Source organism: Nannobrachium achirus (assembly GCF_963921795.1).
Source record: "Nannobrachium achirus genome assembly, chromosome: 20".
In the NCBI taxonomy this organism is placed as follows: domain Eukaryota; kingdom Metazoa; phylum Chordata; class Actinopteri; order Myctophiformes; family Myctophidae; genus Nannobrachium; species Nannobrachium achirus.
Window position 1 is genome coordinate 49,562,566 of NC_137827.1, and position 144,179 is coordinate 49,706,744.

General features: G+C 42.1%; 4 protein-coding genes across 11 annotated transcripts in view; 3 read left to right on the forward strand and 1 right to left on the reverse strand.

The window, feature by feature from the left end:
* The first annotated feature begins 4,145 nt into the window (after window positions 1-4,145).
* Window positions 4,146-67,508, forward strand: LOC308305382 (protein NLRC3-like). Of its 8 annotated transcripts, none has more exons than XM_080750166.1 (19): window positions 4,146-4,263; window positions 12,461-12,509; window positions 13,588-13,701; window positions 13,865-13,978; window positions 24,990-25,103; window positions 27,411-27,524; window positions 29,812-29,925; window positions 32,218-32,331; window positions 34,599-34,712; window positions 37,004-37,117; window positions 39,416-39,529; window positions 52,389-52,502; window positions 54,010-54,068; window positions 54,365-56,174; window positions 56,674-56,847; window positions 59,693-59,866; window positions 59,950-60,102; window positions 62,144-62,184; window positions 65,207-67,508. In XM_080750166.1, exons 2-19 carry the CDS (start codon window positions 12,478-12,480, stop codon window positions 65,764-65,766), a joined length of 4,143 nt encoding a protein of 1,380 aa, XP_080606292.1. In that variant the 5' UTR covers window positions 4,146-4,263; window positions 12,461-12,477; the 3' UTR covers window positions 65,767-67,508. The 8 variants fall into 8 exon arrangements, with proteins under 8 accessions (XP_080606292.1, XP_080606296.1, XP_080606297.1 ...); XM_080750170.1 differs by having other exon boundaries at window positions 13,868-13,978; XM_080750169.1 differs by lacking the exon at window positions 4,146-4,263 and adding an exon at window positions 5,306-5,346.
* A 34,090-nt stretch (window positions 67,509-101,598) lies between these two features.
* Window positions 101,599-105,085, reverse strand: yipf6 (Yip1 domain family, member 6). Its single transcript, XM_080750212.1, has 2 exons — window positions 103,939-105,085; window positions 101,599-103,416 (listed from the first exon to the last, which is right to left on the reverse strand). Exons 1-2 carry the CDS (start codon window positions 104,109-104,111, stop codon window positions 102,894-102,896), a joined length of 696 nt encoding a protein of 231 aa, XP_080606338.1. The 5' UTR covers window positions 104,112-105,085; the 3' UTR covers window positions 101,599-102,893.
* A 3,873-nt stretch (window positions 105,086-108,958) lies between these two features.
* Window positions 108,959-116,002, forward strand: snapc1b (small nuclear RNA activating complex, polypeptide 1b). Its single transcript, XM_080751125.1, has 11 exons — window positions 108,959-109,156; window positions 110,812-110,971; window positions 111,214-111,354; window positions 111,853-111,957; window positions 112,658-112,813; window positions 113,177-113,184; window positions 113,270-113,408; window positions 113,552-113,614; window positions 113,729-113,864; window positions 114,010-114,081; window positions 115,888-116,002. The coding sequence occupies exons 1-11, from the start codon at window positions 109,026-109,028 to the stop codon at window positions 115,920-115,922; spliced, it is 1,146 nt and encodes a 381-aa protein (XP_080607251.1). The 5' UTR covers window positions 108,959-109,025; the 3' UTR covers window positions 115,923-116,002.
* syt16 (synaptotagmin XVI) overlaps window positions 115,928-144,179 on the forward strand; it is a gene marked incomplete at both ends in the record, with an annotated part of 48,308 nt that continues 20,056 nt past the window's right edge. The window contains 2 exons of the mRNA XM_080751126.1: window positions 115,928-115,982; window positions 142,033-142,299. Of these exons, the coding sequence (XP_080607252.1) occupies window positions 115,928-115,982; window positions 142,033-142,299 (322 nt within the window). The remainder of the gene's footprint in view (window positions 115,983-142,032; window positions 142,300-144,179) is intronic.

The window sequence follows — 144,179 nt, forward strand, 5'->3', positions numbered from 1 at the left end:
CACTAAAACCAATCTTACCCCAATTGTCCAAAGGGGGGCGCTATATCATTTTGAGCAGTTTGTGAAATGCTTAAACCCGATTTTTTTTTAGCAATTTGCATGAAACATTCTACACACAATCTAAGGACCTTTATCTAATATGCCTATGAAGTGCACACACAAAAAAAAAAAATAATAATAAATATAGCTGCAAGCAGCGATAAAGTGGCCAAAGCCAAAAACACATCAAATCATGAACACAGCCTGCAATGTGCGTGAAATCTTGCAAGCACTTTCCCAATAGGTCAAGGAACAGATACCACCCTTCTCACATTGGCCTGTTATAGCGCCACCAGCGGGTCAACTTTTGCACAACACATTTTTGGAACAAAATGGACCAATCTTTGACGTCAGTAACGTCAAAGAGAGCACTGCCTGCGATCTTGACATTTTGTACTTTTATAGCCATTGTTTTCTGGCTTGAAGCGAGCCCACAATTGTTTCGAAGGAACAATATTTTCTAGTTTTATTTCATGATCTTGTGCTTCAGAACAATCTCATCATACAGTTATGTGACTGTCAGACCTCAGAGGCTCAGACCTTTAATTATGACAAAACCAAAAACAGAAGTTTCTTTAATATCTAATCAACAGAAAACTATTTGAAACGGGTTGTCTGAATGTTGTAGCCACAATAAATCATATCACAATCATGTATAGGTCTATAGCCAGTGTTTTAGCCTGTACGTGACCCAAAAAAGAAATTAGTTTGCCCTGGATCCAAACTAGTGAAAACAGCAGATCTACAAGCTCACAACGCGTCGCTTTGCACCGCGTTGTGAGCTTGTAGAGCAGGTAAGCAACAGGACATGCTCATCCCAAGCCGAACATCGAATGCCTTGGACGGATGACATGACTCTCACTGCCCGCCTCGGTTCGAGTGATGCTGGTTCTCAATTCTCCTCGAACGTCAAAATAGCTGTGAATTATTAGGTGAATTACGACCCCCAAAAAATTAAAAATATCCTAAAATGTCTTAAAAGTTCATTCCGCCTCACAAAGAATACGTTTGGGCGTTTAAGAAGGTAAAATACGTGGTTTAAAAGCACCACGGAGGAAAAAATGGCGGACGAATGATTTTTGCAACCGCAAGTTCTCGCTGTTGAATGTCAATGACAGATAATGAATGTCCTCAGTTGCCTTAATGGTCCACGTCACATTGATATAAACCAGTATGCGCACGCCGGTCGGCACCAAATGAACCCCACCGTTCATAGGATGCAATGGATGGCACTCGTGTTTAAAAATGCATTCCATCAAACTTTCAGATGCCGTTTTTCTCCCAGTGTGGAGGAAGAATGCTTAGGATTTTTACTGTAAATTCTCACTCTTGAAATATATAATCCTTAGTTTCTGTTGATTGTAAACAATAATAGCGATTCAAAACAGTTGTCCTTCAAACCCCACCTCTATTCACCGTCATCAGAACAGAGGGAGCGCTCCTCTTGATCACCCACCGATCCACTGGATCACCAGAGCGTCTACTGCTCGCCCAGCTGCAGTCGAAGCCTAATTATGCTCCGTCCTGCGACGGTGTCGCGCGCAGAGCCGCAGACCTCCAAGCTCAGAAGGGTTGCATTGGTGACGCGATGTGAGTTTGTATATCAGATACTCGGTTGACGTGGAACACCGACCTATATGTCTCGATAAGGGCGCACCCATGGGAGCACCTCACTAGCACACAAGAGGAGGTTGAATAACCAGTGCTCCCCAAAACAACAGGTTTGGGGATCTGTTGGGAATTGATTACATGATACAGTCAGCTGTGCATTCAGTCTCAATGTTTGTAAACAAATAATTGGCCTATAATGGTTCTGTCTTGAGTTTACTGAAATGTACAAACCGAGTTATGCCACAGGGAGGCGCTACAGTGCCACAGTACTTCAGGTACACTCCTTATATGGGCATGTCACTTCCTGTAGGAAGCGCACATGTGTGTTGTTGTTCTCTTGTCCACCACTGAGTTGAGCTGCGGTCGCACTGCGTGCACCCAGCTAATAAAATATGCCATGCTTGGCTGAATATGGCAACAGTCCGCCATTCCGAAACACCGCTATTCGGAAGCAGGGTTAGGGTTAGGTTTAGGGTTAGGGTTAGGGTTAGGGGTAGGGTTAGGGGTAGGGTTAGGGTTAGTTAGGGTTAGGGTTAGGGTTAGGGTAAGGGTTAGGGTTAGGGGTAGGGTTAGGGTTAGAAGTCAACGTTCGGAATAGCGGTGTTTCGGAATGGCGGGGTGTAACCGCTGAATATGATTTCTCTCTCCATTGCCTTATTCACCCGAATGCAACGTGCTGCTAAAAAGAATAAAGGTGGTTGCACACTGCTGCGTTTTTTGTTGCGAAATGCGTTTTTTAGGACAAGGAGAGAGAGAGAGAGATAGAGAGAGCAAGGGACTGAGTGGTGCGCGAAACGGGCGGCAGTGTGCAAACGTGATTGACATAACGTGAGGTTGATTTTTTGGAGCCGTGGGCGGAGCCCATGGTCTCCCTCTGAGTGGCAATGTGTGTCCTGTCTCACCAGTGAGAACTGTCCCGTTGAGTTCGAACAGTACCTTTTATGACCACACATGTTAAGGGAGGGGCGCTGTTTTCAGGCCAGGCACACACACGCACACACACACACACAGGGGGGAACACATAGAATCAAAAACATAGATCTGGAAGTGCTCAATTTCACGGCTCCACTTCGAACCAAGGTTTGATTTTTTATTTGCGTGCTCCGAAATTCACTCCGATATTCGGGCCGAAAAACGCAGCAGTGTGCAACCACCTTAACTCAACACTCGCCTATGCACTTGGTAGTGCTGTCCCATTCCACAGGCAAAAATGTGCACTTCACAGGACAAGCCCTACACTTGGCGCGGCCCAGTTACGTCATAGCCCTTGAAATGCGCACTTCAAAGTGTGAATCCCTCGGATTGGAAAGCGGCTATTGAAGAGGCCTGCCTCGGTTGAAAATCTGTACGGCGAATCAGCGTCGTGAATCAGCGTCTTGTGATCAGCGTGGGTGGGGGTTTCCCAGAACTCGTGTGTTTCCAAGTACACCAGCGCCGCCGCCGTACCGTACCTTGCATCGCGTCGCGGTAAAATACGGTAAATTGCGGTAAAATGCGATCGTATCGATCTCGCTATGAAACACCAGTAGCAGGCATGTTATGTTGTGTTTGATTACTAGTTCGTAGTGCTCCTATTCTGACTGTTTCTTTGGTTAGCAAGTAGCACTAGCAAGCAACAGGCTAGCCACTAGCCAGCCACACATAACAACCATGATAACAACACTATGTCATGTGTTGGTCGGTGAACCAATCACTGAAGACTGCCTCTTTTTGGCAACGCCCATCCCTGCAATCGCCCTGGGGGGAAGCACTTTCAGACTGAATAATGAAGTGAAAGTGTCAGGCTAGTGTCTGTACCGCATGCGTACACGCACACACGCACGCACGCGCGCGCACACACACACACACACACACACACACACACACACACACACACACACACACACACACACACACGACATACACAGGGGCTTTTAAGCCGTGACATCATTTTGTAGGCAGAGGAGAATCTGCCCCCAGAGCATTTTCTGTCCCTCGCTATTTTCAACAGATCCGAGACAAAAATAACGACTAAAGTATAATTCTAACACTTTCCTTTCAACAACAAAGAGAAGAAAATGTGTAAATAGTAAAAATAGTAAAAAGATTCACGGAAACTGGGGGCAGAAATGCTCCTCTGCCTACAAAATGATGTCATACTTAACAGCCGCAATGAACAGAGAACATACCGTATATTTTAGGAACAGACCTATCCCAACAAAGGTGACTCTGTCTCCCTTTTTGTCCTGTTTTATAAGGTGAACCTGCAGAGCAGTTTTACAAAATATAATCTGTTTACATTAGCCACACCCCTTGGGCGTGTAACACACACACACACACACACACACACACACACACACACACACACACACACACACACCGCTCTAGACTAGTCTCAGCTCAGCACAGCTTTTACTGGAAGTCACATGACAACTTCTGAGAAAAGTTCTCTCGGTAGGAGGGACTTAATTCAACAGTATCAGAAACATGCGTTTCAGAGGAGGGACCAGAACTACTTCTACCAGATGGAAGAAACAGCGTAGAAACTGAACCATTTTGAGACCACATGAATTCATCTCATTCTGGAGTCACTATGAACTCCCTTTAACACAGCTAAAGGATTAAAGCTTGCAGGTAAGAGTCTGCATTATACTGCAACCACGTATGTAGACATTATAAACTCTACATATATGCATTGTATGTAGACAGTGTGCTGTTACGTGCGCGTGGTGTGTGTGTTCTTCTCACATACACGACAATTTTGCATCTTGAGGTGTTGTCTCTGAACATCAGGAAATACTGAACTGGAATAAAAAAAGTACACATCCTGTTATAGCCTAGCGGGGGGAAGGGAATTTAATAGTAGCTGCGCTTTCTGGCTCAGGGATTGGAGGCCTTTTTACAATTAGTGGTTCTGCTCCACTCAGAATTACAGAAGCCGTAACCGTTTGGTTCCATTACACTGTCAGAGTTACAGACTTGTAAAGCTTCTATCAGAGTCCAGGGTGAAGGGCTATTCACTTCACCGCGGTGTAGTTTTCTAGCTATCACCTAAAAATACATAACAATGCCTAGGTGATAGCTAGGAAACTACAACGCGGTGAAGTGAATAGCTCTTCACCCTGGACTCTGATAGACTACGCAGTGATGTTACTAGGTTTTCAATGTAATGGGTCCCGGGACCCACAGGTGGTCATTCAAATGGGTCCCAGAAAAGTTTTATGAGTCCTCAATATAAAGTTTACGCGCGCAAAATGGCGTCTGACGTCGGTGGAATCTAAACATTGACGTTTCTATCGCCTGTTTAAGACTTTCTATGTGGATTTTATTTGTGTTAACGTAGGGTTAAGTAGGATGCTTTTTTTTTTTTTTACCACGACGCAGTAAATTATTTTAACATGGACTCCAATGGAGGCGCATCCCCGGGACCCCAGGACCATGACATGAATGAGTCCCTGGGTGACTTGAATGAGTTTTTGATGCGGGATGCGCACGTAATGACATCACTGGGCTTTAGGGTCCATTTAGGTCAATCTCTTTGTTTTGTCTAAACATTTTGGATGTGTGTGTGTGTGTGTGTGTGTGTGTGTGTGTGTGTGTGTGTGTGCGTGTGCGTGCGTGCGCGCGGAGAGATATTTATCTGTCTTTATTCTCTCATGTTAGAACTTGTTCGTCAGGAATCAAAGTGGGAAAAAAAATCTCTCTCTTCAGGTTCAGGTGAGGTTAGTTACAGACACGTCTCTGGCGCAGAACAGAAACACAGTTTGTTCAGACTCCATTTTGTCACAACACAGAACTACAACGATACGATATAACTTTATGATCATCTCTCTGACAGAGTGACAGTTGTCTTCCATTTGAACAAATGACAACAGCAGTGTCGTCCTCCATTACGAGACAACATGTGTAGGGTAATTGTTTGTCTCTATTGTGTACTTGTATTGATGTTGTTTAGTTAGTATTGATGTTGTGTTGATTTTCTGTGCGCAGTTTTGTTGATGTTGAGTTGATCCACACTGGTTGTTTTTTTAAGTGTGTAAAACTACTGACATGTGTTTTTTTTATTAGTGTGTAAAACTACTGACACGTGTTTTTTTATTTTAGTGTGTAAAACTGCTAACGTTTGCACTCAACACTTGAACCAAGCGTTGCAGGGTTGGGGAAATCTCGCTTTTTCGACGTGTCAATTGTTCAATTGTTCAACGACGTGTCAATTGTTCAATTGTGACAGGGCGGCACGGTATTGGTCTTCATTGACATCTCGCAGGTTACAACATTGGTTGAATTTTGTATACAAAGCCTTACTTGGTGAGCTTCCTTTTTACATTTCCTCCAAATTTGTACTGGTCAAGAATGGGCTAAATCTAGCTCAGATCAAATGCCTGGTTACGCTGTGTAGTAACTGCATTTTCATCTGAGGGAGGCAAAAAAAGCCTCTCCTTTTTTGGCCCCTAGTCATGGAATGACCTTCAGTCCAGACTCAAATTGGCTGTGTTTATTCCTTTGAGAAGTTTTAAGAGAATCACTCTAGACAGATCTACAAACGCTTGCACTTGTTCAGACCTGTAATTAATTTGCTCTGTGATCTCTTCCTTTGGGTACATTCATTGGGCATACTGTGCGTGTACTGTTACCTGTGAATTGTAAACTAGTTTAGTATTTAGTGTACATTTTGTATTTTTGGAGTTCTTAGGTATCTGTTTGTGTATCATGGATGTTCTATTTTTTTGTTGTAATGTCTTGTATGTAAGCAAGGATTGTGTAATTTTTTATTTCTGCCTCTTGGCCAGGTCACACTCGAAAAAGAGATCATGTCTCAATGTGTTTTTATCTGGTTAAATAAAGGTTAAATAAAATAAATAAATAAATAAATAAATATTTCGACAATGAAAAAAAAAACAAGTCTCTCTCACACGCACAGACAGACTCACAATGACAACGCTCCTAACCCAGCCTTACCCTCCCCGACCCTATCGTTTTTTTTGTTCTCTTTCTCGTCTCTCGTCTCCCTCTCTCTCTCTCTCTCTCCCCCTCTATCTCTCTCTCTTTCTCGTCTCCCCCCCCCCCCTCCTCTCTCTCTCTCTCTCTCTCTCTCTCTCTCTCTCTCTCTCTCTCTCTCTCTCTCTCTCTGCGCCTGAGGGGAGTGTGTGTGTGTGTGTCAGGGAGTGGCGCAGAACAGAAACACAGTTTGTTCAGACTCCATTTTGTCACAACACAGAACTACAACGATACGATATAACTTTATGATCATCTCTCTGACAGAGTGACAGTTGTCTTCCATTTGAACAAATGACAACAGCAGTGTCCTCCTCCATTACGAGACAACATGTGTAGGGTAATTGTTTGTCTCTATTGTGTACTTGTATTGATGTTGTTTAGTTAGTTGTATTGATGTTGTGTTGATTTTCTGTGTGCAGTTTTGTTGATGTTGAGTTGATCCACACTGGTTGTTTTTTTAAGTGTGTAAAACTACTGACATGTGTTTTTTTATTAGTGTGTAAAACTACTGACACGTGTTTTTTTATTTTAGTGTGTAAAACTGCTAACGTTTGCACTCACTTGAACCAAGCGTTGCAGGGTTGGGGAAATCTCGCTGTTTCGACGTGTCAATTGTTCGACGGCCCGCAACTTCGACGCGCCGATAGTTCGACTATGGGATCGCGAGATTTCGGCGCCGCTCTTTCGACGGCACCCTTTTTCGAAAAAAAGGACGCCGGTCTTTCGACAGGGCGGCACAGTATTTAGACAATGAAAAAAAAACAAGTCTCTCTCACACGCACAGACAGACTCACAATGACAACGCTCCTAACCCAGCCTTACCCTCCCTGACCCTATCGTTTTTTTTGTTCTCTTTCTCGTCTCTCGTCTCCCTCTCTCTCCCCCTCATAGGCGGCGCTAGGGGGGTGCTTGCAGGTGCTTTAGCACCTCAAAGAACCCCATAGCACCCCCTTAGCACCCCCAAGAAATGCTCTGCCAAATAATATTTTTTTCACTGTCATCAAATAAAATTATCCTTGTTCAAATCTGTGACATTGGTGAAATAAAGGTTCCTGCCCACCACTGTAGAAACTAGAAGTCCTTCATGATAAGTTAGGAGAAAAATAAAATGTGCCAGAAATTGTCAGTATCTGCATTGTTTGCAGCCTATAGCCTATATACATCACTCCTTTTGTTGATGGCATTGCCATTAATTTAATGGGACTTAACACTTGTGATGCAATGCTTGAATGTTAGGCTACTGCATGAACAGTGATTCGCTGGTTCATAATGTGCATGGTTTTGTGTTTGATTAGGCTCTTATAATATGCATTGGTAGGCATCCACAACTACTTAGCACCTCAATTAATAGCCAAGCTCCCTTCCAGCACCCCCATTAAAAATTGCCTGGAGCCGCCACTGCTCCCACTCTATCTCTCTCTCTTTCTCGTCCCCCCCCCCCCGTCCCCCCCCCTCTCTCTCTCTCTCTCTCTGTGCCTGAGGGGAGTGTGTGTGTGTGTCAGGGAGTGGCGCAGAACAGAAACACAGTTTGTTCAGACTCCATTTTGTCACAACACAGAACTACAACGATACGATATAACTTTATGATCATCTCTCTGACAGAGTGACAGTTGTCTTCCATTTGAACAAATGACAACAGCAGTGTCCTCCTCCATTACGAGACAACATGTGTAGGGTAATTGTTTGTCTCTATTGTGTACTTGTATTGATGTTGTTTAGTTAGTTGTATTGATGTTGTGTTGATTTTCTGTGTGCAGTTTTGTTGATGTTGAGTTGATCCACACTGGTTGTTTTTTTAAGTGTGTAAAACTACTGACGTGTGTTTTTATTAGTGTGTAAAACTACTGACACGTGTTTTTTTTATTTTTGTGTGTAAAACTGCTAACGTTTGCACTCACTTGAACCAAGCGTTGCAGGGTTTGGGAAATCTCGCTGTTTCGACGTGTCAATTGTTCGACGGCCCGCAACTTCGGCGCAGCGATAGTTTGACTATGGGATCGTGAGATTTCGGCGCCGCTCTTTCGACGGCACCCTTTTTCGAAAAAAAGGACGCCGGTCTTTCGACAGGGAGGCACGGTATTTTTCGACAATGAAAAAAAAACAAGTCTCTCTCTCACACGCACAGACAGACTCACAATGACAACGCTCCTAACCCAGCCTTACCCCTCTCCCCCTCTCTCTCTCTCTCTTTCTGTCTGTTTCTTGTCTCCCCCCCCCCCCCTCTCTCTCTCGCTCTCTCTCTCACACACACACACACACACACACACACACACACACCACAGGGCGAACGGCGGACTGTTTCTGTCTTTCTCACAATGCCCAAATGTAAACTTTTGCTCTGCTGTCATAAGCCCGTGTTTTTTACAGTCTATGGGGGAGAGTGGGTCTCCATTTAGAAGCCCTGTGGACAGTGTGGATTTATTAGCTGGAGCGGTCGCATGCATGCGCTCGCGCACGTGAGTGATCGCCGATTAGGCCTACAATAAAATCTTTAATATCGCGCTCCAGACTGCCCCGACAGAACTTCACACCTACTAGATCAGCAGTGTTTTTGTGAGGTGCTAAAACAGCAAAGGGTGTTCGCGCTAGCCTGGTATAACCAGCCTAGATACAAATGCAGCTAGCTAACTAACTGCACTAACTGCCCTACCCTACCTTGTTTTAACATGGCTGGGATGTCTAGCTCAGCTAGGCTATGTTCGCGCATCTTCTGTCTGTCTGTCTCTCCCCTCCTCGCTTTCTCTCTCTCCTCTCTCTCTCTCTCTGTGCGCGGTGGCACATAAAAGAACAGATCTGCAAGCTAACATCCTGTACTATCCGACAGTGTTGATAGCTTGTAAATCTGTTCTTTTTGCGCATGTAACAACCTTGTACTTTATTTTTTTTTTGTGCATAGGCCTACAGCTAGGGAGGAGAGTATATTTTACGTTTATATGAGGCTAGACGATTTTGCACCCATATTACTGTCATGTCTGAATAATATGTTGCTTTTAACAAGCAAGCTAAGTGATTGGCGGAGCCTGTTGCGCACTGACAGTGGTCATTCAAGGCTACTCTTAAAAGAGTACTTTGATGGCAAAGTGTTGCGATAGAGAAATCACATGCAAGCAATAAAGAGTCTTGTGAATGTGAATGACTCCTTACCTCCGAGTAGGCTATACTAGGTACTGCCCCTGCCTCTGTCATTTAAATAATTAATCCAGAGAATGCAATAATACCATAAATTATGGTCTAATGTAAAGGTGTCTCCACACCAAACAGCCGACAAGAAACTTTTTCCAGCAGCTCCTGGCAGACTGGCATTTAGTGGCAAACTTGGCATTTCAAAGTTGGGCGATGGAAGATTGCATTCAGACGAGACGCACATAAAACTGAGGTGTTGCCAGGTTTGCTCATTATAAATGACTTTGGTCTAATTTTCCTGTAAAGTCACGTGTTGCTTTTGTTTTGGCTTGTTTCTGAAGTGTAGTTGCTTATTTGGCCTTGCTTTCAACATTCTTCAAGAAAATAGCTAAAGCAATAGAGCTCAAGTGGTGAAACTGTTGGGCTTGTTTTCATAGACCTGGTTGCTTGTTTCACTCACAGAGTTTGGCAGCTTTGCCACAGCTTCTTTCGTCAAAACAGCACAGCAGCGCTATATTAGCCTACTATTTTCCTTTGGACTCCATTAGTAGGCTATAGGCCTAGGAACTAAGAGTTGAGATTGAGAATATGGTATTGTATTTAGTTAAAATGTGCACGGGGAAATGTATCTATTATATAGACCTAAATATAACTCAGAGCAGAACCCATATCAGCCCAGAGTCACACCAGCTGCTGCTGGAGTTGATTGGTTTGAAGTCTTTTCACTGGCATGATTTAATTGATTATTTGAGAAAGATTACGATAGTATACACATTACAGCTTGTAGATCTGCTGTTATAAATAATATGCGATCGTCTTCATCCATGATCTGGGAGAAGGATGTGGTGCCTGTTGTTCTAGCTTATAGTCTCCACCGCCTCATTGATCATTTCTGAATTATTTACTTCAATCAGACTGAATAAATACTTTAATATTAAACAAATACTGTTAATGTAAATGCTAAAACTGAGAGAGTGTAGTTTCTGTTTTGAGGACAAGGGATTAATGGCAAGAGAGAGAGCTAGATCTCACACCTTTCAACAAAAAGAACAATCAAATACGGCCCTGGCGATTTGCATATCAAATAGCCAAGGAACTCCAGTATAATGGCCGTGGATGCATATCAGCGAGTCTTTGACACATGGGTCTCTTACACACAAAAGGTGTGAAATCCCCCAAAAACAGAAAAAATCTTCTGTTTTGGGGGACATTCTGGAACAGAAGACATGGTCAAATAACAGGAGACTTCTTCCAAAAACAGGAGTGTTGGCAGGTATGGAGAGAGGGGGATAGAAGAGAGAAAGAGAGAGAGAGAGGGGGGGGGGGAGAGGGAGGGAGACGAGAAAGAGAAAGAGAAAGAGAAAGAGAAAGAGAAAGAAAGAGAAAGAGAAAGAGAACAAAAAAACCCGATAGGGTCGGGGGAGGGTAAGGCTGGGTTAGGAGCGTTGTCATTGTGAGTCTGTCTGCGTGTGTGTGAGAGAGACTTGTTTTTTTTTTCATTTTCGAAATACCGTGCTGCCTTGTCGAACTGTTGTCATGTAGGACAGTTGGGAATCGAAACACTGGCACCCTTTTTTCGCCGTCGAACAAGCGGCGCCGGAATCTCGCGATCCCATAGTCGAACTATCGCCGCGTCGAAGTTGGGGGCCGTCGAACAATTGACACGTCGAAATAGCGACACGCTCCCGCAGGGTTTGCCTGCTATAGAAGCTGTGGAGAGAGCCCTTCTTGCTGTCAATCAATTCACCTTAATTACAGTGGCAGATACCAAAAAGAGGAGAGATTTTGTGATTTTTTTAAAAATAAATATACGTTTACTTTGAAAAAGGGGAACATATATAGCCTGATTTCAGACTCGGCTGAAACAGTCCGCTCAGAGAGTGGGCGGGTCTATGGGGTGAAACCAGGCTAGAACATAATTATATACAGTTGGAGGAGGTACAGCATTCAGTAAACAGAGCTATATCACATGTTGGCGTTATGCACATGTTTACACTAAAGCTTTTTGGAACAAATAGCAGCAATCATTTACAATCACTTTAGGACAAAAAGCTGCATTTTTTTCTCAAAACGATTTAAAGGGGAGAACCACCCATTTTCAACATTAAACTACCGGTATGTCATTAATATACCTTTGAGTTGTTGTGGAAATAACTACAAAATGACCACTACAAAATGACGTCACTCGCATCTTCTGAAAAGCATTACCCTGAATTAGAGTTCAGGAAGCTGCACATCGGAAAGTCAGAACTCTCTGACGAAAAATCTGGTGGTCGGAGACAATATGGACAGGCCTTTAAGTTTAGGCATGAGAGCTGGTACTTAAGACAATCAAAATACAGCCGCAGATGTTGTATGCGATTTTGGATATAGTAAAATTTTAGAAGTTTGAGAAATAGTGAAAATGGCACATCTACAATTACACATGATGTCACATTGTGCAGCTTGTGCGCGCACACACACACACACACACACACACACACACACACACACACACACACACACACACACACACACACACACTCACTCCACAGAGGGATTTTGGCAGTCAGACTCAGCCTCAGCCCCTGTACTGTCTGTGAATACAACATGTTGCACCCCCCCCCCCCCCCCCCTCCCTCTCTCTGCCTGCGGTGAGGTGTGTGTGCACGACTGCACGTGTGATATTATGTCATGCAACATAATGATTTGTGATCTATTTATTTGACAGGTTGAATAAAGATCAACATGGAGACAGAAGCTGGACCTCCACACACAAAGTATGTAAATCATCTTGACCTAAACAATATACAATTTAATGTGTAAGGGATAACGTCTGACTCAGTGGTCATTATCGAGAAATAAATCCCGACAGGCTGATGCCACTGACGCGAAGCGGAGGTGGCGTCAGCCTGTCAGGATTTTTATGTTACTCACCTTCACGTCACATGGCTAGTTGTTAGGTATCCATAGTTACCCATTGAATGTTGAATCTCCATATATGGAGATAACCGACGCATCTCACTAAGTCTGACCTCACAAGCCCCATATTTGGACCCGGCTAAGCTATAACTCATATATAGAGACATAGCTGCTGACATCAGTATGACATCACACAGTACACAAATGAGCATTATATAAGACCGGCATTATCTACCGACAGATCAGATGCGCGCAGGACCTTGACTCTGACACAACTCATCATCTCACTAGCCAGCTCTCTTGGAGATGGCCCATAGCCTTCCGTACGAGTCGGGATATCTGGCCTTACAACCCAGATATATCTTATAAACATGAAAGTTTTTGACATCTCGGTTAAGTTCTTACCGGACACCACTGCGGGCGGGGGGTCTCAATCCTAGAAACCATTACCTCAGGAGTAGGAATTTATAGGTCTGTTTCAACTACAACATGACGTCGTCGCATCTTCTGAAAAGCATTAGCCCGAATTAACATTCAGAAAGCTGCACGTCAGACAATTGGAACTCTCCAACGAATAGTTTGTTGGTGGGAGAGTATGGACAGGCCTTTAAGTTAAGGTATAAGAGCTGGTACTTAAGACAATCAAAATAGAGCCTGTGTTTGTTTACATGGATGTCATGTTGGATATAGCATAACGTTCATGCAGTGCAGCAGGTGCTCTGAGCCTTTGATTGCGACCGTCAGGTCGCAGCAGTTACTATCAAAACCTCCACTGTGCCTTTTGGACACCCTAAATGATATGTATTTGGCAAGGACCCCCTAAATGATCATTTGACCTGAAATACATCGAAGGCCGATGATATATAGTTTTAAGTGTTTAAAACAACAGATTGTTTTCATTCACATTATATTAATATATAATCATTCTGATTCCAGAAGTGTTGACCACAGAGCAGAGTCTCCAACACCCAGCTGTGTGTCTATGAAGAGTGACCGTTTTAAAGTACTTCCTCTTACCTTCACTAATGAACCTGGACCTCCACACACACAGTAGGTCAATCCTCTTACAGTATATGCAATAGACTTTCTCTGTAGTTTTAAGAAGCATGTTTAACTGAAAAATCCGGTAACGTTGGTTGGTGGAGCTCGCATTGCTTCAATAAACTGACTTCTTCATTCACATGACAATTGAGGATTATTTTTCTCATTCCAGAAGTGTTCACCCCAGAGCAGAGTCTCCAACACCCAGCCTTCTGTCCATGAAGAGTGACTGGTCTAAAGGAGCAGTGATTGACTTCAGTAATGAACCTGGACCTCCACACACACAGTATGTCAATGAACAGCATCTCTCTCTTATAAGAGCTTTGACACTGCTTGGTCAGGATGGGACAAGATGGGCTCTCTGCTCTATTGAGAAAACTTGTTGTGATTTGGCACTTTAATGAAATTAAATGATACGTGTTTGGCGAGGACCCCCTAAATGACATCTATTTGGCCTTTTGGACCCCCTAAATTATATGTATTTGGCCTGTTGGACCCCCTAAATCATACATGGGCAACTATAGTGGCCCGGGGGCCACATGGTTCAATATTATTTTAACCAACACACAGACGTAAAGATGTATATTTGTAGCTTATTGACCAGTATTACAATTCTATTGTATTCTTTATGCCCAATGTATTTATATTTAAGTTCATAAATTTAGCATAAGAACATATAAACGCATTTGCAAGTTTTCAGGATTCCAATTAAAAATAGCTAAAAAATAATTCAGGATTCCAATTCAAAAATAGAAAACATTGCTGATTTACAAGCTCAAAACGCATCGACCTCCACACACACAGTATGTGAATCCTCTTACAGTATACAGTATCTCTGCTGTCGGGCCGAAACCTCCTAACTCCAAAATGTTCATTTTTGGGAAGATGAGCTCAAGTGGAGTTAGGAGGTTTTGACCGAAGGGCTTTTTACTACTTTTCATTGGTTGAATATTATTTTAACCAACACACAGACGTAAAGGGTGTTCAATAGTAGCCTGGTTAATAAACCAGACTGCACAACACCACCCCCTGTTGGTAGTGGTTGTATTGTGTAGTCTGGCCCTTCACATTAAATAAGCTTTTTCCACCAGCCCTCAGAGAGGGCGAGCCAATCAGGGCTGTAGGCTTGGGGCACGTGGTGGGTGGTGGCCTGGTTCAAAACCATTCAGCCAATCAGGCGAGTCTGTGTGTATTCAAACACATTCCACCCTCCACTCTTATTACAGACATCAAACAGATTGTAGTCTTTGATGCTTTCAGTGACTAACGAGCTATTGACACTTGTATGGCTCAATCAATTACAGCAGCTCACAAGCCCTTTGAAGTTCAGAGGGAGCAATTAAGAGCAAGTCAACTTAAATTTTTTTTAAACCACCCCCTGCCCGCCCCCCCAGAAGTGGAATCCAGCAAGCGCCGTTGACGACCGCGTCAGCGTCATGTGACGCGACCTCGGACCCGTCTATTGACGCGTCGGTGCATAAATAGCGGTCTGGACGCAGCTTTGCGTCTTCTAGACCGCGGAGGTGATGTCAAATACTAATGGTGCATTACTCCCCGACTTTGCAAAGGCCTTGGTGGAGCAGCGGTAGAGCCCTCGCCTCGGGGCTGGGGAACAATTGCCTACCTAGGGGGGGAAGGGGGAAAAAAATGGAAGGGGAGAAGGGGGAAGAAGGAAAAAAGAGGAGAAAGAGAGAAAGAAAGAGAAAACGAGCGTGGAAGGGATGAAAAATGCAACAGGCCAGTGTTCGTGTGCATCTCCCCAGTGATCTGTCCAAGTGGTTTATGAGTATATATGATAGATTCATGAAAATTGTGACTTTTGTCGATTTTAGGTATGGTTGGTGAGGATCCGAAGGTCGTGGGTTTGATTCCCACCTACGCCGGGTCAGGTGTTCGATTTCCACCTACGCCATGCAAAAATAAAACTCAATGAATGAAAGAAACGTCCTCATTGTTTTAACCATTTCTAAATGGACCACAAAATCAATTTTCTCACCATCATCTAACCTATTTGTACTATTGTATTACTACAATATAACATGTAGGCCTACGATACATTGGCACATATTGACAGATGCCTGTTAAGTATAACCCTTGTGAGACTGTACTTCATTCATAGATGTATTGTACATCTATTTATATTCACTGGTGATAGATGTACACAGTATATATGCATTTATATATTCACTGTACATTTTATGTATTGTTATACATATAATTATTATTATTTTATATCATTATATAACATAATAATTCTTTTCTCTTATTCAGAGATCCACTGCAAATGCAGATCAGTATTTATTTCATCTTGGTTTGGAACAAATTCACTTTGTATTTCATTCATTCTAACTAATGCTGCTGACATTTCTTTTAAAATCGTACTCTGTATGAGTTACAACAAACAAACATCAACAATATTATGACATATTATTTCCAATGGGGATCAACAAAGTCAACCATTGAGGTAAAAGCATAACATATTTCATTAAGTAAAAAAAATGCAACTGCATGAAAGGTAAATATAATTTTAATCTAAAAGATTCAAATACAACAGGGTATTAATCCCACATACAACATAAACATGGTGACAACAAACATATATGAATACATCATCACTCTTGGGTGGAAACCCTGTATGTCCAAAACGTTACTTATCACTTATTTCTTATCACTATTTAAAAAAGTATCTAAAATAGTGAAAATAACTGATCTACAAGCTGACAACACGTCAGCATCTTGTGGGCCTATATATCTGCTAACATGGTGAAAATAGACGATCTACAAGCTGACAACACTTTGATGTGTTGTGGGCTTGTAGATCTGCTATTTTCACTACTTTTATGCAACACTCGTGTATGATAAAGTAGGGCATTCATTTACAATAAAATAAAAGGAATGGGACATGGTTTCTGCCCGACAGCGACAATATGTTGATGGCTCTGGTGGCATCACACTTTGCACAAGAATAATAAAACAAGTCTCAACTACATCACAAATTTAAGTAAGGGAGAGGCAAACATCTGCTCATTTATTTTTGGAGCTGTGTGAAGCACAGGCTCCCTATACGTGGCCGTGTGGGTCTGTGTGTCTGTGTGTGTGTCTGTCTGTGTGTATGTAGCCTGAACTTCCTAAACTTCGGCACGCCACTAGTCCCACAGTTTTGCCACCACACACTCGCGCCATATGTCAAATCGACCGGCTTACTCGGGAATCGTGGGCTATTACTTTTCTAAGAGAAAGGTTCTATAGTTTAATTGATATTAATTTATTAGTGAATTAATTTTCCCCATTGACTTATAATGGGAATTGCAAAAACTCACATTCAATTATTTGTCTCTCGCAAACCATAGGGGCTAGAGTTTCAAGACTTGGAGAGGAGGTTCATAATGATTTCAAGGATTAAATAAAAAATAATTGTGTCATTTGGCCGCATGGTGGCGCCATAACACCCCACTTTACGTTTTGGCCTGTAACTCTTGAACCGTAGGTCGGACAATTAAAAATATTTTTTCCCTGGATTCCTTGGGTCATGACGCATCTCCCCATATAGGCCACGCCCATTTGCGCCATGATAGATTTTCCGCCATCTTGAATTTTCTCCAAAACACACTTTTTGCTCCTTTTCCTACATATTTTCTTCAAATGTCACAAAAATCGGTACACATGATCCACACACACACACACACACACACACACACACACACACACACACACACACACAGCTCCACTTCACACGGGTGTGATTTTTTGTTGTCTGCTAGCCACTCCTCTTTTGATATGGTGTCTGTATTTTTGGGCAGTGTACAGTATTATGTCCTGTTTCCTGTGTTCTGAACTGGCCACTTTCTGCATGAATTTGCCTGCACTGTCCGCCTGTTGAATCTGGCCGTGGAGGCGCTTCGCCTTTGGTGAAGAGGTGCAGAGAGAACAGCTGAGGTCTGGGAGACAGCAAAGGAGAAATAGAGAGAAATATGTATAATCAATACAAATTCAGTGTCACACAGGTGACAGTTTATGTTTGCCTATGTGATAATACAGTATGCCCATCACACATCAGATCCCACCATGGCATTATCTTTTTTTTAGCAGCCATCATGCAGGGGCCATCTATGTCTGTACACAGACATTTGTATGTGGCACAGATTTACACACTATTATAATGTTCTTATTTTGATCATAAGATCCAATTACAGAATGTCAAGTCTCCATACAGGTTTTCGTCAGAATATGTATGACACTGATATACTGGTTCTCAAATGTTTTATTTGCACAGACCCTTAACTCTGAGTGTCTTTATGGTTTTGATTGAATAGTTACTTTGTTAGCAGTTCACAAAGGAAAAGCACAGTACAGTTCAGAATCAGATACAAGGTCTACTAATATGATTTAAACCCAAGAAAGCACAATGGCTTGTTTACATGTGCAGGTCCTTTTGTACTAAATGTATAAGAGAAACACATAGATCTATAAACCACTAATTTGTTTGTTATGCTTTGTTGATGAGCCAAATGTAGTTTTCTCCTTTTCACTTTCATTAACATACTATATGACTCCTTATCTTAATGTTTCAATGACACTGACAATACCTTAAAAAATCACATGTGTGTGTGTGTGTGTGTGTGTGTGTGTGTGTGTGTGTGTGTGTGTGTGTGTGTGTGTGTGTGTGTGTGTGTGTGTGTGTGTGTGTGTGTGTGTGTGTGTGTGTGTGTGTGTGGAGATCATGTGTACCGATTTTTGTGACATTTGAAGTAGGGCTGCAAGCGAACCTTCGGAGATTCGAACGTTCGTTCGTTACGTTGGCAATCGAAGTTCGAAATTAATGGGTTCAGGTTTTTTTCTTTTTTTTCCTTCTTTTTTTTACACGAAAAATAATTATCAGAATGTGATAGGCCTATTCAGAATATCACAGTAGTAGAGATAGCCAAATACGAAATAAGTTAGGCCTACCGGTAAACACTAACAGTTAATGGTGACCATTATAGTAGTTATAAAATGCACCAGAACAGCTTGGAGCGATCAAGGACCGTCCTCCGCTCCAATTGCGCTCCTATTTGGGGCCGCGAACCGGGTGGCGAATCAGCCTCGCTGACACACGCTTGATGACAGTAGAGTGAGAGGCAGCACTCTGAGCTGGGCAGAGACAGGCGTGTGTGCTTTGAACAGCGAACACCCAGCCATCCACGCACCCAAAGATAAAACAGCCTTTCTCCTAAGCATGAGCAAAGATGGATTTCATTGCAACCCCGGCCTAAAGGATCTATAATGCGATGTCTGGGGTTGTTACATCGAGACCAGTTTAGCCCGAACGCGACGCGCTCCGACGCAGTCACTCACCAAGTCTAATCATCATCCGTGCAACTCTGCTATACATTGAGCCTGTTCGTCAACAAACTGCACAACATTTTCTCCGATTGGGTTGGATTTTCCAAGTGTTAGCCTAGGTGTTAATGCGGCCACGCATCCACGCGTTTTCAATGGATAAAACAGCGCATTTAAAACATTTCCTACACTGTTTTAGCTGGTTAAAGGTACAGTACGTTCGATGGTTCGAACGTCCGAACGTTCGGTTTTTATTCAATTGAACGAACCATCTAAGGTTCGATGGTTCGTTCGGAAAATCCCCCCGAAGTTCGAATCCCTAAAACAGGGCTAGATTACAGCCCTAATTTGAAGAAAATATGTAGGAAAAGGAGCAAAAAGTGTGTTTTGGAGAAAATTCAAGATGGCGGAAAATCTATCATGGCGCAAATGGGCGTGGCCTATATGGGGAGATGCGTCATGACCCAAGGAATCCAGGGAAAAAATATTTTTAATTTTCCGACCTACGGTTCAAGAGTTACAGGCCAAAACGTAAAGTGGGGTGTTATGGCGCCACCATGCGGCCAAATGACACAATTATTTTTTATTTAATCCTTGAAATCATTATGAACCTCCTCTCCAAGTCTTGAAACTCTAGCCCCTATGGTTTGCGAGAGACAAATAATTGAATGTGAGTTTTTGCGATTCCCATTATAAGTCAATGGGGAAAATTAATTCACTAATAAATTAATATCAATTAAACTATAGAACCTTTCTCTTAGAAAAGTAATAGCCCACCATTCCCGAGTAAGCCGTTCGATTTGACATATGGCGCGAGTGTGTGGTGGCAAAACTGTGGGACTAGTGGCGTGCCGAAGTTTAGGAAGTTCAGGCTACATACAGACAGACAGACAGACACACAGACACACAGACAGACCCACCCACACGGCCACGTATAGGGAGCCTGTGCTTCACACAGCTCCAAAAATCACACCCGTGTGAAGTGGAGCTGTGTGTGTGTGTGTGTGTGTGTGTGTGTGTGTGTGTGTGTGTGTGTGTGTGTGTGTGTGTGTGTGTGTGTGTGTGTGTGTGTGTGTGTGTGTGTGTGTGTGTGTGTGTGTGTGTGTGTGTGTGTGTGTGGATCATGTGTACCGATTTTTGTGACATTTGAAGAAAATATGTAGGAGAAGGAGCAAAAAGTGTGTTTTGGAGAAAATTCAAGATGGCGGAAAATCTATCATGGCGCAAATGGGCGTGGCCTATATGGGGAGATGCGTCATGACCCAAGGAATCCAGGGAAAAAATATTTTTAATTTTCCGACCTACGGTTCAAGAGTTACAGGCCAAAACGTAAAGTGGGGTGTTATGGCGCCACCATGCGGCCAAATGACACAATTATTTTTTATTTAATCCTTGAAATCATTATGAACCTCCTCTCCAAGTCTTGAAACTCTAGCCCCTATGGTTTGCGAGAGACAAATAATTGAATGTGAGTTTTTGCAATTCCCATTATAAGTCAATGGGGAAAATTAATTCACTAATAAATTAATATCAATTAAACTATAGAACCTTTCTCTTAGAAAAGTAATAGCCCACGATTCCCGAGTAAGCCGGTCGATTTGACATATGGCGCGAGTGTGTGGTGGCAAAACTGTGGGACTAGTGGCGTGCCGAAGTTTAGGAAGTTCAGGCTACATACACACAGACACACACACAGACAGACAGACAGACAGACCCACACAGCCACGTATAGGGAGCCTGTGCTTCACACAGCTCCAAAAATATATATACATATAATAATAGCCTAATATTGCAATAGCAGGACAGTAACTTAGCTATGTAATCCAAAGGATCTATTAAAATGTCTTTACAAATAAAGCATTAACTAGATAGTATTGGCCAGCCATGGATCAAATGAAAGACAGTAGCAGACACCATCACCATGACTATTGCCTACTTGAAGAATGTTATTCTATGTATGGTAATGCATTTCATGCAGATGACCAGACCATTACCATAGTAATTTGTAGAAGTCACGAAACTTACCTTGAGTGTTAGGATAACAAAGCCAGTGTCCAAGTGTCCATTGCATCCAAAGGTCTCTAAGTGACAATTGTTTGTTTTTAAACGTGACAACGTCGGACGCTAACCTGACTGCGCCAGATGATAGTAGCAGTGCGTCCGCTCTGCCTACTAGCATCTGGTACTGCTCCGGCACACTCGGTGTAAGGGGCGGGCCATTTTTTGAATTGCTAAGCAGGTGATTGGATGGGGCCTTCTGTCTATCACAGTCTGGAGTGCCAACTCCAACCACTCATATTGGCTTGTCTGCATGACGTTACACCCAGAATCCGCCTCCTGGGTTTCCACGTGGTCTGCAATCAGACTCTATTGGCTCAGAGCCGCTCAGAGCCCGCCCGTAGCTGCCGCTGATTGGTCCGGCCCGGGGCTTTACGAGTGTTATCAACTCTCTACCCAGAGAACTCAGACGGTAAAGTAGGGCGCTACGCACTACTGCCACCATCTGACGGAAGTCAGGCTAGTCGGACGCTGCATTAAGAGAATGTGGCTCACTTCACTCTACAGCTGTTCATAGCCCTCCCGTGTTGTTTCTATTTGCTGCTCTGTGCTCAGATGCTGTCTAGAGCCCGCCTACTGTATCCGGTAATGTGTAAGCCCACATTAAAGCAAGTAGCGTTTCCATATCCGCTCTGGCCCCAGACCGGAACAGCAACCCGAAAAGACGGCGCGTGATTGGTTGGAATCCCGCAAGGGACGGTGTGTTTTGGTCGGGGAGGGAGGGGAGGGGAGGAGAAATGAAAAAGGAGTCCGGCGATTTTATTGGCAGACACATGGACGTGCGACGGGAGGCGTTCCGATTGGAAAGAAACCACCACGGGGGAGATCTTCCATTGGCGACAATTGAATCCGGTCTCATTTTATTTGGACGCGAGGAGCCCCGCGGTTGGCCAGTAAAGGAGGAAGCGAGGTAGGCGAGCGCTCGCCGGGTAGCGCCTCGTTGACCGGAGGTCACCGGTTCGATTCCCACTTGAGTCACTCTTTTCACCACACAATATGGTAAATTGAGAATAAAAGTTATTAAGCCTTAAGCCTAACCTATAATTATGACCAACCGTAAACTAACACTAAAGTACGATTTGTTGCTTCATAAATAATGGTTTGGACTGACATTATAAAAATAAAATTAAAATTGAGGTGTAAGTTAGATGGGATTCGAACCCGGGTCAGCAGATTAGCAGGCATACACCCAACCAATTGAGCTAAACGGCCCGTCTCGCGCCTGGAATCCACGCACTTATAGCCACATTTAAGTGAAAAAAGCGATCAAAAAAAAAAGAAAGAAAAGAGAGAATATATACGACTTAACGGGATTGTGGCGTTAAAATAAACATTTCTCACTAAAAACGTTATCATGACACACTATAATGCCGACAATATGGTAGAATATTGCATGTTCCATTGACAATAAATAATAATAATAATTATCAAATAGAATCAAGGTGTGATTAGATACAAAGAGAGCAGACAGCAGACGTCTGAGACGCCTCTCCGAGTTCCAGCCAGACCGGTGTAGCCTCCGAGCTGCGTCCGTAACTCCGAGCCGCGTCTCTCGGAGTTACAGACGCGATGTAGTCTCACAAAGCTGCGTCTGAGGAGTTACAGCCGCCGGCCGTCTGTGAGCCGATGTGTCTGTACGGAGGTACAGAGTGAGAGGTCAAGTTCATTAGGTATTGACGGTTCAAGTGGTTAAATCTGGAATCTATGAAAAAGTCTTGGGGGTCCCTGCTTCATCTCTCTCTCAGCTAAGGAGTCCTTGGCTTGAAAACGTTGAAGTAGTGGTTTAATAGTGGTTTACAGTGTGATAACGGTCTAGAAATAAAAACTAGACGACTATTACACGGCTAGTAGTCAGCTACGTTTAGCCGTGCAAGGTGGTGAAAAGAGTGAATCAAGTGGGAATCAAACCGGTGACCTCTGGTCCACAAGGCGAGGGCTCTACCGCTGCTCCACCAAGGCCTTTGCAAAAATGGGGAGTAATGCACCATTAGTATTTGACATCGCCTCCTACTGTAGAACTTTGGTGATGTTTTTTTCTGATTTTGTGTCGGAGTTACAGCCGCGACCCACGTCTTGGAAACGCGGTGTCTCTCACAGAGCCGCGATTGAAACCGCTAATCGCGTCTGGAGCCGCGGTGTGTCTCACAGAGCCGCGATGATCGCGTCTGTAAACGCGGGTAAGTCTACCAGAGCCGCGGTTTCGCTTCTAGAAGACGCAAAGCTGCGTCCAGACCGTCAGATGCACTGACGCGTCAATAGACGGGTCCGAGGTCGCGTCACATGACGCTGACGCGGCTGTCAGCGGCTGTCTCTCGTGGAATGCCTGCCCGAAATCTCAGACTCTCTTCCCAAAACGAAGTGTGTGATAGAGTCTGGTGCTTGCAGTCAGGCTAGTTCAATAGCACATATTTATGAAAAAAGAGAGGGCCAATCGGGTGGAGTTGGCTGGTTTGGCAGAAAGTGTGGAGTTGGGAGGTTTTGTTTAGTTAGGAGCTCACATTGCTCCAATAAACTGACTTCTTCATTCACATGATAATTGTGGATTCTTTTTTTTTAATTTTTTATCCAACATATTCATAGAAATGATAATGTATGTTAAACAACTCTATGAAGCCATCTATGAAATCTATGGACAAGGTTACTTTCCACATATTCTTACAATATACAGTGGGGGGTCTCTGCTACACCTAAGTCATGAGCCTTTTAGATCTGCTATTTTGGCTGAATGTTCACCTATCAGATCTCACCCCCAGTCATATTTGTATTACCTTATTATTCCGAATATAGTACGACTCTAAGACAACCCCTATTTTTCAATTATCATTTTTGGAAAATAATATGTTGAAGACAAAATATTATATATTATATATATATTATAAGTTATTTATAAAGAAAAACGTTTTTATTGTAAAATGATTATAGAAAAGCAAATACAGAGATAACATTCTGCTGTATTGTATTGCATTAACCAATTCAGACTGTGAAAATCAGCTCCTTATAATGTGTATCAGAATAGAATACAGTCCATACTGCATACTGCTGGGGAATAAAAAACACTACATTTCACATCAACCTTAGCGGCCCGTTTCGTCATTCAGATGCGACTCCATTGTAAACAGGAACCATAGGCTACTAGGCAGCTGTACCTTCAGTTGCTGTTTGGATTAAACTTCCACGCTAAAGATCTCATGTGCGCCCGTCATCCACGCCGATGTTCTCGAGAACAACGCACACGCACGCGCCCCGGCAAGTCCAATGCCAAAGCCATCCGACTTTGCCAAACGGGAGGTGAAATGAGCCGAGGTCCAAATTTCGCAGCGCAATATGTCGTGTACGGTAATTACCACAGGAGCTCGCGGGGGCTGTGTGAGGAGAGCAGGGAAAGGTCCTGAAAGATACATAACGTATCTCTCCGGCGAAAATGTCTAGACATCGAATATAATACAACCCCATATTTTGAGGATGTGTTTTATAGAATAAAATATTGTCTTATATTCGGTATAATACGGTACATCCAGTACAGTGAGACCACTACCTCCATTCACCTCGTCTGTAAGGCACTTCTCGCACTCGGTTTCTTGTTTGATGTGTATTTTTTTTTCTTCTTGTCACAGCAATGTTGAGGAACCAGAACACAATACTGTTACTCATATTTACAACCCGGAACTGCCAAATATTCTAAACTTTCCACGATTCTGCCAATAATAATAATTGAGGCACACAAGTTTCTGCCGGACCAAACAATGAATCACGTGACGTATTGGCTCATTCCATGGCACGTACAGTATGTGTATCCAGAAGAATACTTCACAGAAAAGAGTTCATGTACAGTAAGAGACGTTTGACTGAGTGGATTCCACATGGATTCTAATGATTGAATATAAATAAAGTAAATCATGTTGATCCTCTCTTTCTCTCAGCGTCCATCAGCAGAGAGCAGGGTCAGCTGTCCACAGCTGTGTCTCCATGAAGAGTGACGCGTCCATGGGTAGACCTATTCACTTCAAAGATGGACACCACTCTACTGATCCCAGGTCAGAATGTAAAACATACAGAAAACATATATTTTAGTTAAAGTCCTACTACAGGGGTCCTCAATAGGCGGACCGCGGTCCATGTCCGGACCGCGAGGCACCGCCGACCGGGGGGGGGGGGGGGGGGGGGGAGAATATCTCCACGTTTTGTTTCCACTTCTCATTGTGTTCATTCACTCCATTGCATGCGCTGAGTGTGTGTGAGAGAGAGAGAGAGAGAGAGAGAGAGACAACGACGCACTGATTGGCTGATGCCGGGCAACAGAGTATTATTATTGGTTGTCATCTCTATGACAACGATGCGCTGATAGGCTCTTACCACAGACCGCGGAAGTTTTCGGAGCAGCAATGTAACTAATTATAATTCAGTGGGGTTTCATTCACGCACAACATCATCAACGTGAATACGTTTGCAGGATTGTAATCTTCTCTCCAGAGAGTTTGTCGCGACGTGCCACGGCCGGAGAACATATAAACGCATTTGCAAGTTTTCAGGATTCCAATTAAAAATAGCTAAAAAAATAATTCAGGATTCCAATTCAAAAATAGAAAACATTGCTGATTTACAAGCTCAAAACGCATCGACCTCCACACACACAGTATGTGAATCCTCTTACAGTATACAGTATCTCTGCTGTCGGGCCGAAACCTCTTAACTCCAAAATTTTCATTTTTGGGAAGATGAGCTCAAGTGGAGTTAGGAGGTTTTGACCGAAGGGCTTTTTACTACTTTTCATTGGTTGAATATTATTTTAACCAACACAGAGACGTAAAGGGTGTTCAATAGCACATATTTATGAAAAAAGAGAGGGCCAATCATCGGGTGGAGTTGGCTGGTTTGGCAGAAAGTGTGGAGTTAGGAGGTTTTGTTTAGTTAGGACGGAGCTCACATTGCTCCAATAAACTGACTTCTTCATTCACATGATAATTGTGGATTCTTTTTTTTTAATTTTTTATCCAACATATTCATAGAAATGATAATGTATGTTAAACAACTCTATGAAGCCATCTATGAAATCTATGGACAAGGTTACTTTCCACATTTTCTTACAATATACAGTGGGGGGTCTCTGCTACATCTAAGTCATGAGCCTTTTAGATCTGCTATTTTGGCTGAATGTTCACCTATCAGATCTCACCCCAGTCATATTTGTATTACCTTATTATTCCGAATATAGTACGACTCTAAGACAACCCCTATTTTTCAATTATAATTTTTTTGAAAAAAATATGTTGAAGACAAAATATTATATATTATATATATATTATAAGTTATTTATAAAGAAAAACGTTTTTATTGTAAAATGATTATAGAAAAGCTCATACAGAGATAACATTCTGCTGTATTGTATTGCATTAACCAATTCAGACTGTGAAAATCAGCTCCTTATAATGTGTATCAGAATAGAATACAGTCCATACTGCATACTGCTGGGGAATAAAAAACACTACATTTCACATCAACCTTAGCGGCCTGTTTCGTCATTCAGATGCGACTCCATTGTAAACAGGAACCATAGGCTACTAGGCAGCTGTACCTTCAGTTGCTGTTTGGATTAAACTTCCACGCTAAAGATCTCATGTGCGCCCGTCATCCACGCCGATGTTCTCGAGAACAACGCACACGCCCCGGCAAGTCCAATGCCAAAGCCATCCGACTTTGCCAAACGGGAGGTGAAATGAGCCGAGGTCCAAATTTCGCAGCGCAATATGTCGTGTACGGTAATTACCGCAGGAGCTCGCGGGGGCTGTGTGAGGAGAGCAGGGAAAGGTCCTGAAAGATACACAACGTATCTCTCCGGCGAAAATGTCTAGACATCGAATATAATACAACCCCATATTTTGAGGATGTGTTTTATAGAATAAAATATTGTCTTATATTCGGTATAATACGGTACATCCAGTACAGTGAGACCACTACCTCCATTCACCTCGTCTGTAAGGCACTTCTCGCACTCGGTTTCTTGTTTGATGTGTATTTTTTTTTTCTTCTTGTCACAGCAATGTTGAGGAACCAGAACACAATACTGTTACTCATATTTACAACCCGGAACTGCCAAATATTCTAAACTTTCCACGATTCTGCCAATAATAATAATTGAGGCACACAAGTTTCTGCCGGACCAAACAATGAATCACGTGACGTATTGGCTCATTCCATGGCACGTACAGTATGTGTATCCAGAAGAATACTTCACAGAAGAGAGTTCATGTACAGTAAGAGACGTTTGACTGAGTGGATTCCACATGGATTCTAATGATTGAATATAAATAAAGTAAATCATGTTGATCCTCTCTTTCTCTCAGCGTCCATCAGCAGAGAGCAGGGTCAGCTGTCCACAGCTGTGTCTCCTTGAAGAGTGACGCGTCCATGGGTAGACCTATTCACTTCAAAGATGGACAGCACTCTACTGATCCCAGGTCAGAATGTAAAACATACAGAAAACATATATTTTAGTTAAAGTCCTACTACAGGGGTCCTCAATAGGCGGACCGCGGTCCATGTCCGGACCGCGAGGCACCGCCGACCGGGGGGGGGGAGAATATCTCCACGTTTTGTTTCCACTTCTCGTTGTGTTCATTCACTCCATTGCATGCGCTGAGTGTGTGTGAGAGAGAGAGAGAGAGAGACAACGACGCACTGATTGGCTGATGCCGGGCAACAGAGTATTATTATGGGTTGTCATCTCTATGACAACGATGCGCTGATAGGCTCTTACCACAGACCGCGGAAGTTTTCGGAGCAGCAATGTAACTAATTATAATTCAGTGGGGTTTCATTCACGCACAACATCATCAACGTGAATACGTTTGCAGGATTGTAATCTTCTCTCCAGAGAGTTTGTCGCGACGTGCCACGGCCGGAGAACATATAAACGCATTTGCAAGTTTTCAGGATTCCAATTAAAAATAGCTAAAAAAATAATTCAGGATTCCAATTCAAAAATAGAAAACATTGCTGATTTACAAGCTCAAAACGCATCGACCTCCACACACACAGTATGTGAATCCTCTTACAGTATACAGTATCTCTGCTGTCGGGCCGAAACCTCTTAACTCCAAAATTTTCATTTTTGGGAAGATGAGCTCAAGTGGAGTTAGGAGGTTTTGACCGAAGGGCTTTTTACTACTTTTCATTGGTTGAATATTATTTTAACCAACACAGAGACGTAAAGGGTGTTCAATAGCACATATTTATGAAAAAAGAGAGGGCCAATCATCGGGTGGAGTTGGCTGGTTTGGCAGAAAGTGTGGAGTTAGGAGGTTTTGTTTAGTTAGGACGGAGCTCACATTGCTCCAATAAACTGACTTCTTCATTCACATGATAATTGTGGATTCTTTTTTTTTAATTTTTTATCCAACATATTCATAGAAATGATAATGTATGTTAAACAACTCTATGAAGCCATCTATGAAATCTATGGACAAGGTTACTTTCCACATTTTCTTACAATATACAGTGGGGGGTCTCTGCTACATCTAAGTCATGAGCCTTTTAGATCTGCTATTTTGGCTGAATGTTCACCTATCAGATCTCACCCCAGTCATATTTGTATTACCTTATTATTCCGAATATAGTACGACTCTAAGACAACCCCTATTTTTCAATTATAATTTTTTTGAAAAAAATATGTTGAAGACAAAATATTATATATTATATATATATTATAAGTTATTTATAAAGAAAAACGTTTTTATTGTAAAATGATTATAGAAAAGCTCATACAGAGATAACATTCTGCTGTATTGTATTGCATTAACGAATTCAGACTGTGAAAATCAGCTCCTTATAATGTGTATCAGAATAGAATACAGTCCATACTGCATACTGCTGGGGAATAAAAAACACTACATTTCACATCAACCTTAGCGGCCTGTTTCGTCATTCAGATGCGACTCCATTGTAAACAGGAACCATAGGCTACTAGGCAGCTGTACCTTCAGTTGCTGTTTGGATTAAACTTCCACGCTAAAGATCTCATGTGCGCCCGTCATCCACGCCGATGTTCTCGAGAACAACGCACACGCCCCGGCAAGTCCAATGCCAAAGCCATCCGACTTTGCCAAACGGGAGGTGAAATGAGCCGAGGTCCAAATTTCGCAGCGCAATATGTCGTGTACGGTAATTACCGCAGGAGCTCGCGGGGGCTGTGTGAGGAGAGCAGGGAAAGGTCCTGAAAGATACACAACGTATCTCTCCGGCGAAAATGTCTAGACATCGAATATAATACAACCCCATATTTTGAGGATGTGTTTTATAGAATAAAATATTGTCTTATATTCGGTATAATACGGTACATCCAGTACAGTGAGACCACTACCTCCATTCACCTCGTCTGTAAGGCACTTCTCGCACTCGGTTTCTTGTTTGATGTGTATTTTTTTTTTCTTCTTGTCACAGCAATGTTGAGGAACCAGAACACAATACTGTTACTCATATTTACAACCCGGAACTGCCAAATATTCTAAACTTTCCACGATTCTGCCAATAATAATAATTGAGGCACACAAGTTTCTGCCGGACCAAACAATGAATCACGTGACGTATTGGCTCATTCCATGGCACGTACAGTATGTGTATCCAGAAGAATACTTCACAGAAGAGAGTTCATGTACAGTAAGAGACGTTTGACTGAGTGGATTCCACATGGATTCTAATGATTGAATATAAATAAAGTAAATCATGTTGATCCTCTCTTTCTCTCAGCGTCCATCAGCAGAGAGCAGGGTCAGCTGTCCACAGCTGTGTCTCCTTGAAGAGTGACGCGTCCATGGGTAGACCTATTCACTTCAAAGATGGACACCACTCTACTGATCCCAGGTCAGAATGTAAAACATACAGAAAACATATATTTTAGTTAAAGTCCTACTACAGGGGTCCTCAATAGGCGGACCGCGGTCCATGTCCGGACCGCGAGGCACCGCCGACCGGGGGGGGGGAGAATATCTCCACGTTTTGTTTCCACTTCTCGTTGTGTTCATTCACTCCATTGCATGCGCTGAGTGTGTGTGAGAGAGAGAGAGAGAGAGAGAGACAACGACGCACTGATTGGCTGATGCCGGGCAACAGAGTATTATTATGGGTTGTCATCTCTATGACAACGATGCGCTGATAGGCTCTTACCACAGACCGCGGAAGTTTTCGGAGCAGCAATGTAACTAATTATAATTCAGTGGGGTTTCATTCACGCACAACATCATCAACGTGAATACGTTTGCAGGATTGTAATCTTCTCTCCAGAGAGTTTGTCGCGACGTGCCACGGCCGGAGAACATATAAACGCATTTGTAAGTTTTCAGGATTCCAATTAAAAATAGCTAAAAAAATAATTCAGGATTCCAATTCAAAAATAGAAAACATTGCTGATTTACAAGCTCAAAACGCATCGACCTCCACACACACAGTATGTGAATCCTCTTACAGTATACAGTATCTCTGCTGTCGGGCCGAAACCTCTTAACTCCAAATTTTTCATTTTTGGGAAGATGAGCTCAAGTGGAGTTAGGAGGTTTTGACCGAAGGGCTTTTTACTACTTTTCATTGGTTGAATATTATTTTAACCAACACACAGACGTAAAGGGTGTTCAATAGCACATATTTATGAAAAAAGAGAGGGCCAATCGGGTGGAGTTGGCTGGTTTGGCAGAAAGTGTGGAGTTAGGAGGTTTTGTTTAGTTAGGAGCTCACATTGCTCCAATAAACTGACTTCTTCATTCACATGATAATTGTGGATTCTTTTTTTTTATTTTTTTATCCAACATATTCATAGAAATGATAATGTATGTTAAACAACTCTATGAAGCCATCTATGAAATCTATGGACAAGGTTACTTTCCACATATTCTTACAATATACAGTGGGGGGTCTCTGCTACATCTAAGTCATGAGCCTTTTAGATCTGCTATTTTGGCTGAATGTTCACCTATCAGATCTCACCCCCAGTCATATTTTTATTACCTTATTATTCCGAATATAGTACGACTCTAAGACAACCCCTATTTTTCAATTATAATTTTTGGAAAATAATATGTTGAAGACAACATATTATATATTATATATATATATTATAAGTTATTTACAAAAGAAAAACATTTTTATTGTAAAATGATTATAGAAAAGCTCATACAGAGATAACATTCTGCTGTATTGTATTGCATTAACCAATTCAGACTGTGAAAATCAGCTCCTTATAATGTGTATCAGAATAGAATACAGTCCATACTGCATACTGCTGGGGAATAAAAAACACTACATTTCACATCAACCTTAGCGGCCCGTTTCGTCATTCAGATGCGACTCCATTGTAAACAGGAACCATAGGCTACTAGGCAGCTGTACCTTCAGTTGCTGTTTGGATTAAACTTCCACGCTAAAGATCTCATGTGCGCCCGTCATCCACGCCGATGTTCTCGAGAACAACGCACACGCACGCGCCCCGGCAAGTCCAATGCCAAAGCCATCCGACTTTGCCAAACGGGAGGTGAAATGAGCCGAGGTCCAAATTTCGCAGCGCAATATGTCGTGTACGGTAATTACCACAGGAGCTCGCGGGGGCTGTGTGAGGAGAGCAGGGAAAGGTCCTGAAAGATACATAACGTATCTCTCCGGCGAAAATGTCTAGACATCGAATATAATACAACCCCATATTTTGAGGATGTGTTTTATAGAATAAAATATTGTCTTATATTCGGTATAATACGGTACATCCAGTACAGTGAGACCACTACCTCCATTCACCTCGTCTGTAAGGCACTTCTCGCACTCGGTTTCTTGTTTGATGTGTATTTTTTTTTCTTCTTGTCACAGCAATGTTGAGGAACCAGAACACAATACTGTTACTCATATTTACAACCCGGAACTGCCAAATATTCTAAACTTTCCACGATTCTGCCAATAATAATAATTGAGGCACACAAGTTTCTGCCGGACCAAACAATGAATCACGTGACGTATTGGCTCATTCCATGGCACGTACAGTATGTGTATCCAGAGGAATACTTCACAGAAAAGAGTTCATGTACAGTAAGAGACGTTTGACTGAGTGGATTCCACATGGATTCTAATGATTGAATATAAATAAAGTAAATCATGTTGATCCTCTCTTTCTCTCAGCGTCCATCAGCAGAGAGCAGGGTCAGCTGTCCACAGCTGTGTCTCCATGAAGAGTGACGCGTCCATGGGTAGACCTATTCACTTCAAAGATGGACACCACTCTACTGATCCCAGGTCAGAATGTAAAACATACAGAAAACATATATTTTAGTTAAAGTCCTACTACAGGGGTCCTCAATAGGCGGACCGCGGTCCATGTCCGGACCGCGAAGCACCGCCGACCGTGCGGGGGGGGGGGGGGGGGGGGGGAGAATATCTCCACGTTTTGTTTCCACTTCTCGTTGTGTTCATTCACTCCATTGCATGCGCTGAGTGTGTGTGAGAGAGAGAGAGAGAGAGACAACGACGCACTGATTGGCTGATGCCGGGCAACAGAGTATTATTATTGGTTGTCATCTCTATGACAACGATGCGCTGATAGGCTCTTACCACAGACCGCGGAAGTTTTCGGAGCAGCAATGTAACTAATTATAATTCAGTGGGGTTTCATTCACGCACAACATCATCAACGTGAATACGTTTGCAGGATTGTAATCTTCTCTCCAGAGAGTTTGTCGCGACGTGCCACGGCCGGAGAACATATAAACGCATTTGCAAGTTTTCAGGATTCCAATTAAAAATAGCTAAAAAAATAATTCAGGATTCCAATTCAAAAATAGAAAACATTGCTGATTTACAAGCTCAAAACGCATCGACCTCCACACACACAGTATGTGAATCCTCTTACAGTATACAGTATCTCTGCTGTCGGGCCGAAACCTCTTAACTCCAAAATTTTCATTTTTGGGAAGATGAGCTCAAGTGGAGTTAGGAGGTTTTGACCGAAGGGCTTTTTACTACTTTTCATTGGTTGAATATTATTTTAACCAACACAGAGACGTAAAGGGTGTTCAATAGCACATATTTATGAAAAAAGAGAGGGCCAATCGGGTGGAGTTGGCTGGTTTGGCAGAAAGTGTGGAGTTAGGAGGTTTTGTTTAGTTAGGACGGAGCTCACATTGCTCCAATAAACTGACTTTTTCATTCACATGATAATTGTGGATTCTTTTTTTTTATTTTTTATCCAACATATTCATAGAAATGATAATGTATGTTAAACAACTCTATGAAGCCATCTATGAAATCTATGGACAAGGTTACTTTCCACATTTTCTTACAATATACAGTGGGGGGTCTCTGCTACATCTAAGTCATGAGCCTTTTAGATCTGCTATTTTGGCTGAATGTTCACCTATCAGATCTCACCCCAGTCATATTTGTATTACCTTATTATTCCGAATATAGTACGACTCTAAGACAACCCCTATTTTTCAATTATATTTTTTTGAAAAAAATATGTTGAAGACAAAATATTATATATTATATATATATTATAAGTTATTTATAAAGAAAAACGTTTTTATTGTAAAATGATTATAGAAAAGCTCATACAGAGATAACATTCTGCTGTATTGTATTGCATTAACCAATTCAGACTGTGAAAATCAGCTCCTTATAATGTGTATCAGAATAGAATACAGTCCATACTGCATACTGCTGGGGAATAAAAAACACTACATTTCACATCAACCTTAGCGGCCTGTTTCGTCATTCAGATGCGACTCCATTGTAAACAGGAACCATAGGCTACTAGGCAGCTGTACCTTCAGTTGCTGTTTGGATTAAACTTCCACGCCGATGTTCTCGAGAACAACGCACACGCCCCGGCAAGTCCAATGCCAAAGCCATCCGACTTTGCCAAACGGGAGGTGAAATGAGCCGAGGTCCAAATTTCGCAGCGCAATATGTCGTGTACGGTAATTACCGCAGGAGCTCGCGGGGGCTGTGTGAGGAGAGCAGGGAAAGGTCCTGAAAGATACACAACGTATCTCTCCGGCGAAAATGTCTAGACATCGAATATAATACAACCCCATATTTTGAGGATGTGTTTTATAGAATAAAATATTGTCTTATATTCGGTATAATACGGTACATCCAGTACAGTGAGACCACTACCTCCATTCACCTCGTCTGTAAGGCACTTCTCGCACTCGGTTTCTTGTTTGATGTGTATTTTTTTTTTCTTCTTGTCACAGCAATGTTGAGGAACCAGAACACAATACTGTTACTCATATTTACAACCCGGAACTGCCAAATATTCTAAACTTTCCACGATTCTGCCAATAATAATAATTGAGGCACACAAGTTTCTGCCGGACCAAACAATGAATCACGTGACGTATTGGCTCATTCCATGGCACGTACAGTATGTGTATCCAGAAGAATACTTCACAGAAGAGAGTTCATGTACAGTAAGAGACGTTTGACTGAGTGGATTCCACATGGATTCTAATGATTGAATATAAATAAAGTAAATCATGTTGATCCTCTCTTTCTCTCAGCGTCCATCAGCAGAGAGCAGGGTCAGCTGTCCACAGCTGTGTCTCCTTGAAGAGTGACGCGTCCATGGGTAGACCTATTCACTTCAAAGATGGACACCACTCTACTGATCCCAGGTCAGAATGTAAAACATACAGAAAACATATATTTTAGTTAAAGTCCTACTACAGGGGTCCTCAATAGGCGGACCGCGGTCCATGTCCGGACCGCGAGGCACCGCCGACCGGGGGGGGGGAGAATATCTCCACGTTTTGTTTCCACTTCTCGTTGTGTTCATTCACTCCATTGCATGCGCTGAGTGTGTGTGAGAGAGAGAGAGAGAGAGAGAGACAACGACGCACTGATTGGCTGATGCCGGGCAACAGAGTATTATTATGGGTTGTCATCTCTATGACAACGATGCGCTGATAGGCTCTTACCACAGACCGCGGAAGTTTTCGGAGCAGCAATGTAACTAATTATAATTCAGTGGGGTTTCATTCACGCACAACATCATCAACGTGAATACGTTTGCAGGATTGTAATCTTCTCTCCAGAGAGTTTGTCGCGACGTGCCACGGCCGGAGAACATATAAACGCATTTGTAAGTTTTCAGGATTCCAATTAAAAATAGCTAAAAAAATAATTCAGGATTCCAATTCAAAAATAGAAAACATTGCTGATTTACAAGCTCAAAACGCATCGACCTCCACACACACAGTATGTGAATCCTCTTACAGTATACAGTATCTCTGCTGTCGGGCCGAAACCTCTTAACTCCAAAATCTTCATTTTTGGGAAGATGAGCTCAAGTGGAGTTAGGAGGTTTTGACCGAAGGGCTTTTTACTACTTTTCATTGGTTGAATATTATTTTAACCAACACACAGACGTAAAGGGTGTTCAATAGCACATATTTATGAAAAAAGAGAGGGCCAATCGGGTGGAGTTGGCTGGTTTGGCAGAAAGTGTGGAGTTAGGAGGTTTTGTTTAGTTAGGAGCTCACATTGCTCCAATAAACTGACTTCTTCATTCACATGATAATTGTGGATTCTTTATTTTTTATTTTTTATCCAACATATTCATAGAAATGATAATGTATGTTAAACAACTCTATGAAGCCATCTATGAAATCTATGGACAAGGTTACTTTCCACATTTTCTTACAATATACAGTGGGGGGTCTCTGCTACATCTAAGTCATGAGCCTTTTAGATCTGCTATTTTGGCTGAATGTTCACCTATCAGATCTCACCCCAGTCATATTTGTATTACCTTATTATTCCGAATATAGTACGACTCTAAGACAACCCCTATTTTTCAATTATAATCTTTTTGAAAAAAATATGTTGAAGACAAAATATTATATATTATATATATATTATAAGTTATTTATAAAGAAAAACGTTTTTATTGTAAAATGATTATAGAAAAGCTCATACAGAGATAACATTCTGCTGTATTGTATTGCATTAACCAATTCAGACTGTGAAAATCAGCTCCTTATAATGTGTATCAGAATAGAATACAGTCCATACTGCATACTGCTGGGGAATAAAAAACACTACATTTCACATCAACCTTAGCGGCCTGTTTCGTCATTCAGATGCGACTCCATTGTAAACAGGAACCATAGGCTACTAGGCAGCTGTACCTTCAGTTGCTGTTTGGATTAAACTTCCACGCTAAAGATCTCATGTGCGCCCGTCATCCACGCCGATGTTCTCGAGAACAACGCACACGCACGCGCCCCGGCAAGTCCAATGCCAAAGCCATCCGACTTTGCCAAACGGGAGGTGAAATGAGCCGAGGTCCAAATTTCGCAGCGCAATATGTCGTGTACGGTAATTACCGCAGGAGCTCGCGGGGGCTGTGTGAGGAGAGCAGGGAAAGGTCCTGAAAGATACATAACGTATCTCTCCGGCGAAAATGTCTAGACGTCGAATATAATACAACCCCATATTTTGAGGATGTGTTTTATAGAATAAAATATTGTCTTATATTCGGTATAATACGGTACATCCAGTACAGTGAGACCACTACCTCCATTCACCTCGTCTGTAAGGCACTTCTCGCACTCGGTTTCTTGTTTGATGTGTATTTCTTTTTTTCTTCTTGTCACAGCAATGTTGAGGAACCAGAACACAATACTGTTACTCATATTTACCACCCGGAACTGCCAAATATTCTAAACTTTCCACGATTCTGCCAATAATAATAATTGAGGCACACAAGTTTCTGCCGGACCAAACAATGAATCACGTGACGTATTGGCTCATTCCATGGCACGTACAGTATGTGTATCCAGAAGAATACTTCACAGAAGAGAGTTCATGTACAGTAAGAGACGTTTGACTGAGTGGATTCCACATGGATTCTAATGATTGAATATAAATAAAGTAAATCATGTTGATCCTCTCTTTCTCTCAGCGTCCATCAGCAGAGAGCAGGGTCAGCTGTACCCAGCTGTGTCTCCTTGAAGAGTGACGCGTCCATGGGTAGACCTATTCACTTCAAAGATGGACACCACTCTACTGATCCCAGGTCAGAATGTAAAACATACAGAAAACATATATTTTAGTTTAAGTCCTACTACAGGGGTCCTCAATAGGCGGACCGCGGTCCATGTCCGGACCGCGAGGCACCGCCGACCGGGGGGGGGGGGGGGGGGGGGGAAATATCTCCACGTTTTGTTTCCACTTCTCGTTGTGTTCATTCACTCCATTGCATGCGCTGAGTGTGTGTGAGAGAGAGAGAGAGAGAGAGACAACGGCGCACTGATTGGCTGATGCCGGGCAACAGAGTATTATTATGGGTTGTCATCTCTATGACAACGATGCGCTGATAGGCTCTTACCACAGACCGCGGAAGTTTTCGGAGCAGCAATGTAACTAATTATAATTCAGTGGGGTTTCATTCACGCACAACATCATCAACGTGAATACGTTTGCAGGATTGTAATCTTCTCTCCAGAGAGTTTGTCGCGACGTGCCACGGCCGGAGAACATATAAACGCATTTGCAAGTTTTCAGGATTCCTATTAAAAATAGCTAAAAAAATAATTCAGGATTCCAATTCAAAAATAGAAAACATTGCTGATTTACAAGCTCAAAACGCATCGACCTCCACACACACAGTATGTGAATCCTCTTACAGTATACAGTATCTCTGCTGTCGGGCCGAAACCTCTTAACTCCAAAATTTTCATTTTTGGGAAGATGAGCTCAAGTGGAGTTAGGAGGTTTTGACCGAAGGGCTTTTTACTACTTTTCATTGGTTGAATATTATTTTAACCAACACACAGACGTAAAGGGTGTTCAATAGCACATATTTATGAAAAAAGAGAGGGCCAATCGATTGGAGTTGGCTGGTTTGGCAGAAAGTGTGGAGTTAGGAGGTTTCGTTTAGTTAGGAGCTCACATTGCTCCAATAAACTGACTTCTTCATTCACATGATAATTGTGGATTCTTTTATTTTTATTTTTTATCCAACATATTCATAGAAATGATAATGTATGTTAAACAACTCTATGAAGCCATCTATGAAATCTATGGACAAGGTTACTTTCCACATATTCTTACAATATACAGTGGGGGGTCTCTGCTACATCTAAGTCATGAGCCATTTAGATCTGCTATTTTGGCTGAATGTTCACCTATCAGATCTCACCCCCAGTCATATTTGTATTACCTTATTATTCCGAATATAGTACGACTCTAAGACAACCCCTATTTTTCAATTATCATTTTTGGAAAAAAATATGTTGAAGACAAAATATTATATATTATATATATATTATAAGTTATTTATAAAGAAAAACGTTTTTATTGTAAAATGATTATAGAAAAGCTCATACAGAGATAACATTCTGCTGTATTGTATTGCATTAACCAATTCAGACTGTGAAAATCAGCTCCTTATAATGTGTATCAGAATAGAATACAGTCCATACGGCATACTGCTGGGGAATAAAAAACACTACATTTCACATCAACCTTAGCGGCCTGTTTCGTCATTCAGATGCGACTCCATTGTAAACAGGAACCATAGGCTACTAGGCAGCTGTACCTTCAGTTGCTGTTTGGATTAAACTTCCACGCTAAAGATCTCATGTGCACCCGTCATCCACGCCGATGTTCTCGAGAACAACGCACACGCACGCGCCCCGGCAAGTCCAATGCCAAAGCCATCCGACTTTGCCAAACGGGAGGTGAAATGAGCCGAGGTCCAAATTTCGCAGCGCAATATGTCGTGTACGGTAATTACCGCAGGAGCTCGCGGGGGCTGTGTGAGGAGAGCAGGGAAAGGTCCTGAAAGATACATAACGTATCTCTCCGGCGAAAATGTCTAGACATCGAATATAATACAACCCCATATTTTGAGGATGTGTTTTATAGAATAAAATATTGTCTTATATTCGGTATAATACGGTACATCCAGTACAGTGAGACCACTACCTCCATTCACCTCGTCTGTAAGGCACTTCTCGCACTCGGTTTCTTGTTTGATGTGTATTTTTTTTTCTTCTTGTCACAGCAATGTTGAGGAACCAGAACACAATACTGTTACTCATATTTACCACCCGGAACTGCCAAATATTCTAAACTTTCCACGATTCTGCCAATAATAATAATTGAGGCACACAAGTTTCTGCCGGACCAAACAATGAATCACGTGACGTATTGGCTCATTCCATGGCACGTACAGTATGTGTATCCAGAAGAATACTTCACAGAAAAGATTTCATGTACAGTAAGAGACGTTTGACTGAGTGGATTCCACATGGATTCTAATGATTGAATATAAATAAAGTAAATCATGTTGATCCTCTCTTTCTCTCAGCGTCCATCAGCAGAGAGCAGGGTCAGCTGTCCACAGCTGTGTCTCCATGAAGAGTGACGCGTCCATGGGTAGACCTATTCACTTCAAAGATGGACACCACTCTACTGATCCCAGGTCAGAATGTAAAACATACAGAAAACATATATTTTAGTTAAAGTCCTACTACAGGGGTCCTCAATAGGCGGACCGCGGTCCATGTCCGGACCGCGAGGCACCGCCGACCGGGGGGGGGAGAATATCTCCACGTTTTGTTTCCACTTCTCGTTGTGTTCATTCACTCCATTGCATGCGCTGAGTGTGTGTGAGAGAGAGAGAGAGAGAGAGAGAGAGACAACGGCGCACTGATTGGCTGATGCCGGGCAACAGAGTATTATTATGAGTTGTCATCTCTATGACAACGATGCGCTGATAGGCTCTTACCACAGACCGCGGAAGTTTTCGGAGCAGCAATGTAACTAATTTTAATTCAGTGGGGTTTCATTCACGCACAACATCATCAACGTGAATACGTTTGCAGGATTGTAATCTTCTCTCCAGAGAGTTTGTCGCGACGTGCCACGGCCGGACGGCCCGTGACGGCTACCTCTCTCTTTCTGCATGGATATGCAGAGAGCCGCACGCAGTACTCGGTACAGGAGTGAGTGAGCCACGAGCCGCTTCGTCTCTGACGCGCGACACCTTGTTTTCATATCGATGTTCTGCAAAGTAGACTTCCCAAGCAATATGGAGACGTTTTAATTTTAGAAATCCCTTCATAATTGACCAAGCAATGTAATAATGTCCTTAAATCCTTGTGCATTGATTAAAAGCTGCCATTGGTCCTAAGCTGAAAGTGAAAGTGATTTCTGTGCAACGGTGGCTCCCCCTCCTCCGTCCCCCGCACACACATGTGAAGTGAAACATTTGGTGTGTGTCTTAGGGTGCTTTTTTTTGCCTTGATGAAACTTAAGCAAGGCAGCGACATACGGTACTTTCTTCCTTGACAATAATGAGAGGCAGACAATACCATTACTGACATTTTGCTGAATATAAAAACGTTTTATATTGCTAATAAGCAAAGTAAAAGGGAATCTTTTGGAAACGGTATGGGTCTGTAACTCGGTGAATAAATGGAACCAAATGGACCTGTTCCATTTGTACTCTAGTATTTTAACATTTAATATAAATTGGGGTCCCAGTGATATAAATATAATTAAATGGGTGTCTGTAGCCTAGTGTATTTAGAAATCCTAGTTTTAAGTTCAAACATTAGCCAAATTGTAAAATAAATATAAGAAATAGGCAAACATTCTGAAAATAGCCGATCTACAAGCTCACAGCGCTCAAACACATTACATTTTATTGACTCATAAAACTTTTCTGGGACCCATTTGAAAGATCACCTGTGGGTCCCGGGACCCATTACATTGAAAACCTAGTAACATCACTGAATTATTCGAAGATTATCCCAGTTTGTTAAAAGAAACCAGAGCACTAGCGCAAAATATCTCTGCTCCACTTTGATTTTCTACATTCTGTTCTCCCAATGGGTTGTTTCTCTTCAATCAAGTAAGGCCCCCATTTGGGCTGGGGACTCCTCCAAAATCATTTGGGGGGCCCCCAAATGATTTTGGAGGAGTCCCCAGCCCAGATGACAGTGAAGTCATAATTTAAGGACCCTTTTAATAAAGAAAGAAACGGAAAAAGACCATTACTGCATCAACAGACTACTAAAAAAAACAAACATTAACCAATGTAAAAAAGGGATCCCTAATTATGTAAGATGAACAATAATGAGGGCAAGTGGCCATGACTGCAAGTACATGACCTGTACTTTCCAGACGGACAAGTGCCTCTGAGACCATAGTGTCAACCCCTGGTTGGTACTTTTTTTGTATTTAGCCTACTATTTAAGATTGACCGACATAATAAAAATAAGCGGATATAAATATATATATATATATATATATATATATATATATATATATATATATATATATATATATTATTTATTTATTTTTCCGGACCCAGACCTGTTTCAAAAGAATATTTGTGGACCTTCAAGATTTGTATTTGAGGACCCCTGTCCTACTATTTGTCATATACTTTGCTGTATGCGAGATTTGTTCTCCGCATTTGACCCATCTCTTGGAGCGGTGAGCCGCAGCTGTTGATCAAACCTCCCAATCCAACCCTTGATGCTGAGTGCCAAGCAGGGAGGCCCATGAGGTCCCAATTTTACAGTCTTTGGTATTATGACCCGGTGGGGATCGAACCCTGACCTCCAAGTCTCAGAGCGGACACTCTAACCACAATGCCACTGACCTGGTTTATGATCAGACTCTACTGGTCACAGGTCAGAATGTCATGCAGGCCCCATTTAGACTGCAGTCAAATCTTGCCTATATCTGATTTATTTCTCAAATCCGATCTTTTGGCCTGACTGTTCACACTGCATTTGCAAGTGACCAGATCTGATCTGTTTGTTCAGGCTAATTTTAACAACTTCAACCCAAAGCTGCCCTGTGTTGACATATCTGCTTTGGTTACCGTGGTAACAACGTAGGCGCCATGGCCTTTTCTCTCTTTATGTGTTCTTCAAATTCTTAATTTTCCTCTGACATTGCAGATTAGTCCTTGTTAGGGCTTTCACTTCAAGTAGTTTTTACAGATTGACTAGTTGAAGCCACTGGTAGTCGACTAGTCGTTAACATATTATGTCATAATAAAGAGCGCTGTGGCACGGCTTTTCACAGCAGCCAAGTTACCATGACAACGGATACTCACACAAACCCCACGTGTGCAAGTTAGCGCAACATAACAAGACCAGCACTTCACAATCGCCACATCCATTTTAGCTGCTACAGTAATAGAAACCCATGCTTGGACTCACCAATAGCTGCTGTCTCTCGTAAACAAAGCACATATATCCATTTGCATGGTCGGTTAGCCAGGCTAGGCTTTAGTAGGCTAGCTCGCTACACAACACAAAAGCTGAATTCCAATCCGAAGGGTTCGCACTTTGAAGTGCGCATTTGAAGGGCTATGACGTCACTTGGCCGTGCCATGTGTAGGGCTTGTCCTGTGAAGTGCACTCCACAGTGCCTGGCTGTGGAATGGGACAGCACTACCAAGTCCATAGCCGAGAACTTCCGGTTGCAAAAATCATTCCTCCGCCATTTTTTCCTCTGCGGTGCTTTTAAACTACGTATTTTACCTTCTTAAACGTCCAAACTTATTTTTTTGTGAGGCGGAATTAACTTTTAAGACATTTTAGGATATTTTGAACTTTTTGGGGCGTCACCTAATAATTCACAGCTATTTTGACGTTCGAGGAGAATTGAGAACCAGCATCACTCGAACCGAGGCGGGCAGTGAGAGTCATGTCATCCGTCCAAGGCATTCGATCTTCGGCTTGGGATGAGCGTTGCATGTCCTGTTGCTTACCTGCTCTACAAGCTCACAACGCGGTGCAAAGCGACGCGTTGTGAGCTTGTAGATCTGCTGTTTTCACTAGTTTGGATCCAGGGCAAACTAATTTCTTTTTTGGGTCACGTACAGGCTAAAAGGTTTGGGAAACACTGGCTATAGACCTATACATGATTGTGATATGATTTATTGTGGCTACAACTTTCAGACAACCCGTTTCAAATAGTTTTCTGTTGATTAGATATTAAAGAAACTTCTGTTTTTGGTTTTGTCATAATTAAAGGTCTGAGGTCTGACAGTCACATAACTGTATGATGAGATTGTTCTGAAGCACAAGATCATGAAATCAAATAACAGTTTATTAACACGCTCTATTACAATTCACACTGTAACAACATGTATCTCATGATATTCATATTATGCATAATGTAAAAGCGGCTTCGGAATTAACATCATTTCAGGTCATTTATTGACAGAGAGAAATATGAAAAGCCCGACCTTCGTTTTAAACAAAATAAAATGATTTGTATATATTCTGTGATATGTTTGTGGTTGAAAATGTGTTTGCCCTGCCTTTCTGTCACATCACCGTAATCTGATCATCATCATTAATAGCAGCAATTTTAAGCAATACAAGCCCCAAAATAAAAATGCAACATTTCATATCATGGTCAGGCATAATTCATAGTAAATCATAAAGCAAACATTCAAATGGCTTCAACGCATAATGTACTGGTAATTCTTTTTACGGAAATATGACAAAGATCTGAAGCTTTATTTAGTTATTATAGTGAAGACTGAATGCCGAGTTCTAACCCACAGATATTACACTAGGATACTATAGGCCTATAATCAAATGGACCCTAATACAGTATTTTCTCATTCTGAAGTGTGTGAAGGTGAGAGAATAAAACATTTCCACCAAATGTCATTTAGCTAGAGTTCTGAGCCTCTGTTTTGTATATTACAGAGCAGTGGAGAATAAAGCAAAAATAATTGTTCCCCCATAACGTTTATTTATTTATAGCCTATGCGAATTTAGGACTAAATCACACATTGTCAATAGCTATTATTGTTTCACGTAGCCTATTCATAACATCTGTAATTAACACATTGACCGCCATTTTAACATTCACTGTAGGCTCCCCTGCCATTTTGTTTAAGCATTTTCTTCATATTTAGACATTTTTCCTAAATTCCCTGTTTGCACGAAAATGTCATACAGTGCATGGATTAAAAGAGGACATCCTCTAGTCTCTCCAAAAAATATTTTTTTGTATGTACGATGTAGCAATCTAGAGTTTTGGCCATTTCAAACCCCTTGTTTTTTCAAAATCCAGGTGGAAATTCAAAATAATTGGAGTTATTGACCTTTTTGTGAATGATCTGTTTTCATGTGGATAACTCACTTGAGATGTGTCTTTATGGCTTCAGGCATTATCAGATAAGTGTACTAATGTAATTATGTAATAGGATTTATTTTTAGAATTTTCTGTTTAGAAAAATGCAGAGAAAAATATTTTTATTGGCTATATCTGACCAAAAAACTCACATACTATATTGCAGTATTTCTGTGAGTATTTCTGTGAGCCCCCACTTGGGGGCGCTTTCTCTCTGTCTCTGTGTGTCTGCTGGTTGTCTTTTGCTCTGTACAGGTGCACACACACAAATAGACATAAAAGGGGGCATGAGTCTTTTTTCTAACATGTCCTAGAATGTGAAAATAGCAGATCTACAAGCTCTACAAGCTCAACACATCGCTCTGAGACTGTGACACATTGAGAGCTTGTCATTCAATTTTATATGAGATACTTCAATGGTTTCCAGTGGAAATAAGCTTAGTCTTTTCATGGATCTCCTTTTAGTAGACCTTGTACCAGTGAACTGTACCGTCATGAAACTGTACCTTTTCCTATGCAAACTTCTAATAAAGTCTTCAATCAATCAATCAAAGTCGAGCTTGTAGATCTGCTATTTTCACATTCTAGGACATGTTGGAAAAATGTCTCCCCCTGCCCCTAAAAAATCCTCTGCACTGCCCTGCTAAACAGCTCCTCTGCGTCTTTGCTCGTTAGTAACGACACTAGTTGATCTCTTGCTTTTTGGGAGGAGCGTGGTGGGGGAGCGTGGGAGTTTTGGTGGTGGTCCGTGAGAAGTGTTGGCTGGAGACCAGGCAGGGTAATGAGAGGACGGACCCCCTTCCAGGGACCACTTCACTTGTCTCTGACTCAACTGGATCGCGTCGTGAACTTTATGTAATCGGGCAGTTTTATTGATTGATTTTGTAAGAGTTGATTATCGTGTTCCCACTGCTCTGCGGAGCGAAGCGTTGGGCCCGCGGACCCCCTGTTAGAAAGCCGACCAGGGACCCCCCTTTGCAAAGGACCGCCTGGCGCCAATGGCCTGCTTGGCTGCTTGTGGACCATTACAAAACAATATATTATAGCCTGGATATATGGATTATAACCTGTGGATTCTAATCAACCATCATCATTCTCAGGTATGTTTTAGAAGCATTTATATGGCGAATTGGCGATAATTATTTTGTATCTAGAGAGAGAGAGAGAGAGAGAGAGAGAGACAGATCTCTGAATTAGAGACTCTGATAGCACTGTGCTGATCAGGACAGGGGGACCACTGAAACAGACAGTGGTCCGTGGACCACCAGCCAGCTAAGAGATGTTCACACACACACACACACACACACACACACACACACACACACACACACACACACACACACACACACACACACACAGCTGTTCTCACACTTTTTTTTTCTTCTCTTTTTTTTCCGCCAGCCTTGTGTGCGCAAAATGCGTCACTTTGCCAGTTCACTGTGGGTTATGGGGAGATTTATATGCATTTGTATTGCAATTTATACATTATTACAGTCTTTTTTTCAAACACACTTACTTTGATGTGTGATATTTTAGGTTCTCTGTAAGATAAAAGGATAAAAATTTGTCACGAGCTGGGGGAGAGTGTAATTAAACATTACATTATATAAAAGCAAATTCTCGGGACTATCGGGCCTGGCGGGGAACGACATTGGGATTTTCTCGGGACTATCGGGGGAGGCGGGGAATGAGTTAAGGGAAATACTCTATTCCCGATTTGATGTTGCCGTAGCCTAGTAGGCCTACTCTCTATCCATTTCTATTTACAGTTCTTTCTGATGTTTGATTATATTCTGAATTGGTTCCTCGTTTATTAGTGGACACGTTCACACGTTGTTATAGGCTATAGACCTATATTATTTTAAACAACACTCAAATACCAAACCTGATGCTCGAAGTTCTTTGCCACGGGAACTCAGTGGTAGTTAGATTGTTTATTTAATTGGAAATAACATAACGCACATATACAATACACTGGACAATCTGAATTAATAACGGTATGCTCAGTAGAATATGCAATGAATGGTATAAAATATAACATGAGTTCGTCATGTTACTTGAAAACATTGAAAACAAAACATTCAACCAAGCATTATACAGAGGCAGTTTCTTTCATATCTAATCATATTAAGAAAACAATTTGATGGATTGCCTGTTAATTAAGCCACAACAACAAATCTGTCAGTCATGTTCCACCACCAATTCCAAGGGAGGGGAGCAGAGCCGTGGAGCCGAGAACAAGTTGCCTTCAGAGGGATTCGATGCGTAGAGCTGCCCGCCCCGAGACGAGACACTGCGGTTCTCAGAACCTTCCGACAACGCCGATCATATTTTTAAATAGGCTCTGTCATGATTTATGAAGTTTATACAACTAAATACTATACCTAAAACACCTTACAATTAAACTCTGTGGCACCAAACAAGAAGTTAGAGAGCTCTTTTGTGGATAAAAGTTTAATGCGATGGACAGCAGACACTGTTGTTTTTGTTTTGATCCGGGTTGAATCGTGGAGGCGCGTTGCATTGTGGAGTAGTGCACATTCCAAGGGTAGGTTACCCTAGGTTAACGCGGTCTACTAAATGGGACAGCACTAGGCGCGGCCCAGTGACGTCATAGCCCTTCAAATGCGCACTTCAAAGTGCGAACCCTTCGGATTGGAATTCAGCTATACACTCCTCTGTCTTTTAATTACTTCTAATCAAACGAACGTGCGGAACGTTGGCCGGTCTGTTGTAGCAAGAACTGGGCTGTCCTCACTTGCTGCTTTGATCGCGCTACGGTGTTATACTGTTAAACAACTTTAGGACTAGTCTCACAACTCACTGCTGTGTGCAGATGCGACTTTCAGCACTTTGGGTGAACTCTGGGTGAACTCCCCGGTCCACTGTCTTTGGGATTATTAACCCTCGGTAGGGAGATGCAGGAAGATGTGTGTGTGTGTGTGTGTGTGACTGGATAATAATATTCTGTTTGTAATGGTTGTTAGAAATAAAACAACTATAATCGAATTGAAATGAGTTTGCTAGGCCTTCATAAAAAAAAAAAAAAATATATATATATATATATATATATATATATATTTTTTTTTTTTTTTTTTTACTTTTCGACTAGTACCTACAAGATCGACTAGTGGTTATACTAGTCGACTAGTCAACTAGTCGACTAGTCGGTGAAGGCCCTAGTCCTTGTGAACCCATTTTCTGCCAATGCTGTGAGAAATGTCTTCATATTGTCTTGCTTGTTCCTGTACATTTCTCATGTAGGCCTACTAGGCATTAGGCCTGGGGCGGTATCGACATTTTGTTACCGCGATTACCGTCTTCCCATTTACCGCCGGTACTGCGGTAATTACCGCACCCCCGTATCTATTAATTAAGGTTCGGCGATAAGCCAAAATATTTCAATCATCTTCCCAAAAGTCGCATCTCCACAGCCTGACTGCCCGAGTTATACTTCTCCGTACAGCACAGCGGGTATGGCTTTGAAAGGAGCAGATCTACAAGCTCACAACACATCGCATCTGCGACGCGTTCTGAGCTTTTAGATCTGCACTGTCGGGTTACCATAGTAACGTAGGCTAGCTACTTAGCTTTTCAGACACAAACAGCTGTGTGAACAAAACAGAAGAGGACGGGTAGTCAGATCGTGTACAGTGATTCTGTAAACTCACGTCGTCTCAACTCTCAAATCGCAGTGATTGAGTGCTGCTATATACAGGTTTTAGTTACAAGACTTGACAGAAAAGGTTATAAAATCTCCGACGCGCCGACAGACGGGGCACAACGTGCGACGCGGTTACGACGCGGTGGAAAAAGTAAAATAGTTTCATTTCCGGTTTTAGTCCACGCGGCCCGCGCTCCGCCAGTAATCCGTATGAATAAAAAAAGATATGCCACAACACAATGTATGTATTCACATCCTTGTGTCGTGTGGATTACAGAGAAAGATTACGCTGCTTTGTACTCCTCTACGCAGGCTGCCCTGTGTAGGTCTGACTGTCTGTGTCTCTGAGAGTGAGAGTGACGTATGTGGCTTCCAAACTGTGGTACACGGCCCAGAGCAGAGCGGCATGGAGCGCATGCGGTCCTCGCTTCTCCCCCGTTTTAAAACTCGCTGGTGTCCAACCCTACTAGGCATCCCCCAAAGTGCTAGTCCACTGAATGCTGCTCGCCATTTCTTCCGTAGCGTAAAACGTATGCTGAACTATTGTTTTATTTTGATTACAACCCTTGCACTCTCGTAAATCAACATACAATTCTCGTGCTCTGTAATGACATCCGTAGCTTTCGGGTCGCGCTGCAAGTGACGTTTTGGACAGTTTGATATGCGACTTGGCTCATTAGATCAGGTTACTGCTTCCATGTGACCTGTCTGCATTTGGGCCGGCTTTACACTGCCACTGAAATCTAACCTGAATCAGATCTGAGTCACATCAAAAGTGGAATCCGATTTTTTTTAAATAGTCCACATCCACCCCATTGAGTTATATGCAGGTCACATGCAAGTCACATCAAACTGGCCAAGCGTCACTTGCTGCGCAACCCGAGCGTGAAGCGCTGACGTCATTACAGAGCGCGATTATTTACTATTTGATTACAGCGCATATTACAGCGCGCTGAGCACATGAGAAAAACAAGAGAGGAGAGAGAAAACACGTGAGGCGGTTTTCCATAGCATTTTTTAGCCCGACACTACACGACACGGCACGGCACGACACGACACCGCACCGCATTTTATTTGTAGGTTTTCCACTACAGTACCCCCCCCCCCCTCCTCCCCTCCGCTCCCGAAAGAAATCAACGCCCCTTTCAACATTACGGATCTTTCTCTGTAAACACAACAGAGATGCTAACTTGCGCTAATTATTTTCTATAGAGATGTGGTGGACAATGTTTTAGATGCCACACACTCACACAGGTCTTCATCGAGTCTTTACAACTATAGTGACGACTAACGTCGGGGTGAACATAGTCAAATAATAACTTTATTGGCCAAACTACACAAAGAAGTATGCCAGAATGTAGAGGCTAGTTGCGCTAGCATACATGCTAACGCAGCTACAGTACATATACTGTAGATTCTTTTCCCCATTCAACACATCAGGGCTGCCAAGTCTCACGCTTTGAGCGTGAGAGACACGCAATTTAACATCTTCTCACGCCACACGCCACACTTGTCATTTCTCACGCATTTTTACAGCCATCCCACAGACCTCTCCCGAAAGTTGCGGGGGTTTTCTCACTCGGTAAAAGTCGCACAGAGAATTCTAAGTGAATGCAGCTGCTCTGCTCCTCCACTCTCTCTCCCCTCTACACATACACACATGCAGGCGACGGAGCGAGAGAGAGAGAGAGAGCCCTACAGACGGCCGTTGCTGCGAGCTCGTGAGCGGGGCCGGGGATCGCGCCGCCCCGCGGGGCCGCGGTGGAGAAACACACTCGCTCCGCGAGTAAACGCCGAGCGATATTTCACAAAGATGACCACAATCCAGCTCTTGCCTCCCGCGAGCGCATGCACGAACGAGCCCACGCGCAATAATTTCATGGGTTAACACGTATATCCACTTGTCTTCAACCCTAATATCCCCTATTCTGAGGAGGGCTTTAGAAGAGATAGGGCGGTTTTGAACCAACACTACTACCGGTACTCTACTGGAGGGAAGAATCCCAGTAGCCCAGTGGTTCTCAACTTGTGGGTCGGGACCCCCAGTGGGGTCCCCAAATTATTTTTGGTGGGTCGCCATGATTAACTTAATGTGCAACTTTGTTTTCTCACTCAACAGTATGCTAAACAAACTAACATAACGTTTAAGTGTATAGAGGGCATCTGCACATTTCTAAAGTGACAATTTAAGGACTTTTTAATATCTCTAAAATGACAAATTAAACTGTCAACTGTACAAATTGTCAGGTATTAGAGGCAGACATTGTGAAAATAGCAGATCTACATGCTCACATGTATCTGCTATTTTCACAGTAGAGCCGTGTTAAACAAAATGTTGCCTGAACTCTTATAGGGGGGGGGGGGGGGGTCCCCAGTTAAAATATGATTATTTGGGGCGCAGGCTGAAAAGCTTGAGAACCACTGAAGTAGCCTACTGATGAGAGTTTTAAATGTTTGATAAATACACAGTGCTGTCAAACAAGTCAATGGAGCTATCTATGACATCTATTAAGATTTAATTTGCAACATAATTTTGATACAATATGTAGTGGGGGTCCTGCTTCATCTCCCTTAGCTAAGGGGTCCTTGACTTGAAAACATCTTCTTGCCTGCAGTGCCTGCCTGGCAAACAGCCAGTAGCCACAAATCACATTATAAAAATAGAAATGATTGCCCAGGATATTTCATCAGCTGCTATAGTAACAACAACAACAATAATTATTATAATAATTATAATTAATTACAAATATGTTTAAAATGGGACGTTGGTTTGTCTGGAGCCCTGCAGCAGTGTTCACTGTTCAGCCTGTAGGTTAGCTGCACTTGATCAACCATTCCAGGCCAAGGACCGCAGGTAAAAATAAAAGAAAAAAACCCATAGAAACCCATAGAATTCAGTTTGAATGCTTGAGGTAGTGACCCCGTCTGCGCCAACCAACTTAAGCCCCACACGCCACGAAATCGCTCTATCGATGCTAAAAAGGCCAAAAAATTTCGCGCCCCCCCCAAAATGTCTCACTCTTAAAAATTTCTGGAACTTGGCAGCCCTGACACATGCAGTTACAAATACAAACAGGAGACATCTCACTGATAAGATCCATATAAAGATCTATATAAAATTATGGATGGCCGACGCATTGGCCGTTGTTTATTTCGACTCGCGACGATAGATGTATGTCCGCTGTTTGTGTTGGTTATGTTCTTGGTGCTTCGTGGAATCTCAACTGCAGGGCTGGGGAACAATTCTGCCTATAATCGACCTCTTTATAAACAGATATAGCCTATAAAACAAACAGGCGTTGCTTTTATATTTGATTTGCAGCCGTGACTGCAAACTCAAATCTGTCTCAAGTTGTTATGAAGAGAGACACAGCTCAGCCAGTGAGCCAGATTCTCCGACCAATCAGTATCAGCAGCGCATATACGTCACTTTTAAGGCACCACTAGGCCTAGTTAGGACCCACTCTTGAGTGGATACTAAATAGTACCCCGTTAAGTACCACTTACACATGACTCTACCCAGTTCCTTGTAGTGGAAAACCTGACACAAGTGGGAGGTGTGGTGTGGAGTGGTGTGGTGTGGGGCCTGTGGAAAATGCGCTATAAATAGATACAACCAGAGAGAAGAGCGAAACACAAGAGTGAAGAAAAGGAGAGAAAAAGTTTTTGTTGTTGTCGCTTGTCTGTTATGCGTGTCGCATTTCCTGAACACGTGATCAACTAGTGTCAACGTTGTGACGTGTCGTAATGACGCCGACGTCGTTACCACGGTAACCAAAGCAGATATGTAGACGCAGGGCAGCTTTGGGCGGACGCTGTTAAAATCAGTCAGAACGCACAGATCAGATCTGTGTCACTTGCAAATGCAGTGTGAAAAGTCGGGCCAAAAGATCAGATTTGAGAACCAAATCGGATTTGGTCTGGATTTGACTTCAGTCTAAATCCGGCCTAAAACACACAGAAAACAACACTTAATTTAGTTGTTATCAAACTCTACTGAACAGACATTGTGGTCTGGCTCCTAATATTTTAGAGTGACAACATCCTTCCATATTTTATAAATGGATTCCAATTAAAAATAGCAAAAAAATAATTCAGGATTCCAATTCAAAAATAGAAAACATTGCTGATTTACAAGCTCAAAACGCATCGACCTCCACACACACAGTATGTGAATCCTCTAACAGTATATCTCTGCTGTCAGGCCGAAACTCCAAAATGTTTATTTTTGGGAAGATGAGCTCAAGTGGAGTTAGGAGGTTTTGACCGAAGGGCTTTTTACTACTTTTCATTGGTTGAATATTATTTTAACCAACACACAGACATAAAGGGTGTTCAATAGCACATATTTATGAAAAAAGAGAGTGCCAATCGGGTGGAGTTAGCTGTTTTGGCAGAAAGTGTGGAGTTAGGAGGTTTTGTTTTGTTAGGAGCTCACATTGCTCCAATAAACTGACTTCTTCATTCACATGATAATTGCGGATTCTTTTTCTCATTCCAGAAGTGTTCACCCCAGAGCAGAGTCTCCAACACCCAGCCTTCTGTCCATGAAGAGTGACTGGTCTAAAGGAGCAGTGATTGACTTCAGTAATGAACCTGAACCTCCACACACACAGTATGTCAATGAACAGCATCTCTCTTTTATACAGTAAGAGCTTTGACACTGCTTGGTCAGGATGGGACAAGATGGGCTCTCTGCTCTATTGAGAAAACTTGTTGTGATTTGGCACTTTAATAACATTGAATTGGCGAGGACCCCTAAATGATATGTATTTGGCCTTTTGGACCCCCTAAATGATATGTATCTGGCCTTTTGGACCCCCTAAATTAGATGTATTTGGCCTTTTGGACCCCCTAAAAATCAGGGTTGGGCAACTTTGATGAAGGAGAGGGCCACTATATTCCCACACTCAGTCCAGAGGGCCACAATGCATATACAGTGAAAGTTAACAAAATTAGCTGATCTACAAGCTCAAAACGCTTTGCAGTGTGGCGCTTTATGAGCTTGTAGATCTGCTATTTTTGCTATTTGTTATTTTATTTTTTTAATCCTGAAAAGTAAAATTGTTATTTAATTTCAAAAGCATTTATATGTTCTTCTGTTAACTGAAGTAATTAAAGCGGGTCATGCTTGCATGTTTGGAATTGCAACAGCTGAAAACAATATATCAGTATTCCGATATTAATCTGTGGGCCGCATGTGGCCCCCGGGCTGCCAGTTGACCATGTATGCCCTATATGATATGTATTTGGCCTTTTGGACCCCCTACATGATATCTATTTGGTGAGGACCCCCTACATGATGTACTTGGTGAGGACCCCCTAAATGATATGTATTTGGCCTTTTAGAGGGGAAATGGAGGTGACCATGTATAGCTAGGAATCCTGACCTGGTCAATGAAGTATTTAGAGCAGGGGTCTTCAACAGGGGGTCTGGGACCCCTAGGGGGTCCTCAGAGTTACTACAGGGGTCCGCCAATTATTTGTGTGATGAGGAACATGAGCTTGAAGATCTGCTATTTTCTGAGAGTAGGTGTGAGAGGGAAAAAGAGCAGAGCCAATGGCCGTAAAAAGGTTCACTGTCTGAAAACATTAACATGAATCCAACATATTAATAAACATGATAATGTATGTCAAACAACTCTATGAAGCAATCTATGAAATCTAGGGAAAAGGTTATTCTCCACATATTCTTACAATATACAGTGGGAGGTCCCTGCTACATCTACATGTCATGAGCTTGTAGATCTGCTATTTTGTCTGAATGTTCACCCAGATGTGGTTAAATAAATGAGATCTCACCCCCAGTAACATTTTTATTTACATCCAGTAGAGTGAGACCACTACCTCCAATGTCCAGCATTCACCCTGTCTGTAAGGCCTTGTCTGTAAGGCCTGTTCTGTAAGGCACTTCGCACACTCTGCTTCTTGTTTGATGTTGGAATGGAAATAAAGAGTAGATCTACAAGCTCACAACACATGGCATGATTGGCATCACAGCACTTCCTGAGCTTGTATCGGCGCTATTCATTGAAGGACAAAGTACATAGGTTTTAAGTGGTTAATTAAAAGATAAGTTACTAAACTATCTATTATCTATTATATTGTGTTCTTCTCCACAGAGAGAGACTCAGAACCACACCTGAACAGAAGACATCCAGACAAACCACAAGTGAACCAAGTAAGACTGGACACATTTTACACAAATTATCATTTCATATTGATTACTGAAATCTTTAAATTGCAGAAAATATCATCAGACTAAATGTCCACATTGTGTTCCTAAATCAATGTCCAAATGCTGATGATTAACATATACGAACATTTATTTAGCTTTTTTCCCCCCTATTTTTTTACGAATTGTAGATTCGTTGGCGGGTATAAGAAATAGTTTTAATGGTAGGCCTATTGTATATTCGATGTAAAGTTATAAATTAACTTTAACATGTTAAACATGTCTTCATTCTCTTCTCATAGCAGGTGCCAGTCCGCTGGAGTATTTAAAGATTTATAAGGTCGGTTTGAACCGTCTTGATCGTGTGACATATGTCACTGAAGTGCCCTCCCTCAGCAGCATCTACACAGAGCTCTACATCTCAGCGGGAGAGAGTGAAGGGGTTAATAACCAACATGAGGTCTGGCAGCTAGAGACAGCTTCCAAGAAGACCCTCCATGACCAACCAATCAAATGCTGTGACATCTTTAAGCCCCTCCTCCTTGGCAGAGCCAACAGAAGAGTTCTGACCAAGGGCATCGCTGGCATTGGAAAAACCTTCTCTGTGCGTAAGGTCACTCTGGACTGGGCAAGGGGTTTGGAAAATCAAGATGTCATTCTCCTGGTTCCCTTCTCATTCCGGGAGCTGAACCTGGTCAGAGATGAGCAGCACAGTCTTCTCTCACTGATTCATCGTTTCCACCCAGAATTAAAGAAGATCACAGCAGAGCAGCTCGCTGTCTGGAAGGTTGGCTTCATCTTTGATGGTCTGGATGAAAGCAAGTTTCGGCTGAAATTCAAGAACATTGACATTGATTCTGATGTCTTCAACAACAATGACATTGTCTCTGATGCCACAGTGACATCATCCGTGGACTTGCTGTTGACAAACCTCATCAAGGGGAATCTGCTCCCCTCAGCCCTCCTCTGGATAACTACCAGACATGCAGCAGCCAATCAGATCCCTCCTGCATATTTTGACTTGGTGACAGAGGTACGAGGGTTCACAGACCCCCAGAAGGAGGAGTTCTTCAGGAAGAGATTCAGCGACGAGAAGCTGGCAAGCAAAATCATCTCACACATGAAGACATCAAAGAGCCTCCACATCATGTGTCACATCCCAGTCTTCTGTTGGATCACCGCTACCGTTCTGGAGGACATGTTGAAGACAGACGAGACCGAAAAGCTGCCCAAGACCCAGACTGCGATGTACAGCAGCTTCCTGTGGGTTCAGACCAAGAGGAAGTGGAAGAAGTACCATGAGAGTCATGATGTGAATCAACAGCAGCTAATAGAAGCTGACAGGGAGGTTCTTCTGAAGTTGGGCAGGCTGGCATTTGAACATCTGGACAAAGGTAGCATGATGTTCTACCAAGAAGACCTGGAAGAGTGTGGTCTTGATGTGAAAGACGCCTCGCTGTACTCAGGAGTGTGCACAGAGATCTTCAAAGAAGAGACTGTTCAATATGAGAGAACGGTCTACAGCTTTGTTCATCTGAGCATCCAGGAGTTTCTGGCTGCAGTCTACCTGTTCCACTGTTACACACAGAGGAACAAGAAGAGGAACAGGAAGGTACTGATGACATTCCTGGGAGTTGAGGTCATTTCCTTGGATGACTTCCTGAAGAGCGCTTTTGAAAAGTCCTCGAAGAGTAAGAATGGCCACCTGGACCTCTTTCTCCGGTTCCTTCATGGCCTCTCACTGGAGTCCAACCAGAGTCTGTTAGGAGGCCTTCTGGATCAGACAGAGGACAGTCCAGAGAGCATCCAGAGAGCCATTGACAACCTGAAGAAGATGAATGATCAAAGGTTCTCTCCTGACAGATGTATCAACATCCTGCACTGTTTGATGGAGATGAACGACCACTCACTGCATCAGGAGATCCAACAGTACCTGGAGTCAGGGGACGGATCAAAGACAAAACTGTCTCACTCCCAGTGTTCAGCTCTGGCCCACATGCTGCTGACGTCAGAGGAGGTTCTGGATGAGTTGGACCTGGACAAATACAGAACAACAGGAGTGTGGGGGAAATCCAGACTGGTCCCAGCTGTGAGGAACACCAGAAAGGCTCGGTTAGTAGTCATGTGAATAGAAAACCTATTAGTAGAGAATCAATCTACCATCACACCTTAACACTATAAGTAGAAATGATGGTTAATTTAAAATATCCAATAATAATCCGGTCTGGTGGTATTGTGTTTATGTGCAAATAAAGGATAGATCATTGGCTAATAAGGCACTAACGTGTGTGTGTGTGTGTGTGTGTGTGTGTGTGTGTGTGTGTGTGTGTGTGTGTGTGTGTGTGTGTGTGTGTGTGTGTGTGTGTGTGTGTGTGTGTGTGTGTGTGTGTGTGTGTGTGTGTGTGTGTGTGTGTGCGCGCATCAATTAACTTAATTAAGTATACTCTTGGAATAGTTTTGTGCGCTGCTGAGTATATAACACTCACCATGTGATTGGGTTGACAGATGTTTTTCATGATTTTTTTGGGAGCATGTTTTTTTCCCCCCTATAACACGTACTTGATCAAACCTGTGTTGATAATCTCTGTTTGTACATTTTCTACATTTACAGACTTGTTGGCTGTCGACTCGAAAAGACAGATTATGAAATTGTGGCTTCAGCTCTCAGCGCTAATCCTTCACATCTAAGAGAATTGGATCTCAGTTATAACAATGTGGAGGATTCATTCATGGAACTCATCTCTGCTGGGTTAAAGAGTCCACATTGTGAACTGGAGATACTGAGGTCAGATTAATTAACCAGCATTATTTAGATTAGTTCTGTTTTATTATTTATTGTTTGATTATAATAAGTGTGCATTAAATTGACATCATGGTATCCCACACTGAATAGAATCATGATACGGTCAGAGTTTGTGTTGGTTAGTCCTCACTCTGGCATCACATCACAATGATACGGTACAGTAAATACAATATGTGATCCATCATGGCTGCTAGGGAATTATCACGTCCAGTTACACAATCATTGAGTGTCAAACTGGTGTAAACACAGACTGGAAGGTTTGCTGGTTCCCTAGCCCACCAGCACCAGCAGTCTGTTGTCTATTTCATTTAGTCGAAGCTCGGCTGCCCTTTGGGCGGCCGAGCTTCTAGTCGGCGACCTGGCCAGCGTCTAGTCGGCGACCTGGCCAACTGGGGCGACCTGGGGAACGATGTAAATTGGGAATGAATACCCCACCCTTTAATGCAAACCGCATTATACCTGTTGTCATACGACCTGTTTTGACCATCTGTTTGCCTGTGTCCATTTATGCCCATGTATGGAGATATCTGTCTGTTTGCGTCCATGTTATGCCCATATATGGAGATCTCTGTATCTGTGTCCATGTTATGCCCATATATGGAGATCTCTGTATCTGTCTGTCTGTGTCCCTTTTATGCCCATATGGAATCTCTGCCCTTTGGGCGGCCAAGCGTCTAGTCCTGGTGCCGGCCTACTCGGGAACGATGTACATAGGGAATGAATGCCCCACCCTTTAATGCAAACCCTATTATAACTGTTGTCATAGGACCCGTTTTGACCATCTGTTTGCCTGGGTCTATTTATGCCCATATATGGATATATCATATGGAGATATCTGTATGTCTGCGTCCATTTTATGCCCATATTTGGAGATCTCTATCTGTCTGTCTTTGATCTCTTCCCTTCGGGCGGCCAACCGTCTAGTCGGGGACCGGCCTACTCGGGAACGATGTAAATAAGGAATGAATGCCCCACCCTTTAACGCAAACCCCATTTATCTGTTTGTCTGCGTCCATTTTATGCCCATATATGGATATCTCTGTATCTGGCTGTCTTCATCTTGAGCAGTATACGCAGCCTGTTTGCTTTGCCACCCGTGGGGAATGATGCCTGTTATGACCCACAGCTCGTAGTGAATCAGAACATATTGACTCGACACCAGTTTGCAAAAATAGAGAATATTTATTACAAATATGTCGAGTGGTTTTACAGTGTCTTTCTTTTCATTAACAATATCAAAAATAGGTAGCAAATATATATATGTAGATGTAGAAGATTTGTATCAAAAATATAATAATGTTATTTAGGCCTACTACTACTAGGAACTGTTACTGTTAGAAGACAAGGTAGTTAAGAATGGGCTCAAGCAGTGAGCGGCCGACGGCATAAAGCCGTGACACAAACAATCACAAATAATTGGCTCAACACAAACCGTGGCCCAAAACAAAACAAATGAAACTTAATAATAATAAGCTAAATATAAGGAAACGAAAAAGACACAACTTAACCCAAAGAGACCTTCCCGAAGGGTCTGAACACAAGCAGGAACTCAAACACAAAATAAAACAATGTAGCTCAGCGGTGGAGCCCTGCGGCTACCAGGACTCGTTGTAGCATAGCAGAAGTCGCCATTTTATGGAATCGGGAGTGGGCGGGGCCGGCTCCCGTTCCGCTGTCGTCACCAGCCTCCAGCCAAACGAACAGTCTCCCTCCTTACTGTCGCTGCATAACTAATCATAATAATACCAGGGCAGGGACCCTGACAATGCCCCTCCGGTTGTTAGGCAATACCCATCATACCCGTGGTTCGGTTACGTCATACTGATGACATTCAATACGTAACCATGGCATTTTTTGTTGACTCATGTGGCGTACGTGATCTCAGAGCCTTTTATGATGTGATGTCACAATGAGTCAGCGCTTGCGCCGATTTCCTCCGGAACAGCCTGATGTCAACAATCAGCTCCGCATATGGTGATTCCGAACGTTTCGCGCCGGTTTCGGAAAACCGCGCATCGGGTCGGGTCGAGGCCCGGCAATGCACTCCGCGCCGCGGCGGGGAACGTGTGTGCCGAATCTGAAGCCGGTGGGACGAACGGTTCTCGAGATACGCGGATTACATACACGCACGCAGACAGACAGACAGAGATTTGTCGCATTTATAGATAGATAAGGTTGATATCATGGTAACCCACACTGACTGGCATTTGCCCAATATATGGAGATCCCTGATGTCATCAATATTAAGCCCATAGCTTGGAATGCCCATTTATGGACATATTGTGTGAGTCTCATTTTGTCTATAACATAAGGTCAGTCATATCCATATTTGGGAAAATATCTTGCCCTATTTTGTCCAACTTAAACAACCAACAGCAATTTGAATCACACTTGCAAATAAATTACGTCTTGTGCGAATTAAGTCCTGCGCGACTTTAGGGTGAGGTCGTTTTTTCACCCTTAGGTGTCTTACTGGTTTATATATTATATGTACTAATTAATAACTATATGTGATTGCCATCTATTACTTTATACCTGGCAACTACCCTGCTGGCTGTCTGTCTGTCTGTCTGTCTGTCTGTCTGTCTGTCTGTCTGTCTGTCTGTCTGTCTGTCTGTCTGTCTGTCTGTCTGTCTGTCCTCTCTCAGTCAGTTTGCTGGAACATCTGTTGTTCACTTGCTGCTTCCTGTTTCCTGTCAGTTAGCTTCTTGTTGGAATATTACCATGATTTACTTCACATTATTCCTGCCTGCCTGTTCTTTCCATCTCTTTGGTCCCTCCTCCAAAAATCTGATAATCAATCCAGATATGTAATCTTTAATTACAGACTTGCTGGCTGTAACATCACACAGACAGGATTTGACATCCTGGTCTCAGCTCTCAGATCTAATCTTTCCCATTTGAGAGAATTGGACATCAGTTTCAACTGCTTGCAGGAATCACAACTGGACCAACTCTCTGCTCTACTGAAGAGTGAAGAGTGTAGACTGCAGATCCTGAGGTAAATAAATAGTGTATTTTCTCTCTGTGTGGATCTCTACTTGAACATCAACAGCACTTTGTTAAATATGGATTTCTCTGCAGGTTGTCAGGATGTGGGCTCACAGAGGAAGGCTGTTCTTCTCTGGCTTCAGCTCTGACCTTCAACCCCTCCCATCTGAAACAGCTGGACTTGAACTTCAGCCACTTAGGAGGCTCTGGTCTGAATAAGCTCTCTGCTGCACTGGAGACTCTGAAGTGAGTAGACTTGGACTGTGTTCATGTTGGTTAGTGCAGTGTTTCCCTTACAATGTTGAACTGGCTGGCCAGGTGGGAGGGGGGCTTCACCCATAACGTCCAATGTACAAGTCCTCCACAACCATCCTCATCCTTCATCCCTTCTTTAGATGTACAAGACCACCATAACAATCCTCAGCATTCCATCCTTTTTCAAATGTGAGCCCACAAGATGATGAACTAGTCCTCATTCATCCTGTCATTTTCCAGAGTTGAAAAATTTCACAAAAATGATTTTCAGTCCAGGATGAGATAACAGCACAGCAAGACTCTAGACATGTTAAAGTATGTCTTACATGAATATCAGAGCTTAAACTAGAAGAAGTGCTCTTCCAAGCACAGGTCTCCACCAGGCCACGCGTCCTGGTGGTGCTACTGTATAATAGGCAAATGTAAAAAGTGTGGCATGTGTTCTTCACCAATCTTAGACCTTTCATGGCGCCACCATGAAGCTGATTTGAACATTTTGCAGGGTAATTTCTTCCTTGGCCTTTTGCGAACGTGCGTGCACAATTTCATTACAATTGCACGCTGTGTTTGATTTGAGGCATTTTGTTTGAAACGGATCAATCCTGCAAAGTTTGGAGGCCAATCTTAGCCAATCAGGATGGAATATTTAATATGGGACAGATCCGTCTTGATCATATGACTGTAGAGATACTGTGTACTGATTTGTGTTAATTGTGGGTAAAATCTGAAGGAGTAGTATCCAAAAATGTGTCTTACATAAGTCTGCCTCTTGGTGGCGCTATAAAAGGCTGATGTGAAAAATGCAAGGAAAGGGTTTTTTCTTGGCCTATAGGGAGTGCGCTTACAACGTTTGAGCGATTTCATGTTAATTGCACTCTGCGTTTGTGATTTGAGGCATTTTGTCCAAAACGGACCTATCTTACAAACTTTGAAAGCCAATCTCAGCCAATCAGGATAGAATATGGACAATCAGACAGATCCATGTCGATCACATGACTGTAGAGATAATGTCTACAGATTTGCCTGATTTTTGGACAAAATCTGTAGGAGTACTGGCCAAAAGGTTGTTTTGCACAAATTGGCCTCCTGGTGGCGCTAGAACAGGCCCATGTGAAACATGTGGGGCAGAGGTTCTGAATTGGCATCCAGGGAGTGCGCTTACAAAGTTTGAAACTGATCGGTGGAGTTATAGGTAAAACCACGAATCGGCCTGTTATAGCGCCACCATGAGGCTGATTTCCAAAATTTGATGTGGCATTTCTCCCTCGGCGTAGTGGGAACGTGTGTGCGCGATTTCGTGAAAATTGCACTCTGCGTTTGTCATTTGAGGCATTTTGTCCAAAATGGACCAATCTTACAAACTTTGAAAGCCAATATCAGCCAATCAGGATGGAATATGGACAATCAGACAGATCTGCGTGACTGTAGAGATACTGTCTACCGATTTGCGTGATTTTTGGACAAAATCTGTAGGAGTAGTGTACAGAAATGTGTTTTGCAAACATGGGCCTCATGGTGGCGCTAGAACAGGGCCATTTGAAAAATGTGGGGCAGAGGTTCTGAATTGGCTTCCAGGGAGTGAGTGTGCTCATTTTGGCATTGACCAGGCCAACGGTGCCGGAGATTAGCTGTTAACAAACTTGGAGGACGGACGCACGCACGGACAGGGGCGGAAACATACTCTCCCCCTGCCTTCGGCTGGTGGAGACAATGTAAACATGAAAACATGCATAAAATAAAGAAAATAAATCAATAATACTAATGATGAATGAATTACTTTTAAAAATACATTTAGAATGAGTTTCAAGTTTTGTCCCTTGGCTCATTTTATCGAAGTCAGTATGGAACTCTTTAGTGTGAGCTGTGTGCGTGCGTGCACGCGTGTGTGTGCGTGCGTGTGTGTGCGTGCGTGCGTGCGTGTGCGTGTGCGTGTGTGTGTGTGTGATATCAAAAGGAACAGAACTATGTCAGGTAGTGGAGACAGTGTGTTAGACAGTCAGACATTGATTCATTATTGTTCTATTTCCTACAGTGTGAATCATTCAGGAGAACACTGGATTAAACCTCAACTCTGTGAGTATCTGTCTGTCTGTCTGTCTGTCTGTCTGTCTGTCTGTCTGTCTGTCTGTCTGTCTGTCTGTCTGTCTGTCTGTCTGTCTATGTGTCTATCTCTCTGTCTGTCACATTGACATTTTATACACTGTTTTATACTCTGTTGGCCCCTCCCTCCCTGTATTCAGGGGATATTATAAAAACCTTCACCAATGTATTTTAAAGGTGTTTAGTAACACTAACACTGGGGTTCAAGACCCCCGGAGAGTCCATTTAGAACACAGTTCAATCAGTGTGTGAAGTGGCAACAGGCTTAGCTCTTATTCAGCAGATAAAAAGTGTTGAGAAGTGTGGTGTTGCTGACAACATCCATAGAGGGGAGAGGGGGAACAGCCCAGGACCTCATGCTCCCCTCTACCCAGGTGAGGTGCACCCTAGTCCTGCTCCACTCCTCCACTCCATCCAGGAGGACCTCTGGAGGAACCAGAGGACCTCCAGGTGATCTGGACTCCTGAGGAGCAGTGTCTCCTAGTATTCAACAAACGAATAAAGATACTTTTTAATTTGACACGCTCCCACAAATATAGATTCTCACACAAAACAAGGCTTTGTGACGAGCAGGAAAAGTGGGCGTGGCTGTTCCCACTGCCCTAGGGGAGTTTCAACCTTTTGAAATGTGTTACTAGACATCTTTACAAACACATTAGTGAGGAAATGTCTTGAGAAGGAATTTATTCCATGTTTGGATTTTTTTCTGTCCTGACAACCAGTGGTGGACAAAGTATTTACTCAAGTAAATGCTCAAGTATAAAAAAAAAGTACAAATTGCAACTATAGCACTTTTACATTTTTTATCAATGCATTGTTGTATTCCCCAAAAATAAATGCATTAAAACAGAACTGTCTAAATATTGTAGCGTTTGCGGTCCCTCACAGCTAACTCACTGACTAATAAATAAAAGGAGGAAACAATTACAACGTTTTAACCGGAGCACCAGGTTTTATTGCCCTTTCAATACAGGCTAGAACTGGGTTGGGGGGGTGCTGAAGAATTACAAAGAGGCTGCTCTGATCTGTCTAGGCTGTCTCTCCACTCTGTGTTCACAAGCGACACTTCCTTTTTCCTCTTCGCGCTCTTCTTCATCATCCAACCACCTTTCCCCATTGTTAACCCCTCCCAGCCTGACCTAAACTGCCAACCTGAACTAGGCACCTCTCCCCCCATCAAAACACCCCCCCCCCCCTCCCCAATGTCCCCGTCTTCACATGGGCAGGGTCGCCACAATATAGTGAAAATAGCCATTCTACAACCTCACAACATAATGTCTGTCTGTCGTGAGCTTGAAGATCTGCTGTTTTAGAATTATGAATACAGAATAGGTTCACTAGGGTTCAAGTGGTTAATTAGACCTGCAATCAGGAACTGATGTTAATGAATAAAACACAATTTTAATTATATTTATTTTGTATGTTAACCCATTTAGTGCTCCAGACATGAACGGGTTAAATGTCCAGCGTGCCTCCCGCAGGCTCCATAAGCGGCCGTTATCTTATTTTGAAGGCCAGAAGTCGATTGCGTAAACACTTCCGGTTTGACGTCATGACGTCATTCACCGGAAGCGATCGTCATCAACATGCGGTTGTGTAATGGCGGATCGATGCCTTTCAACATGTGTTTTATTAGCGAGAATCTAATGCCATCCTTGGCTTTAAAAGTGTTGTTTGGAGATAATGGACATTAAAGATGCGATTCCCCGTCGGCCTCCATGTTATGGGATTACTATTTTGTGCACGTGGATCCGTGATGATGATGAATCGGCGAGGCTGATCGTGCCATGAACTTCCGCCGGGCTACAGGGTAGAAGAACCGGCGTTACTCGATATACAGTATTTTACGCGAGTATACTCGGGATCGGCACTCTAAATACTTGAGTATTTTTCACGAGTATACTCGGGATCGGCTAGAAATTAGTTAAACACTTAAACCCATGCCACTGACTGGAGTTCCTCAGGGCTCTGAACCTATCAGATCTACAAGCTCACAAGCACAAATGGTTCCTCAAAGAACCATTTGAACCATTAACCATTTAAACCCCAATGTTGGACATGTCTTAATATGTGAACATTCATCGAAAATAGCAGATCTACAAGCTTACAACACATCGTGCTACAACATGTTTTGAGCTTGTAGATCGGCTATTTTGGAGTGTGGAGGGAGAAACTGAGCAGACCAAGTATAGAGCCCTGGGAGACACCGGTCGATGAAGGGTTAAAGTGGTTGATGGTTCTTTATAGCATTGGTTCTCAAAGTCTGGTCCGGGGACCCCCAGGGGTCCTTAGGGGGTTCCAGGGGGTCCCCAGCAAAATGTTTAATACAGCATTACACTCGTTTGAACCATTTTGGCTATTTAACACATCTAGAGCTAGAAAACATCTGTGCTCCAAACGCGTCACTTCACGCCATGTTTGGAGCTTGTAGATCTGATACTTTAGCATTTTCTGTAATGCTGTAGTATGATCAAGTATAGTAGGGGGCGCTAACTTAGGAAAAATCACAAAAAGTTAGAATATAGGAGAAAATGTTTTTTTTTTTCTTGTTGATAAATATAAAGATCTATCTAAAATGACACAGATGTTTTAAATGTGTTAAATAGCCAATGTGAAATATGGATAACGTGGTCAATTGAGTGTGACGCTGTATTAACACATTAGGTCTGCAGATCTACAAGATCACAGCGCATCACTTGGTGCCGCGCTGCGAGCTTGTAGACCTGCTATTTTTGAAAAAATATGAAAAAGTATGAACATGTTTGGAATGTGTGTGTGTGTGTGTGTGTGTGTGTGTGTGTGTGTGTGTGTGTGTGTGTGTGTGTGTGTGTGTGTGTGTGTGTGTGTGTGTGTGTGTGTGTGTGTGTGTGTGTGTGTGTGTGTGTGTGTGTGTGTGTGTGTGTGTGTGTGTGTGTGTGTGTGTGTGTGTGCGCGTGCGTGCGTCGTCACTCAGTGAGGGAGGTTTTTAATGTTTAATGTGTTGTTTTATCCTCAGATTCAAATCGTCTCACACTGGACACAAACACAGCAGCCAGAGAACTTTCTCTGTCTGAGAACAACCTGAAGGCGACTCGAGTGGAACAGCTTCATTCATATCCTGATCATCCTGAGAGGTTTGATGGACTGGTCAATGTTCTGTGTACAGAGGGTCTGACTGGACGCTGTTACTGGGAGGTAGAGAGGAGTAGAGAGGTTAAGATAGGAGTGACCTACAGAGGAATCCGTAGGAAAGGACAGAGTGAGGACTGTAACCTTGGACACAATAAAATGTCCTGGATTCTGGACTGTACAGATGGTAACCATGGTAACAGTTACATTGTCACACACAATAGTAAGAACACTTTCCTTCCTGATGGTCCCTCTGACTCCAACAGAGTAGCAGTGTATCTGGACTGTCCTGCTGGGACTCTGTCCTTCTATGAAGTGTCCTCAAACACATTGACACATCTGTACACCTTCCAGAACACATTCACTGAACCTCTCTATGCTGGCTTTGGGTTTAGCCCGGACTCCTCTGTGTCTCTGTGTGAGGACAGACAGACAGACAGGGTGTGAGGACAGACAGACAGACGGGGTTGTATCATAATGTAAAAATCGCACCAGTGCGAAGTGAGCGGTGCAAAGGCGATTTTCATATATGTATTATCATTAATGAATAGTCTAATGAAAAAAGAAATATAGATTTTCATATATGTATGACCATTAACCCTTTCCAAGCCACGGGGAGCCATTTAATATTAAAACCGTATTATACCGGACATCTGAGCAAGGATGTCTCATCCGCGCCGTCTTTTACCGTACTTTGTCATTAAAAACGAAATAAATGATTTTTATCCGAAAATCGGCAATCGTCTAACCTTCTCTAGTCTCCGCTCGTCCATCGATAGCGCATGGCTCGTCTGACATGAAGCAGAAGTGACGTCAGGTCCTTTCCCTGTAATATGTTCCCAGCTACCGCCATTTTCTGTTTAGACGTTAGTACTCGCATAGCTGGAGTGCTGGGGGCTAAGCTAGCGAAAATGTTCATATCTACTTTAGAGTCATACTTGGATTATTTGAGCAGACATTTACGTGAACGGATCACGCGCGCGAAACGCACGGGGAGACGATGCGTCGGCCGAAACCGCCACTCTAAGCCAATGCAGATGGAGGAATTCCGCTGGGGACTGGGTGAGAATACAACGGGGATCGCGTGATGGTTATGGGGGATGAAGACCACGTGATATAGCACTGAAGGGCTTGTAAAATGAATGCGGTTCAGATCATAATATAATAATAGAAATTTCACGGCTAATCTACCAACTAGCCATTCTATTTCGGCTGGCGAAGTGTTAACTCATTTAGTGCCAGCGCCCTCTAGGGGCCAAAGAATGCCAGGGTATCTCTCATAGGCGAGCGCTTTAGCTTCCAGGACCTCACCTTCCAGGACCTCACGTGCTCACGTTCATGCACGTCATGGAAAGGTCCCGGATGATAATGCTAACAGAATGGCTATTCCCATTTTGTCATCTAAAAGATCATTTTTGGGCGATTTCGCCGTAAATAAACCTCGCGCCGCTTCCCTAAAGACACAATCCAGAGATATAAGCCTTCAAAGATGTGGTCTTTCATTGGATTAGGCGGAGATTGGCGATTTCGTTCGCAAATAACGGCCGGCCGGGAGGTTGCTAGCTTTCGGCTAGTAGCTAGAAAAATCAGGCCAGGCTTCAGAAGGCGTCTTATCATTTTTATTCATTTCATTAAATATCCCGGACTAGTTCGGGATAGGCACCCTGGAATACGTCGCGCCGCCTACAATGAACATTGGGTGAACATTGGGGGGGTCTAAACTTTATTTTAAACCATTTTCAATGGAATAAATCGTCGGAGCATCTAGCGTCTCTCGTTGGTGAGCGCTGTGCGAGCCGGGACCACCCACGTTGCTCCAAGCAGCTCGGGGTAAGTAAAATAGCAAATAAAAAATTGTTTTTGATCCCGAATATCCCGAACTAGTTCGGGATAGGCACTCAATGAGTTAATACTGTAATGGAAAAAAAAGACAAACATTTAGAAAAGGAGTTAGGGGTTATTGGTTTGATAATGAATATATGTTGAAAACATATCTATTTCTCTTCTCTAGTTTTTGTTATCGTTATAAGTAATAAAGCATCATGGTTGTTAGCTGTGTAGTATGAACTGTATAGAGAGGGAAGACGGCATGAAGAATTAAAGAATCGTCCCGTGCTAATATGTTTTAGCTAAATAAACCAAAAGTGAAATATAGGAGCGGTTTGCACCGCTCAATTATCAGGAACAGGTGTGGTGGTTTTGTGGGGGGAGGGGGTTACAGAATCAATATGGTTTGGTTTCCATAGTGATGGGGGGGAGGGGGCAAACACATTTAAACATGAATCTATAGTACAGATGTATAGATCATGAATACAGTGGGTCTCAAAGTGGGGTCCAGGGACCCCCAGGGGTCCTCTAGGGGGTTCCAGGGGGTCCCCAGCAACATTCATGTATATACCGTCAAAATCAGTGTAACCACTTTAACCATTTCTGTATAAATGGACTGTTTGAAAATAGCAGATCTACAAGCTCACAACGTGCCGCATTACGGTACGTTATGAGCTTGAAGATCTGCTATTTTCAAACAAGAAATCTTGTAAAAATGGAGTCTCTTGCACAAACTTCTCAGATTTACATGAAAAGGAAACTATAAACTGGTTAAACATTGGACAAATTTAAAAAGGCAAATATTGTGAAAATAGCCGATCTACAAGCTCACAACACCTCGCAACCTGGAACTGAGTCAAACCAAATGTAATGCCTCAACTCCTACAATTTACAGTTTGTCAGGGTGGGGGTCCCCAGTTCAAACCTGATTATATATGGTTATTTTGGGGGGTCTCCAGTTCAAATAGTATTGTGGGGGTCGCGACCAGCAAGTGTGAGAACATCTGGTCTAGAACATTTAAATATGAATATTGTAAAGTTTTGTTTATAATGGAAACTCCAATGAAGTGTTTTGAAAATCCTTGTTTTGTTTTTTTACCTATAAAATGTAATTATAAAATGTAAAACATTTATTTCCAACCTTTCATGTATATTTAGTAATATCTGCAAGAAAATTAAACCAATTTTTTTGAAGTGAGGGTTATTTTGTACGCACGCACGCACGCACGCACGCACGCACGCACGCACGCACGCACGCACGCACGCACGCACGCACGCACGCACGCACGCACGCACGCACGCACGCACGCACGCACACACACACACACACACACACACACACACACACACACACACACACACACACACACACACACACACACACACACACACACACACACACAGTAATCATTGCTATAGTGTTTGTTCAGTAACAGTGTTAAATAGCTCTTAGAAATCATTCATATAGTGTTTCTCAAAGGGGGGTACATTCACCCCTAGGGGTACTTGGAGGTACTACAGGGGGTATGTGAAAGAAAGTGGAAAATGGAGGAAAAAAGTAAGAAATACATTTGTATTATATTATGAAACATTAAGAAACTTTGTGTGAACCTAATGGTGTGTAAAGTTTTAAACCAAATGAAATCAAAAGCTTGACTACCACAACTGTGGTACAGAGTAGCTAGAAAGTAGCCTATAAGTATTTGCATATTTGCATAAACATTATTGTAATAATTTGAGGGTGCTTGGATTCAGAAAGCACAGAAAGGGGGTACAGAAGTCAAAAAGGTTTGAGATGCAGTGATGAAGAACAAACACTCTATAGCAGTGGTTTTCAACCATTTTCATACCAAGGTCCATTATTTATTGGGCATTTGAGCCATGGACCACCATTTGATGACATTTAGCTTCTCACACCCAAAACATTGTGTAGACCTCTTGTATATTAAAGGAGCTAAAGTCAACTTTTTCTTGAAAAACGGATGCTAAAATAAAAATGTTTCGAAAATATTGTATAAAAAAATAAGCTTCATATATGTGTTTCTATGAAAAAATGACCAAAAAAAGCGTAAAATAATGATAAAATAATAATTTTGGCCATTGTCAGACCGACACTTTGTTTACATTCTAGTCTATAGACTAGGATGTAAACAAAGTGTCGGCCCTACAAAGAAAAAGTTGACTATAGCTCCTTTAAGTAATGCAGATGTTTAACAATAATTTAACTCTTGAGAGCATAAAATGAAACCAATTTGGATCCTTAAGGGTCCATTTGGTTTCATGTTGCATTCTCAAGAGTTAAATACCATACGAGTCCATTTGGTTTCATTTTACACTTGAGAGTTAAAGATCCAAAAGGGTCCATTTGGTTTCATTTTACACTCGAGAGCTAAAGATCCATAAGGGTCCATTTGGTTTCATTTTACACTCGAGAGTTAAAGATCTATAAGGGTCCATTTGGTTTCATTTTACACTCTCAAGGAAGGAATGGGTTGATAAAGGAATTCTTATGTTGGGCGATTTATACAAAGCAGATTCTCTTAAATCATTTGATGATCTAGTTATAGAATCTGTCCTTCCCAGGTCTACATTCTGATGGCAATATCTGAAACTGAGACACTGTTACCATGTGGAGTATTTGGTTCAGCCAGAACTCTGCCTCAACATTCTGACTTGTTGTTGGGATGGCACCACCATGGTGTTTGGTACAGGGCACGAGGCCTCATTTAAAGGACAACTTTAGTTTTTTACAACAAGGGTTCATATTTTAGATTGTAATTAAAGAATATAAAAGATGAGTGTTAAAATTATTTAATTTACTTCTTTCTATTGTTTTAGAGATTCTTATTTCAGTGGTTTGTGGCAAAATATGTAATTTTACACAGAATAAGCCCATTCCCAAGATATAACGCAACCTTTCATGGTTGGATGTGACTTATGGGGGCTAGAAGTGTTACTGTAAATAGTAATAAAGAAACTACTGGCTCATTGTGTCTATAAAGACATATTTTGCCACTTGTACGCATGCCCCCATGCGTACGCATGCCTCACATTTTAGCACGGTAAACACGATAAAACAATAGAACGAAGCAAATGAAAACATTTTAAAACTCACTTTTTCTTTTCTCTAATTTCAATCTAAAGTATGAACCCTTGTTGTATAAAACCAAAGTTGTCCTTTAACCATTCTAACATCTTTATAGAAAACACAGTAAGAGCGAGATCATTTAGCGACCTACAACCGGGTCGTAACGTGGTCGGTAGTTTTCAGCGACCGGGTCGCTAAATCGAGCGACGAGGTCGCTAAATCAACCGACCGGCCCGGTAAATCACAGACCGCGCCGCTAAATCGACCGACCGGGTCGCTAAATCTACCGACCGGCCTGCAGTTTTAGGTCGGTAGATTTAGCGACCCGGTTGGTAGATCTAGCGACCGGGTCGGAAGATTTTGCGCCCCGGTCGGTCGATTTAGCGGCACGGTCGGTGATTTAGCGACCCGGCCAGGAGGTTGCGTCGGCAGGTTAGCCTACTGAGGTAAGGTTACTGAGGTTAGGTTTAGGGTTAGGGTTAGTAGCCTGGTGGTCGGGGTGGATTTACCTACCCAGTCGGTGGATTTAGCGACCCGGTCCGTGGATTTAGCGTCCCAGTCGGTGCATTTAGCGACCCGGTCCGTGGATTTAGCGTCCCGGTCGTTCGATTTAGCGACCCGGTCGGTCGCTTTAGCGGCACGGTCAGTGATTTAGCGACCCGGTCCGTGGATTTAGCGTCCCGGTCGTTCGATTTAGCAACCCGGTCGGTCGCTTTAGCGGCACGGTCGGTGATTTAGCGACCCGGTCAGACGCTTTATCGGCACGGTCGGTGATTTACCGGCCCGGTCGCTTGATTTTGCGACCCGGTCGCTGAAAACTACCGACCACGTTGCAACCCGGTTGTAGGTCGCTAAATGATCTCGCCCTCTCTCAGAAAACATGAAGGTGCCTAATGCATTGAAAACAGTATGGGAAAGTGGTCTGAACCATTTTTAAGTGGAGGAGTGGGATGAAATCTGCAATAAATCTACAAAAATGTCTAAAGATATCAAAATCAGGTTGATTCAATTTAAAATGATCAACCGCTTATATTCCTCACGGTTGCACAGACTTGATCTTAAGAGTAAGGACCCATCATCGGTGGGCACCCTGGTTCACGCTCGGTGGGAATTTCCCATAATTGAGAGTTGTTGGAAGTAAATCCATAATTGCATCTTAGAAAAGACAAGGGTTGATTTTCCATTCTGTCCTAGGCTTTACATACTGGGTGACCCAAAGCAGGCTGCCCAGAGTTACAGACCCGTAAGGGTCCATTTGGTTCCATTTGTACACTCACAGTTACAGACCCGTAAGGGTCCATTTGTACACTCTCAGATCTATCTATCGATCTATCTATCTATCGAGAGTTTTGGAAGCGCTCGTCTTCAATAACTCAACGTCCTCCTGCATTATGTGACATTTAGAAACAGGTGATACACTGGACTGTTGTGTGATTTAGGAGCGCTTCCAACCTCCAAATGTAGTTGTGTTCAACGGCCCAATTCCAATGTCATCCCTGCACCCTCACTAGCTGACTTAAGTGACGTAAATGGTAAATGGTGCATTTATATAGCGCCTTTATCCAAGGCCCTTGCACAGAGATTGTGCATTACATTCACCCATTCACACATACATGTTTACACCGATGGCGGAGGAAACCAATGCACCAACCTGCTCATCAGGAGCAACTAGGGTTCAGAGTCTTGCTTAACTCTCTTCGATACTAACTCTGGGGGAGCCCGGGATCGAACTGGGAACCCTCCGGGAATGTCTGTGTTCTAAGACTGCAACTCTACCCCTGAGCCACTGCTGCCCCCTGCTGACGTCAGCTGGTAAGTGCTTGAGGGTTCAGGCTGCAAGGACTCCAAATGGTAGAAAAGGAATGGAACAACACTTTAAATGAGTGTTTCACACTTTATATCACATTTAAAACTCTTTACTGTCCATATTGCTTTAAAGGCTGTGATTGTTTTGAATATATATTATATTTACGTATTATATTTACTTTATTCTGTTCGTTTTAATTTCTGTTTAGTATAACAATTCTCACATCGTTTTAGTCTCCGGTCACCACCTGTAAATAATCCAAATAAATAAATGTCACAATGAGTTACATTGTTGCTTTATCGCAAGGGTCTTCTACAGGGGGTCCGGCACCCCTAGGTGGTCCTCAGAGTTACTACAGGGCATCCTCCAAATCTTGTGATAGAAACCTTTTTTCTATGTTTTTATATTAACCATTTGAACCCTAGCGTCCATATTCGGAGAACTTTAGCCAAAAATAGCAAATCTACTGCGAGGCGTTGTGAGCTTGTAGATCGGCTATTTTCGGCAAAGCGGTTTGGTGTAGAGGGGAAAAATAGCAGATTAAGTACAAGTCTACTTGCCAGACCATAGAGCCCCATTGTGAACCCGGACATATTGAGTACACCAAGGTTTTATGTTATAAATGTTGAGTAAGGGTCCCCAGCATGTAGAAACTGCCAGATGCTAACTTGCATATGTAACAAGACGGAGTCACCTAGTACTCCTATTATACAGTAAGACAACGCCACTCTCAATTACAGGGTGAGAGACCCGGGGTAAGTGTTCAGTTTGAGTGAACAATAAAAAGCTGTCTTCAATGTAAGAATACACTTTATTCACATTATGGAGAAAAGGTACAAAGTATTGACATTTAATGATTTCAAAACGATATACCACATAAGATTGTTTAAAGCAGCTTTAGGGGCAGTTAACAGACTTGGTTTGAGTATTGGCACTGAGATTTTAGGCTCTTATTGTTTAGGCCCACACATATGCTAAACACTGCAAAGATAAAAACACTAAAAAAAAAAAGGCTAAAAGCCATAAACACAGCAAACCAGGACAATAATCAATTAAGTGCCAATCTGCAGTGTAACCTTCAACCAAGAATGTCTCTGTCTTAGGCAGTTTAACAACCCGTCAATGACCAAGTCAGAGACAGTGGTTTAAAGTTAGTTTTAACCCACTAGGGCGGAAGTTAGTTTAAAGCCACTGAGGCAAAACAAACTATGTAGCAGCATAGAATAAATGATAAACCATAAAAAAAACAGGTAAAAAGGCACATCTGTAATACAAACAAATATTTGATTAGTCTCATGATATAAACTGGTGCTATACAGGAACTGTTTGTGCTGTGGCAGTACAAGGCAAGCCTACCTTTGCCTCCGAGCTTGTGTGCAACCACACATCACTGACAGCTCTCAGCTCTGTCTTCTAGTCTTGAGCTCAAATGTCTATTACAAAAACATACATATAAGTAACTTGGAGGATGTCTGCATAAATCAAACTAGAACCAGAGAGCTCTACATTAAAACAAAAGCTTACCATTATGCCAAAAGCACAAACAGGGCAACACGCCGCCAGCAGCGTGAAGCAGGAACCAGGCAACCTGGACAAATGCAGTCTCACTCTGCCTGTCCAGGTGCCATTTTTAAAGGTTGTGGTGCCATTGCACACACCAGGTACCAGTCTCACTGATCACTGTGGGACTGCCATTGCACATATGTGTCCCACTTATCACATTCGCCCCCCCAAAATGCATCGGCACCCCGACGATGTCAAACCACAAAATAAACCATGTGTAGGTCAGTCCATACACTGGTCATCTCTGCCCTTCCAGTCAGGGCTCACTCATCAGTCTGGGTGCCGGCACATTAAGGGCCATCACTGTTGGGAATCTTGTGGACAGCATTCAAGACGGCAAAACATTCAAATGTTGCATCCCACTCATTCACTGTACATCCATAAAATGTATATTGTACAACTTTAATTTAACATTGAATTGATGCTTAGGAATCTGAACAACCCACTTAAACATTGAGGACTGTTACTTGGCTCTCAGTCCACCTCAGGCCTTACGCAGTACAGTCAGTCATTCCGGCCACTGACACGATCCAACTTGACCAGCTACACAGCACATGTACCCACCAAGGCCAGCCGATCCGGGCCCAAAGGAGTGTGGCTATGACGCCGCTCACCCCGCTGACCTTCGACTCCTCAGTGGATTCTGTTGGCTGCGACACCAGTCAACCTGACACGTCACAACAGCAGCGGGTCCAGTCGATCCGGGCCCAAAGGAGTGTGGCTATGACGCCGCTCACCCCACTGACCTTCGACTCCTCAGTTGATGGCAACCGCTCTCGAGATGCCATCAGTCCCAGCTGCTTGGCTCCACAATCACTTTCATTTCATGCTCAGGCCCTTGATCCTAGGCAGTCAGCGCTCTTCTCTCTTCCATAGTTTCCGTAGTTCAAGGGAGGGCCACCAGACGGCCATGTGGCACAGCATGCTGTCGGTCCACTGAAGGAGCCATCTCCACTGCCAACCGCTGTTCTTTAAAAACCAAAAATAAACCCAACTATGCACTTTTTAAAAAGAACCCAACTATGCTGCTACTGCTGCTACTGACAATACAATGTACAAATTCTCCAATAGCCAGAACCGATCCTGCCGACAAACGCCAATTGTAACAAGACGGAGTCACCTAGTACTCCTATTATACAGTAAGACAACGCCACTCTCAATTACAGGGTGAGAGACCCGGGGTAAGTGTTCAGTTTGAGTGAACAATAAAAAGCTGTCTTCAATGTAAGAATACACTTTATTCACATTATGGAGAAAAGGTACAAAGTATTGACATTTAATGATTTCAAAACGATATACCACATAAGATTGTTTAAAGCAGCTTTAGGGGCAGTTAACAGACTTGGTTTGAGTATTGGCACTGAGATTTTAGGCTCTTATTGTTTAGGCCCACACATATGCTAAACACTGCAAAGATAAAAACACTCAAAAAAAGGCTAAAAGCCATAAACACAGCAAACCAGGACAATAATCAATTAAGTGCCAATCTGCAGTGTAACCTTCAACCAAGAATGTCTCTGTCTTAGGCAGTTTAACAACCCGTCAATGACCAAGTCAGAGACAGTGGTTTAAAGTTAGTTTTAACCCACTAGGGCGGAAGTTAGTTTAAAGCCACTGAGGCAAAACAAACTATGTAGCAGCATAGAATAAATGATAATAAACCATAAAAAAACAGGTAAAAAGAACAGCGGTTCAACAGTTCAAAAGGCACATCTGTAATACAAACAAATATTTGATTAGTCTCATGATATAAACTGGTGCTATACAGGAACTGTTTGTGCTGTGGCAGTACAAGGCAAGCCTACCTTTGCCTCCGAGCTTGTGTGCAACCACACATCACTGACAGCTCTCAGCTCTGTCTTCTAGTCTTGAGCTCAAATGTCTATTACAAAAACATACATATAAGTAACTTGGAGGATGTCTGCATAAATCAAACTAGAACCAGAGAGCTCTACATTAAAACAAAAGCTTACCATTATGCCAAAAGCACAAACAGGGCAACACGCCGCCAGCAGCGTGAAGCAGGAACCAGGCAACCTGGACAAATGCAGTCTCACTCTGCCTGTCCAGGTACCATTTTTAAAGGGTGTGGTGCCATTGCACACACCAGGTACCAGTCCCACTGATCACTGTGGGACTGCCATTGCACATATGTGTCCCACTTATCACATTGTGTGCTACACATATGCAATTTTACAGCAATTTTCATAATTTTCATAATTAGCTTTAATTAGCATAATCCCCTATAATAATGGATAATATGTCAAAAACTGATTTGCCGATTTGAACAATATTGGAGTGGTTTTGGGGGTTATTGAGGATGCTGAATCCATTTTCTAAATTCAAAATGGCCGTTTTAAACCGGAAATGGCCTTATACCAACTTAAAGTGGGGTGATTTTGATACTTTTTTATGTTGTATATGGCCATTTCCGGTTTAAAACGGCTATTTTGAATTTAGAAAATGTCAGAAATGGATTCAGCATTCTCAATAACCCCCAAAACCACTCCAATATTGTTCAAATCAGCCAATCAGTTTTTGACATATTATCCATTATTATGGGGGATTATGCTAAATAAATCGAATTATGCAAATTATGAAAAATGCTCAACATATGCAAGTTAGCATCCGGCAGTTTCTAAATGCTGGGAACCCATACTCAACATTTCTAACATAAAACCTTGGTGTACTCAATATGCCAGGGTTCAGATTCTGGCAAGTGGACTAGAGTGAAAGGTCAAGTTGACGGTTCAAGTGGTTCAATATCTGAAAACACAAAGTGACATGAATGAATCCAAAATACACATTGTGCTGTGAAACAATGAAACTATATGGAATCTATTAAAAGGGTCCTTGGCCTGAAAACGTTGAAGACCCCTGCTTTATAGAACATTACATTTATGTCATTATGGTACATAAATATGTAAATCTTTCCTCCTAACATACAGTAGTAGGCTATGTCACGAGGAAAACTAGAGAGAATATCAGTTTCCATTACAGGACAGATTGAAAATAACTTCATACTTGATGTTTAACCACTTGAACCCCAGCATCCCTATTCTGGGGGGGACATTCACCATAAATAGCAGATCTACAAGATCTGATATAGATTATAACCAGTTTAATACACGTTGTCATAAATACTTTATGGTTCCTGTCGCTCGTGAAAAACTCCCTTTCAATCACCATGATAATGTGTTTTGAGCAAATAAGGTCCCATTTATGTAAAACTTGATGATAAATTTGCGGGGGGAGGGGTCAACTAAGCTAATACCAGCCGGCTGTGTTCTTCTTCGTGTGCTGTATTTCGGGAGGCTCCGACCACATTCTCCCATGTATTCCTGCGGTTCCACGTGACCGTTGGCAGCCAATAGCATTCCTTATGATTCCTGGGGTACCTTTCAAACAATGATGGCGACACCCATACAAGGGACAAAAAAAACTAATTTTCGCTGCATAGAAAGCAATGGCGTCGCACCGTCCATATTTTTCTACAGTCTATGGTTGGGTAGCATCCTGCTATTGATCCTCTCTTTGACAAGCTTCTATTCTCAACTTCCTTCTCTTGTTTCCACTTCTTGTTGTTTGTGTGTGTGTGTGTGTGTGTGTGTGTGTGTGTGTGTGTGTGTGTGTGTGTGTGTGTGTGTGTGTGTGTGTGAAATATGTAACTTTTAATTTGACCATTGAAGTCAATGGGGCTCAGATTGGGCTGAAACGTGTCCAAATTTGGAGATGACTAACATCGTCAACATGCCAAAATATATTGTTAAGGTTATGTGCATGCACCTTCATTGTTATTACGGTGTGGCTTTGTAAGCTGAACAAAAACAGATGCAGAAAGAAAACAAATGATTCACATAACAGACACTCACATCAATATTATGTGAGACGAGACGTCCAAGCATAGGAGCCACGCCGTTGGACGCCATCTTGTTTACTTTTTTAAATCTGAGGTCAATGGAGGTTGGATCATATTTGGCATTAACTTTGTCCAAGGTGACTGATGTCATAGTACTGTCGTAATCTAGTGGCCATTGTCCACATTATCTGCAATGCTCCATCGAGGGCATGTAGTCTTGGACCAAGACAGACAAATGCACCCACTGAACCTCAAGGTTTAAGGTTCAGTGGGTGCATTTGCAACTTCTGTAGACTTATAACTTGCATTCAAGAAGGCACTATTCACCGGAATCTACTAACAGCCAACTATACACTTTCTCAGCTCTGTCTGTCTGTCTGTCTGTCTGTCTGTCTGTCTGTTTTAGGCTCGTAGCCAATCAGAGAGGGGCAAAAGGTGTCATCATAATATCAAGGCATATATAAGGCTGCATACGAGTATTTATCCACTTTATAAATAGGCAGTTCTTAAACCAGGTAAGGATCCCTTAGGGATGGGTGAGGCGATGGGTAAGGATCTAGTTTCTTCAAAAACAGACAGTAGTTAGTAACTCATTGTGCTCATCAAAGCATTGGAAGCTGATAAAATGAGCGATGGTAGAGGGAATAGAGGTATTCATCTAGATCTCTCTCTTTCTCTCTCCTCTGAGATCTTCTCGTAGAATATGTGGTGTATTCTGATCTCCTTCTTGCCCTCCTCTCAACCAGTTCCTCAAAAACAGCCTGTAGTTGCTCACTCTGATCAACAGAGCCTTGTAAGCTGAGGAAATGAGTCTGAACAGATCTTGGGTTCCTCTTTTCCCTCTTCTGAGCCCTTTCTTCAGAAACAGCCAGTAGGTTCCCTTGTTTTCTCTCTTTCCCTCTGCCCTTATTCTCGTGGAATATGTGATGTATTCTGATCTCCCTCTTACCCTCCTCTCAACCATTTCCTCAATAGCAGCCAGTGGTTGCTCACTCTGACCAGCAGAGCCTTGTAAGCTGAGGAGATGAGGCTAAGCAGAACCTGAACTCTTCTCAGCCCTCCCTTCAGAAAAAGCCAGTATGTTCCCACCAGAACCAGCAAAGCCAGAGCAGCTGAAAAGATTAGGCTAAGCAGTATCACGATACCTATGTTCCCGGTGCTGTGTACAATGGTTGTTGGGTTGTCCCACCGGGCCAGAGCGCTCTCATAGTCCAGATTCAGAAAGTGCTGAGGGAGAACACGCACTCCCACTTAAAGCCTCTACACCCTGCGCATGGCACGGTTCTGTACGAGACATTTGTATGTACCGGCGTCTTCTTCCTTAACAGGGTCCAGTACCAGTTTATCCAGTAGAGGATTTTGCCAGTCACTAAACAATGTCTCGTCAGAGGTGATTATCCCACGGGCATAACGCCACGACACCCTCCATGTATGTTGCTCGTCTGCCATGCTTCCCATCACCTCTCCTAAACAGTCGATGACCAGCCTTTGTCCCGTTACCGTGGTGACTGTCCCGAGTCCACACTGCCACGTCTCCAGGCAAGTTACTGTACGCACTCGACACCGTACCTCTCCGCTTACTTTATCTGTCTGACACAGCGTCTGTGTTTTCAGTCCCAGGCCACATGTGGTGCTACAGTTAGTGCTGTCTGTGATCACCTCTGATTCTACTTCCTCTTCCGCTGTGATGTCATTGGTCTTATTGGATGACATTGATGGCCCCTCAGGTAAAGACTGAGGTTGGGCACGATGATGTAAGAAGAGGAGGAAGAGGAGGATTGGAAGAGAGAATTTAACAAGGTGCATGTTTGATGTCACTGGACAAAGGGCCGACTACACACATCCTTACCATTTTCATAGGCTGACCAGAGCTATGGTCTGACGTCACACACAACACAAACCCATTGAACATGCGTGCCAATCATGCCGATTTGCATCACTGCCAGCGGTTCTGTGCCGACCTGGGGGAGGCTTCTCTCTGCTCTCTTTTCCGCTGACATAAAACATAAAAGCAGTTTAAAAAGCAGACCCTTCCTCACACAGGAGTCAGCCCAGCTCCTCATCCAGACATCAGTCATATCAAAACTTGACTACTCTAACTCTCTCCTCACTGGCCTCCCGGCATGTGCACTTTAGCAACTGCCACGGCACGACAGATCAGCTAACTCAGGGATGCTGACAGAACCTTGGCTGAAAACCCCAGGACAAAAATCCACTCGTTCTAGACAATTCGCCCTCCTGGCCCCCAAACTGTGGAATAAACGGGGAAATCTCAATATTTTCTACATCATTTCAACTAAGGGTTAGGGTTAGGTTTTAGTGTAGTTTTACTGAGGTTTGGGTTAGGGTTGGGTTTAGGCATAGTGGTTAACATTCACCAGGTTAGCATTCACCAGCGTCGGCAGGTTAAGCCCCTGATACACATTTTTTCATCAATATCAAGTTATCAACCAGCAACGACCAGAGGTGTCAATACGTCTGAGTGCAAGATTATTTGAGTACAATAGCAGATCTACAAGCATAACACACTTTGTAGATTTGCTATATTTTTTGCTTTTGTATGATGAAGGGCATTCATTACGAAAAGACTGTGAAAATGTGGAGATAAGAGGTTTCTGCCCGACAGCAACAATATGTATTTAAGTATTGTATGTTCTAATCTAGATCTAGAATAAACCCCTTGACATCGTGGATTCCAAGCTCGCTCAGCTCTGTATAAAAGGCTGCCAGTTGAAAACAGACAGAGCAGTGGGTGGAGAGCTGGACACCACCATGCCAAGGGTGCTGTGAGTTTTCTATTTTTTGTTATTCTTTGTGTTGGTGAACATGCCCATCCATGCCTGCTGTACTAATTTCCAGACAGATAATTGAGCCAAGAGGGTACAACAAGTATTGCATAACAGGAGGGGCATGCATTTCCAATGCGTGTCTGCCTAGTGTCTTGACACGTGACAAGACCAAAAGCTTCTAAAACTGCTCCTCCTTGGGCCAAAGCAGAAATGCAATTTGGAACAGCAAATATAACCAGTAAGACACCCTAAGGGCGAGAAGTGACCAAGGTCGCGCACGTGGGTGTGTGCACATGGGCGCGTGCACAAATGCTTTGGCATGTATACCCTTCTCCTGACCTGAGTCATCACTGTGATGTCAGAACAGGTCAGTTATATCCATATATGGAGTCCGTGAGGTCAGATGTAGAGGTGTTCACCAGCTCCATATATGGAGATCTAGGTGATGATCCAGTCGTCTCCATGTATGGATAATCTATCCAGGGTTTGATGAGGTCAGTGTCGTGATCTTCATAATCATATATGGAGATCTAGGGTGATGATATAGTCAGCAGTCTTGATTTGCAAATGAATTCTGTCTTGGCAATATATGGAGAGTCCATATATGGGTATTGCCAAATATGAGCTTAATATATGGGCATTCCCAGATATGGGCTTATTATTGATGACATCAGGGATCTCCATATGGGCAATTGGGCATGAATATCCAGGTGATGATAGTCATCAGTCTTGACAGTCAACAATGTGATGTCAGAACAGCTATAGACATTGAGGCGTTACGGATGGACGGACGGACTGATGGACAGGATTTGCCGGTTTTAGCATTAACAAATAACATTACATTAAGTAAAGTGACCAAATACCTATAAATTACAAATTTCTTCAGGGGAGTTGTCGGGAATCTTCACTCCCATTTCCAGTTTATTTGTCATGAGCTTAATTTACCGCAATCTGGCTAGCCAAAACTTGCCGTAATGGGTCTAATCTTCTAAACTGAGTAAGGATATAGGCCTACCTACTAAGCAGAAACAATGTGAGGATATTGCTAGAGTGCCCCTTCTTTCCTGAAAGTCCGCCAATGTTTTCATATTGGTGTGATTCGTGTGAAGATAAAGGAAATGCGTCCATGAACAGTTTGTTATCAGTGGGGATTTGGGGTCAAAGGCTCTTTCTTGCGGAAGGTGACAGGAGGTGTCAGATTCTTCTAAAGGTAGAAAGTCAACTACTGTGCATGAGTATCCTGGGGTTCATTAATGTGTTGACCACATACCAGCAGCTATGGCCTTCAGCGTCCTGTCTCTCCCTGTGCCCTGCCTGGAAAAAGAAAATATAAGGTCAGAAAGACATTTATAACAGTAGCTGGTTCAGTTCCCAATGTCAGGAGGGAGTAATCCTACCGGAAGCTAGTGTTGCCATCCAATAGTGTGCTTGAGCAATAGTATTGGAAGGCATAGAACCTCATTGTGTGTCTGCCCTTCTTGGACACACACACACACACACACACACGCACACACACGCACGCACACACACACACACACACACACACACACACACACACACACACACACACACACACGCTTACTGCACTTTACGCACTCACCTCAATACATGACTTCATACAATTCAATTCAAAGGGATTTATTTAGAAAGCATTGCTGGTTTTGGCGGCTGGATCTTTTTTGAAATATCATTATTTTATATGTCTAAACCAAGAATATAGTCTTGGTTTGGACATATAGCCTACTCTCCGCACTGGAAACAAGCTGTCAGCTTTTTTGAGTTTGTCCTTTTGATTATGGTGGGCCATACACATGTTGTTGTATATGCAATGCATATATGTTTTACATGAGAAATAAAGACTAAAGATGTCATTCAATCTATACATTTAAAATAATCGGTGTGAAGTGAGCGGTGCTGCTGATAGACCAACATGATGTCACACGTTGGTGTTCCAATATCAGTATTTGGTACAATGGAAAAACACTTGAAAAAACACATGGTCATACACACTAAGCCGTACTGGAGCAGTTGGCACTTGGCACCGCTCCAAATAACACTGGTCTAATAAAATGCCCTTGTGATGCATGGGGGAACATGCTACTATAGGCCTATGTGTGCCTAGCGTTGTCTCATTTCGTGCACCATATTTGCGATTTCATCTTTACCGATCTGTTTGAACCGTAAATTGTAATTGGTTTGTTTAAATAACAATTAACAAGAGAAATAAGACCGTTTGCAAAATGGATATTAGCCTATTTGTTTAAGTTTACGGAAATTTGGGCCACAGGACCACTTTGTTTTAGAAGTAATATTGTGATGGCCCTTTATCATAGAAGCTTACTCATAATTTCAATTAATAGAAGACATCCTGAAATAAGGGTAGATCCTATCTCATTTTGCCTTGCTTCCAGGACAACTTAAGTGAAAAGTGACCTATCTTACCACATTCTCCCCTATATGTGGAAATTAAGTATGTTTCTATTATTGTTTTTGCTGTATGTGAGCAAATGTTGCAATAAATGACAGTGTAGCTACGTTTCAACATTTACAGTGGGATTAGCTAAGCAATAAATGTGAACTGTGATCAATGAACTCCACCAACTCTTTTAAAATACATTCTGTCGCCATCCTGTGTTAGTTCTTGGTATTACATTGGATGTAAGGCTAGTTTATTTGTACAGCAAGATGATAGATAGATACCTTTATTATCGCAAGGGGGAAAATCAGTTGCCCAGAGGCAGCACAGCAGTATAAGGTTATTTACAAAGTTACAGAGAAGGAAAAAATAAAATAAAAAAACAAGAACAGATTACAGTAAGAGCAAGGTATGTCAAGAAAGGGAACGAATAATATGTATATATATATATATATATATATATATATATATATATATATATATATATATATATATATATATATATATACACACACACACATACATAAAGTGTCCTTAGGCCCAACTATCAATATAGTACAGTGCCCCCAAATCAAAGTGACCATAACAGTCAATGCTAGTTAGTGCAACAAGTATCTCACCATCATGTCAAACACATGGCAAAAATACTCAAAACTACTAACACAACCTAATAGTGCAGAGTGTCCAAAGGTCAGTGCAATATAAAAACAACTAGAAAAAAGAAAGAAACGAGAGGGTAACGCAGCAAGACGCACAAGAGCACCCTCCCTGGAAGGTCCTTAGAGGTCAGAGTCAGTGCAACTAAAGTTCCAGTAAGAAAGGCTACCAGGCTACCGTCGTCCTAGGTTAGGAAGGTAGTCCTCTTCAATCGAACTCAATGTGCTCTACATAAAACATTAACAAAAGGAAACATTATAAAGTCAAGTAAAAAAGTAAGTAAACAAATAAGACACATTAAATACAAAATATGTTAAATAAATAAAACAAAATATGAAACCTGCTGTACAGGATGCAGTACTCTTCTGCACTGTAATTTATATAACCATGTCATAAAAAACTACCGTACATGCCAACAACAAAAATGTAAAATAAAAAGACAATAACCACAAAGTCATAGCAAATGCAGCAGTCACTATAGGGCAGAAACCCTTGTATCTCCAAGTTTCAAATTTGTATGTTTTTTTTTTTTTTTTTTCGTAAAGTAAAGCCCGGATTCATCTCACAAGACTGTCGCACAAAACTATAGTGAAAATAGCCGATCTACAAGCAACAGAGCAGCCAGTGGAGCCGGTCAGTAGGTCTAGTTTGATCATCAGGCAGGCAGGTGTCCAACACCTCTGTGATCCATCTGCGGGACAAGCCTCCTCTCCATCTCAGCAGCTTGATTAGGAGCTCCACGTCTACACTGTAAATGAGATCAAACACCATCTCATTTCATGTCAAGGACCCGCAAATTAATATCATTGCTGTCGGGCCGAAACCAGCTCTCATCTCCATATTCTAAGTTTGTGTTTTTTCGTAAATCATTGCCCAACTTCCTCGTACCATATGAAAAGCATCAGAAGTAGCAGATCTACAAGCTCGAAATACGGCACAAATCGACACGTTTTGAGCTTGTAGATCTGTTACTCTTTTTATGAGGTTTCAACTCGATAGAGATGCATTTGCCCGCGGACCCCCATCTGAAAACATTGTGCCAGAGACCACATTAAAAGATGTGTTAAAATGTTTCAAAAATATTCAGAATTGTAAAAAAAATATATATACAAGATCTTTTGAAAATAGCAGATCTACAAGGTGACTTACTATTTTTTGTGGCTCGCAGACAGTATTTCAGCAACTGTGACAGAGAGTGTGTCTTTCTCCTTGTATTCCAGTAGCTCTCTGACCTTCAACAGAGTCCAGTTCCACTGTCCCACATCTGGGTTCTAACACACACACAACAGGGAGGTCAGATTATAGATAAAGTATCCTTGATTATGCTTAATAGAGCACCAAAGTCTGACATCAGTGCCACTAAAGGGCGCTATCCTGCTGGGTCACAGTTATTTTTTCTGTGGAAATTTGCCATCCATAGCATAGAGAAATAGAAGAACTATGAGAACAAAAATTAACAAATCAGAGGGGCGATTTTTCCTATGGACATGAAGCATCAGCTGACGGTGAAGAATTACAAATTCATCCAGTACAAAAGAATATAATATATATATTTGTAAATCCAAACACAGACATTATCAAACCTGGCAGAATTGCCAGGCTGAGTTTGTTTATTTTTTTGCCTTTATTGGACAGGACAGGAGACTGACAGGAAATGGGGGGAGAGATGGGGAGAGGCACGCGGCAAAGGTGGTCTGGATTGGGAATTGAACCGGCGACGCCGTCAGGCATTAATGCCTATGTGGTATGCGCCTAGACCAGTAGGCCAGCGGGCGTCCCTCTATGGGGATTTTCAATAGAAAGAAACTTCTGTGACCCAGGGGTAGCGGAAGTGACGTCAGGACTTCCGTACTCTTTTGTTTTGCGGTGTGGAAATTTGCTCAAATTTGATGTATAACATGACACATACTATACAGGCTGGGGAGTGGGGACCTCACACAAACATGGGCCAATTAAATTGCGCGTGTGTGTGTGCGTGTGTGTGCGTGTGTGTGTGTGTGTGTGTGTGTGTGTGTTTCTCTTACCAGCTCTGAGAAGGTGGAGTGTAGCAGCTCAGCGTCCTGGGTGACTCTTGTACCAACATCATTATTCCAGTTCTTCTCCAACTTCCTCTGGTTACTTTGGACCAGGTGTCTAAGATACTCATGGCAGATGTTCTGGTACGTTTCATCCACTAACCTCTGAAAGGAGGGAGAGAGAGAAAGAGAGAGAGAGAGAGAGAGAGAGTAAGTTGAATACTGTATTTATTATGGAAACTAGCCTACAGCCCCTTGGTGTGAAGCAGACAGACTGTGATGTTGCTCTCTCTGGAACTGCCCCCCTCCCCCTCACTCCATCTCTTCTTGCAGGCAGTTGGGACTGGGAGTGCACTGCTTGTTAACGCCCATTTGTGATGTAAATCGCATCACAGGACAGCCGCCTACAGGCCAAAATTTGGGAAAATATTTTAAACATTTGGGGATTATGAGAAGTAGAGACACATCTGAAGGTGATAAAGTTGATGTTGGGCAAGGTACATGCGTTATTGATTTTTGTATTATGTTTTTTAGACAATTGAACAACTGCTGAACGTGGAGTTACAGATGGAAACACACACACACAAACACACTATTTTTTGGGGCGATTCTAATTAAGGCTGTGGGATGTTTAATCTAAAATGAGATTAGCCATAATCTTTCTCTACCATTACCATTAAAATGTAATAGTATGTACCTTATACAGATCCAGATTATTAGGAACCTTATTGAACAGTTGCTTCATTGTATCGATCAGGATGAATATTTGTTTGTCATCTCTCTTGAAATATGTCTTCAGGCAACTCTGTGGGCGAAAAAAAGCAATGTTGCATCTCTTATTCGTCCCGGGTTTCAGTAACTAAAAAGTCTCCATTCATCCATCTTCCATTATTAATGCAATCAACTCTTTTGAGTTTTGATGTTACATGACAGTTTAACTACTCAAATATATGATCGTACAAAAATAGCTGATCTACAAGCTCACAACATGCTGTGAGCTTGTCCGATTGCCATTTTTGAAAAACCTGAAAACTTGGAATTTGCTTTAGCATTTTGCTTTTTTGCGTTTGCATCAAACGTTCATGCACACTGTGATCAAAGAATGAGCCTACACCTTTTTTTAGATAGGCTTTTTTATGACTTGGACAGTAGGCTGACAGGAAATGGGGAGTGAGAGATGGGCAAAAGCCACCAGGATCGGGATTCGAACTCGCAATCAGGCTACATTTTAGGGTACTAGGTGCCCGGACCACTACGCCAGTGATCCGGGCCAGAGGGAATACTTCTTTGAAACAGCTTAGCTACTGTACCTTTGCCGTGCCACCAAGTGTTAACATCAGGACCTTTGAAGAAAAGGCCTCCATGTCCTTAAGCACTGACAGAGTTTCCTCATAGGGATAATGTTGAACACCTTTGCCATGATCCTGGACATACAACCTGCAACAAAGTTTGCAGGTTTCAAAATTACAGCTCTTTTCTCCTCATGTCATTGTTGTTAATTGAAAACGATAAAAAGCAGTACACATGAAAACACTCATCTTATCTTTTCTCTAATTACAATCTACTATATGAACCCTTGTTGTAAAAAAACAAAGTTGTCCTTTAATAAGTATATAGTGTATATTGTATTGTATATATATTTCCCTCTAAAACAAATGTCTTCACCATTGTCACAGTTGATGATTTAATTAGCACGATTTGGTCAAAGTACTCACTTGAGTTCATTGCAGGTTTTCACGGTCTTGATGAGGTGCATTGCACCTGTCAGGCTCATCTTGGTTTGTTTTGCCAGACTATTTTGTTCAGTATGAATGTACCTATGAGTAAAAAAAAAAGGTACATTTGTTGTTAGAAACCACTATCATTTTATATTTGTATGTTTTTATTTCTTGATTTTTTTTCCTTTTCTGTTTGAACAGTGAGTAATCTACCAGTCAGAGTCAGATAAGTCAGATTTATTTTATTTTGTGTGAGAATGGCTGATAAAGTTATTCTAAGCTAACAGAGCAGTGGTTCTCAAACATGTTATTGTCAAGGACCCCCAAATTGATATGTATTTGACCGTGGACGCCCATTTGAATACATTTTTAGCCAGGGACTCCTATGAGATTGACAATCTCACAATGCATATCACTTCAAAAGCCAAAAAATAAAATAGGGACCCAACTAGTTTAAAAGAGACAGGGAGGGCAGCCCAATCTCCCTCGCCTGTGTCAGTAGCAAAAGATGGGTCCTGGGCACAGAATAAATGGTTCTAAGGCCAGACTCACAAATATGCGTGAAATATCTCTCCGTATCGTCTGAGAATGGGGGGGAGATTGGGGGAGGTCCAATGCATTGTCAATGGAAGGTTGTTTGGTTTTTTGTCGTTGCCGTGTCTCTAGCTCAACCACAGACTGTCTTTTGGCCAAGAGACACGGCAACGACAAAAAAAAAAAAAAACCTTCCATTGACAATGCATTGGATCTGCCCCTCCTCCCCTCAATCTCAGACTATACGGACACGATAGCTGTCGCAACTGTGTGTAGGGCGCTGTAGACACCACCATAAGATTATTATTATTATTATTTTATTCAATCTCCAAATGACATTGGTTGAGTATCTCTCACTCTCACCTCTTGACAAACTTGTGCAGCTCTTGGAAACAGACTGTCTTGACCTTGCCAAACAGAGCTGGACTGATTTCCTCTGCTCGTTTGAGGTTTGCGTTGGTGCACTACAGAGAGGATGTGGCAAGTTGAAGCATTAGTTGTGATTTAAAGCTTCTGAGCTAACAACTGGACAGAACCTTCAGTAGCAGACAGGCAGTTAGTCATTAACATTCTGTTCATCTTCAATATGGTATAAAGATTTTCACTGAATTTGTACCAATACTATTTTTCCCTTGTAAATCGCAGGTACTTTCTTATGACTCTGTAACCTTCATTTATCACCACAAATTTGTCTGATAATGTCTGACAATATAATCAGGAAAATAATTAAATACCTGAATTACATCCAGATATAGTTTGACAAAGGCTTCATCATCTGCAGAGAGATCTGTGTTTCTTTCAGCGTTCTCATCCTGAAGGATTCTCTCTAGTGACGTGCACATATCCCTCTATGGAAAAACAAAGTGAGTTGTGACACTTACAAACCTACAGGCTTATTTCTCAAATGGTTTATAAACTATTAACTAACCCTAACCCTAACCCTGGTTTATAAACTGTATGAAAAGAAGGTGTTAACTCAAGCTATCAGATGCTTTAAGCATAGAGTAGGCCTATAGTTTACATTCTAGATTTGTATATGTTCACTCAGAGTCCGACAGGACCCTAAGCTACAATATATCTACTGTACCTGCAAATTGACCAGGAGATTGCCCTGTGCCTGTTGTGTCCAGTCTGTCAGCAGGAGTATGTCAAAGTTTTTTCTCCAATCCTGGATGCCAGTGTGTCCCATAAAATCATCACTGAGACAAAGAAAACACCACAATATCACACCATGCTGGCTCTGCTCCTGTTGTGAAGATGAAACACGACTTTGCAGCAAGAAGAGAAAGAGATAAAGGGTGAATTAAGATGTTCTGTATTTCAATGTGTGTGTCGATCACGAAAAAGAGACATACCTCAGAGTCAGGTACGTATGTAACACCCAGTCGAGAAGTGTGAACCCCTCCTTTGTTGAGGTGACGTGACTCAGTAGGCTGTGGAGCTGGTCACATGTAAGGCGGTGGTAGCGGTCAATCAGGCACCCCAGTAACTTATTATCCTGCGTGAACTGGGGAGCCCACTTCTGAAGCTCATTAAGGATGGTCTCCTGCACTATTGACAGGTGCTTTTTCAAGTCGAATGTCACATCACCCCCTGTTGGCAGCCTGGGGTAGTGCTTGTTTAAGGACTCTTGCATGAGGCAAATTAGGCTTTCTTGATCTGAATTGTTATTGTCAAACCCAAGCTGCATTTCAGAGTGGTTGGGATTCTCTGTATTAGGAGGATCAGTATTCCCTGTGTGGTCAAATAACATGAATGTTATTAGTTTTTAATTAAACATTATGAAATATTAAATGCATATTTCTAAGTTGCAAATGTGGAACATTTGTTAGATGTTTGATGCACGCATTTTGTTGTTCATTGATTTGCTGTTGATGTGATGAGTTGTGAGCTTATAGATTGGCTATTTTTGGCACGTAACACTGTTGTAAGTCACCTTGCAAGCCTATTAGGTTTTGGGTTATGGGGAAAGTCTTAGTTCGAATTTATCTTTGCTGTTGGTAAGATGTTGAAATCATAATTTTTCTACCATACACCTGCCTCTAGCACATTTTGTTGCTGATTTATAAGTCTTCAAAGATGTCTCACTGTCAAGGTTCCAAGGGCACCTGTGATGAACAGGAACCACCCACAACATTCACATCTGCAGGTCATGACCTTTTAAATTATGTCTTTGCTTAGGACAAAATAAAATGTCCTTCTAATCTAAGGCTCTGTCATAGCATACTTTCTCAGACCATTTCAGAGTAAGCTAGATCAAATCAGTCAAACATATACATACATACATAAATTATGATATTTGAAAGGGTATTTAGTGTCAAATGTGTTCAAGATATCGAACTTTAGCCTCTACAAAGTACCAAATCCTTTACAATTTAGACTGGACCCCATTTTCCAGACTACAGTGCTGAAACCTTTATGAATCAACGGTATTTTCAAAATATTGCTATTTTAAAAAAGCACATTTATGTACCCATTATGCATTGGCAGTGCTGTTTGTGCATAATAGTTTACAAGCACAACATAACAAACCAGAGATCTTACCATCTACCCTGTCGTCATCTAAAATGGGTACCCTTTCCCCTTCTCTCCTTCCCTTAAAACTTCTAGGCAACATGGCTTTTCAAAGAAGAAGAAGAAAGAAAAGAAGTTTAGAGTTGTTATCACACTACACATTAGCAGGTTAGGTTATTACATTGTTACCCTCCACGTGTACAAAGGTGTGGTAAGTGGTTCCTATGAATCAACATAAAACAAGACTGAAAATACAGTGTACATGAATCAAATAGTTGGAATGATCTAGGTACATCAAAACACATAGAAATATACATTATACAGTCTAAACTGTACAATATTGCAATAATAGCTCAAAACGGAGTATGAGCATAAAGGCTAAAGTACGTAAAGTCAAAACTGAACATCAAGGCAACTTACTTTGGATGCAAGCACACCAAGAGAAAACTGCAAACTGCGGTTCCAAGAACTGCACTGAATGTGCTCTGCTTTATTGGGTAGCATGTGAAACTAATGATGATTAGTTGGCTCAGCAGGTAGCATCTATTGCAGCAGGTAGCATATCTTGTTCGGAGAGCTGGAGCAGCAGAAGTTTTTATCCATGACTGGGGGAGGGTGGATCGGAAGGGAGGAACACTTCTTCAATCCTATACTGTAATCGTGTAATGGGACTACTCTGGGACTACTGACTGTGTGGCATGCTTTCAGTTTCGTGTGCTGTCAAGTCATAGAGTTATAATAAGAAGTGTCAAGTACTTTGGCCAGTGGGGCACTGGTGGAGCTGACACCCCCACAGCGTAAAAATAGACATTCATACTATCAGAAGTTGTCGGAAGTAACCCCTCCCGAAGAGTTCACAAAAGCACCTGCAACACTCAAATGTAAATTCTTCTAGTTTAGCATGGAGCATTTATATTACTTATTTAACAGATACAAATTATGAAATATACACTGCTAGAAGAGCATACAAATTAAGAGGGTGCACTGTTAGGGGTTAAATATTCACTTCTAGATCAAAGAGTTAAATTAACACTGTTTGTACTTTCCAGTAGAGCTAATGGTTGTGGTCGATAAGAGATTAAACACATCCCTCCCTTATCATTTCTTATATCTCAAGGATTCCCCCAATATTCCACACTGGATTGGAGGAGTTAAAAGAAAGTGAAAGCTAGCGTCCCTATTCTGTGCATTTCATAATAGGCAAACATTGTGCAAAAATAGATGACCATTCTCAGAAAATAGATCTACAAGCTCACAACTTGCAACAATGAAGTATTACACAATTAATCAAACTGTGTTGTCCATGCCTAATCCACCTCAGACAGGTTGGTTAGGTGTTGATTCAATGATGTGATATAGAGGAATTAATTTCCAAAGTATGGTCATGTTGACGCTTATCTCATTTTGAATTGACCAAACTACAAAAACACTTTGCAGCCTATGAAGAAATGATCTAAATACATTAATGTTTAATTGTGGCTTCTAAGACCAGACAGGAATGAGGGTGAGTTGAATACCGCCATGAAATTAGTGGTATTTATTTTAGTATTTTGTATGTCTTCAATGTGTATCTAAATAATAAGTAAACAAATGATTGTGTCAGAAGAGAGTTTTATGGATCTTTTTAGGGAACACCCCTGTAAAAGGTATTAAGTATGTTACACCATCTACAGAACACAGAAGTAATTTAAACAAATTAACATAGATGAGAAAACAACCAGAGAAATAAATCAAGGAACAGCCATTCTGTTTACGTAAGGCTAGGATACATCAGTCATTCTGGGTAGGAAGGAATGGGTACTTGGTACAATGGGATGGTGGATAGACAGAAACATGGAGTGAAAGTGCGCAAAGGTATCTGGACACCATGTTCTAATACAATTCACAAATATATTTTCCTTTCCAGTTTATCTGACAGTTGCTGTTAGGCTAGCATCACGGCTCCAAGTTTTCATCTCAAGATTGAATGTAGAATATAGTAGAATGTCAGTTGAAAATGTATGGGAAACAGGTTTATCAATCAAGTCATATCCCTGCTGCATAGAAGGAAATATCACACAAATTCTGTTTTCCCATACTTTCATGCAATTGTTAAACTTTCTAAAAAGTGAAAATTCTTAAATACTTTGTTTCTCCTTCAGTGGGGTGGCAGGCACCCAAGCGTGGATTGCACGGATTGCTTTATCAGGTGTTCCAACCTACATAGGGACCATGTAGGCATGGCTATGCCTACTATCACAGATTTTAGCTTGAATGCAGCCATGATTAGAGCGTTCTGTAAAGCCATTATAAGTAGTATGCGCTCCGAAGGATGCCTAGTATCCCCTTTTTTGAGACATTCATTCTGTATTCATTCACAACTCTTGACACATTAAGTTGGCTGTGCCTTGCCTAAGGGCCGATGCACACTCCACTTTTAGAGCCAAATTTATTTAGGTTCGGTTTCTGGGAATCCCATCCACTCCCATATGAAGGGAATAACCCGGAAGTGGCTTTAGGATGATGACCGAAGCGCCATTTTGCCCGGTCACGTGCACAAGGGTTGAATACAGGTGGTTCATGGAATACAGGTGGTTCATGGTTCGCCATGAACTCCGAGTGATAGGCACTAACCAACGGGACAAACCTAAACGCCGGAAGAATACAGTAGTACTTTGTTGACTCTCCCATTAGCCGCTATAGGCACTTAGGCAGGGGAGTTCCACTCTTTACAGCTTGTATACTGTGTGGACGTGCCTACACAGAACAGCCAAATTATAGGTAGCCCCCCCCCCCCCCCCGAACCTCTGAATTACATAATATTGTTTAGTTTTTTTTCTTTTTAAATCGGCTCTAAAAGTGGAGTATCCATCGGCCCTAAAGCTCAGCACACCAAAAGACACAGACAAAGAGCACAGACTGGACAATTTTATCATCTCTCCTTCTGCAACAGAGGGTCAAACACGTGACCTCAACCGTACTGTATGTATTAACACAACTACTGCCTCTTAATCTGAAGGTTTGCTTGGTGCCTCGGTGCCACGCCGTTTCCTCCATAGGCCGCCGCTATTATTTTGAAGGGCCGGAAGGGGGTTGTTTTTGTTTTTTTGGATTATCACTTGACGGCAACGATTACGTCATCTAGTCACATGACAGTCAGTCAGTCAGTGCAACTAAAGTTCCAGTAAAAAAACTAGACCAGGTCAACCTGGTTGTGCCAGACCCCATGTCATCATCATGTCATCATCATATATACCCTTTATATAGAAAACCCGGACAGACATTTGCTTATGTAGGCCTACCCATTTCATGGGTCTGGCAAAAAAAAGAAAGGCTACCAGGCTACCGTCGTCCTAGGTTAGGAAGGTAGTCCTCTTCAATCGAACTCAATGTGCTCTACATAAAACATTAACAAAAGGAAACATTATAAAGTCAAGTAAAAAAGTACGTAAACAAATAAGACACATTAAAATATGTTAAATAAATAAAACAAAATATGAAACCTGCTGTACAGGATGCAGTACTCTTCTGCACTGTAATTTATATAACCATGTCATAAAAAACTACCGTACATGCCAACAACAAAAATGTAAAATAAAAAGACAATAACCACAAAGTCATAGCAAATGCAGCAGTCACTATAGGGCAGAAACCCTTGTATCTCCAAGTTTCAAATTTGTATGTTTTTTCTTTTTTTTTCCCGTAAAGTAAAGCCCGGCTTCATCTCACATGACTGTCGCACAAAACTATAGTGAAAATAGCTGATCTACAAGCAACAGAGCAGCCAGTGGAGCCGGTCAGTAGGTCTAGTTTGATCATCAGGCAGGCAGGTGTCCAACACCTCAGTGATCCATCTGTGGGACAACCCTCCTCTCCATCTCAGCAGCTTGGTTAGGAGCTCCACGTCTACACTGTAAATGAGATCAAACACCATCTCATTTCATGTCAAGGACCCGCAAATTGATATCATTGCTGTCGGGCCGAAACCAGCTCTCATCTCCATATTCTAAGTTTGTGTTTTTTCGTAAATCAATGCCCAACTTGCTCGTACCATATGAAAAGCATCAGAAGTAGCAGATCTACAAGCTCGAAATACGGCACAAATCGACACGTTTTGAGCTTGTAGATCTGCTACTCTTTTTATGAGGCTTCAACTCGATAGAGATGCATTTGCCCGCGGGCCCCCATCTGAAAACATTGTGCCAGAGACCACATTAAAAGATGTGTTAAAATGTTTCAAAAATATTCAAAATTGTAAAAAAAAATATATACAAGATCTTTTGAAAATAGCAGATCTACAAGGTAACAACATGTGACAATAGTCTAAATAGAAAGGAAATATCTCTGCCGTCACTGTGCCGGTAGTTAAGATCAACTAAAAGCTGAACTAAGCACAAGCGCTTCTCACTGTGCATAAGATAGCAGTGTTCCCTGTTTTCTCCAGGGCAGGCCACACCTTATTTAAGACCAATAAATCATGCGCTAAAATGTTGCAAGATAATTTGGTTCTTAGACAATGTGAGTGCTGGGCATAAAAATGACAAATGCGTTGGTAGCAAACTAGTAATCACATTTGTAATGCTTTGTGCTGGGCGGAAGAAGGGGCCCTATACAGGATGTCACCTAACAATATACTGTATATTTGGGGGAAATCAATGCGACTTACTATTTTTTGTGGCTCGCAGACAGTATTTCAGCAACTGTGACAGAGAGTGTGTCTTTCTCCTTGTAGTCCAGTAGCTCTCTGACCTTCAACAGAGTCCAGTTCCACTGTCCCACATCTGGGTTCTAACACACACACAACAGGGAGGTCAGATTATAGATAAAGTATCCTTGATTATGCTTAATAGAGCACCAAAGTCTGACATCAGTGCCACTAAAGGGCGCTATCCTGCTGGGTCACAGTTATTTTTTCTGTGGAAATTTGCCATCCATAGCATAGAGAAATAGAAGAACTATGAGAACAAAAATTAACAAATCAGAGGGGCGATTTTTCCTATGGACATGAAGCATCAGCTGACGGTGAAGAATTACAAATTCATCCAGTACAAAAGAATATAATATATATATTTGTAAATCCAAACACAGACATTATCAAACCTGGCAGAATTGCCAGGCTGAGTTTGTTTATTTTTTTGCCTTTATTGGACAGGACAGGAGACTGACAGGAAATGGGGGGAGAGATGGGGAGAGGCATGCGGCAAAGGTGGTCTGGATTGGGAATTGAACCGGCGACGCCGTCAGGCATTAATGCTTATGTGGTATGGGCCTAGACCAGTAGGCCAGCGGGCACCCCTCTATGGGGATTTTCAATAGAAAAAAAAACGTCTGTGACCCAGGGGTAGCGGAAGTGACGTCAGTACTTCCGTACTCTTTTGTTTTGCGGTGTGGAAATTTGCTCAAATTTGATGTATAACATGACACATGGTATACAGGCTGGGGAGTGGGGACCTCACACAACATGGGCCAATTAAATTGTGTGTGTGTGTGTGTGTGTGTGTGTGTGTGTGTGTGTGTGTGTGTGTGTGTGTGTGTGTGTGTGTGTGTGTGTGTGTGTGTGTGTGTGTGTGTGTGTGTGTGTGTGTGTGTGTTACCAGCTCTGAGAAGGTGGAGTGTAGCAGCTCAGCATCCTGGGTGACTCTTGTACCAACATCATTATTCCAGTTCTTCTCCAACTTCCTCTGGTTACTTTGGACCAGGTGTCTAAGATACTCATGGCATATGTTCTGGTACGTTTCATCCACTAACCTCTGATAAGGAGGGAAAGAGAGAGAGAGAGTTGAATACTGTATTTATTATGGAAATGTTTCCCCTAAAATGAGATTAGCCATAATCTTTCTTACCATCTCAGTGTTTAAAATGTAATAGTATATGTACCTTATACAGATCCAGATTATTAGGAACCTTATTGAACAGTTGCTTCATTGTATCGATCAGGATGAATATTTGTTTGTCATCTCTCTTGAAATATGTCTTCAGGCAACTCTGTGGGCGAAAAAAAGCAATGTTGCATCTCTTATTCGTCCCGGGTTGCAGTAACTATCGCAAAAGTCTCCATTCATCCATCTTCCATTATTAATGCAATCAACTCTTTTGAGTTTTGATGTTACATGACAGTTTAACTACTCAAATATATGGTTGTACAAAAATAGCTCATCTACAAGCTCACAACATGCTGTGAGCTTGTCCGATCTTTGAAAAACCTGAAAACTTGGAATTTGCTTGAGCATTTTGCTTTTTTGCGTTTGCATCAAACGTTCATGCACTGTGATCAAAGAATGAGACTACACCTTTTTTTAGATAGGCTTTTTTATGACTTGGACAGTAGGCTGACAGGAAATGGGGAGAGAGATGGGCAAAAGCCACCAGGAGTGGGATTCGAACTTGCGACACGCTATCAGGCGACATTTTAGGGTACTAGGTGCCCGGACCACTACGCCAGTGATCCGGGCCAGAGAGAATACTTCTTTGAAACAGCTTAGCTACTGTACCTTTGCCGTGCCACCAAGTGTTAACATCAAAACCTCTGAAGAAAAGGCCTCCATGTCCTTAAGCACTGACAGAGTTTCCTCATAGGGATAATGTTGAACACCTTTGCCATGATCCTGGACATACAACCTGCAACAAAGTTTGCAGGTTTCAAAATTACAGCTCTTCTCCTCATGTCATTGTTGTTAATTGAAAATGATAGAAAGCAGTACACATGAAAACACTCATCTTATCTTTTCTCTAATTACAATCTACAATATGAACCCTTGTTGTAAAAAAACAAAGTTGTCCTTTAATAACTCTGAGAATGTAAAAGTGGACCAATAAAGGTATATTGTATTGTGTATGTATTTCCCTCTTAAACAAATGTCTTCACCATTGTCACAGTTGATGATTTAATTAGCACAATTTGGTCAAAGTACTCACTTGAGTTCATTGCAGGTTTTCACAGTCTTGATGAGGTGCATTGCACCTGTCAGGCTCATCTTGGTTTGTTTTGCCAGGCTATTTTGTTCAGAATGAATGTACCTGAGTAAAAAAAGGTACATTTGTTGTTAGAAACCACTATCATTTTATATTTGTATGTTTTTATTTCTAGATTTTTTTTTTCCTTTTCTGTTTGAACAGTGAGTAATCTACCAAGTCAGATTTATTTTATTTTGTGTGAGAATGGCTGATAAAGTTATTCTAAGTTAACAGAGCAGTGGTTCTCAAACATGTTATTGTCAAGGACCCCCAAATTGATATGTATTTGACCGTGGACGCCCATTTGAATACATTTTTAGCCAGGGACTCCTATGAGATTGACAATCTCACAATGCATATCACTTCAAAAGCCAAAAAATAAAATAGGGACCCAACTAGTTTAAAAGAGACAGGGAGGGCAGCCCAATCTCCCTCACCTGTGTCAGTAGCAAAAGATGGGTCCTGGGCACAGAATAAATGGTTCTAAGACACCACCATAAGATTATTAATATTATTTTATTCAATCTCCAAATGGAATTGGTTGAGTATCTCTCACTCTCACCTCTTGACAAACTTGTGCAGCTCTTGGAAACAGACTGTCTTGACCTTGCCAAACAGAGCTGGACTGATTTCCTCTGCTCGTTTGAGGTTTGCGTTGGTGCACTACAGAGAGGATGTGGCAAGTTGAAGCATTAGTTGTGATGTAAAGCTTCTGAGCTAACAACTGGACAGAACCTTCAGTAGCAGACAGGCAGTTAGTCATTAACATTCTGTTCATCTTCAATATGGTATAAAGATTTTCACTGAATTTGTACCAATACTATTTTTCCCTTGTAAATCACAGGTACTTTCTTATGACACTGTAACCTTCATTTATCACCACAAATTCGTCTGATAATGTCTGACAATATAATCAGGAAAATAATTAAATACCTGAATTACATCCAGATATAGTTTGACAAAGGCTTCATCATCTGCAGAGAGATCTGTGTTTATTTCAGCGTTCTCATCCTGAAGGATTCTCTCTAGTGACGTGCACATATCCCTCTATGGAAAAACAAAGTGAGTTGTGACACTTACAAACCTACAGGCTTATTTCTCAAATGGTTTATAAACTATTAACTAACCCTAACCCTAACCCTGGTTTATAAACTGTATAAAAAGAAGGTGTTAACTCAAGCTATCACATGCTTTAAAGGGGAAGACCACCCATTTTCAATATTGAACTATGTCATTAATATACCTTAGAGGAGTTGTGTGGAAAAAAAAAAAAAGTTCCCCCTCTTCTGTGTTGCCTAGAACTGGAGGATTGATTTTGGGGATTGTATTGTAAAGTACAATGTGTGATGTCATCAAGTTGTAATTTGCAATACAAACCCCAAAATCAATCCTCCAGTTCTAGGCAACACAGAAGAGGGGGAACTTTTTTTTTATTTCCACACAACTCCTCTTAGGTATATTAATGACATAGTTCAATATTGAAAATGGGTGGTCTTCCCCTTTAAGCATAGAGTAGGCCTATTGTTTCATTTACATTCTAGATTTGTGTATGTTCACTCAGAGTCCGACAGGACCCTAAGCTATATCTACTGTACCTGCAAATTGACCAGGAGTTTGCCCTGTGCCTGTTGTGTCCAGTCTGTCAGCAGGAGTATGTCAAAGTTTTTTCTCCAATCCTGGATGCCAGTGTGTCCCATAAAATCATCACTGAGACAAAGAAAACACCACAATATCACACCATGCTGGCTCTGCTCCTGTTGTGAAGATGAAACACGACTTTGCAGCGAGAAGAGAAAGAGATAAAGGGTGAATTAAGATGTTCTGTATTTCAATGTGTGTGTCGATCACGAAAAAGAGACATACCTCAGAGTCAGGTACGTATGTAACACCCAGTCGAGAAGTGTGAACCCCTCCTTTGTTGAGGTGACGTGACTCAGTAGGCTGTGGAGCTGGTCACATGTAAGGCGGTGGTAGCGGTCAATCAGGCACCCCAGTAACTTATTATCCTGCGTGAACAGGGGAGCCCACTTCTTAAGCTCATTAAGGATGGTCTCCTGCACTATTGACAGGTGCTTTTTCAAGTCGAATGTCACATCACCCCCTGTTGGCAGCCTGGGGTAGTGCTTGTTTAATGACTCTTGCATGATGCAAATTGGGCTTTCTTGATCTGAATTGTTATTGTTGTCGAACCCATGCTGCATTTCAGAGTGGTTGGGATTCTCTGTATTAGGAGGAGTGTTTGAGGCCTTCTTCGTATCAGTATTCCCTGTGTGGTCAAATAACATGAATGGTATTAGTTTTTAATTAAACATTATGAAATATTAAATGCATATTTCTAAGTTGCAAATGTGGAACATTTGTTAGATGTTTGATGCACGCATTTTGTTGTTCATTGATTTGCGCATGTGATGAGTTGTGAGCTTATAGATTGGCTATTTTTGGCACGTAACACTGTTGTAAGTAGGTTTTGGGCTATGAGGAAAGTCTCTGTTTAGTTAGATTTTATCTTTGCTGTTGGTAAGAGGTTGAAACTTGAAATCATATTTTTTCTACCATACACCGGCCTGCCTCTAGCACATTTTGTTGCTGATTTATAAGTCTTCAAAGATGTCTCACTGTCAAGGTTCCAAGGGCACCTGTGATGAACAGGAACCACCCACAACATTCACATCTGCAGGTCATGACCTTTTAAATGATGTCTTTGCTTCTGTCTTAGGACAAAATAAAATGTCCTTCTAATCTAATATTATTATGATATTTTAAAGGGTATTTAGTGTCCAAATGTGTTCAAGATATCGAACCTTGGCCTATACAAAGTACCCAATCCTTTAGAATTTAGACTGGACCCCATTTCCCCAAAAAGTCTATGTTTAATGCATGCAGTATGTAGACTACAGTGCTGAAACCTTTATGAATGAACGGTATTTTCAAAATATTGCTTATTTATAACTAATTTTAAAAAGCACATTTATGTACCCATTATGCACTGACAGTGCTGTTTGTGCATGTAGTTTACAAGCACAACATAATAACAAACCAAAGATCTTACCATCTACCCTGTCATCATCTAAAATGGGTACCCTTTCCTCTTTCTTCTCTCTCCTTCCCTTAAAACGTATAGGCCACATGGCTTTTCTCTTCATGGTTGAACACATCTGAAAAGAAGTTTAGAGCTGTTGTCACACTACACATTAGCAGGTTAAGTTATTACATTGTTACCCTCCACGTGTGCAAAGGTGTGGTAAGTGGTTCCTATGAATCAACATAGAACATGACAGAAAATACAGTGTACATGAATCAAATAGTTGGAATGATCAAGGTACATCAAAACACATAAAAATATACAATAATACATTCTAAACTGTACAATATTGCAATAATAGCTCAAAACAGAGTATGAGCATAAAGGCTAAAGTACGTAAAGTCAAAACTGAACATCAACTTACTTTGGATGCAAGCACACCAACAGAAAACTGCAAACTGAGGTTCCAAACGAAGAACTGCAGTGAATGTGCTCTGCTGGTATAATGTGAAACTATTAATGATGATTAGGTGGGGCTTTGGGAGGGGGTTTCCCACTTCCATCCTATGCTGTAATGGGACTACTCTGGGACAACTGACTGTGTGGCATGCTTTCAGTTTTGTGTGCTGTCGAGTACTTTGGCCAGTGGGGCACTGGTGGAGCTGACGCCCCCACAGCGTAAAAATAGTCATTCATACTATCAGAAGTTGTCGGAAGTAACTCCTCCCGAAGAGTACACAAAAGCACCTGCAACACTCAAATGTAAATTCTTCTAGTTTAGCATGGAGCATTTATATTACTTATTTAACGGATACAAATTATGAAATATACACTGCTAGAAGAGCATACAAATTAAGAGGGTGCACTGTTAGGGGTTAAATATTCACTTCTAGATCAAAGAGTTAAATTAACACTGTTTGTACTTTCCAGTAGAGCTAATGGTTGTGGTCGATAAGAGATCAAACACATCCCTCCCTTATCATTTCTTATATCTCAAGGAGGATTCCCCCAATATTCCACACTGGATTGGGAGAGTTAAAAGAAAGTGAAAGCTAGCATCCCTATTCTGTGCATTCCATAATAGGCAAACATTGTGCAAAAATAGATGACCATTCACTGAAAATAGATCTACAAGCTCACAACTTGCAACAATGAAGTATTAAACAATTAATCAAACTGTGTTGTCCATGCCTAATCCACCTCAGACAGGTTGGTTAGGTGTTGATTAAATGATGTGATATAGAGGAATTCATTTCCAAAATGTGGTTGATCTTTTTATCCTTTATACTTTTATTATGGCAAACAGATACCATCATGTTGACTCTTATCTCATTTTGAATTGACCACACTACAAAAACCTTTGCAGCCTATGAAGAAATGTAAATACATTAATGTTTAATTGTGGCTTCTAAGACCAGACAGGAATGAGGGTGGGTTGAATACCGCCATGAAATTAGTGGTATTTATTTTAGTATTTTGTATGTCTTCGATGTGTATCTAAATAATAAGTAAACAAATGATTGTGTCAGAACAGAAGAGAGTTTTATGGATCTTTTTGGGGAACACCCCTGTAAAAGGTATTAAGTATGTTACACCATCTACAGAACACATAAGCAATTTAAACAAATTAACATAGATGAGAAAACAACCAGAGAAATAAATCAAGGAACAGCCATCACGTAAGGCTAGGATACATCAGTCATTCTGGGTAGGAAGGAATGGGTACTTGGTACAATGGGATGGTGGATAGTGGATAGACAGAAACATGGAGTGAAAGTGCGCAAAGGTATCTGGACACCATGTTCTAATACAATTCACAAATATTTTCCTTTCCAGTTTATCTGACAGTTGCTGTTAGGCTAGCATCACGGTTCCAAGGTTTCATCTCAAGATTGAATGTAGAATGTAGTAGAATGTCAGTTGAAAATGTATGCATGTGCTGCATAGGAGGAAATATCACGCAAATTCTGTTTTCCCATACTTTCATGCAATTGTTAAACTTTCTAAAAAGTCAAACTTCTTAAACACTTTGTTTCTCCTTCAATGGGGTGGCAGGCACCCAAATGCGGATTGCACGGATTGCTTTATCAGGTGTTCCAACCTACAGAGGGACCATGTAGGCATGGCTTTGCCTACTATCACAGATTTTAGCTTGAATGCAGCCATTAGAGGGTTCTCTAAAGCCATTATAAGTAGTATGCGCTCTGAAGGGTGCCTAGTGTCCCCTTTTTTGAGACATTCATTCGGTATTCATTCACAACTCTTGACACACTGAGTTGGCTGTACATTACACTTGCCTTAGGGCCGATGCACACTCCACTTGTAGAGCCAAATTTATTTCGGTTCGGTTACACAGTCACAAAATCTCTGCACCCCGAAACTCTGAATGTCGTCAGATTGTAGTTTAGACAGCCGAACCGAAGATTTTTTGTCTCTAAACGTGGAGTATGCGTCGGCCCTAAAGCTCAGCATACCAAAAGACACAGGCCAAGCACAGAGTGGACAATTTTATCATCTCCTTGAGTCCTTCTGCAACAGAGGGTCAAACAAGTGACCTCAACCATGTATATAGGTACAAAGATACTTGGTGGAGCAGGCACCAAAAAAAGAATTTACATTGTTTCAATAGTTTGGTTTAATGGTTTACATGCTGTTTCAGAAGGCTCTCCCAACCACCAAAAAATAAAGAAAACAAAGTCTCAAATACTCATTTGAGTAGTCCAGGTTATTTTCACCTTCCACATCAATGTCGTCTTCTCATTCTTTCACATCTTTATCATGACTGCCGAGTTCAATTACTCCAGTTCACGAGTCAAAAAGGTCCCAGTGACGCTACTGCGACGGCGAGAACGTGAGGATCATCCAGCCGATGACAAAGTAAAAGAGGAAGATGGGGTACACGACGAGCGCCTTGCGGTTCGGCGGCTGACTGTCGACCAGGAACGCCGTGGAGGCGAACGTCGACCAGCCGAACGAGGCCGTGACCACGACGAGGCGCACCACGAAGCTGGCCGTCCCGGAGCCCCCGATGAGCACTATCCTGCAGACGACCATGGCCACGGTCAGCGGCATGATGCAGTAGCCCAGGACGCACAGGCTCTGGAAGAAGGAGATGGTGCCGCCCAGGAGCTTGGAGTTGAGGGTGATGATGATGGAGCCAAACCAGATGATCACAAACACCTCGGCGAACTGGGGGCCGCCGTCGTCCTTGCTGTCGGCCGAGCCGCCCTGGAGCATCACGGCCAGGGTGACGCAGAGCAGCAGCGGGCCCCACAGGTCCCAGTCCCGCAGCAGCGCCGTGTTCTTCTTGGGGTACATCACGTGGATGAACTTGCTCCCCACCGCCTTCAGGTCCCTTGATTGAATGATTGAATGAACACTTTGTTAGAAGTTCGCATAGGAAAAAAAATACAGGACATGGCAGTTAAATGATGAGGTCAACTAAAAGGATAAAGACCACAAGACTGCTCAATGGCTTGTTTAAATTGGGGTCCCTTTTACTCGATTCATATCATACAACAGTGGTTCTCCAAGTGGGGTCCGGGGACCCCTAGGGATCCTTGAGGGAGTTCCAGGGGGTTCCCAGCTAAATGATAGTTAGATCCAAATGGACCCTTATGGGTATGTAACTCAGAGAGTGTACAAATGGAATCAAATGGACCCAGAAATGTCATCAAATGGAAGTGTCAATTTGGGGGTCCTTGACTTGAATAATTTTGAGAACTACTGTCATAGTATGATAGTAGTTTAAATTAATGTTGTATGACAGTCATACAACATTAAATGACAGACAAATAAAACACAGCCTAATATGCAAAAAAATATAAGATAAAAAAATAAAAAAGACATAGCATTTACAGTAAAAAAGGTCTTTTACCTCATGATGGTGTCCTTCACCGGCTCGTCCAGCGTGGAGAAGTCATCGTCCTGCTTGCCGGAGGAGCCCACGCCGGGGACGGAGATGTCCCCCTCCACGGGGATGTCCGCCGAGATGGACACGTCCGACAGCCCCGCGAACATCGGCTTGCTGGCCTCGTCGACTTCCGCCATTTTAGTTTATAAACCCTACGTTTGATTCCTCCACGGATCTGCGCTCGACTTGGACTCGGGAGTGGGACGACGCCTCGTTGACGTCTATATAAGTCTAGTTATAACGGGTCAAAGAAGTAATCAAATGTCCCGTTTATTTAACGAGGCAGATGCTGAACCCAATGAGTCCAATATGTTCAGGTTGGTGAGCAGCTGTTCTGTCAGTGGCAGCCTGTTTGTTAGAAAACAACAGAACACTGTTGCTGTTCCTTCCCACGTCAGCCAGACAGACTTGTTTACTTCCGTGCGACGTCATTCATCTTCTTCTTCTTCTTCTATTCGGGTTTATTGGCGGTTGGCAAACATACTCGTGCATTACCGCCACCTACTTAACTCTTTACTTCGTCTTTACTTTCCCTACGTGTGATTGGATTCCTGAGTCACCCATATATACTGATCCTTATATTACTGTAATAAAACAAACGTAAACAAAACAAAACAAAGAAAACAAAATAATAAAAATAAAAACAAAAACAGAAAACCGTTCAGATTCTCCCAATTAAATCTGTTTCCCTAAGATACTCTAATATATACTTATAACACCTATTTCCTGAATTCTTCCTTAATATATCTACTAATTCATATCTCTCTTTAATTTCTGCTAATTTCTCTTTTAACTGACTTCTTTCCACTACGTATTCCCTGCACTCCATCATCACATGCTCCACTGTTTCCTCTTCTCCACAATGATCACATTGTCCTGTGTCATGTTTCCCTATCCTGTGTAAATTTCCATTTAAACCTGTGTGTCCTAGTCTTAAACGCGTTATTATCCTCTCCTCTCTTCTGTTCCTTCCTGCTCCCTTCACTTCTCCTACTCCCCTCTGAATGTTATAAAACCATCTTCCCTTCCTTTCCTCCTCCCACCTCTTTTGCCATCTTTCTTTCATCCTTCTTTTTACAATACTCTTACCCTCCATCTTGCTAATATTAACTTTCATTGTTACGTCTACACACTGTGTGGCCTCCTTTGCTATTCTATCTGCCTCCTCATTCCCTCTTACTCCAATGTGTGCTGGCACCCATACCAACACCACCGTTATGCCCATCATCATTATTCGGTATAATCCCTGTTGAATTTCTAGTAGTATGTCCGGTCTACTTTCAGATTTATTATACTGCATACTCTGTAAAGCTGAACTTGAGTCTGAGCATATTACCGCACTCAAAGGTCTAATCTCCTCTATCCACTGTATTGCTAGTAGAATTGCTACCATTTCTGCTGTATACACCGACACCTCATCACTAATCCTTTTACCCACCCTCACCTGAAATTCTGGAACCCAAAATGCTACCCCTACCTTCCCATCTATACTTTTTGATCCATCTGTGTAGATCTTGACATAGCTATAATATTTCTCCATATGTTCTTGGACACTCTGCGCATTACATACAAATTCCTTTTCCTTCCTTCTCCTTTCCAATATACCTAAGTCAACTGTCGCATCTGGTAAAATCCAGGGTGGCACTGCTGGCATTGGCACTGTTGGACTAAACTCCAGTTTCTCAATTCCTATTTCTTCTGCTCTTTTCCTTGCTGTCCATCCAAAGTTATTTACTTCCTTTTTTTCCTTTTCCCAGCTAGGCTTTAATATCTCTTTTGCTGGATGGTCCTCCTTATGACCCTTTAAATTTACCCAATAATTGATTGACAACTGCAGTCTTCTCAAATCTATGGGCATGACCCCCATCTCCACCTGTAACGCTGCCGTATAGGTGTCGATTTAAAGGCTCCTGTACATAGTCTCAATGCCTGGTATTGAATACTATCTAATTTCTTCAGGTGTGTATCTGCTGCTGCACCATACACAACACTCCCATAATCTATTATGGCCCTAATTAATCCATTATAAATGGCCTTTAGCGCCATTCTATCTGCCCCCCATTCCTTTCCTACTAGGCACCTCATTATATTTAGAACCTTTTTACACTTCTCCTCAACTTTCTTGATGTGTATGTTCCATGTTAATCTTTCTTCAAACCATATTCCTAATAACTTAAACTGCTTGACTCTTTCCAGTTCTTGTTTGTATATTTTTAATTTAACCTCATCTCCAATTCTTTTCCTAGTAAAGAACATTGTTTTTGTCTTTCCTACTGAAAACTTAAACCCCCATGGCCGGGGCCGGATCTAGGCATAGGCAAGGGGGGGCAATGCCCCCCTAAATGCCCTGTCTGCCCCACCAAACATGATGGCATGCAAAAATCAAAAATCAAACCTTGGTTCGAAGTGGAGCGGTGAATTTGAGCAGTTCCAGGTCTATGTTTTTGATTCTATGTGTTCTAAATCTATGAACTCTGTCCTAGATCTATAATGCAGTGATGTTGCTAGCTTTTTAATGTGTCATGCTGTTGTGTGTGTGTGTGTGGGGGGGGGGGGGGGGTTAGTGTTGGTGCGTGCGCGTGTGTGTGTGTGTGTGTGTGTGCGTTTGTGTAGTGAGTGTGGGTGGGGGGGTGTGTGTGTGTGTGTGTGTCATGCTTTTGTGTGTGTGTGGGGGGGGGGGTGAGTGTTGCTGCGTGAGTGTGGGTGGGGGGGGGGGTGTCATGATGTTGTGTGTGTGTGTGTGTGGGGGGGGGGGGGGTGAGTGTTGCTGCGTGCGCGTGTGTGTGTGTGTGTGTGTGTGTGTGTGTGTGTGTGCGTGCGTGCGTGCGTGTGTGTGTGTGCGTGGGGGGGGGGGGGGGGGGGGGGGTGAGTGTTGCTGCATGTGTGTGTGTGTGTGTGTGTGTGTGTGTGTGTGTGTGTGTGTGTATGTGTGCCTGCACAACAGCGCCCCTCCTTTAACTTGTGTGGCCACTCAAGGTATTGCCAGGCTACAGACATAGCCACCCAGAGACATAGCCACCCACGGACATACCTGTCTATTGGGAGCGCTTTCACCGCTCCAAAAATCGGCCGGTATGATATCAAACCGGCCGCATCGGTGACCGGACGGTCACTGACATAAATTCCGATGCACAGCATGATGCTCTGGACTAATTTAAACATTAGCAAATAGCAGCCAGTCTACTTAGTGGCAGCCTACAACAGAATACAGATGATGCTGATTACCTTTGCAATGTAAGGATATATTCCATAATCCTGTGTCAATGTAGTCTCAAAGAAGAAGAAAAAAAAAAAAAAAAAAGCATCGCAAGGCTTTCCTGCCTCCAGTCCAGACGGTCCATGCAGAAGGAGTTTACTTTCACTTTCATTTAACAGAAAGCAACAGCATTGCAAAGGCTGTTGCAAGCGACAGAAAAAGCCATCCTATAAATGTCCCTTTATTTTAGCCAGTTTCAAAGGAAAACCACCTCCCGTTTCTCTGTTGTTGGAAAAAAAAAAGTCAGTTCACTTTGCGTGGTGTCGTGTCGTGTGTCTGTCCACACGCTGGATTAATTAATGCATGTCCAGGTGAAGCCTGTTAAAGGTCGTTATAGTATCCTCCGATAGTTTCACAAAGTACATTAAGCAACAGAAATGTATTATGTAACATTTTAAGTCCCTTACAGAGGTTTTACAACCCAAAACAACAGGAACAGCCAGGGTCATGAGGTAATATTTTGCCCTTAAATATTTGAAAGGAAGGAATAGACTAGAGTCAGACTACTTTGACACAAGGTAAATTTCTCACCTTGAAGACAATGAATGCAACCTTATTTATTTTAGCTTTTAAGACAATCGTTTTGCTTCTTAAAAAATATTTATTCAATAATAATAGTATTAATAATATTTGAAATAAATGATCTCAATATGTATACCAATAATTTTAAAATAAAGGTTTTGCCTTAATCATGCAGCTCTAACAGTGACACAGAAAGAATCAATGGCACAGCAATTATACAATATATTACAGTAGTATGTATTTTTAACTTTAGGCCTTACAGTGAATGATCAGCTGGCATCAATATTATATCCATATCATATTAGACTGGATATTGTCTGTGATTTTGGATATTGTCTACTTTTGTGATTGATTTGGCATTAGTGTTCTTCTAGCTTATTGGTACTCAAATTGAAGTATGTCTTGTAGGCCTACTTGGCCTGAAAAAAGGGTATTGGAGCAACCCTATTTTCTAGTTCATAGCTAAAGAAATCGGTATCGGAAAATCGGTTTTGGCAGGTCAGACCGTCATAAAACCGGTGGATCGGTACCGGCCAAGAATCAGTCCATCTCTACTAGAATATATAGAGACAGAGAGAGATAGGTGTAAGACCTGTTGTTTGTAATGCGTGTTATAGGTATAAGTGTGCCAAAATGCTTTGTTTTTTATGCATTTCGGGTGTTTTAGGGGGTTTGATCCCCCCATTTTTTTCCGCCCACGCCTCACGGCGTGGGCTGGAGGTGGCCCCCCTATCATTTCTTGCTGCCCCACCTACTACTAAAGGCTAGATCCGGCCCTGAAATAACATATCCCAAAAAGGCTAAGATGTTCATGAATTAAAAAAAAAATCAGATGGATATGAATGAAGTAGTGAAAATAGCTGTTTTCACTAGTTCACTAGTCCCGGCCGGGCTAATGTTTAATTTTGCCTTTTGGGTCACAGTGGTGCGAAGTGACCATTCGGTGCTGTATTTGTTCGGGAATTCAAGTAAATTAACCAATAACGGAGTTCAACAGGGCTGTTTTTTGTTGAGAAAGCTGTGCTCGCGGCGATCACTTGAACGCCCCATGCGCTCACAACACCGTCGGGCACTGATGACGTACTAAGACAGCGACATTTTGTAGGCAGGAGCGCAGGAAAAATCCAAACCACGCACACAGGAGAGCATGAATAAAGTTATTGTCTTACGGTGTTGTTTATGGCAGAATTCCTCTAGATTTTACACGGCGGCACATTTATTTAATGCTGATGCCATTCATGAAAGAACACTGTGAGAAGGACGTGAGATAACAATGGAGTTCTGCAGAGAGCAGGTGAAAAGTGACTGCGAGGAGCTGCTCACTCGTTTCCACAAAACGGAATCGGTGCGTTTTGAGGTTTTCTCCAGGATATGGAAGGAGATGAACTTCTCAACTATTTTCTTGTAAGTTATTTCGAAAGGTGCAACCTGTGCTGGTGAGTGAGCACTGAGCAGAGTGACTATGTTATTGGTAGCTCCCAGTAAACTGTGGAGTACCTCAAGGGAGTATACTAGGACCACTGTTGTTCTTAATATACGTAAACGACATGTCATCTGCTTGTGACTGCAATCTGTTTCTGTTCGCGGATGACTCGGCTCTCCTAGTCTCAGGCAGAGACATTTTGCAGGTTGAAAAGGCCCTTAACTGTGAACTTAACAAGATTTGCACCTGGCTCAATGACAACAGACTCTCAATTCACCTAGGCAAAACTGAATGTATCCTCTTTGGATCTAGTCAGAAACTTAGCCTAGTTGAGAACTTCACAATTAAAGTAGGTGACACTGTGATAGAAAGAAAAAACCACATCTGCTACCTGGGTTGCATCCTGGAGGCTAACCTATCCAGTGAAAAAATGACCACCAAGGTAATCAATAAAGTCAATCAACGAATTCGCTTCTTGCAAAGAGTTGCCCCACTGATCAATATTAAATCCCGAAAGACACTAGGAGGTGCTCTTATTGGGCCCCTCATTGATTACGGAGTCCTTGTCTGGTATCGCGACGCCCCAGCTGCCTTAAAGCTAAAGCTCCAAACAGCCCAAAACAAACTAATTAGGGTTGTGCTTGGTCTCCCTCCTCTGACCCACCTTACCGAGCATCACCACGAAAGCGTGGGGTGGCTCAAAGTAGCTGACAGAGTACAGCATCTTGCAATGGGCCTGGTGTACAAGATACACTACACCTCCAAGATTCCCATGTACCTGACAAACTACTTCTTAAAGGTCAAGGATGTTCACGATCATAACACCAGAGGCAGCTCCACTAATCATCATCAGCGTAGATTTAACACTAAACAAGGCGCTAACTCGTTCTCCTGCTATACCATCAACATGTGGAACGCCCTTCCACAAGCCCTAAAGGAGAGCAAATCCCTAGCCTCCTTCAAAATTGGTATGAAAAGTCACCTTCAGACAGCAGCTACCCGTGACTTGTAAATAGACTAAGCCCCCATGCTCCCCCCCCCCTTTTTTCTTTGTATTCTGCCTTTTGTATTTGATGTTATGCTTTTGAAACTGATATTATCCTAGATAAAGTACTATGTTCTATCCGTCTGTCTTTCAATGTTATATGAGATACTTAAAGTGTGGTTCCTGTGGAAATAAGCCTCGGCTTTCTAGGATCTCCTTTTAGTTGACCTTGTACCAGTGATTTGTACTGTCATGAAACTGTACTTTTTTCTATTGCAAACTTCTAATAAATTCTTCAATCAATCAAGCCCTGTTATGGCAGCCTTTAACTAGGTAATAACATGGATACGAAATGGAGTGTTATGGTGCATGATTGATTGATTGAATACTTTATTAGAAGTTTGCATAGGAAAAGTTACCGTTTCATGACAATACAGATCACTGGTACAAGGTCAACTAAAAGGATACCTCAAAAAAGCTTTTGGGCTTGTTTCAATTGGGGGTCCTTACTCCTTTTTTAACTCATATAACAGAATGACAGACAAATATAGCAGGGAAATACATAGACTGTAACTTTGGGATATGCATGTACATCTGTCATATCTATTCTATATTTTTCATTGTGATGTGATGATGTCCTGTCTTCTGCAGTGGCCCTATGGAGAGCTATGAGCAGAGGGCTTTCTGTCATGAGATTATCTGTACAGCCACCACATTCTTCCTGCCACCGTTCAGCTTTCAGATCCGAGTTGGTGGATTATACCTGCTCTACGGATTGTACCATCACCAATTCAGCATACCAAGAGAAAAGGTTGAATTGCTTTATCACAATTTTGAATTAATTAAAATGTTTAGGAGGTTTGATAAAAAAAAAATCAGCGAAGAGATGGTTAAACCATTTCAGACACTTTGTTCTCTTGATTTTTGTTCTTTCAGTTACTTTATTGTTCTGTGGCAAATGTAATACACAAATGTTGTCAGACTTTAAAGTTTAAAGCATTGAAAGAAAAAGAATCAGACAGAAAAAAAAGACTGTTCTTCTGCTGTCCCTAGATAAGACTGTCGCTGAATCATTGGGATGATGTAAAGAAGTTTGAGCAGGATGCCATCAATGCTCAGCACTTTGATGCCGTATACATCCTCAGAACCCTTCTGGAGCACAAAGCCTTCCACTTCACTGCCATGCCCAGAATGGTGAGGCATTTTATCCATTTATAACTCTGTGTGTGTGTGTGTGTGTGTGTGTGTGTGTGTGTGTGTGTGTGTGTGTGTGTGTGTGTGTGTGTGTGTGTGTGCGTGAACAGTATGTATCTATGTATGTACAGTATGTATCTACTCACTGTGTGTGTGTGTGTGTGTGTCGGTCCCCTCAAACACGGAAGAGCATGAAAGTTGGGTCATAGTTGAAAATCTATTCGAAAATAAAATTACTGTACTACATACTGTACATGTACTGTAATACACATTAATGTGTACCCGAACACTTTATGTTTCTTCTTAGTCACATTGATTGACATTCGTTATTCAGGGATAATTTTGAAATTCACATGTCCCACCAAGATTTTTCCCACATTCGCTCAGGGATTCCAGCAGCTATGTTGGATTAAGGGAGGGCATCTGTCAGGGCAGAGATTTGAACGAGCAATCTTTATCGACCTCTCCACCAACTCTCACCTTGTCCTCCTTTTTCAGTTGTGTTACAACATGAAGAGGGAGATGAAGAAGGAGGAGATGTGTGAGGACTTTATGGAGCGCGCCTGTCGTCCTCAGGAAGTGGTCACTAAGGACCTGCTAGAGGTAAGTAAACAGAGGCTGGATGGATTATTGATAGATGGATCTATCAGTGAGTACTGCATTTACAGTAGAGCCCTCAATAACGACATTTTGGGGCCGATGTCAAAATGAAAATGGCTGATAATCGCAGATTTTAAAGGGATAGTTCCCAAGTCTCCCTGGGGTGAGTTATCGATAGAAACGAAGTCATTTTAGGTGTGAACTATCCCTTTAAACATATACATTCTGAGAAAACGGAGGTTGAAGCCACTGTTTATGGGGACTGCCCATAAATCCAAAGGTTCATAAGTCCGAAGGTTCATTGGTCCGAATTTAGTTAGGGTTACTGAGGTTAGGGTTAGGGTTAGAGTTAGGCATAGTATTCTTAACAAATTCGGACTAATGAACCTTCGGACTAATGAACCTTCGGACTAATGAACCTTCGGACTAATGCCATGGCACCCTGTTTATAGAATTGTTCATAAGTGTGGACGGCACGCTTACATAATTATCGTTATAGTCACAGTTACAGGTATCGTGCTTGGTGTGAACGACCCTTTTGTATGTAAACACAGTCACTGTATTAGTAGAACAAATTTATGACTTCTTACTAACTTAAAAAAAACTCACTCAAACTCACTCAACATGGACTGTATTGTAAGCTTACACACAAACGTACACATTGCAGTACCTCTGATGTGCTCCATCCTGTCTTTGCCACCAGGAGCTGTCCAATGTGCATGAACACTATCAGCAGCTGAAGGCGGGCGCTGCCGTCACGGCCAACCAGCCAGACCCCTCTATAAACCTGATCCAGAGAGACTTCGTCACTCAGCTACGTCAGACTGTCGTGGGCTTCTACAACTGGCAACAAGAGAAGGTTGGAGCTCTTCACATGGTCATTATGGTCATATAGTATTTTTTTAAGGGAAGGATGGAGATATGAGAGGGGATTACGTGCAACACTAGATATTGTAGTGTATGTACTTTTGCAATATTAAAAGATTTGTAGCCTGTTGTTGAGACATCCTTTGGTGATAATATCATAGGTTTTATGGTGGTGCCCATAACGTGGCCAACGTTCGACTGATTGACTGTGTGGTTTTCTGACGGGAAGGGTGGGGAATGCATTCCCAACTAGCATCATTCCAGACTTAACATTGTTCCCTTTGCGTGGTCCGGCTGGTCCCAGACTACGCTATAATATCGAATCATATCTTATACTCTGTAATTCCACAGGTAGGATAACATGTAAATATCCTTGTGAAATACCTAGTCACTGGTTGTACAGATAGTTATAATAATTTGAATTAATAATACATAATGATAACTAAAGAGTTGGATTGCTATGGTGGGATTGCTGCACATTGATGTGCTTAGATGCTGTGCCTTATCTTACCTCATTTCAGGATGTTCCACCTGGTGATGACGAAGAAGAAGAAGATAGTGGTGAAGGGACTTCAACTCAGCAAGAGGTGAGTTCTGAGTTCCATCTTATTTCTTAACATTTTCAACCATTTTATTCCTTGCAGCCATCTATACACTTCACATGCAATAATAAACCTTGGCCAGCAGATGGTTCTCACTCCAACTTGCCTGCCTTGTTTGTATCCCTCAGTCTTCCAAAAGAGCTGAACTTCTCGCCTCCATCAAGTCAAAGAGCTATGGACAGGCAGTGGAGGTGTGTGTTTCTTGTTATTATATTAATACTTGTGATTGTTATATATTGTGGAAATCACCCAGTGACATGTGTGATACAGGAAGACTGACTTTAGCTTTTGACTTTTGTTTTCAGGCCTCTCTGTCAAGACGTCATCGTCAGGTGGAGTTAGAGCTGACCAGCTTTGAGAGCGGTCCGTCTGATGAGAGGCGAGGTCGCCAAAAGAAGTTTTCACTGAAAGAAAGAACACTTATGAATGTGGAGCTCAAAGGTAAGAGGCCAACAGACCATTCGTCAACATATACTGTATTTCATTTGCAACTTTGAGACTTGTTGCTATAAGAACAATTTAATTTGTGCACTTTGTATATTCTGATTGAGATATTCTGATCGGCTGACAATCTCCTGCCTTATAGGAAACATGAAGAAGGAATCGATGAAGGTGACCAAACTCTGGGACCTGAGCAAACCTGAAACTGAACCTGAAGGTATGGCATAGTAGTAGTCCTCAAGGGTGGTTTCTGGTTTGTTAGAGGAAGGGAAGCTTTCCTTCTATGTGCTGCCAATCCTGTCTGTCTGTCCGTTTTTATTAGAATTTTGTCTGTGTATATGATTATGCTGTCAGTTCAGGCCATTGATTAAATTAAGGATCGTCTTATTTGATTGATTGTTAACAAGTGAACCTCAAGGGCTTAGTGTCAAAGTGTCATTGAGTAAGACACTGATCCCCATCCACTCTCCAGATGCATGATTATAGATAGTTAGGATGGGTAAGAAGACAAATTCCAGGTATGTGCAAATGTACCTGGTAAATCCCCCATCACAACTAATACACACACACACACACACACACACACACAGTTTACAGTTTACAGTTTAGGCATTTAGCAGACGCTTTTAATCCAAAGCGACTTACAATAAGCAGATACAACATCGCAATAATAAACAAGATAATAGGTCAGTACATTAACAGCAATATAACAATGTAAATGGATATCTATCTAGAGAAAAACACAATATAATCAAGTTCTAAAGAAACCTAACAAACAAATGTTAACTAGCTTCATGTATGGTCATTGATTTTACACACACACACACACACACACACACACACACAATTAAAATTACAGCATGTACCTTACGGCAGGTACAATCATGGAATAATAATAATTCAATCAAATACTCATTTGAAATAAACAAGTATGTTATTACATAAATTATTATTGCTAGATCGGGCACTATTTGGAAAAATGGGAACGCATGCCCTACCCGGTTATGCATGTCCCTTTTATGATATGGAGATTTCGGTATCTATCAGTCCAAGTCGCAGTCCCCTTTATGCCCATACAGTATATGGAGTTCCGTGTCAGGCATGCCCAAATGTGGAGTATATGTCATTATCTCATTCACTGCCCCAGTAAATGCATACACAGAGATGGGAATAGTACTCGCATTCTGTACTCAAATAGAAGTACTGTACTTGTGAAATGTAAAAGTACTCATCATTAACTAATTATTACTCAAGTAAAAGTAAAAAGTACAGACTGTACTTCAAGAGTCAAAGTAAAACGTATTTCTCCCGGATGTTTCTGTGCAAAACCAACTGTAACATAGACTTCGAAGGCTATTAAACTTAAAAGATACCCAACAAACACGTCTTAAAACTAGCCCAGGATTATTTTCCAAACAAACAGCTATGACAGAGCTAACAGTGACAATGAAAGTTGTGCATCTGACCTTTACAGACAGTAGACGTTTAAAAACAAAACATCTCTAATCTACACTCTTTACATACACAGTATCACTACTTTAGCCAGCATCATGAGATAATTAACCACTGCCACTAACCTATGCTTTGGAGCTTCCAACATGTATACATAGTTTAGGTCACAGTCAGGAGCAGCATGATTTTCATGAAATTTGGCCAAAAGTCTTGCATTTATAATCCATGTGAGTTTTGTTTACATTTTCCTCTGTGGTCGAAATATTGAGATTTTGCCGTGGAAAGCTTGGTGACGCGAGGTTAGTTGTACTGGCCAGCCAGCGTCATCATGGAAGAAATCGGACCTTGGGGAGAAAAATACTTTTTCTGGGTGGTGGGGTGTAATTCACAACATGATGATTTGTAAGGCCAAGTATAAGACACACACCGGTCTGTTTTTAACTGAGGAAGCCAAAGAGTTGTCAAATTTAGTCTGTTCAAAATATGTTGTTTGGTGTTCTGTTCTGTTCTGTTCTGTTCCATACAATTCTGTTGATTATGTAGTTTTTTCTCTCTCTGTGCCTCCAATCAGAATTACCGAAAAAGAAATTGAAATTCAATTGGTGATGAAGATGACCAGGCAGCTGACGCCTAATCCTCGCTTCCTCCACATTCAGACTGAGGCTGGTACATGAGTCTGAGAGTTCAAGGGTTAGTGCCCAGACTATATTCCTGTGGTGCTGGGTATCCTATGTACAGCCTGGCTGCGTTATACTGTACTTTGTTGCTGTACGGGAGTCGTGCACCGAAAGTACCGGATCTATAACCTCACAATACGGACAAGAGCAGCACCCATTACCAGAATTTCAAGGACCTAAAAGAACGTTTTTTGTTCTTTGCTTTACCAGGACTAGATAAGGAACATATTGCATCTAATTCAAGGAGTAAAATGTACTACGATACTTGATAGAAAGAGGTTTTTATCTTTTATCGTTTGTGCCTGCTTTTAGTATTCATCTTACTTGTTTTATCGTGTTGTCAAAGAAATTAGATTTTTATATTTTATTTATGTCAACGTAGCAGGCACCATGATGATGGGATGTACTATTATACATTTTCTGTGCATCTTCATTCTCCCTGGAGGCCGGGTAAACCTAATCGATTTAGGTTTTCACTTTTACGCAAGATATCTGAGCATCTAAAACGTCAAATGATACTCGCAGTCATGCTAAGCATTGTAAACAAGATAACTCGTAATGTAGTGATTTTTAGTGATATAGAAATGATGTCCCATTTGTTACCTCTGACTTTCACTGTTGTAATGATTAGATTGAGAGAATGACATGTTTATTTTGGCAAGTTTTAAAGTATATTACATTTTTATGGACAGGATTCTGTTTTATATAAAACACATTTAATTCGTTTTTATTGACTCTTGTTTGTTAAATGTCTTAATAGCTTGATTGTTTAAGAAACAGGCGCGGGATGTTTTCAGTTTTAAAAGCCTTGACTGGCTTTTATAATCGGGGTGGGAGAAAATTAATGACTACCCTTGCTGAACAGCTCCATTGCCGGGTAAGCTTCTTCCCTACAGTGCAAGTAAATGGTTCGAGGGTATACAATAAAATGGTGTGGGGCAGTGCAGTGCATATTAAAAGATAGAGGAATCTTCAGCAAAAAGCATTACTTGGAAAAATAGCCTTGTACATGCCTCTGTGATTTATTGCAACTTAAGTGCTTTGGGATTTGCTGATGTTTCATGTGAATCTGTGATTTACAGTCGCTAAGTGACTTGTGCTCTTTGTGCTGGCATGCAGTACTTGAGCAGAGAAACAAAGAATGGAGCAGATCACTAGGCATGACAGTTGTGGGGACATTGTGTAAGCAAGGCATGCCAGCGTGTAGAGGGTGAGGACACTTGAACACATTAAATCACTAATGCATGTTAAACATTAGTCACCAGCACCAAGACACTTAAAGGGCCATACTGGCATCAATTCTATCTATTCCAGAGAGATGTTTAACCCGACCCTTCATCAGACTAGATGTATAATTGTATACCATTGTGGTTTATTTTTCAGACTCTTTGTTCTGCAGCAGTGTTATCAGAGCATTGAGAAGCAAAGAAAGAACAAGGTTGTCAAATTATGAGATTTGAGAGTATCACTCCTAAACATGTGATATGGGGCATTGGGGCTTACAGTATATGGTTCTGTGACTGAAAAAAGTACAGATTTGTTAAAAAAATTGAAAGAAATCCCACCATAGTCCCTGTTAAATGGGAACAAACCGTTAATGGGTGTGAAGCATGATGCATTGCTCAGATTTACATTTTAATAGCAAATACAGTTTTCTTGATGAAAAGTGTTGTTTTTTTTTACAGCTGCTGAAAATGTGTCAGTTTTCTCAATGGTTGAAATGATTGTGTGATGAAGTCAGGCATTGCATGCAATATGAATTGTAGTGCAGAGATTCCCTTGTCATCTTGAAAAACACATTCACGCTGTGGCCATTTTTCTCTCATGCCATGCTTGGAGGGTGCAAGCTATTTTCAGTGTGCATCTTGCATGGTTGATATACATGGGGAATCCATACTGTGTTGGAGAGGTGCTGTGTCGGCCCTTAAATGGAAAGATAATCTAAATCGGGTCAGCAACCTTTGTGTCGGCCTATAAATGGAAAGATAATCTAAATCGGGTCAGCAACCTTTTTGCAATGAAATGCCATGTTATTTTTTGTTTTTGTTTTGTCGGAGCTTAGCTTTTTTCTAGAGTCAGTGTGTGCCATGTCAACATACATTTTGATTGTCAGGACATTGCTATAATGATCATTAGACTCAGAGCAATAATCCTATCTCCCAGATGCCCTCCCCAGTCAGAGTTCAGAGTTTTAATGAATGTAGAATTATGTGCACGATGTCATTTGCTGTAAATTAGGTGACTTCATTTAAACTTCTGCCAGAGTGATCACTGTCCCCTGTGCCAATGTTGGCACTCGTGCCAAAGGTTGCGCCTACCCCTGATCTAAATAGACAAGAAACATCACACTCTGATGGAGTAAAGAAACTGACTGGCAATTGGGAAATTCAGCATTGCCAATTCTTTCATATTGCTTTTTAATCTCTTTAAATTCTACCATCCCTATTCTATATAATTATTTTAAAAAAATCATAACATTTGAAAATGTGGCTTAAGTTAATGGCTTCTGCATTGCAGATCCCAAGTCCTTCTACTCCAGTCCAGACCAAACATAAGAGAGTTCTGTTATTAATATCGACCTTTCACATTTTCCCACTGTAGTGCCAGCTTGTTTCTACATCAGTGCTAGAACCTCAGGAGGTTACTGCAGGTTATTGCCGCCTTTCCATCTCTGGGAGACAACAGCAGTAACACATTCTGATGAGCCTTGGTCACGGGGTAAGAAGCCTCATCTCACATTTGGGTCTTGGTTTTTGAAATGAATGGAAAATCCCATGCCTCAAAGGTACGATCTACCAGCAACCATGCTGGATGCCATTTTACATTTACATCTTAGCACTGTCCCTTTAATGTTTCTCAAGGATGCTGGTTTGTTAATCATGCATCACAATGCCAGTGCATGACCTGTATATGTCACTGCCAACTTCAGGCCATCGTGTCATCCTACTTTCTTCCACTAAAGTAGCGTGTTCTGTACTGTAGTCCTCCATGAAATAATTATGCATGGTACAAATGAGGAACGCCACAGTACTTGCACAGTACTACTAATAATACGAAAAACCCTTGCGACTATTACTGCTTTAAGTTGGTTTCCAAAACGCATCTCACAAGAAGACTTGTGCCATGATGATTGCTGGTTGAAAAAAAAAAAAAAAACTCCAGACAGCCTGAAAGAATTTATGTGGCAAAAGTAATGCACTCTTCTCCCTCAGTCAGTTACTCTGAGGATGGTGCCCTTGGGCAAGCATCTTAACTCCCGGCTGTTCCTGTGCAGCTGCTCAGTGGGACAAGCAAGAGGAAAACAAGCGAGTCAGATTCACTCAGTCACATTAACTTGATGCTATTGTGTCATCGCTCATTATTCCCAGCATACATCTCTTCAGCTCGAATCTAACATCCTCTTGCATTGTGTTTACTCTGTCTGGGAACAGACATGTTTGGAAATAAATATGATTCCTTTTTATTTTCTTGAAGATTTGCCTGACCTAGTTTTCTACACATTATTTGATTTAGCTTCATGATGGCGATTGTCCAGTTTTGATTTAAAAGATTCATACTTTTTCATTACATTTCTGAGGATTTTTTTCTTCACCCTGATGATTTCTTTTTTTTTTTTTTGAAGGATAGGTTATTCTATTGGGAGAATTTGACCCCACCTTAACAATGAATGGGAATGTGTGTATAAAAATAGCCTAGTGAAGGATTCATTCAAGGAATGACATGGGGCAAAGAAACTGGGAATAAAGGCTATACAGTAAGTACCCGCTTTTTCCATTTAGATTCTTCTCTGCTGCTTTTTCATATCTACAGTTTTGTTTCCTGTATTTGACAGTTAATTTTATTTCTAGACAATTTTCTCTCCAATTTTCATTCAAGCAAAACATTTCACTATTACAGTAATAGGCTATGTGCATTTTCTACTGCAAATGATTCATTCAAGGAATGACAAAGGGCAAAGACACTTGGAATAAAGGCATTAGGCCACAGTACAGTAAGTAACCGCTTTGTTTCTTATCTGCTGCTTTTTCAGTTTTGTTTCATTTGACAGCTTTATTTTTATTTTTTTTATTCATCTAGACACTTCTTTTTTTTAATGTAACAAAATATTTCACTATTAGGCTACATCATGCATAAGTCTACTTGGCATTTGTCCATTCATGGCTTGTAGATCAGTTATTTTTGGAAGTGGTTCTCAAAGTGGGGTCCGGGGTCTTTCAGGGAGTTCCAAAATCATCAGTGTGTCCCCAGCACAGTGAACAACATTTGGTTGTTTCAACTACTGTGATCCTATTTTATACTTAAGCTATTTGAAAATATAGCTATACAAGCTCACACAATCCATCACAGTGCGAGGAATTGTGAGCTTAGATCTGCTATTTTCAGAAGAATTGTGAAATAGCCTATTTTTGAAAATGTGTACTCGCAACTCTTATATAAATATGGAGGTCTTAATATAGGCACACAAAACATCTTTTCAGGATAATTAGGGGGGAGGGGGGGGTGCTTTACTGCTTTTTGGCTGGCGACACCGACGTACTAAGGGTCTATAAAGTAGAGGTACTGTGAGGTCTGTGAGGTGAGCTCTGGGGGATGCAGGATCCAGGGACACAGCGTATCTAACGGGATGTAGAACAGAACAGCTGACGAGCCTCAGCTGCTGCGGGGAAGACACGGTCCATCACCTCCCCGGCAGCATCCCCGTTATCAGCGTTTTGTGGCCACCGCTGCTCCTGCATCCCGACCCATAGATTATAGATAGACAGACAGATAGATAGATCCTATACAGCATGTGAACCAGCGGCTCGGGGATGCTGCTCTATTGCTAATCCTCCGTCCACCGTTTAAAACCCGGAGCTGAAGCGGACACAGCCATGGCCTCAGATAGTAAGTAGGCTACCCGATTCGCTTGTCGGCTGCCGTTGTCGCCTATTATAGTTTTGATGGATTAGCCTACTATTAGTCTTGGTTAATCGTTTTCCCTTTTTGATTCGTGGATAGATGTTGCCTTAATTTGTTGTCTAACGGTTTGGACAGGCTGTGTAGGCCAGTTTATCATTCTCTATTTACTGCAGACATGTATTTGCTGTCCTAAAGCCATTAGCAGATTGTATCTTGCGTTGACCTGTAGTCAATTAGAATGGCCAAACGCCAACGGGTTCAACTGTAGGCTATATATAGGCTACAATTTCATTATTTTAGCATGACGTCGATCTCGACCATGAGCTATGGGCCATGCAGGCTTCTTGAAAACATTCTGCTACCTATTAATAGTCTGGTAGCCAGATACATAAAATACAATTGAAATAATTATTCTACTTTATCTCTATTTTGTTCATATGTATACTTTTGATTAAATCAAAATAGCCTACAACTTTGTGATTGAGTAGCCTTATGCTACACACTGTATGCTGTGGACTAATCAAAATAATCAAATCATAGATGAAGGGAAGGGAGTAGCTTTTACTCGATTGTGATTTTGATTATATATCTGCATTAGGGTTATAGGCCTACTTTCATATAGGCTAAGATCAGCTTCCTGTTATAGGCCTACAGTTTTATACAGTAGGCCAATATGGATATGTAATATGATTATGAAACTAGCCGGATTCACTGACGTTTTTAATAGGCCTAGCAATTCTTTGTTCAGATTTCTTCTCATCTGTCTAGATTGTTACTATTGTTAGCCTACATAATTACATAAGAGAAGGTGGTGAGAGTGAAATGATAGGAATAGCCTACTAATATTGATCCTGATTACAGGAGAATAAGCTTCAGTACAAGTGAACAACAATTAAGAGTAAAGGCCAGGGTCAAAGTCACAGTTCTGCTCCTGGGACATTGTCACATCAACCCTTGGAGGGTTCTGCAAACTCTATATTGTCAACTGATAGCCCACATGCACAGACTCCAAACCAAACTAAATACAATGCAATATAATATAATTGTACGCTATAGCAAAAGTAGCATTAATACAGCATGGAAAGCGAAGATGTATCAAATCCAAGTCCTTGAGTGAAATCACAATGTTTGAGAAGAAGTGAGGGGACATGAAGTTTTGTGTTTGTGCAGTTCTCTACCCACTAACCCACATTGTCCTCTTGGTCTTGGATGAGAGACCTAGACAAAGGGGGTCCTAGGGAAAGGAGTGCATCAAAAGAACGACTCCCAGGAAAGTCATCATGGGGAGAGAGAGAACATTTCTGGTAAAAGTAGCTTTGTACTCTGCGTTAATTTAAATGAGCATTCCACACCTCACTGTGTAATTAGTAAAGCCTCTTTTAATTTAACTACGTTTTAAGGCTGCCGCGTGGCCTGAAAATCCGGCCCAATATACTGTAGGGCTGACTATTGCCATGGCAGATCCCTGAACAACATTTATGCCATGTTTGGTGCCATGTTTGGATGTTTAGAAAAGACTGCAGCACCCAGGTCCACTGTCACACCTGTGTGACCTATACATTCATGAAGTAGGGGCAGAGAAATGATCACCCATCTCTGGTGGTCGGATCGACTTCTGGTCTTTACCTTTAGATTCCTTGTACCCAAAATGGGGTAGGCAGACATAGGAACGCTGAGGTGGTAGGGCTTCAGCAATTACAGCCGGTCCCATAAGACCAACTATAGTTTGAGCCTTTGGGAACTGGAGTTATGGCTGTTTAAAGCCCAGCCAAGAGGAACACAATAATCGCAGGTCCGCAAGTTAAGTTTGTGATATCCACAGTCTGCCGTCGGTTGACCCTCTAGGAAATTCCAATTCGTAGTATAGGATAGAACAGAGCCTATAATTACCCATCTTCTGCCTAGCCTGGGCTGGCTTCCAATTTCGGGCTTTTGATCCGGTCGGGAGCGGAAGATCTCCTACGTTTTTCTGTAGTCCAAAACGGACTACACTTTGGCCGGAAACAACGACCGGAAACAGTTTTAACCCGTACTTGCGCATGCGCTAACTACATGGCTAACGACTTGCGCATGCGCTAACTGGGTTGAAACTGTTTCCGGTCGTTGTTTCCGGCCAAAGTGTAGTCCGTTTTGGACTACAGAAAAACGTAGGAGATCTTCCGCTCCCGACCGGATCAAACGGCCCGTTTAGTAAACGAAGACCAGGCTTTCCCCCAGCGGAAAGCCTGGTGATGCGAGGTTAATCTTCTGCCCACCATTAACAGATGTACGACGGAGTACAACATAGGTTTTGCTCAAGGACTCTTTGACACTAACTCCCGGGATCGAACTGGAAACCTTCCGTGCTCTAAGATTAGAGCTAATACTCACCTGAAAGTCTTACCTGGATTATTTAGGATCCGTTAACCTGAATCATATAGTATGAATTGTACATCTTGTATTTGGTATTTGATTGGGATTAGAAAACCATTTACATTCATTTCAAATCTCTCTAGAGGTGATATAGTACTGTGAGTGTGTTTTCTGAGCAGAGTTCAAGTGTACTTTATATATTAACAGACTGCAGCAAAGAGAGACAATAGGGACAGTGTTGGTGGGAGTTGTTCCCTGTGTGGGGTTTGCCTCGAGCACTCCATTGTAAAATGTCTCCCAACGTATGCGTGGTAATTTGTCATGGAGGAACTGGACAGAAAGTGCTGGCTGGAGGGGTTTGATCCAGGCCTGTCGGAGGTCTACAGACAGGGAGGAATGTTACCACTGGACCAAACTCTAGGAAACATTACTCAATTAAAGCTGCAATCTCATAAGATTTATGTCCTATACCCATGATACAAGCCTAGCTGAAGTTTCTGCTGTTGCGCTGGTTCAGGAAGGCAAGCTATTTCCCTTCTGATCTTTATGCAATACCTCTTGTACACCAGTAGTGGTCGTACCTGTCCACAGGATCTAAATGTTTCAATAAGAGCAGGGAGAAAGCTTCCAGTGTTGCCATGTCTGCTTATTATAAGCACCTTTGGGATTGTCTTTCTGTAAAGTCGTTTGTAAATAGTTGCGGGTTGCGTTTTCTTTGGGCTTGTTTTCAAAGTGTAGTTGCTTATTAGGGCTTGCTTCCCAATGTTGTAATTATTAATTATTTAACCCAGTCGTTTTATTTAATGTCGAGGACCCCCAAATTAATATGTATTTGTCTGGGAGCCCCTTATCAGATTTGTGTTGTTAAAATGTTTAAAAAATACCCAAAATATTTAACATGTTTTGACCCCTCCTCTTTGCTTTGGCCTGCTTAGAGAAGAGGCAGAATAAGTAGAGGAAAGATAGGAAGGTGATGGAGAGATGAGGAGGGAAGTTGAGAAGCAATTCCCATTATGACTAATGTATAATGGTAGTGTAGTGTGTACTGTGTGTTTGTCTTCACACAAGTGTGTTGTCTGTGTTTGTGTTAACATAATTATGGTGTGTGTGTGTGTGTGTGTGTGTGTGTGTGTGTGTGCGTGTGCGTGTGCGTGTGCGTGTGTGTTTGTGATAATTAGCTGGATCAGGAAACTGGAACATCCATGTTTCTCTTCCTTAATGATCCACTCAGACTGGATGGAGGAGCTGTTTTGCCTAATATAGACAACTCATGGAGATATACACTAGATTTTAAATTGATTTCACACGTCCCATTTTAGTTCTATCAGTGAGAGTATTACATTTCCCACCAACATTTGCACACATGCAGGTTTATTAAATACTGGAAAACACGAACAATGGCAGATTGAGTCCTTTCCCATTACCAGTACTGTTTCACACACTCCCTCTGTCTACACTGTTGTCAGTTTTGGGAAGCAACAAATGCATGGAGTGCTGCTTGGATGTTGCTGTTGTTATCATAGAGGATTTTTAAGTTTTAAGTTTGAGTTATAAACAAATGCTCTTTTACGTTGAAAAAAAAAATAACGACTAAAGTATCATTCTAACACTTTCCTTTCAATAACAAAGAGAAGAAAAATGTGTAAATAGTAAAAATAGTAAAAAGATTCACGGAAACTGGGGGCAGAAATTCTCCTCTGCCTACAAAATGATGTCATACTTAACAGCCCCATTGCCATGGCAGATCCCTGAACAACATTTATGCCATGTTTGGTGCCATGTTTGGATGTTTAGAAAAGACTGCAGCACCCAGGTCCACTATCACACCTGTGTGACCTATACATTCATGAAGTAGGGGCAGAGAAATGATCACCCATCTCTGGTGGTCGGATCGACTTCTGGTCTTTACCTTTAGATTCCTTGTACCCAAAATTAGGGGGTAGGCAGACATAGGAACGCAGAGGTGGCAGGGCTTCAGCAATTACAGCCTGTCCCGTAAGACCAACTATAGTTTGAGCCTTTGGGAACTGGAGTTATGGCTGTTTAAAGCCCAGCCAAGAGGAACACAATAATCGCAGGTCCGCAAGTTAAGTTTGTGATATCCACAGTCTGCCGTCGGTTGACCCTCTAGGAAATTCCAATTGGTAGTATAGGATAGAACAGAGCCTATATTTACCCATCTTCTGCCCACCGTTAACAGATGTACGACGGAGTACAACATAGGTTTTGCTCAAGGACTCTTTGACACTAACTCCCGGGATCGAACTGGAAACCTTCCGTGCTCTAAGATTAGAGCTAATACTCACCTGAAACGTACCTGGATCCGTTAACCTGAATCATATTGTACATCTTGTATTTGGTATTTGATTGGAATTGGAAAACAATTCCAATAGCAAACCCATGCAAGAAATTACATTCATTTCAAATCTCTCTAGAGCTGATATAGTACTGTGAGTGTGTTTTCTGAGCAGAGTTCAAGTGTACTTTATATATTAACAGACTGCAGCAAAGAGAGGCCACGGGGACAGTGTTGGTAGGAGTTGCCTTGAGCACTCCATTGTAAAATGTCTCCCAACGTATGCGTGGTAATTTGTCATGGAGGAACTGGACAGAAAGTGCTGGCTGGAGGGGTTTGATCCAGGCCTGTCAGAGGTCTACAGAGTCCAGAAAGGGAGGATTGTTACCACTGGACCAAACTCTAGGAAACATTACTCAATTAAAGCTGCAATCTCATAAGATTTATGTCCTACCCATGACACAAACCTAGCTGAAGTTTCTGCTGTTGAGCTGGTTCAGGAAGGCAAGCTATTTCCCTTCTGATCTTTATGCAATACCTCTTGTACACCAGTAGTGGTCGTACCTGTCCACAGGATCTAAATGTTTCAATAAGAGCAGGGAGACCGCTTCCAGTGTTGCCATGTCTGCTTATTATAAGCAACTTTGGGCATGGGCTCGTTTGTAAATATGTATTTTGCGTTTTGTTTGGGCATATTTTCAAAGCGTAGTTGCTTATTAGGGCTTGCTTCCCAATGTTGTAATTATTAATTATTTCGTCGTTTTATTTAATGTCGAGGACCCCCAAATTAATATTTATTTGTCTGGGAGCCCCTTGACCAGATTTGTGTTGTTAAAATGTTTAAAAAATACCCAAAATGTTTAACATGTTTTGACCCCTCCTCTTTGCTTTGGCCTGCTTAGAGAAGAGGCAGAATAAGTAGAGGAAAGATAGGAAGGTGATGGAGAGATGAGGAGGGAAGTTGAGAAGCAATTCCCATTATGACTAATGTATAATGGTAGTGTAGTGTGTACTGTGTGTACTGTCTTCACACAAGTGTGTTGTCCGTGTTTATGTTAGCATAATTGTGTTAGCATAATTGTGTGTGTGTGTGTGTGTGTGTGTGTGTGTGTGTGTGTGTGTGTGTGTGTGTGTGTGTGTGTGTGTGTGTGTGTGTGTGTGTGTGTGTGTGCTTGGTAATTAGATGGATCAGGAAACTGGAACATCCATGTTTCTCTTCCTTAATGATCCACTCAGACTGGATGGAGGAGCTGTTTTGCCTAATATAGACAACTCATGGAGATATGCACTAGATGGCATCTATTTAAATAGCTGTTGTTTAAATTGATTTCACACGTCCCATTTTAGTTCTATCAGTGAGAGTATTACATTTCAGAATTTGCACACATGCAGGTTTATTACATTCTGGAAAAGTAAAAACAAAAACAAAAAACAATTGCAGATTGATTCCTTTCAATTCCTTTCAAAGTCAATGCTGTATTGACTTTGACCTCTAAGGACCTTCCAGGAAGAGTGCTCATGTGCGTCTTGCGGTGACACGCTTCCTAGTTTCTTCTTTTTTCGCACTGATTTTTGACATTGCACTACTAGGTTGTGTTGGTAGTTTCTGAGTAATTTTGCTTTGTTTAACAATGACAGTGAGATACTTGTTTGCACTAACTAGCATTGACTGCTATGGTCTCTTTTGCAAGACACTTTATGTATATATACTTATATATTATTCGTCCCCTCTATTGATGCACCTTCTCTTTATTGGTACTGTATACTGCTCTTGTCTTTGTTTTGTTTTTTTCCCTCTTATCTATCTTTTCTTACGTCTCTGTAACTTTGTAAATAACTGTATACTGCTGTGCTACTACTGGACAACTGAATTTCCCCCTTGGGATAATAAAGGTATCTATCTATCTATCTTTCCCATTGCCAGTAGACGGATATGTTTCTGTTTCACACACGCAGTCACTAACTCTGCCACTCTCTATCTTACTCCCTCTCAGGCACATACACTGTTGTCAGTTTTGGGAAGCAACAAATGCATGGAGTGCTGCTTGGATGTTGCTGTTGTTATCATAGAGGATTTTTAAGTTTTAAGTTTGAGTTATAAACAAATGCTCTTTTACGTTGGATTGAAAAGATTGAATCAGGGGAAGCTCTGTCATAGCATTGCAGCAAAATACGTTTATGAAAAGAGAGAACAGACATGCATATCCCCATTTGGGCCAAGGTAAATAGAGAGGTAAAGACATCCACGCCCCTTTCGCTATCTCGCAATTCCAACCGTCAGATTCGTCGCGCCATGGGTGCCAAATTGCAGCCGGAAGTTCGGTGGAAGACTGTGGAGCAGCCTCCCAGCAGCTCATGAAGTTCATGAACAAACACTATTTATGATATATGATACTTCGGAGACAGAAACGATTATTATTTACTGTTATTATTATTATTTCATTATCTACTGTGCACATCGAAAAGCAAGTGATTGTAAAAATACCTTTGATATGTCTTCTTTTATATTCCTGAACAGATTATATGACAAAGGTCTCAGTAGTTCATAAATAGTTTTGGTTCCAGGTTTGTTCATGAGCTGATCAAGCCGGCTCCATTCACTGACGCGACCGCGGTTTTCCCAACGACCCTGAGCGCAACGGTGGGGGCGTGGGAGTGTGGGAAGCCTATTGCCCATCGGCCCCCACCGTTGCGCTCAGGGTCGTTGGGAAAACCGCGGTCGCTTCACTGACATGTATTTTATCGCACTTCCGGCTGCGGGTTCTGGCACCCATGGTGAGCTTCATAGCCAGACATGGCACATGCCCGGTGGTCACGTGTTTCCATTCCTTCCTTATATTCCTTGATTTGGGCACGTTCTGACTGAGCGACAAACAGTATCCACAAGTTTCCTGTGTCCCATGAGCCCTTGCGTGAAAGTGGGCCTCACCTCCTGTTCCCCTTCGCTGTTTAATTCTTTTTTTTGTCAAATAAGTTTTATTGCCAACAGATTATCAACAACAGGATGTATCAGTTATAAGATTAACAATTTTCTGTTTTAGCATATATAAGAAAGAAAGAAAAGGAAGAGCTGAAAACAACAAGAAATAAAATACAATATGGCATCAAAACAACCTCTTCGCTGTTTAATTCTGACTGGTTGCTGTGCTACTGTCACACCTGAATCTCTGCATGGTGATTACATGGTGCTTGTTCAATGATTTGAATCGGCTGTGTACAAAGAAGGTCTCAGCAAGAACAGTCACCAACGTCATTTTAGGCTCCATGGCCATCCGCCATGACACTTTGGGTGGCGGAAGTGCCACCCAAAATAACATTAGCGTCTATGAGCACTTCGTCACTTCCGCCACCCAAAAGTGTCATGGCGGCGTCCCATGGTGTGCCAACTTCCGGGTGTTGTCTGTTCCTGCCTAACCTTCCTTGGCTGTGTAGAGGAAGTGAAGCACACATTTTCCCCCAGTAAGCTTGTTGCGAAACTTGTGGATAGAAGAATAAATAAATAAACGCTCGCACACTGAGTGCTCCAATGCTTCATTGCACAAAAATCCATAACGCTCTTCCTCAGACTGAAAACGTTTAAACATTATGGTTAGCTAATAAAGTGAGATAGATCACCAGCCAGAGCAACCCTAAAAATGGTGGACAGTGGGGAAGGTTAGATGATGGAAAACAATAGGCATCGAAATGTGTTGCTAGAACTGAGAGAGTTTTGGGCAGGACCAGAATACAGTATATACAAGAGACTGGCAGTGGCTAGAAGCAGAGGATCTTAGATCCTAACATCATGGGTGCAACAACCACTTGCTTACTCTGTGGCTGTGCTAAGTCGCCGCGTTTACTGGGAGATCATTTTCATCACCTTGCCCTACGTTGGGGCTTGGGGCAGGAATCAGGAAGGGTGTTACGTCTTAGCCGTAGAAGGACAGGAAGGCTGGTTCCTGACGGAACACGCAGTTGACCAAATTTTAGCGAGAGAGAGAGAGAGAGAGGGAAGAGAGAGTAAGTTTAGGTGTTCGATTAAATATATATTCTATCTACAGAAGTGGAAAGTCTTATCATGAGCAAACAGAGTTGAGAGGAAAGGAGTGAAGAGGAGGGAAGTGTAGCAAAGCGGGAAGAAGAGTGGACACGAGAGCAGAAGAAAAGATAGGAGTTGAGGGGAAAGTTGTCAGGGACAGTAGGAGAGTAGAAGGGCACTAAAAGAGAACAGCTGTAGTAGAGGAGGTGTGGAAGGAGACATGGACAGTGCAAGAGGAACTACAGACCCCCAGTCAGCCGGGACAGAACCCGCACCCAACCTGCCTACCTCAACTACTAAACGTGAGATCTTTAGCATCATGGCTGAAATGATTGAATTGATCGTGTGGCTTAATGAGTTTGCATTGGTCCACTACTGTATATGTGTATCAATGATTAATTATTGATTTATACAATTATCGATAGTTTGTGTGCGTGCGTGTGTAAAATGTTTCATGTTGGAGCCGAGTTACCTCAATTCTTTAATCTTTCAAAGATGAATTTTAAGCATGTATAAGAAGTCTTCGATCTTGGTGACACTGGCATTGTTAACTGGTACGGTACATCTTACATAATAACAATCTAATTACATAACATGGCTTTTTACACTGTGTGTCTTTGTGAATCTGTGTTGGAGCCTAAGGCCCAGGCTATTTAGCACAAAATCAATCTACACCACAAGTATGCTAACTCACATGTTTAAATTTGCTAACTCACATGTCACCATTTAAATTAAAAGAGGTGGGAGCCTATGGCTCTAATTCTAGATTTAGTTTACCGGTAAAACACAAACACAAAGTTGAAATGTCCATCCTTTTGAAATGACAAGTGAATGTTTTTAATTCCCACCAGTAGTTCCGGACAAGGTGATAGCTCTCCAAAAGCAAATTACATAGTTGTAGCCTACTTTCTTGCCTTTGAAAACCAACATTATGGTTCAAGGATGAATGATTGTATCCTTAAAGGGGGCGTGACACCGGCCGAAATTTAACATTATGATACAGTAAGTCACGTGGTGTTTCTTCAAACAGTCTGAAAAGGAGGCGGGGCAGTATCAGTTAGTAGTGAATGTATACTTTGTCCGTTGTGCGGTGCCGCGCACAACGTGATGCCTTCTTGTTAGCGTGTAGCCCGGCTAACGCTGCAGGCTGCGGCTTTGCGAGAGCTATTGTGTGTGTACACACACACACACACACACACGCGCGCGCGCGAAAGCACACACACACACACACACACAGGCTACACACACACAGAGTGTATGAGCCACAGACCTCCTCTGCGGAGGAGGAGGAGGAGATCGCTGTTCCCTCGTTCTACGCTTGCTCCGGTGTCCCGGGTGCTCCAGGTTAGGGTAAGAGACAGCAGGGTATGGCCGACAAAACCGTCTCATAGAGGGGGAGAAGCGTGTTGACCTTCGTACACCTTTTTTGACACCTTTTTTGAAGAAGACATGTACTTTATTATCGGTCTAACCATTGATTTTATAGCGAATGCTATATAATTTTTACCCCTAGAACTGATAGTTTTAAAGTTGGTTTAGAAAGTCGGAAACACCTCGGACAGCTTTTTTTGGGGCAGTTTCAAAAGATAATGATATGGATACTCGACTCCGCGAGTCTCCGCCCCTCCCCCCATATTAGCCCAATCAAATTAATGTATTGCCGTTACAGAAAGTACTACTTTCAGTACAGTAACTACAATAAATTAATTTGATTGGGTAATTTAACATGGCATCATTAAAAAAATTGGCTAATTTGATAGCCATAATTAGCTGTTTTGGCCGTGTCACGCCCACTTTAAGAAGGCCCGTAGATAAGTAGGGAGAACATATGGCACTGAGCTAAACCTGAAGTTTTCCTTCTCACCTGACATGACATCTTGCAGCGTTATAAAACTGAACTGACTGCAGCCAGAAGTGCTATTTTATGATCCTCCACAAGGTTTTTTCACTACTTTTTATTTGGGAGTTATTCCCCTGGGTAACAGGAAGGGTGGGCACCAAAACATTCTGGGCACCAAGCCTCTGAAGAGTGGGTACTAAGGAAATGTGGGAATCTGGCATGCATGTTACTGGAATGCAACTATATTTTCCCCCCGTCCAAAACATTTTCAGACAAATGTGATATTAGTTTGAGGATAATGTTAGGCATTGTTCTGTGAGGTTAAAGTTAGGTTTAGGCATAGTTTTACTGAAGTTCGGGATGATTGGGAATACAGCAGTTTTACTGAGGTTAGTTTACGGTTTAGGCATAGTTTTACTGAGGTTGGGGAGAGGATTAACGTTTGGGTTAGGCATATTTCACTAAAAAGGTGCCCAGTCTTCCGAGGTCTGGTGCCCACTCGCCTTCTCCAGTGCCCAGTCTTCCCCAAAAGATTGTGCCCAGATTTCCCCATAGTGCCCAGCCTTCCTGTATTCTGTCCCCATGGCTGCCCAATTGAGGATCTAAGGACGGGCTATTTTTGTTGACCTGTAAATTCCAGTTGAGTCCTTTGAGTCTATAAAAGTGATTAAAGGCTTTTACAAATAAAGTAGAATGACTAGCCTCGGAAACCCAGACTTTTAACACATGACAAACATAACAACAGGATCACACACCACACATAGGATAAGATGTCGATATTGTAATATTCTATAATTCTCATTCAGCAATGTTCTTATAATTACTGGCTACGGAACTTTGAAAACAAAAAAATCTCTCTCCCATGTGAAACCATGTTGTTTGTTACATTGTCATAATGTGTTCAAGGCAGTAGGCCTACACTTGGCATTATGCCGGTATGTTATTTCTCTGTTCTTTATGAAGGCTGTAAGAGCATGATTTGACCAAAAGTATTCTACCCACCAGACAGCATTTACTATGGGTGATGAACAGTGTTTTGGTGTAGCATCAATTGACTGAAGGAGATCAGGGGAGATAGTTTTGCCAATGACTGGTACACCTCCTATCCTCAGTATGTAATGGAGCTTTTGGCCAGCAGAGGGCGTCTCTACCCCAATATTGATAAATCTTCCAACAAATCTCCCTACTAAGCTCTACATGTTTTGGAGACTTAAAAACTGAGCACAGAGGAAACTAGAAGAACCTTCAACATAACACACTCAAGAGCTTTTGTCTGTGACCCATTTATTTTATTTTTCAAAGTTCTTTAAATGTTATTGTAACTTTCTCTTAGATCTACACAGTTTGTGTTCTCACAGCCTAGGGCATTCGATACAACTCGGAGCTTTGAAAATGTCTGAACTAGACAATTTCTGACTTCAAAATACGAGTTGACAACAGATCTCAATGTATAGACCAGGGGGTTTCAAAGTGGGTGACGGGGCACCCTGGGGTGCCGCGAGATCATTTGATAATATTTGGAATTTATTTGGACACACAAAAAATATTTAGTATTATTTTAAACTTGAAGTACAAAGTTATTTTCAGTCAGTTCTAACCAAAATGGCTATTATCTCAACGTTGTCCACGCAACATAATCACTAAAATATCGTCACTGTCAGGCAGAAACCTCGTATCTCCATGTTTCAAATGTGTACGTCTTTTGGTAAAGCAAAGCCCTGCTTCATCATACTATGACTATCAGACTATCGCACAAAACTAGTGAAAACAGCCGATCTACACAACGCCTCGCATCTTGTGTGCTTGTAGATCTGCTGTTTTCACTAGTTTAGTACGTTTTATAGATGATAAATACAAAACTAACGGTTTTGGACATACAAGGTTCCCACCCGACAATGACGATATGCTATAAATATAAGGTGCTGGGAGTGAAAATTATATGCCTCGGATTAAAAAAATATGTATGGGGTGCCCTGAGACAAAAATGTTTGGGAACCCCTGGTATAGACAGAATGTGATTTGTGCCTTTAATGACTCCTCTTGGATGTTGGAGAAAGCGGGATGGTGGGTGAGAACAGGTGTGTCAGTGGTGTTATCAGCTGGTTGAATAACAACAACAACAATAATACATTTCATTTTAAAGCCATTATTTAAGCAAAGTTACAAAGTGCTTTACATAAAAATTTAAGAAATACTAAACTAAAATAAGCAACAAGATAAATGCTGTGAGAATTGCTCATGACACCTCCAGTAGGTTCAATGCTTAATTCTGGCACCTGCTCTTTAGTGTGTGTGTGTGTGTGTGTGTGTGTGTGTGTGTGTGTGTGTGTGTGTGTGTGTGTGTGTGTGTGTGTGTGCGTGTGCGTGTGCGTGTGTGTGTGTGCGGGTGTGCGTGTGCGTGTGCGCATGTGAAGCCTACCCACATTCTAATCTTTATATTTTTCTGTATACAGTGATTAGAGCTATTCTCTCATACACCTGTAACAACTTTACCACACACACATCACAAAGGCACCACAATTTTGAGGTATTTGTACTTTACTTGAGTATTTCCAATACGTTTACTTCTACTCCACTACATCTTGGATCCAATTATTGTACTTTTACTCCACTACATTTATTTGAAAACTTTAGTTAATAGGTACTTTGTAGATTTCGATTATTATTACAAAACATACATTAACCACTTCAACCCCATATAACAGCCGATCTACAAGCTCACAATGCGTAGCGATGCGACACATTGTGAGCTATTTTCAAAATATTTGTATACGTTTGAAAACTTCAAATGGGACATTCTGCATAACAGGTACTTTATACTTTTGGTACTTTTAAGTACATTTTCATACCAATAATTTTGTACTTTTTCTCAAGTAAATTTTGAAATCCGGACTTTTACTTGAAACAGAGGATTTCGATACTTTTACTTAAATAACAAAAATGTGAGTACTTTTTCCTCCACTGACCACATGCATCACAAAAAAAGAAAAAGGGCACAGCAACATTGTGGAACATATTCATTTTCACCATACAGCAATTTCCACATGCTGTATTTTTCAACGGCAAAGAGAGTCGAAAACGCAGCTTTTGCTGTGGAACACAGCTGCACATGCAGGCTCTCCTGACCTCCCATCAGCTCTTAAAAAAAACGTCTCCGCTCCAAGTCGTCTTGAAAGCCTCTTCACAACCCAAACTCTCTTGTCTTCCCAGCCAATCAAGGCTCATAGACTGATAGCGCCATGGTAACACGAGCCCCTCTATTACGTGGGTGGGCAAAGGCACACTCATTATACCTAACACAGCCACTGGCCTGTTACCACGGAAACTAACTGATGTTCAGGTGTGTGTGTGTGTGTGTGTGTGTGTGTGTGTGTGTGTGTGTGTGTGTGTGTGTGTGTGTGTGTGTGTGTGTGTGTGTGTGTGTGGGAGTGAATGTCGGCATCCTTGTGGTCACTGGGTTTGAGTATTGTGGACACAGAACACGAACAGAATGTAACTATTGAAGCAAGGCCAGTGTGACCTTCACAAACATACCTGTTAGTGTGTTTAATTCAGTAGAGCCGTCATTACCTCAGTAATGGCGTCCAGTACATTTGTCAATAGAGATGAGCTTGCTCTCTTACACATATACACACACACACACAAAACACACTACATACACTGCATGCACACGTGCAGGCACTCGCATACAATATACGATCATCAGCTTTCTTGTGTGTATAGTGTACACACGCATGTGTACACATAACGTGTAGTATACCCGCATAATCACGTGTGGGCATACACATCTACTGTATCGATAGCTACCACACCTGTTCTCTCCAGCAACTGAACCAGTTATGGTGAAAAACACATACACACACGCACTAAATACAGTGGTCACACTATAAAAGCCTGAGTGATCATTTAACTCTGAGAGTGTACAAATCTACATTTGTGCACTCTCAAATAGTTCCATTAATTGTGTTTACTGGTTTGCCCCCTTCTTCACCTTATTATACACACCTGACTTGTCATTAACTGAGAGTTGTCTTCTTCCTTGTGTAGGCTGTGATACAACATAATCAAAAATAAATAAATAAATCACTCACGTTTGAAATCTCGTCTCGTGAGAAATCTGAATCCTATTGGTGTCAATGCGACGTGCTGCGCACCCACATCTGCGCCGCTTCTCTTATAAACAGATAATGGCGGAGCCCAGTGCGAAACGAGACCGCGGATAAACCAGAGACGGAAAAAAACAAACGCCTGGACTACTGTTAGAAAATAAGTCACTGTTTACCGACAGCATCTCTGTATCTGTATATGTACAAATAAAAATACTTTCTAAATAGATTTAAATTAAATTAAAATAAATAAACAATCGCTGTATTATCTCAGTTAATGAACTCGACACCACGGTATGCATTACACAATCGAGGTATGGCGGTATTGCGGTTATTGCACCCAGCCCTAGAGAGAAGAATGCGAACTAAAGGTAAAATAACATTCTAGGCCGAAATTCTCCTTTAACCACTTTCACTGCAAGCTCCGATCTTGAGGATTGGGTATTTTTGTTACTTGTGTGTGACACTGTAGTATGAAGATATGTATGCCATTAATTTACGAAAAAACTATTGAAATATGGAGATACGTGTTTTCTGCCCGACAGGGGCGATATGTATGTACTACACAGGCTTTTGCTTCCAAGAAGCTCAAATAGGCCTAACGCTGCCAGTCTAAGCCCATGGGTGAATGTGTCAATTACATGGCCTTCATTTGTGTTTGTGCTATGCTGTGCCGTAGCAGAAAGCTCTGAGATTGCCAGAGGCTCTGTGATCTGAGCTGATGCATTTGTATTTGATGTGCGTTGGGAGGGAGGGATGTGTTTGAATGTTAATAACGGTTTGATAATTCATCATGTGCTTTGCCTTCTGGAGTGTCAGTGCGGTTAGATAGTGTGTGTGTGTGTGTGTGTGTGTGTGTGTGTGTGTGTGTGTGTGTGTGTGTGTGTGTGTGTGTGTGTGTGTGTGTGTGTGTGTGTGTGTGTGTGTGTGTGTGTGTGTGTGTTAAGGGTTCCCAGTTCGAATCCGGGCTCCCCCAGAGTTAAGCCCTTTGCACACAGGCGCTTTTAACCGCACGGATAAAACGGACAATATCATTTTTTGAAAAGAAAACAATGATTCTCTATGACCTCATGCCCACCGGCTCCGAATTAGCCGTGCGACGAGTGGCTGCCGCCGTGCGTTTTTTTCTCGATCGAAACCAGTTCGATTCGTGCGTCTTGTCGCATGCGGTAAAAAACTCATCACTCCTTTTATGACTCCTTTTTGGATCCGCAGCGCCGATTCCGCACAGCCTTGCACACCAAATCCAATGCGTTTTATTCATGCCGCAAACGAAAAAAACGCAACTGTCCTGTGCAAAGGGCTTTAGTGTCGAAGAGTCCTTGTCCTTGAGCAAGACTCTGAGTCTGAACCCCTAGTTGCTCCCGGTTGGTGGTGCCTTGCATGGTTTCTTGCATCATGGTGTGAATGTGTGTGTGAATGGGTGAATGTAATGCACAATCTATGTAAATCGGATGTAATCAGAATCTATGTAATCAGAAATATGTTTTTTAAGGATAGTCAGCCAAATTGGCAAAAATCGTAAATGTAACATTTACATCAAAGTGTGCATGCATATCGTTTTAACACATGCGTGCACATACCGTATTAGCGTGCGTTTGTCCTCGAACTGTACGCGTGTGTAACTGTGCATGCACACACGCACAGGCCCGTGCATGCTTTGTATGCATGATGTGCAGGTGCGTGCGCCCAGTGCCACTGACGTGTACGTGTGTGAGCGCACATTAAACCCTCATCCCTGATTACTATGCCAGTGCTGACTTTTGCACCCCTCGCCTTTTGAAGAGAAGCACCTCCAGAGGAAAGCAGACAGTACTTTGATGTTGCTGTTAGATTAGAGAGACTGGGAGAGATGCACGCTGCCTTATAGAAGGCCACACTAGTACTAGTGCTCATTAAACAGAGATATGAGCCCGCAGAGAGAAGAGAGAGGGGCTTTGTAGTCGCTGAACAAAAGGGACTGCCTGCTGTCTCTCCCAGTGCACTGTAAGGTCATCAATTAATGTGGGTAATTAGTTTTCAGGACTGTGTGTGAGTGTAGGTTGGTGTGCATGCATGCGTGCGTGCGTGCGTGCGTGCATGTGTGTGTGTGTTTGTTTGTCCGCGTGTGTGTGTGCGTGTGTGAGAGAGAGAGAGCAAAAGAGTTAAAGCCTTTTACTAATTTCACTCGTAGGTCCTTAATGTGGGTAATTAGGTTAGTCCCTGTGTGTGTGTGTGTGTGTGTGTGTGTGTGTGTGTGTGTGTGTGTGTGTGTGTGTGTGTGTGTGTGTGTGTGTGTGTGTGTGTGTGTGTGTGTGTGTGCGCGTGCGTGCGTGCGTGTGTGTCGAGTCTGGAAAGTAGTAAGGATGTACAGGCAGCCACTGAACTATGTTGTACATTGTGTACTATATGTATTGCCGGAGCAACAGGCCATCGGAACAATAAGCACTTACTTAGCCTATTTAGGGGTCTTCAACATTTTCAGGCCAAGGACCCCTTAACTGAGAGAGAGATGAAGCACTACATATCGTATAAAATTGTGTTGCAGATGTTCATCGATTTCTTATACAGCTTAGACTTGTTCGAGAATAGTATCTGTGTAGGTTGGATTAATGTGTATTTTCATACATTTAACTATCAATACATACTAGTCTGCTCTTCCTTTCCCTCTACACCAATCCTCTGTGCCAAAAAAAATAGCTGATCTGCTATTTTTTGCCTGATGTCATCATGAAGCCCATATCTAACAGGACTTCATATGGGAATGCCCATATATGGAGGCCACATACCATACTAACGGATCCATGGCCAAGGAGAGATGGCCAAGACAGCCCATATCTGTGTGGCTGGTTCTACAGACAGGGCTCTCCATATATGGGCATAACAGGGATTGTATGTATGATGTCAGATGTCATAGACATCATAGGACTTACTTTAACATAACGAATAACTGAGTAAGCATGTTTCGGGTTTCACAGCATATCTCCATAAACAGTACATGGATATACATATATGGGTACCATGGGTCTCCATATATGTGTAACTGATCCGATATACATCACTGACCAGACGGCCAAGACATTGTCGCCCTTAGGCGTCTTACTGGTCTTCCTGTTACTTTCACTGGCACTTGACATCTCTGTCAGTCTCTGCCACTGATCTTCAGATGCTGATGAAGCTTTATTTTGATGTATCTTGCGGAAAGACCCAGTTGTTTCAAATGGGTTCAATAATAACAGAGTAATCAGTGACGCCTAACGTGAAGAGACCAAGTTGTTTATTAGGTTTAACGTATCCTGTGTGTGTGTGCGTGCGTGCGTGCGTGCGTGCGTGCGTGCGTGCGTGTGCGTGTGCGTGTGCGTGTGTGTGTGTGTGTGCGTGCTCGTATGTGAGGAAGGCAGGTGTGAGAGCAGACTGTGACCCGGGGGTTCTTCCTGTCCATCTGTCCTTGCTGACAGTGACTCTGAGAACGACACACACTGAACCCTCTGTCTGTCTGTCTGTCTGTCTGTCTGTCTGTCTGTCTGTCTGTCTGTCTTGTCTCTCTACCAGTGTCTCTGACGGACTCTCTTCAGATCTCTCTAGAGTTGATTCTCCTTCTCTCATCTTTAGCTTTCATCGATTCACCTCCACTGTGAGTGGTTGCCATAGAGATGAGGAACAGCGAGCACATGAGTGTGTGTGTGTGTGTGTGTGTGTGTGTGTGTGTGTGTGTGTGTGTGTGTGTGTGTGCGCGCACGCGCGCTTGTGCGTGTGAGTGTGTGAGAGAGAGGCTTCTTTTTCGCTTGTTCCCTGCTTTTCTCGCCTCTCCTTGATAATTTCATCACTCTCCCTCCCTCGCTTTCTTTCCTTTTTTTTCTCTTCTTCCTTTCCACTTGCTGTTCTCTCACTCCTCTCTCTCTCTCTCTCTCTCTCTCTCTCTCTCTCTCTCTCTCTCTCTCTCACTCCTCTTTCTCTCTCTCTCTCTCTCTCTCTCTCTCTCTCTCTCTCTCTCTCTCTCTCTCTCTCTCTCTCTCTCTCTCTCTCTCTCTCTCTCTCAGGGTCGACGTGATTTCAAAACGATCAATCGTAAATTGTGTTCCGAACCTGGCTTGCTGGAACACAATCAATGTTTTGGCAGTTATTTTGCCAACACAATTTTTTGGCCAAATATTCTCAGGGCCCACCAGTGAGCGGGCCCCGACCCACAGGTTGAGAACCACCGGTTTAGAGGTTCTAATCGTCACTGTCGGGTAGAAAGTAGAAACCTCGTATCACCAAGTTTCACATTTTCATAGGTTTTTCGTAAGGTAAAGCCCTACTTTATCACACAAGACTGTCGCACAAAAGTAGTGGAAATAGCAGATCTACAAGCACACAGCGCCTCACGATGCGAGGTGTCGTGTGCTTGTAGATCGGCTATTTTCACTATTTTAGAACAAACGGTTTGGGACATAAAAGGTTTCAACCCGACAACAACATAATCCCGACAACAACATAATCGGTTAATTGCTCAGCCCTATTCTCTCTCATTCTCTCCATTCTGATCTCTTTTTTTTATTATTCTCTTCATCTCTTGCACGTAGTCATGCTCATTCTCAGAAACCCCTCCTTATGTTCTTCTCAGAGCTGGATGTCTGAAAAGGATTAGAACCTCTATTGAAATGTTCATGACTGTGTGTGTGTGTGTGTGTGTGTGTGTGTGTTTGTGTGCGTGCGTGCGTGCGTGCGTGTGTGTGCATTTTTCATGAATAGCAGATTCATGAAAACAATAAACACTTTTGACCGCACTTTGACTGTGGCGGCATAGCTCAGGGGTAGAGAAAACGTTAGTAGAGCACGAAGGGTTCCCGAAGGGTTCCCAGTTCGAATCCGGGTTCCCCCTGAGTTAATGTCGAAGGGTCCTTGAGCAAGACTCTGAACCCCTAATTGCTCCCGGTGAGTAGGTTGGTGCCTTGCATGGTTTCCTCCGCCACTGGTGTATGAATGTGTGTGTGAATGGGTGAATGTAATGCACAATCTATGTAAAGCGCTTTGGATAAAAGCGCTATATAAAATGCACAATTTACCATTTACCGCAACAAATAGCGTAAAACCGATAGGCTTATGGGCTCCAGCTTGAGGGCTGCTGGGTTCTGTTGGAGAAACTGGGCAACAGGGGCATTTCTGCCTAATAGACCCCGTGGACAGTCATTTGGGATCAATACAAGTAGGAAAATGAGCCTAGATGTTATTTAGTCTGGAGTTGTCCTTTAACTTCATGGTTACTGGACTACAGAGTGAAACCAGCTTAGCATGCTTATTCAGAGCTTACAGTGAGTGGGCAGATGTGGATTCAGTGTCTTGCTCAAGGGTAGCTTGACAAGACAAGGCTGAACCTGAAACCTTTTTATTGTTTGACTGACATTCTAACCCAGTGGTGTCCAACCACGGTTCCCCTCTACACTAACACAACATTTACTTGGGTAAAGGAACAAAAGTATCCGTATTTAGAGCATTTTTCACAATTCTTTCCAAAATAGCAGATCTGCAAGTAGTACAATTCACAATGTCTCGCACCACTTGAGCTTATACAGTAGATCGTCTATTTTCAACTAGCCAAAGTATAAAATAGGACTTAAGTGCTTATGGTTAGTGTAAGCTAGGATTTGGTGTAGATTGAAGATTAGGCAATGGTTGGGTGTAGTGGGTGAAAGTGTTTGGGGAATTAGGGCTATGGTTAGGATTGACACTGCATTGAGTCAGCATTGCTATACATAAAAGGTTACCCTCAGTGTCAAGTAGGGGATGAGAATGGTGGAACCAGCTGGGTGGTGTTCGGTGCCATGGTCAAGGACACTTCCTCAGGGAGGGTTGACAAAGTATACAGCATATACCGATACAACTGGTACCAGGAAACTAGAAAGGTGCAATTTTTTGAAATTGTGGTTGCACTGACACAAGTCGCAAGGAATCCACTTGGAACTGAATTCCGTCTTACCATTTATATTACTGTACTGTGAAGTATTACTGTTGCCATACTGTGAAGCATGGCAACAGTGTGTGAAGCATGAGCAAAACTTAACCTTTATTTCTTTCCCTTTTGTGCAAAGGTTAACACAAATCAGGTTCAATAGTGTGTTGCCTATATGCACCACACTCATAAGGAGGTGTGAGCCTTCACCAACGAAGTTTTATTGTGTACTGTCTACCTATGTATTGACTTCTAACCAATGAATCCACAGGAATATGCGATTGTTAGTAATGCTGGTGCAGAAACATGTTGTATAGACAGCTACTACCATCATAATTCAGGATATGTTGACAGCGACGGAGAGGTGGTACTTGGATAACAAATGTGCTCTGAACAGTAGAAACAACGTGTTACTCTAAATACTCAAAATGCTTCACTCAGACCACCTAGACAAGTTAACAAAAGCTTCACAGCCACATAAAAGCATGATGAAGTGCAAATAAACAACAGCACCGTTGCATTCCCTGAATACTAAAGCCTCGCTCATTGTGTCTGTGTATGCATCTCATGTATCATGCGTACTGTGTGTGTGTCCGTGCCTGTGCGCGCGTCGCCAGGCTGTCTGTTTGTGTGGTCTGATCAGTGTGTCATTGTGTGTCCCCTCTCCCTCTCCTCCCTGTCCCTCTCTTCTCTGTCCCTGGCAGTCACCCCCGAGGCCATCGGCTTCCTCTCGGCGGTGGGGGTCTTCGTCGTGGCGCTGGCCGTGCTTTTCCTCTTCATCAACAAGAAGCTGTGCTTCTCCAACGTGGGAGGCCTGCCCTGCCTGGAGGAGCACGGACACCGGCGCCGGAAGAAGACTCGCAGCGGCATCCGCCAGGGCCTAGGTGAGTGAGAGAGAGGGAGGGTGACCGGAAGACTCGCCCCAAAACACAGTCGCCCCATTTTGTTTTTGAGGACCACTCGCCTCCCAGTGATTCTTGTACTTGTAGCCTCGCGTAGCCAGGCTTACTCATCTGTGAAGAGAAAAGCCTGGTCAAGATTTGAAGCAGAGAGTTCTAGGAGGTGGGGCTGAATTTTCCAGGAAGTTGTCTTTTTTTCACAGTGCGGTGTTCCTGCAAACGTGTGCCCCGCTGAAAAAGAATCTCCGTCGGTTGTGCTCACAATAAACAATATACAAACAAAAACATCGATTCGGACAACGTTACACCTATTAAGAGCGAGTTAAGAGCTACAATCTATTTGTGTTTGTTTCGCTGGGGAATGTAGGCAGACCCGCACCACATGACGTAACTTCCGTTAAACGCAGTACTACCGCCACTCCGGCTAGAACCAACCGGAAGTCATATCTTGCCCAGGGTGGTACTCTTTTATTCATTTTACTGAGGTCAAGGTTATGAATTTAGAAAACAGAGAGTAAGGAGTGCATCTGTTTGGCTGTAAAGTAAAAAAACTCCCAGGAAAGGTGCTCTTTGGTAGTCAGGTGACAAAATTGATGCAAAAAAAGTTAGAGGCACTCTTGAGGGACAGTTAAAAAGCCTTCATTTTAGGGCTAATGCATGGCAAGAATAAAAAAAATCACCTACACGTTGCGGCACATAATGCCTTCTTCAGGGTGACTGGATATGAATTTGTTTAGAGTTAGGCATAGTTTTACTGGGGTTAAGGTTAGGAATACCTTTAGGCATCGTTTTACTGAGGATTGGTTTAGGAATACGGTTAGTTTTAGGCATAGTTTTACTGAGATTACGTTCAGGAATACCTGGTGGCGACTTTTCTGATGTCGTCGGATTAGATCCGGGGCGAACGTGTTTTGGGGCGAGCATTCTTGTATTCAGAAAAATAGGGAGAGCGAGAGAGAGACAGAGAGATTGAGAGAGTGGAATAAATGGCGAGGGTGGTGACTGGTGAGAGAGATGGAGGATGTGAATGAGGGAGAGAGGGATGAAAGGGGGAGAGGCAATAGGGGAGGAAGGGATGTAAGCCCAGCATCTTCCAGGGCATCTGTGCGTCAGTTGTGTTGGGGGAGGTGAGTAAAAGGGATGGAAAACAAAACAGAAGCTCTAAGATTATTTACTACGTTACGTGGACTGTGCAACCCTACTCTCTCTCTTTCCCTGTTAGGAGGCGGTTTCTTTTCCCACTAACTGGTTTGCCACCATACAAACCTCTTTGTCTCTCCACCTTTCTCTCTGGGGCACCGATTTGTGTACAAATACTTCAAATAAAGTTTAAATGCTTCTAAAACAGATATGCTATGTGCTCAGGTTGTCTCTCAAGGCACTGCAGGCAATGTGTTCCTGTTGACCTTGAATGGACATTTCCCCGGGTTTCTGCAGTCCAACTCAACTGTGTAAGAATGATTTTCGGGGGTGTCCAAATGTTTTTCAAAGGGGGCCACTTTAGAAAATACTAAAACACCCAAGGGCCCACTCTATCTCCTGACATAAAGTAAATGTGGTCGGACCATAACAATATCAATGGTCTTTTGTCAGGTGTGTGCTCTGAACATAACACAAATAACTCAGCCTTATTTCACATTACCAAATGTAACCAGACGTGTAAGGTAAAAAATATACCGGTATACAATAAAATAGCCTTTCTTTGACCCCTTCAGAATGAGACAAGGGGGAACAAGGCACCCTGAAAAATTATACTCTGGGCCGTATAAAATGGACACCCCTGTCCTATATGCTGGTGAAACAGCTGAAATGTGCTTTCAAAGTCTCACAGTGTAGGTAAGGTGTTTCCCCCAACGCTGTGTAAA

Excerpts from the sequence above, each read along its gene's own strand:
- LOC308305382 (XM_080750166.1), top strand. The coding sequence starts at position 12,478 with ATGGAGACAGAAGCTGGACCTCCACACACAAA. Across the intron at positions 25,104-27,410 it reads CACCACTCTACTGATCCCAG|CGTCCATCAGCAGAGAGCAG; the intron begins GTCAGAATGTAA and ends TCTTTCTCTCAG. Across the intron at positions 60,103-62,143 it reads GCTGCACTGGAGACTCTGAA|TGTGAATCATTCAGGAGAAC; the intron begins GTGAGTAGACTT and ends TATTTCCTACAG.
- yipf6 (XM_080750212.1), bottom strand. The coding sequence starts at position 104,111 with ATGGCGGAAGTCGACGAGGCCAGCAAGCCGATGTTCGCGGGGCTGTCG. Across the intron at positions 103,417-103,938 it reads GTGAAGGACACCATCATGAG|GGACCTGAAGGCGGTGGGGA; the intron begins GTAAAAGACCTT and ends CATTCAATCAAG.
- snapc1b (XM_080751125.1), top strand. The coding sequence starts at position 109,026 with ATGGAGTTCTGCAGAGAGCAGGTGAAAAGTGACTGCGAGGAGCTGCTC. Across the intron at positions 109,157-110,811 it reads AACTTCTCAACTATTTTCTT|TGGCCCTATGGAGAGCTATG; the intron begins GTAAGTTATTTC and ends TGTCTTCTGCAG. Across the intron at positions 111,958-112,657 it reads TCACTAAGGACCTGCTAGAG|GAGCTGTCCAATGTGCATGA; the intron begins GTAAGTAAACAG and ends CTTTGCCACCAG.